The sequence below is a fragment of the Photinus pyralis genome, unplaced genomic scaffold, assembly GCF_008802855.1.
Source record: "Photinus pyralis isolate 1611_PpyrPB1 unplaced genomic scaffold, Ppyr1.3 Ppyr1.4_LG4, whole genome shotgun sequence".
Taxonomy (NCBI): Eukaryota; Metazoa; Arthropoda; class Insecta; order Coleoptera; family Lampyridae; genus Photinus; species Photinus pyralis.
Genome location: NW_022170511.1, coordinates 27,788,194 through 27,932,372, shown reverse-complemented (window position 1 = coordinate 27,932,372; position 144,179 = coordinate 27,788,194). Strand labels below are relative to the sequence as shown.

General features: G+C 35.8%; 7 protein-coding genes across 9 annotated transcripts; 6 read left to right on the top strand and 1 right to left on the bottom strand.

The window, feature by feature from the left end:
* Positions 1–2,160: 2,160 nt before the first annotated feature.
* On the top strand, positions 2,161–4,425 carry LOC116167813 (putative inorganic phosphate cotransporter). Of its 2 annotated transcripts, XM_031483356.1 has the most exons (9): positions 2,162–2,577; positions 2,637–2,686; positions 2,730–2,866; positions 2,913–3,222; positions 3,260–3,480; positions 3,525–3,674; positions 3,724–3,856; positions 3,903–4,156; positions 4,204–4,425. In XM_031483356.1, the coding sequence occupies exons 2-9, from the start codon at positions 2,641–2,643 to the stop codon at positions 4,318–4,320; spliced, it is 1,368 nt and encodes a 455-aa protein (XP_031339216.1). In that variant the 5' UTR covers positions 2,162–2,577; positions 2,637–2,640; the 3' UTR covers positions 4,321–4,425. The 2 variants fall into 2 exon arrangements, with proteins under 2 accessions (XP_031339214.1, XP_031339216.1); XM_031483354.1 differs by having other exon boundaries at positions 2,161–2,686.
* On the top strand, positions 4,386–12,723 carry LOC116167812 (putative inorganic phosphate cotransporter). Its single transcript, XM_031483353.1, has 7 exons — positions 4,386–4,519; positions 10,387–10,691; positions 10,744–11,096; positions 11,142–11,281; positions 11,326–12,006; positions 12,057–12,189; positions 12,234–12,723. The coding sequence occupies exons 3-7, from the start codon at positions 11,045–11,047 to the stop codon at positions 12,650–12,652; spliced, it is 1,425 nt and encodes a 474-aa protein (XP_031339213.1). The 5' UTR covers positions 4,386–4,519; positions 10,387–10,691; positions 10,744–11,044; the 3' UTR covers positions 12,653–12,723.
* Positions 12,724–16,109: 3,386 nt separating this feature from the next.
* LOC116169050 (intraflagellar transport protein 172 homolog) lies at positions 16,110–17,612 on the top strand. Its single transcript, XM_031485078.1, has 5 exons — positions 16,110–16,431; positions 16,475–16,752; positions 16,798–17,067; positions 17,119–17,487; positions 17,556–17,612. The coding sequence occupies exons 1-5, from the start codon at positions 16,158–16,160 to the stop codon at positions 17,610–17,612; spliced, it is 1,248 nt and encodes a 415-aa protein (XP_031340938.1). The 5' UTR covers positions 16,110–16,157.
* Positions 17,613–26,491: 8,879 nt separating this feature from the next.
* On the top strand, positions 26,492–28,354 carry LOC116169670 (fasciculation and elongation protein zeta-2-like). The gene is made up of 6 exons (XM_031485819.1): positions 26,492–26,972; positions 27,168–27,438; positions 27,486–27,736; positions 27,790–27,865; positions 27,919–27,984; positions 28,107–28,354. The coding sequence occupies exons 1-6, from the start codon at positions 26,865–26,867 to the stop codon at positions 28,121–28,123; spliced, it is 789 nt and encodes a 262-aa protein (XP_031341679.1). The 5' UTR covers positions 26,492–26,864; the 3' UTR covers positions 28,124–28,354.
* Positions 28,355–34,655: 6,301 nt separating this feature from the next.
* On the top strand, positions 34,656–35,871 carry LOC116168389 (serine/threonine/tyrosine-interacting protein-like). The gene is made up of 3 exons (XM_031484193.1): positions 34,656–34,807; positions 35,007–35,457; positions 35,509–35,871. The coding sequence occupies exons 2-3, from the start codon at positions 35,036–35,038 to the stop codon at positions 35,789–35,791; spliced, it is 705 nt and encodes a 234-aa protein (XP_031340053.1). The 5' UTR covers positions 34,656–34,807; positions 35,007–35,035; the 3' UTR covers positions 35,792–35,871.
* A 1,656-nt stretch (positions 35,872–37,527) lies between these two features.
* Positions 37,528–94,038, bottom strand: LOC116169507 (amyloid-beta-like protein). The gene is made up of 8 exons (XM_031485622.1): positions 93,820–94,038; positions 75,678–75,825; positions 46,334–46,555; positions 40,960–41,339; positions 40,611–40,904; positions 40,038–40,553; positions 39,789–39,983; positions 37,528–39,673 (listed from the first exon to the last, which is right to left on the bottom strand). The coding sequence occupies exons 1-8, from the start codon at positions 93,907–93,909 to the stop codon at positions 39,413–39,415; spliced, it is 2,106 nt and encodes a 701-aa protein (XP_031341482.1). The 5' UTR covers positions 93,910–94,038; the 3' UTR covers positions 37,528–39,412.
* Positions 94,039–108,785: 14,747 nt separating this feature from the next.
* LOC116169506 (tetratricopeptide repeat protein 17-like) lies at positions 108,786–127,711 on the top strand. Of its 2 annotated transcripts, none has more exons than XM_031485621.1 (12): positions 108,786–109,466; positions 109,573–110,171; positions 112,978–113,265; positions 113,622–114,203; positions 114,250–114,502; positions 121,140–121,683; positions 121,733–121,975; positions 122,099–122,261; positions 126,695–126,932; positions 126,980–127,137; positions 127,189–127,294; positions 127,345–127,711. In XM_031485621.1, the coding sequence occupies exons 1-12, from the start codon at positions 109,314–109,316 to the stop codon at positions 127,498–127,500; spliced, it is 3,483 nt and encodes a 1,160-aa protein (XP_031341481.1). In that variant the 5' UTR covers positions 108,786–109,313; the 3' UTR covers positions 127,501–127,711. The 2 variants fall into 2 exon arrangements, with proteins under 2 accessions (XP_031341481.1, XP_031341479.1); XM_031485619.1 differs by having other exon boundaries at positions 121,140–121,686.
* Positions 127,712–144,179: the final 16,468 nt, after the last annotated feature.

The window sequence follows — 144,179 nt, the reverse complement described above, 5'->3', positions numbered from 1 at the left end:
AAGCGCAAGTTTTAACGTTGCGAAATATCAAAAAGGCGCCTAAAACTATTGTCGTTTTAGGACAATAATACTCAATAAAAAAGTGTAAATTAGAGCGAGTGTATTTGCCAACTAATCGGATCGCTATCAGCGCGAAAGAAATTGCATCACCATTTACGTGCCAATATACCGTAGTGGAAAATTTCCTAAAAGGTGAAATCACAGTAACGCGCAGTTGAAGCGAACTCCTTACTATGAAAGGACCAAAGGCTTAAGCTTGCGTTTGTTTATCGCCAGTGTTTGTCTCTAAATTTGACAAAGCAGTGACGATCTAAATAAGTTACCGGAGTTTACCCGAGGAGACTGCAGCGGAGGGTTGCAGATTTCAAAGTACCAGGACGTAGCCATCTACGACATCGACAATTTGCGAGTCGCAGAAAAATTCCAAGGTTCGACCTTGACCGAATCAAATTCAACAACTCCCGTTGAATCAAGAGACTTCATTCATAAGGTAAAAAAACAATATTCCTTCATACTAATTAAAATCCAACGGCGTACGTATTTTATAACTCGCGGTCGCTTTCCGTAGAAATTAATGACAATTTATTTACGAAGTTTGACATCGACACCGAGAAACGGAGGATAAGAAGAATATACACGGTGAATTATTGATAATTTTTAACCGATAGTTACAAAATGGCACTCAATCGATGGGCTTCGGACCATCAACACCTGTAAAGAGGAGTCTCAATGCAAATAAATCGATACCAGTGACGTACCGAGGAAAATTTTTATGAAACAAAACATTTTTTTACCGGTTTCAAGAAAGCGACTAGAACAGTTAGTGAAGACATCGTATTTAATCAAGAAAGCCAAGACATCATAGGAGCCCCTCAAGTACAACCTCAAGAAAGTGGACCTAACAATTTTGGAAAAATTAATGCAAGACATGAAGGCAGGACAAGAAGAAATGAAAGAAGAGATGAAAGTGGGACAAGAACCAGTCATCAAAAGTCACGATTAGAATATGGAACAATTACGAAGTAAATGCTGTCCAGTACAGGGAAGATCGAGAACAAGGAGACGGAATAACGATGACAGAAATTATGAAGAAAGAGACAGATATGAAGAAAGGGGGCCACAGAGGCAAGTTATGGAAAGAGAAGTTCGGAGAAACCAGTAGAAAGTTGGATTAGTAGTTCTGCTGATTTTTGGAAGTATAAAAGTATAATTAAGGTAAGTTCCGAAATACGTCACACCGACATCGACACCGAGAATTGAAGGAGAAGAAGAATATACACGGCGAATCATCGATAATTTGTAACCGTCAGTTACAGTGATTGTAACAAATGTAATAGCCCGTTACATAATCTTTATTTCTTTTCGTTTATTTTTTGGGTGATCGGTGTCCGAACTAAAAATGCGAACGAACGAAGGGGTGTTTAATATCGGTATCAGATCGAGAAAATTTGGAATGTAACGCGGCAAACCGTCACTTCTGCCAAATTGAAGACTGGAAACCGTACACCCCCAAATGAGTAAAAGCATTCACTAAATCCTAATTTATTCCTAATCGGTGTTTGGTTTATACAGGGTGTTTAATATTTAAGGGGGCGATTCTAGGACCCATTTCAAGAAAAAAAATTCCTATGAACCTTTTATCTTTTGAGATACATGGTAGTAAAGTTTTAAAAAAATCAGTTTTTAATAATAACAGAGATAATATTGTGGACATCTTTTTTAAATTTGGTACATGTCTTCTATGCATCATCTGATGTGCAAAAGTGTCTATTTTCTCTACCAGTGGCGTCCGTACGGCTTTTGCATTGAATATGTTTGGAGAAAAAAATACTACACCACTGCTTTTTCTTAAAATAAAAAATCCTCATTCATTTTTGAGCAAATTTGATCTTTCGGTTTTTATTATTGTTTTTCTTGAAGTAAATCGATTTTAATTTTTTTACCATGCGTCAGACAAAGAAAAACCAGAAGATCAAATTTGCTCAAAAATGAAGGAGGATTTTTAAAATAAAAGCAGTGGCGTAGTATTTTTGTCTCCAAAAATATTTAACGCAAAAGCCGTACGGACACCACTGGTAGAAAAATTAAAAACTTTTGCAAATCAGAAAATGCATCTGCAATGTACCAAATTTCATAAAGATGTCTACAATATTTTTCTGTTATTAAAAAAATTGATTTTTTTTCAACTTTACCACCCTGTAGGTATCTCAAAAATTACAACGTTTACGACATACGTTCCTAGGAAGTTTTTTTCTAAGAATCACCCCCTTAAATATTAGCATGTCTTTAAGGAACACCCTGTATACATTTTCCTACGTATCTAAACAATTGTGACTGATTATCTACTTTTTGTATAAACATTTATAAACGGGTTTTTTCCAAAAGTGGTAGGTAAACAGTGAGTGAATTTATTTTTCACATAAAGTTACTACCTATACTAGGCCACCAAATGGGGCTAAAATGCAACATACGCATTCCATCGATTATGGTGTTATGTGGAACCCATGCGCAATAAACTTAATTTTTGACCTAACGATACCCTTGGAATAAATCACTGCCATTGAATCGTTATCAAAGGTACGTTTTATCACACTGGATAAGTATCTCCACATTTTTCCGCGATTATCATTTGATAGAAAAATGGAGCGTGAAAAGCAATGCTTAGAAGACGCTATTGCACCTCCACGTAAGTTCCAGCGTCCAGCGCGCCAGTTAACGATGGTTTTTAGGAGTCATCGGTGCTCGGCATCTCCAAGTGGCATTGCTCTTCTTGGTAGTGAATGTGTCATATTTGATGAGGAGCAACATGTCCGTCGCCATAGTCGCGATGACCGACCCGGACACCAGTCCAAACCCTGACGTTCCGGTAAGTGCATTTGTAACCAAGTGGTTCATTCACCCTTCGCTTTTAGACTTACGAGTGGAACGACAAAAGCATAATCCTCACGGCGTTCTACGTGGGTTACATCATCCCGCAGGTTACAGCGGGGCAGCTTGCGAAAAACTACGGGCCCAAGTGGATCCTAACAGCGGCCGTACTTGCCGGTTCCTTGCTGACGATTTTGACCCCGCTCGTTGCAGATTTGGGGTCTTGGCCGGTGTCAGTGTCGCGCGTGCTTCAGGGAGTAACTCAGGGATTTATTTTTCCATCGTGCCACACGTTACTTTCGAAATGGGTCCCCCCGTGTGAAAGGGCTCGTTTGTGCGCTTTCGTGTACGCAGGTTCGTATTGATAACTGCTGCGAGATTAATCGTTTAGGTATCCCCGTCGGTACGGCACTTACAATGACGCTCACTGGGTTCCTATCGGCAACGTGGATGGGGTGGCCTTCCGCGTTTTACATCTTTGGAGCGGTCGGCTTGATCTGGACGCTAACTTGGGTTGTACTGGGAAGGAATAGTCCCGCCGCACATGGCGGGATGGACTATCGCGAAAAATTGTACATTGAAAAATCGCTGGGGCAAGTAGTTCGCACAGAGGTCGGTGTCCATCAGTCACTTCGCGTAACCAGGAAATTTTCTAGGCAGCCGCAACGCCTTGGAAGGCGATCCTCACGTCTGCGCCGGTTTGGGCCTTGACCGCAGCCTATTTCGCCCACGGTTGGGGCTTTTCGACGTTGAACACGAACGTGCCGAGCTACATGGCGAAAGTGCTCAACTTTAATATCGCAGGCGTAAGTTTCTGAACCAGTTTCCAGGGGTAATGCATCGGATTCTTCGCAGAGTGGAATTTTATCAGCCGCCCCTTACTTGCTCTTCTGGCTGGTTAGTATTATAGTCAGCGCGATAACTGACTTTGTCATCACTCGCAAGTACGTGACGGTAGGAACCGCTAGAAAGGTTGCGAATAGTATTGGTAGGTCACTGGCTCACCCCCGACACCCTCTAACCGATTCCAACAGGTCTCTACGTCCCCGCCGTCGCTTTAATAGTGCTCGGTTTGATTAGCGACTCCAAATCCGATATTACCATCGTAACGCTCGTTCTTCTGTTCATCGCCATCGCAATCAACGGCAGCGCCTACAGCGGCTACCGCGTCAACCACATGGACCTCTCACTCGCACACGCGGGCGTCCTTATGGGAATCACCAACACGATTGCGAGCATATCATCAATCATAGCACCTCTTTTGCTACACTTCATCGTAACCAATGAGGTACGTCTTCAAGATCGACGGGCTGCTAATTGACGGCACACTTTCAGAATGATCCCCTGCAATGGGCCACGATCTTTTACATAGCCGCCCCCATCTACATTGTGGGAAATACAATTTTCTTAATCTTCGGATCGGGCGAAACGCAACCATGGAACGGACCATAATCTACATACTTGTACCATTGGTTTAATTCGACGATTTGATCAAGATCAATTTTTAAGCAAGCATTGTGGACTATTAAACGAGCTTTATGCTTCATTACCAACAAACTGAATGGGGTTTTAGCGCTGCGTATCTGCTTAATACATTTACAAGTCACGAACTGGAAGTTTCAATTTAAGTAGTTGAATGGGCAATTTCAAGGTATGAAGGTTTCCTATCCCACCCTTCATGGCACATGTAGTACTTTTTATGTATTTGCATTCGGTCGTTAAAACTCGAAATACTGATTGCTCCACTAGGTTGATCCAAATGGTCTCATATAATGAATGGCTCCTTTGATTTAAAATTGAAACACAGTCACTTAAAATTTAGGTGAACCGCCAGTAAATGTCAATGTCAGCTGTTATTATTATTTAAACGCGTTTTTGATTTTTTAAACCGGTTAAAACAAATAGCCTAAGAGTTCTCCCTTATTATTCAACTGATAAAAAACGGAATTTCCAAAACCGTTAAAGCGATCCATTTATTACTGTTTTGAATACAAGAAAATGACCTTAATTATACAGCAACACTAAGAACTACCCCTCGGTCGTTAAAACTCGAAATACTGATTGCTCCACTAGGTTGATCCAAATGGTCTCATATAATGAATGGCTCCTTTGATTTAAAATTGAAACACAGTCACTTAAAATTTAGGTGAACCGCCAGTAAATGTCAATGTCAGCTGTTATTATTATTTAAACGCGTTTTTGATTTTTTAAACCGGTTAAAACAAATAGCCTAAGAGTTCTCCCTTATTATTCAACTGATAAAAAACGGAATTTCCAAAACCGTTAAAGCGATCCATTTATTACTGTTTTGAATACAAGAAAATGACCTTAATTATACAGCAACACTAAGAACTACCCCTCGGTCGTTAAAACTCGAAATACTGATTGCTCCACTAGGTTGATCCAAATAGTTGAAAGGTCTCATATAATGAATGGCTCCTTTGATTTAAAATTGAAACACAGTCACCTAAAATCTAGTTGATCCCCCGGTAAATGTCAATTTCATATAATAGCTATTTATTTATAAAAGGCGTCATAAGGTTCTTTATCCACGCGAGAAAAATTTAATTTCCGAGGTCGAAATGGGTCGTGACTGTTAATGTGACAATGATAGATTCATTACATGAAACAAATCGAAGACGCTTAAGACGAGGTTTCTAAGGAGTTGTGGTTATTTATTTGAGTAATACAATTTTATCCACTAGTGGATAATGTGTAATTTTTCCACTAAACTTAAATGTATAATGACTACTTTATTTCACGGTTTTGGATAAAACGCTTCGGGCGTGCGACGAAGTACATAAATTTCAATAGATCCATTCTTCTAGTTTAGAAGGTTGTGGAATTTAATTTCGCGCTTTAATACTTCCGCCATTGTTCGTATTTACCGTAATAGTTTTCGATTTACAAGTTATTCCTTGAATATGTAGGTCACTAAAGACATTAATTCGCAATTTTACTCATTTGTTTTAGTATGTACAGGATGGTTCAAATTCGTGGCTCACCTTTGGGTTCGTCATAACGGTGAAAGATAGTGTGACTAAAAAACGCGTTTGAAAATTTTGAAAAATCTGCTACATATAGCCGCCACAGGCTACTACTTTCTTATTTTTTAAGTGTGGCATAATAGGTTTTTAAAAAATGAGATAAAGGTCAAGAAAAGAAAAATAATGACGTGTCACACTATATATTTTTACATAAATTTGAAAGGAAAAATTCAAAATCAAATGTTTCACATCCCAATGATGACCTACAAATTTAAACTATGTATAAGCTCTATATATCTATCTCTATATAAGCTCTGTTAAGGTATGCGCACGACTTTTCTCCGAAAGTAATAATTTACAGGTAGTTAACTTAGCCTTGTCTCACTTTGAGGTGCCAATTCTCTTAAAACACCCCACTGTAATTTACAGGTGGTTGACTTCACTTTACTTGCGTCTAAACTCGAACACCAATAAAAAACGCACTGCGCTAATTTACAGGTGATCTACTTCGTTGCGTTTCCTGCTTCACGCTAATTGTTCAAGCGAATTCGAAAGGCACCGAAATCAAAAAGTCCACCCTACGATAAATTACAGGGGGTGGACTTAACTGCGCTGACGGATCGACGCGAAACTCGCACAAGATGAAACCACCCCACAGTAACTTACAGGTGACCGACTTAACTGCGCTGACGGTTCCTTCAGAACGACTAGCTTCCCACAATCTTTTTAGCGCATGTTTGCAAATTTATTATTATTTCCCTGACAGGAATCTACTAAAATGAAACTTTTAACAACCGGAAACTTACTGCAAACCTACAGTAATAATTAAATATTGTCCTTCCCCGTTACTTCCACGCCTTCACCAACTTTCCTTCCAAATTTAGTGTCGAATTTCTTTCTTCTGGGGTCCTAAACTCAAAAGAACGTTTCAAAGATTTAAAGGTCGTGGTTAAAACTATTTATCTAATGCAAACTGCACTGCGCTATAGATACATGGAAGGCCAACCCGAAAACAAATTTCTGTAGTAGATGTGTATCTGTAGAATATAAAGATCAGAGCATTACGGCCAAATGGATGGCAAAAATATGGTTTTTTAAAGCCTCGTCTCCAAAACGGTGCATTTAAATCCATTGCGAATTGCGTTTACAAGTGAAACTAACATTTTCGTTTTCCTGCATCATTGGATCCGCATGATGGCGTTTAAATACATTTTACCACGAATGCGTTGTGGTCCAGGGTACCGAACGTTCATTGCGTTTATATTTGAAGTGGTTGGTTACGACCAAAATTGTGCTGTGGTTAGTGCACCACCAGCGCATGCGCAATTCTGCCCGAAAGCTCTTCCTTTTATGTCTAGGAATATGTTCACCAAATTTACTTCCAATCGGTTCAGCCGTTCAGCCGGAAATGACAGACAAACCGACAGATACACCGACCGACATCAATGAAATACCTCCCTTATTAATAAGTGGGTGCTAACAAATTTCAAATTTGTGCGTTTAAAGACGGTTAGTTAGTGCTTTTGCTACTGTATAAGGGTAAAATTGACATTGCCATATTGCAGAACATTGCTAAATTATTTCAGTGAGTAAACTAAATTTCCATTGCCCAATTAGGAAAAATCTAAAGCTCATTTTGTTCCTGATTCAATTTTATGAGCCATCTTTAGAGGTTCACTTTACCTAATCAAATTGGCCCAGCATACAAAAGGTCCAGCTGTCCACTATCCAATTTTCCAAATTGCTGCTACCTTTCAAAAGGGAAAATGGACTGTAATCTGGGGATCATTTCGATAAATGTAAGTTATTTGAAATTCTTGCATCGGGTAAAAACAGGCGAAGATTTTGTATACAAAATTTATGCTCAAAGTAAATTTAATATTCCTAAAGAGATCGACCCACGGAATGTGATTTTCTAAAAATAATAGGCGAACCCAAAAAAATGATTTTGATGATGTTTTCTCATTAATCGTGAAGATTGATACCATTCTTTTGTGGGAGTTAAATTTTAGTTAACATTCCTTTGAATAGGAGAATGTACCAGGTGTTGGATTAATTTAATTAATTAAGCTACCTGTGGATTTAATGATTTTATTACAAAACATTCTGAACGAATTCCGGAAGTTTTGAGAACTACTGAATAAGGTCATTTCCTTTAAGCGGGTTTTATTACCCTAGCTCTCATTTAATTGGTAGATCAGAAAGGAAGACACGAATGGATGATTAAAGACGCTCGTTGTCGTTAATAAGAAGCCATTTTGTAGGCGTTATTTTGTACAGGAGTCGACCGTTTTGGAGATATAGCAATTTATGCTCAATTTAACATTCCTGAAGAGATCGGCCCACGGAAGTTTATTCCGTGAACAAATTTGTATGTTTTTTACGAGTGATAAGCGCACCCAAACAAAAGATTTTGGTGATTCTTTCTCATTAGTTGTAAAATGGAACTTTGAGCTCATGGATACCATTCTTTAAATTTTGCAGTACAAGTTATACAAAAAAGGAGACCTGTATCAAATCGACAGAGAAATGAACATATCTGTAAACTTTGTCCAGAAACGATTAGAGGACTGCCATAAATGTTTGGGCTAAAAAGCTGCAGCAATGGTTACTATAAAATAAAATGACAAATTACGGATGAGGAAAAATTGAAGTACGAGGCCCCTTTGGGGTCGAGTACTTTAATTTATGAGTCAACTAGTGTCATTTTACTGAGGTGTTTTCTAAGTATTACATTTTTCCCGAAATCGTTTCTTTAATATAACATTTTTAATCATATAAAACTTGTGTATCAGTGTTGACAGAAGATAGCAGGTAGTACTGTGTGCAATGGCGTACTCCACTACCCACAAACCACCTGGCCAGCTAGCTCAAATCAAATTAAAATTGAAATACAATTATTTATATATATCTTCCTGGTATCCGGCATCTGCTATAAAGAAGAATCCTAATACCGATTCAAAACGTCTCAATTTAAGAGACTCGGTGGCCTCGATAGATTGTATTGACACCTGAAATAAATCTTGGGGGCACGAATGAAAACTCTATCTGGGTCGCACAAAGGATTCGAATAAATACACGATTAATTTATTGACAACGACAAAAATTTATTACGAAAAGGAAATCCCTGAAAAAAAAATGAAAAGCTTACAAAGCTTGTTTGAACATAATACCCCGCACGCATGCGGTCGATCAATAAAATTTAAACAATCTTTTTAACTTCTAACGAAAGATATGCCTTTTAGAAAGGTTTTACTAAGCAGACAGCAGAAATACACGAACTAAATTTTTCTGAATACGGACAAACCGCTTCAAAAAACTTTCCAGGAACCCTTACTCCTTCACTTGACGATAACTTAAATCTCCTATTAACAGTGAGTTCTGGGCACTTTATTTCGACGAACCGTGTCTTCAACAAAACAAATGAGGCCAACTGCCCTTAAATTTAGCGTAAGCAATATACACGCTCCACAACCATTGCGACACTTGCAGCAGCCTTTAACAAAACACCACTTCCTTCTTCAGAATTTTTCAAATCAACCGCCAATCACAATCAGATGGATAATCACAGCTTTGAAAGAACGCATCTCCACTTACGCCGAAATAACGCGTAGTGAAAAGAACAGCGTTAATTAACTTTCGTCAGATAAAGCTCCTTATCGCAAACTACCAGATGTCCCTAAATTTTATCACTCAATTTCATATTTTACAATTAAATACACAAATCCAAACAAACAATTTACAAAAGCGATATAGTTTAAACAACAATTACGCAATTACAAACAATTCCAAAAGGAAAATCAACAATGAAACACAAATTCAAATACAATAAACCAAATCTGGGCTTATTTCGTAAATAATCCACCCAATTTACACCTAATAAATTGAAATATTGTCATTTACAGGGTATCCGTCATTATTTTTGGCGTCAAACTGAAATACGTCGAAATCCCTGACATAAAGTAGGCATGAAAGTGTAAAAACAAAGATCCCTAAAAAGGTTTCGATAAAAATTGTGTCTTGTTTTATTTTTCAGCAAATAAATTCCCAATATCAGGCGAGTAACATAGCAAACCCGTGCCTCAAAAATGGATCAAATAGTGACTTGTCTCAGATCTACAGAGAAACGGATTTTTCTTATAGTTTGTTTACTTGTACGGTCAGTTTTCAATTGTCAATGAGACTTTTGTTTCCATCATGGTAAAACATGAGAAACCGGCAAGGGCGATGAGTGACCAACAATCAAACCATTGCATTGACAATGTAAATTAAAGGTTTAGTTAACAGTGTAGATTATTTTAGCAGGCAACGGATTCGACAGTTATGACTCAGTAAGTATGTAATGCGCGGGGAATGAGACATTAGAACACTCCCTCTCTGCCAACTATAGGGGTAAAATCATTGCGATTTATAAAAAACAATTAGCGTTAGACTTTGGTGTATAGCAAGCGGGTTGGTCCTATAGTTAAGGGCTAAGTGAATCATAAAAGGTAGTACAAGAAAAGGAGTTTAGTGCCAAAATTCTTCGCAGCGTGGAAATAAATTTACTAAGAAGACGTACTTCAGCTTCATTGTCGACAGCGTAAAAACTCCCATTGGTAAATGGAAAATAAAATAATCCCGCCGTTTGTTTTGCAAGCGTTATTCCGCGGGACCGCCTTTGAGAGAATTTCTACTCGGAAGATGTCCAGCGAAGGAAAGCAGTGTAGACATCCCAGGGTCCAGAACCACTACGTGAAGTCTTCCAAACAGCAGAGCTGTGGAAATTAGAGACGAGGTGGTAAAAGCTCCATCCGCCTGAGGTCAGCGACTTGCTGCGATTGCAACATTTAAAAGGTACTATTGCTTCATTTAATTCCTCGGGTTAGAATTACCGAATCGCTTTTAGGGTGGCTACTCACCGTCATTGATTTTGGATATACCATAAGCCCATAAGCCCAAATCATTACACCACATTCATAGTTTTCCGTTAAAAGGTTTATTTTGGAACCACTCAATAAAGTAAATGGCGTCAAAACATTGGGTAAGACGCCATTAATCGTTGCCCTTTAGGAAGAAAAATGGGTCATCGTGTCATTTTCAAGTACCAACACACATAGTTGTACTTATCTTATCATTTATCAGTAAACGCTTCTTGTATTGTGTGTTTGTGCATTTGACATTGCAGAAGTCAAGCTCGTGTCGATAAAATGGTCGTCGCCAAGGAAGATGGCGCAAAAATCGTGGATGATCTTAATCCCGGTACGCTTGAACAAAGTAGACTACTGCTAACACTGTCCCACATAGGTTTCCGGTATGGTGCCAGACATACGCAGGGAATTATGCTCTTTGTTCTACTAATGATAGCGTACGGAATGCGTGCGAATCTATCGGTGGGAATCGTAGCCATGACCAATCCAGAAACCAACCCTAATAAGGACATACCTGTAAGTCTACAGTCTCCTCCACTTAAACCACCCCGATTTTGCAGACCTACACGTGGAATGACAAGAGCGTGATTCTGTCGTCGTTCTTTTGGGGGTACGTCATACCGCAAATAGGCGCGGGTCAATTGGCAAAATACTACGGACCGAAGTGGTTTCTAGTGGGCGCAATGGGCGTGAGCTCGCTGTTCACGCTCCTAATTCCGGTCATGGCAAGTGTGGGCGGTTGGGCTCTGATGCTTTGTCGAATCATTCAGGGGTTTACTCAAGGTTTCTTTTATCCGTCGTGCCATAATTTGCTGTCGAAATGGGTGCCTCCGAGTGAGCGCGCCCGTTTGGGCACATTCGTCTACGCCGGCGGTCCCTTCGGAACAGTCGTATCTCTGACGTTCACAGGGTGGATTTCTGGCACAACAGTCGGGTGGCCGTACGCCTTTTACACGTACGGCACGGGGGGCCTGTTGTGGGTTGTCGTGTGGATGGTACTCGGACGTAACAGCCCAAGTCAGCACACCAAGATTGATCCCAAAGAAAAAGCGTACATCGAAGCCGCCTTGGGACACGCTGAACAAAAGGAGCTTCCTTCAACACCTTGGAGATCAATTGCGACGTCTCTACCGCTTTGGGCGATACTAATCGCGCATAGTGGACAAAACTGGGGTTTCACCACGTTGCTCACTAACATCCCCACCTTCCTCCAGAGCGTGCTCCACTTTGACATAAGATCAGTGAGTCCTGTCCACTTTTAATCTCAAAAAAATTGCACTCGATTTTATAGAACGGCCTACTCTCCGCAGGGCCTTACCTACTCTTCTGGATTTTAAGCTTCGCCTTCAGCGCAATCACCGATTACTCCATAACCAGGGGAATCTTCACCACGGGTACAACAAGGAAGATCGCCAACAGTATCGGTGGGTACCACTCCGCGGATAACTCATGCGTAACCCAATTTTAGGTTCTTTAGTCCCAGCCGCCTCCCTCGTCGTTCTGGGCGCGATCGGCGATACGGACGCCGACATCAAAGACGCGGCGATCGTCCTGCTCTTCATCGCCGTAGGCGTCAACTCGTTCACGTACTGCGGCTACAACGTCAACCACATGGACATATCGCCGAATCACGCCGGTACCCTGATGGGCATCACGAACGGACTCTCGAACATCACCTCGATAATCGCGCCCTTAATTTTGGAATTCATCGTAACCGACGAGGCGAGTACGAAACAGTGGGCCGTAGTCTTCTACATATCCGCCGCAGTTTACGTGATAGGCAATACGTTCTTTGTCATTTTTGCATCGGGGGAGAAACAGAAGTGGAACAGCAACGAGGAGGAGGAAGCGAGGGTTACAGTTACAGTTGAAGAAGCGCGACCTTGAAAGAGTAATTTAGTTCATATGTCATAGTCGAGATATAATACAATAATTGCGAAATATAAAGTTTTATGGAACGTTTTATATTCTTAAACTATAGGTACAAAGCCTTTGTGCTAGTACCTCATAAAAATCTTAGGGAGAGGTTATGGTTGTTATGTGTAAATTGTATTTTGCCAGTAAAAACCACTACTCAAAACAGGGTAACAGTGGTGGGAGTGGCGACAAGTGAAAGAAGTGGGGACAAAGACGGTTTATGGATACCGGAGGAATCTGGAGACATTGTGTCGAGGGATGTGATGTTCAAGACGCAAAACTGTATATTTTAGTAAGCATAGGCAAATGTACACATATAGCGCGTCATAGTGAACTTGAACAAAGATATGTCTGGTGAAAAACGTATTGCGGCAAGCGAGTGGCGTTCAAAAAATAAGGCCTGCTTCTACAGGGCGAGAAGAGGTGGGAGAGGAGTTCGCGAGCCGAAACGTACTATTTAGGTGCGTTGAAATTAGATTCGAAGAAGAATTTGAGAGCGTGCCCTTCTTATTGATTTAGATACGCAGATTCCAAACAAAACATCTCGTATTTTTTCGATTGGACCTCTCAATCAAAAGTTATGGACTAGAAACCAATTTCGAAACAAAATTCAAAGGGCTGTAACTTTTGATCTAGTAGCCCAATCTTGGAACTGATTGAAATTATCGATTCTACAGGCCACATTCTATAAGAAAATGTTTTTTCCCGGTCGATCCGAGACAATTTTTTTTCAAGTCAAAAAAAAGGCAGTGTTTAGCCTTCCTTTTTTACCAAAAATCAACTGCACCAAAATTTCTCGGGAAAACACTTTTTCTTATTAATTTTGGTGCGTAGAATTCAAAACGATTCGTACTTTTTCGATTAGACTTCTCAAAAAAAAGTTATAGACTAGAAACCAATTTCGAAACAAAATTCAAAGGGCTGTAACTTGTGAACTAGTAGCCCAATCTTGGAACTGATTGAAATTATCGATTCTACAGGCCACATTCTATAAGAAAATGTTTTTTCCCGGTCGATCCGAGACAATTTTTTTTTCAAGTCAAAAAAAAGGCAGTGTTTAGCCTTCCTTTTTTACCAAAAATCAACTGCACCAAAATTTCTCGGGAAAACACTTTTTCTTATTAATTTTGGTGCGTAGAATTCAAAACGATTAGTACTTTTTCGATTAGACTTCTCAAAAAAAAGTTATAGACTAGAAACCAATTTCGAAACAAAATTCAAAGGGCTGTAACTTGTGAACTAGTAGCCCAATCTTGGAACTGATTGAAATTATCGATTCTACAGGCCACATTCTATAAGAAAATGTTTTTTCCCGGTCGATCCGAGACAATTTTTTTTCAAGTCAAAAAAAAGGCAGTGTTTAGCCTTCCTTTTTTACCAAAAATCAACTGCACCAAAATTTCTCGGGAAAACACTTTTTCTTATTAATTTTGGTGCGTAGAATTCAAAACGATTAGTACTTTTTCGATTAGACTTCTCAAAAAAAAGTTATAGACTAGAAACCAATTTCGAAACAAAATTCAAAGGGCTGTAACTTGTGAACTAGTAGCCCAATCTTGGAACTGATTGAAATTATCGATTCTACAGGCCACATTCTATAAGAAAATGTTTTTTCCCGGTCGATCCGAGACAATTTTTTTTTCAAGTCAAAAAAAAGGCAGTGTTTAGCCTTCCTTTTTTACCAAAAATCAACTGCACCAAAATTTCTCGGGAAAACACTTTTTCTTATTAATTTTGGTGCGTAGAATTCAAAACGATTAGTACTTTTTCGATTAGACTTCTCAATCAAAAGTTATAGACTAGAAACCAATTTCGAAACAAAATTCAAAGGGCTGTAACTTTTGATCTAGTAGCCCAATCTTGGAACTGTTTGAAATTATGGATTCTACAGGCCACATTCTATAAGAAAATGTTTTTTCCGGGTCGATCTGAGACAATTTTTTTTTCGGGGCTCAAAAAAAGGCAGTGTATAACCTTCCTTTTTTACCAAAAATCGACTACACCAAAATTTCTCGGGAAAACACTTTTTCTTATTAATTTGGTTGCGTAGAATCCAAATCAATTCGTACTTTTTCGATCAGACTTCTCAATCAAAAGTTATAGACTAGAAACCAATTTCGAAGAAAATTCAAAGGGCTGTAACTTTTGATCTAGTAGCCCAATCTTGGAACTGTTTGAAATTATGGATTCTACAGGCCACATTCTATAAGAAAAATTTTTTCCAGGGCGATCTGAGACAATTTTTTTTTTTTCGGGGCAAAAAAAAAGGCAGTGTATAACCTTCCTTTTTTCCAAAAATCGACTGCACCAAAATTTCTCGGAAAAACACTTTTTCGTATTAATTTTGGTGCGTAGAATCCAAAACAATGCGTACTTTTTCGATCAGACTTCTCAATCAAAAGTTATAGACTAGAAACCAATTTCGAAAGAAAATTCAAAGGGCTGTAGCTTTTGAACTAGTAGCCCAATCTTGGAACTGTTTGAAATTATGGATTCTACAGGCCACATTCTATAAGAAAATTTTTTTTCCGGGTCGATCTGCGACAATTTTTTCTTCGGGGCCCAAAAAAAAGCAGTGTATAACCTTCCTTTTTTTCCAAAAATCGACTGCACCAACATTTCTCGGGAAAACACTTTTTCTTATTAATTTTGGTGCGTAGAATCCAAAACAATTCGTACTTTTTCGATCAGACTTCTCAATCAAAAGTTATAGACTAGAAACCAATTTCGAAAGAAATTTCAAAGGGCTGTAACTTTTGAACTAGTAGCCCAATCTTGGAACTGTTTGAAATTATGGATTCTACAGGCCACATTCTATAAGAAATTTTTTTTCCGGGTCGATCTAGACAATTTTTTTTGGGGCCCAAAAAAGGCAGTGTATTACCTTCCTTTTTTACCAAAAATCGACTGCACCAAAAAATTTCTCGGGAAAACACTTTTTCTTTTAATTTGGTGGCGTAGAATCCAAATCAATTCGTACTTTTTCGATCTGACTTCTCAATCAAAAGTTATAAGACTAGAAACCAATTTCGAAAGAAAATTCAAAGGACTGTAACTTTTGAACTAGTAGCCCAATCTTGGAACTGTTTGAAATTATGGATTCTACAGGCCACATTCTATCAGAAATTTTTTTTTCCGGATCGATCTGAGAATTTTTTCTTCGAGGCTCAAAAAAAGCAGTGTATAACCTTCCTTTTTTACCAAAAATCGACTGCACCAAAATTTCTCGGGAAAACACTTTTTCTTATTAATTTTGGTGCGTAGAATCCAATACAATTCGTACTTTTTCGATCAGACTTCTCAATCAAAAGTTATAGACTAGAAACCAATTTGAAAAAAAATTCAAAGGGCTATAACTTTTGAACTAGTAGCCCAATCTTGGAACTGTTTGAAATTAGGGATTCTACAGGCCATTTGTCGTAGATTGGCAGAACAACGGGGATATAGTAAACTGGCCCAATTGAAAGAAGATTACATGTCTCTCCTACTACGCACCGGGCAAAACGAGAAGGCTGGCCAAGTGTTCGAGAAACAAGGCAACTATGAGAAGGCGATGACTCTCTATCTCAAATCGAACTGCTTCGTGCGCGCCTCTTCTCTCCTGATCCAGCACAAAGAATTACTAAATGACAGCGGTCTGGTAGCCAACGTGCTCAAGATCCTTCTCAAGCACGAACTCTACGAGAGCTGCGCCGAAATTTACGAGAAACTCCAAAAATCGTCCCTGGCAATGGAGTGCTACCAAAAAGGTTAGTTTGCACGGTTACGGCAAATTCCTAATTGTAAAATCAGGAAAGGTGTGGAGCAAGGCGATCGCTTTGGCTCGCAGCGTGGAGCCCGAGAAGGTTGTACAACTGGAAGAGGAGTGGGGCGACCATCTGTACGAAAACAAGCAAATGGACGCCGCCATCAACCATTACATCGAGGCGGGTCGCACGCGTAAAGCTCTAGACGCCGCTATCGGCGCGCGCCAGTGGAAGAAGGCCGTGCACATCGTGCAAGTCCTGGACGAGTCCGAGTCAACGGAGAAGTACTACCAGACGATCGGCAATCATTTCGCAAGCGCCCGGGTAATAACCCCTCTTCCGCCGCAGTCCTCACTTTCACTATTCTAGGACTACTCCACCGCCGAAAAGATGTACGTAAACGCCGGTTTGTACAAGGAGGCCGCCGAGATGTACAACGAGGCGGGGCAGTGGGAGAAGGCCTACAGTTTAGCGTCGCGGTTTTTGGATCGGAGCGAGGTGTCGGAGATGTATCTGAAGCAGGCCGAGCAGCTTGAAAATGCCGGGAAGTATCGCGACGCCGAGAAGCTTTACTTATCGGTTGACGCGCCCGATTTGGCCATCGCCATGTATAAGCGGGCGGATCAGTACGACAACATGGTAAAGTCGCACCATGGTGCGACTGTATCTAAACTTTTTGTTCGTGATTAGGTCCGGCTCGTGGAGAAATTCCACCCCGACCTGCTTCAAACCACCCATTTGCATTTGGGGCAGCAGTTGGAGACGCAAGGAAAGCACCGGGCAGCCGAGGTGCACTATTTGGCGGCGGGTGATTGGAAATCGGCAATGAACATGTATAGGGGCTTGTCAATGTGGGAGGAGGCATATCGCGTTGCCAAGCAGAGTGGAGGCGCTGCGGCGGCGAACCAAGTCGCATTCCTCTGGGCGCGCACACTTTCCATCGAGTCCGCCATTAAGTTGTTGAACAAGTTCGGCCTGTTGGAAAGCTGCGTGGATTACGCGTGCGAAACCTACCAGTTTGATTTTGCGTTTCAATTGTGTAAAAGTTTAACGTCTAAGGTAAGCGCAAACATAATACCACACTAGATAGACAGCGTAAATGGACAAGTTGTTAACCGCTTATTTAGTTCCGTAAAGAAGATACAGGGGGCGTTTGCCATGAAGCCCATACTCGGAATCCGTAATCGTACGTATTCGTCACACGAGACGCGTTACATTATCTTTTCCATGACCTACTCAACATTCCTTTAATTATTTTCATAAATTAAATTACAATTAAAAGAAAGGGAAAAAGTGTATAGGCGAATTTACGATACGTTGCGCTCTATTCTCGGAGATAGAATCAGTGAATTTATAAATATAGAATGGTAAAACGTAATTACGTTAATTCAACAAATACAATGCATGTTTTTTTCTGGTACGTTGTAAGTATTGTAAACAAGTAGCCCTTATACGGCTCCGTTAACTTAGCACCACCATTTCAAATTTTTGACTAAAGACAGATTGCGCTAGAATCTCTATGGCTAGCGCCAGCTAGCGCCACTTTGAGTTCAGCTAGCGCCATTATAGATTTTGCAGAAAAGCCCTTGACTTTCGGGGGGTGCTATGTTAACGCCAGCACCACCATTGCGTCCGATCATTTCCAAAAGCAAACGCTGTGTTCGTCAGACCTAGCGCCAGCTAGCGCCACAAATTTTAGAGCTAGCGCCACCCCCCAATAGTGAGGGGAGCAATTTTTCCTAGCACCACCATTTTGTCTTTTCATGTAAAATTTTGACGTTTTGTGTTCTGCTGACCTAGCGCCAGCTAGCGCCACTTTGAGTTCAGCTAGCGCCATTATAGATTTTGCAAAAAAGCCCTTGACTTTCGGGGGGTGCTATGTTAACGCTAGCACCATCATTGCGTCCGATCACTTCCAAAAACAAGCGCTGTGTTCGTCAGACCTAGCGCCAGCTAGCGCCACAAATTTTAGAGCTAGCGCCACCCCCCAATAGTGCAGGGGGCAATTTTTCCTAGCACCACCATTTTGTTTTTTCGGGTAAAATTTTGACGTTTTGTGTTTTGCTGACCTAGCGCCAGCTAGCGCCACAAATTTTAGAGCTGTCATCACCCTCCAATAGTGTGGGGGGAGGGGGCACCACCATTTTGTCTTTTCGGGTAAAAATTTGATGTTTTCTGTTCTGTAGACCTAGCGCTCAAGTTAACCAAGCGCAATTATAAATTTTGCAAAAAGCCTTTAACTTTTGGGGGTGGTTTATTAGCCTCTAACACCACTATTGTGTTCGATGACTACCAAAAGCAAGCGCTGCGCTGTGTTCTTTAAACGTAGCGCAGAGCTGGCGCCCAATCCCCAACATTGTGGGGGTCCTTTTTTTTTATAATACCACCGGTTTGTTTTTTCGTGTACAATTTTGCTATTTTGTGTTTTGCTGACATCTCCCAGATAGAGTCAAAATCTGAAGAGTAGGCGCCACACCCAAGTAGTCTGGGACAGTTTTTCCTAGCTTTATGACTTGGCACCACTGAAATATTTTGGATTAATTTTCTAGTAAAACGAGTGGTGTGGTAGCTGAAGTTCAATTATTATAGAACAGAACCATATTTTTATACCTTTCGCAGTAGAGACATTGGGACCTTGGTGTAGAGAAGCTCGAAAATTTTGTGGAATACCTGGGAAAACGCATTACCAATATTACTGGGGAACCCCGAGCTACCACTTACTTACGACAAATTTAAGTATTGCCATACAACGTGCAGGTAACGCGGCCATTCAGTGTAATGGGGACCACGATCCCCATGGAAGAAAATTATCATTTATTAACGAGCTCCTAGCGAGTTTATAATTTTGCGGTGTCTGTCCGTCTGTCCGTCCGTTAGCACGATATCTCGATAACGAATGGAGCGATTACGATAAAATTTTGTAGGTGGATTCTTTACGAGATTCTTTATCAAATTTGTAGATCGGAGTTCGTGAACTGGCAATGTAACCCAATAAATAAGGAAGGCCCTTTTGACATCTCCGTGAGTTATGAACCGAATTGCATGAAATTGCGTATAGCTTTAGCCATATAAAACGCAATTCCAAAAATTGAGCCTAATCGATCAACATTCACAATGCTCTTTTCGCATTTCGACCATTTATAAACCGATTTGCAAACTTTTTTATTTATGAAGTATATTTAAATGAAATTTGATACATAACCACTTGGAATAAAAGCAAATATAACGCTAGTTTCAAAATTTGATTTTGCGCATGCGCAGTGCCAACTTTCTTATTTATGGAGGGATTTAAATGAAATCTGACACATAGCCACTTTGAATAAAAGCAAATATAACACTAGTTTCAAAATTTGGTTTTGCGCATGCGCAGTGCCAACTTTCTTATTTATGGAGGCATTCAAATGAAATTTGAAACATAACCACTTGGAATAAAAGTAAATGTTGGAAAATTAGTAGTTGTGATAAGTTTTTCTTAAATATTTAAAAAACTATACTATTTAGCGCGAAATAAAATAAATAATCTACAGTAAATTGCGAACAAAAATGGCCTCATATATAATCTTGTTAAATTGAACCATTCCATAGTTACGGAGGGTGTAACAGTAGAAATTTTTCATCTTTTTTTTTAGATTCTTTTGGAAAAAATATGAGATTATCACTAAGGAAACTATTTTTTTTGTTAAAACCGGTTAAAACAAATTGCGCTTTAGTGACCGGTGGTATGTTACTGATAAGTCCTTGAAGGAACGATAACCTTACCACCTTCTCAAGGGGGGCCATTTTTTCAAGAGACTTCCACTATGAGGGACAGTAATTCCTGGGGAGTTGCAGGATGTGTTGTTATTGCTCTCAGGTGTTCGACAATCTTGCATTCCCACTTCATCGGGTTCTTCTTCTCATGCAGCCACTGCTGCACCTGATGGTAAGTTCTAAATGAATGTTCTACCTGGTAGCTGCTGAAGTGGGGAGAAGCGCAGCCAACTTGAACAGTGAATGTATAGGATGCTTTGAAATAGCTTGCAAGTAACACTGGTAACGAAAACAAGCCAGATCTTCAGTGTTCTTTACTTCAAACATGATTTCATTTTTCCAGAAAATCGAAAAAATACGAAAAATGCCTACTTTTACACCCTCCGTAACTCTGGAATCGTTGACTTGAGCAAGATTATACACAAGACCATTTTTATTCACAATTTAATGTAGAATTATTTTGGATATGGTACTTTTCTCGCCAAACCCCATAGTTTTCTAAATATTTAAGAAAAACACCAAAAACTACTAATTTACCAACTGGTGTAACTTTTTACCAAACAATATGTGGACTGTATAGAACAATTTGCAGTTAATGGGAAACTTTTACTTTTGATGTTTAGGTTAAGCCGTTTTGTCGACTAATTGCACCGTACTATATTATGAATTTTTAATTTTAAAATTTCCATATTAGGTACTGTTTCTTGTGAAATTTTTCTGTTTTGTGCTCTACTCACTAAACATTTCTTTTTGTAAGTCACAGTATTAATTTCCCTACCACAGTATTGCGAGCTAAATCGTTTAGAACACAGCGCAGTGCAAAATTTGAAAATTTCAACGAACGTACCTACTCATAACCTATATAAAGTCGTTAAATCAATCAGCATATTTGTTAATTCTGCTAAAAAACAAGAAAGCAGTTCTTATATACTTATGTGTATTTTCCGTAGCTAACTAATTTTTATGGTGCAAATAAGGCATATGTATTTTATATGATTAATACACTCCATTAATACGGAAAATATGTAGTGGTTGTAAAATTTACTGTCTTTTATTAATCTCCCTAAAATACACTAGACCTTGATCAGGATAATTTTATTTTTAATTCACTCAAATTTTGTTGCCTCCTGGAAAAAACTCTCGATCAAAAGCATAATATTAATAAAATCGCTCCAGCTAAAACTGTCACGATTTTATCACACTTTTGGTTTCGAGTTTTTTCCGTTGCAACAAAACTTTCGTGTAAAAATAAAATTATGCGATTAAAAATCAAGCTCTTGTGTATTTACTCTCGATAAATTATATACCTATGTACGTCACGTCGACTACTATCTAAAGGTGTTTTTTTAACAATAGATTTACCAACATTCACACAATTGACGCGCCTGTAAACCCTTGATGTGACAAATAATTTACAACTCTTGCGCATTCATAAAGGATTTAAGTAAGTTTGTACCTGCATACCTCACCGTCAGTTTACTTCGAAATGAAGGGTTACAATCTTGCTACTTTATATACAAATTTTAGTATTTTTATTGGAACTTTTTACTTTAAACAGAACGATCAATCCAAAAAGTAAAGGATTTCAAATTGAAATAATTTGATTATTATTTCCGACCCTAAGAGGGACAGATTTGCACATTCGGGTTTAAAAAAGGTAAAGAGTTTGACCATCCCAGATGCGGTGTCTGTCCGTTAGCACAATAGTTCGATAACGAATGGACCGATTACGATGAAATGTTGTAGTTGGATTCTTTATCAAATTTGTAGATCAAAGTTCGTGAATTGGTAATGTACCCCAAAAAATAAGTATGGCCCTTTGTATGTAATCTGCGTGAGTTTTGAACCGAATTGCATAAAATTCAATATTCGTATAGCTTAAGCTATATAACACGCAATTCCAAAAATTGAGCCTAATCTATCAACATTCACAGTGCCCTTTTCGCATCGACGTGTAAATAAATATAGAAAACGAGCTCCTGGGTAAGGCTACAGCATGTGCAAAACCAAATTTTTAACTTGGTGTTAGTTTTCCTTTTATTTAAAGTGTATATGTATGAGATTTCATTTAATTGCATCCATAAATAAGAAAATTGGCACCACACATCATGCACAAAACCAAATTTTGAAACTGGCGTTAAATTTGCTTTTATTCCAAGTGGCTATGTATCAATTCTTTTTTATTATACCTGAATCACAATCTCTGTTTTAAACACTCAAATGCGTGCGAAAAAGGGCCTTTAAAACACACGTGCTTTAAAGTTGCTAAGTAACGATACTTCAAGTATGACTTTTAAAACTGTCATCTGGATGAAATAAAAAAATCCTCTTAGGTCGCTTTCTGTAAATGCAGAACATTCCTTTGGCTTTTGTACCTATCCTTTGGTTGAAGCTTTCACAAACGCGCGTAATTTAGGGTATGCTTCCAAATCTGTTCCACTTTTTAATCGCAGCATTGCTTTAGTTTTGAATGAATGCACCAAAATATAGAAGATTTAAATACCTTTGATATTTCCTTCATATATGCCAGCATTAGGGATGCATTTAAGACTGTATTCGTAAGTAACTTCCTATTCGTCCATGGAAACAACTTTTCATATTCTTTATAATAGGCTTTACTGGATTTGGATTTTACACCTACCAACGTTTGTTTAGATTTTACAAGCGATTTAATGGACGATGTATTATCTTTTTCAACGGAAATCGTTTTATTTACAAATTTGATGATGATTATAAGCAAACGTCAAGTGACATTTCCATGGCAATCGTGAAATTTCGAACACCCAGCCCACTTAATTAAACATGTATTCGAGTATAACGTCAATATGACTTCATTGTATTTCCGATTTTTAAATTATACTGCAGGTATAATAAAAAATACTATAAGATACACGTGTATAATTGGTCTTTAAAGCACTTGCAACGTTAAAGGCACTCCGCTTTGCGTCGTGCCCTTAAACTCGTTGCGCGTGCTTTAAAGACTTGATTATACACTTGTATCTTAATATACTATTTAAAGTACGGTCTATATCAAAATTGTATAGTTTCCAATATTATAGACAGATATCATGGCTTGTTCCAAAATGATGTAAATCGTAGGTATGATATAAATCGAAAAATGAGAATTTTCCGACATTTCGGTGTATTGCACATTCTCATCAATATAATTATACAAATAAAAATTATATCTCGTGTTATAACTCTTACACTCATACAAAATAGCTTACACATTAATACAATTCTTTGACAACCCTTTAACACCTTAGGTTTTATTCGAGGTTTTATTATAGGCGTTTGCTTAGATTTTGGAAATTATATTACTTTTTTCCACATTTGTACGAAGCAATCTTGAATGTGGTGTTATAGTATGGAATTCAGCATTTCAAAAATACGAGCAAGAACGTATACGTTGTCTTTTAAAATATCTAGCATTACGCTGTAATGGATACGACCCTGCAAGAGGCTAACCACAAAATCTACTGCTAGAAAGTTAAATTTTTTACCCATAAGTAGCAAACGTAAAAGAATTAAGTGTGTCATTCTTGTATATACGCTCCCAAACGGTGGCAGGTACTATAGGAATCACCCTGTACATTACTATGGAATGAAATTTCGCTATACCTCCAGGTATTTCAAAAATTTTAAATTAACCTATTGCAAAACAAATCTTTTACAAAATTTGCCAATTTATCGAGTGTGTCATAATTATAACTTTATATGCGATACACGTACTAATTAAAAATTCCTTATAAGTATGATCCAATAATTTTTGCTTTTTCTTTTTTTCATTACACTAATATAATTTCTCCTATTTTATAACATAATACCCAACTATTGTATTTTGATTTATTACTTTATTTTGTTTATTGTATGATTATGAACAATTTTCTTTCGCCCCAATTATAACTCTATTATTATAATCAATTTAAGTTTCAATTTTGTTAATTTTTCTATATTTCTGCTCGGCTGTTATTGAACAATATTTGAGGTTGCCCTGTAGACTGGATAGTCTGGATAATAAATATTTTACGATGAAAAGTGGTATGTCCACGAAACAAACAATAAACCAAAACCATCAAGGGAATGGTTATTGCAATCTGCCAAGGAAAAGGATATGGTATACGGCTCCATTAAAATGTTTCGCCTTTTCCCAGGGGAAACAGTTACCAATTGATCTCACAATTGATGTTAAAAAGAAAAATCCTGTAATAAATGTATATAACGAGGTATACAATGTTTATTATAAAATACTTGCTTAATTCATATTATGACACTGTATGTCACCTCATTAAAGTGAATTGCACCTCTAAAGATAAAGCGTCATAGTTCCTTTTCACAACGAGAATCTCTAGCCAAAATTCTCGTTGCTCGCCTATAGCTTATCTTTCTGTGAAACTCTTTGTAATATGTAAATGAATATTCCCTGCTATTCCCTGACATTCTTTCAACAAGATCTTCTCATATACTTTAAAAACACTCAAGAATACTATAACTCGTAATAAGCTCATTTAACAGCAAGGAGATGAATTTTTATGGAAGGAAACAAGCTTTCTTCATAGTTTTTCAATTTTTCATCGGTATCAAACTTCACTGTAAGTCGAAGAATTGAAAAACAAATAAAATGAAACGTGAAAATGAAATTTAGCATTGATTATTGTTTTATTACAATTCAATTTCTTTTACATATGTCTATACCCATCGTAATTGATTGGTCCAACGAACTGTAATACTACCTACTAAAGGTCTAATAAATTCGCAATGTAAATTTGATCACTTTAAATTGAAGCGTACACTTGCCACTATTTTCCGCTTCCACGTTTCTCCGGCAGATTATTGAAGCTTAAACTCTAGTCTTTTTGTTACAACAAGACTATTACGTTGGTGATGTACGTAATGATTGCATGCAATAGCTGTAGCGTAACAGCTGTATTACATGTGGCAGAAAACGTTATTGATCTATAAAATTTTATTTCTTGAAAAATGTTCTCTCTACGGCGCCGTAAATCAATAAGAATGGCGCTGCGGATATTTCCTTAATGTTATAAGTCATTGTACCTAGCACAGGTTTCAGTCTGTCATATTAGAGCAGAATCCATTCTAATTTGGTTCGTGTTCCTAATTAACATTCAACACGTCGTACAACTTTAACTTTGTATGCTTCGGGTTTACAATCAGAAGTGTTTTTGAAATGTGTAACATGTAATAAAGATGCCAAAATTGTGAACACCTGCCGCACTGATTTCGCACCTGCTCCGGAAGCCTAATTATAATTCCTCCCTCTTAATTTTGGCTTATTTTCATTACGGCGCCATGCGGATTAAAAATGCCTTCATTCTTGGGGCTGCACAATGCACTACAGAGCAATATGAATCCAGAGGAATGAGGCATCTACCTGAGAACAGGTTCCAATGTAACAGCAGGTTGAAAAATGCAATTTTTTTCGATTTCTCCTTTGAATGATAGTCTAATTAAATTGATTATATCGATTTCAGGTTCAACGATTCCATTACATACAAACACTGGACGGTTCTAAATTATGAAATGAATCAGTGATTTGACATGGTAATCATACAGCGCTATATAATTATCCTTTTAAACCAAGCTCTAATAACTATTTTTTAACTTTAATAAATTTTGTGAGGAGTAGCGTTTATTCACTTCGTTTGCGAAGTTTAAATTGGTTTTATTATACCACTTAATTATCAAGAACTACTATGTAAATGACCCGCTAAGTTATTTGTATAGGCACCTTCATCTATTCTGCGTTTCAATCGTCAAGAATTTGCGAATAAAAATGTTAAAATGGGCCGTAAAAACTCACTGGACAGCTACCCTTATCAACACATTATGTGATGCGGTGTAATGAGTAGAATCAAAGCTATCTAAATCTTATCAAAGATCAAAGTTAATGACATTAGCCTCTTCCGTAGCAAGTGCAGTGGACCCTCTATTCTTTTTAATGATCCACATCCACAATGACTTGATACACTTACATTGTAAAAAGTATATGGCTGGTCATCCAACTGGCCGCGCCGTATAATTTCTAAACCTACACAATCTTATTCTGCTCTTCTAAAAACCGTCCCAGTCTCCAGGTGCTCATTTCAGACCAAATTCAATAGGTCCATAACTGCCAGGCCACAAATAGGTTTTTAGTGCAGATGTGTATTTCACCATCCACTATTCGTAAGTAACTTTCTTGTACCTACAGCAGATTGCTTGGATGTGGTCAAGGTGAACGTGTTATTTAAGTACCTCTACACCACTGAATGCATCTCGTCGTTTAACAAAAGGTCGTCAATCTCGCCAACTGCTTAACGTTCTTTACGAGTGAGACCAATTTTTCCGATAAGATTTGCATTGTTGTTCCAAAATTGGTACACGTCTAAACTTGATCTTAAATTCTAACGTCTGATGTATATTAAATTTCGGTCGTGCATCGTTGGCCACAATGTCTTCATATAGTGTTTCGTTTCATTGCTTGAAACAAAGCCAGCCGGTGGAACAATAAAAGAATCGTAAACAAACTCTTCATTTGCATTACAACCCGTTACAATTACATAAAAGCGGAATCCTTAAAGTTTCTTTAGTAGAGCAAGGGAAGGTCGTATGGAAATATCTATTGGCATTGACTGCTATATCTTCTACCTACTACACGCAACTAACGCATTTCTTTTTTTTTTAGAATGTGGTGGACAATTACCGGCAACTTCGGAAATATACTACCGATCGATTGGTCAAAGTCGTGCGCTCGAAAACTTCATATGCCTTCACTGAACTTAAATCAAAATGAAGTAAGTGGAAGCTGACTGTTAACATACCATTAAGTAGATGAGTAATTCCGTTTTTTTTAAATTAAATAAACAGTTGGTTTGGTAGTTAAATGCTCTTAATTGAACAAACCGCTGTTGTGGGTGACATCACCGAGTTAATGTAATTTATCATACATACTTTAAGGACAATACTAAATAGGAATGTACCCATTTCAGAATATTTTAACACCTGATGACGATTTGGAGTTAAGCTCGGAGGATGAAGCAGTAGCGAATGATTTAGATATGCACGCTTTAATTCTTGGTGGTTTGCATCAGGATCAAGAACCTCTGAAGACTGCAGACGAGGTCATTCGCGAAATTGACGATATGATGCAGGAAGAAGACGCATCTCTGGAGGTTTCGCCAGACTCAAGAGACACCATTGACACCAATGAAACTTTAGAAAAGGCAAAGGAGGTGTTGAGTTCACCGTTATACGAAGACAGTAGGTCAAAAATAAGCGTTTTAAAACATAATCAGGTCCTTTTGTAGAGCTTCGCGATCTCAGTTTAACCCAACTTAACGAATTGTATATGGAATTAGAAGTTTTAATTAGAGAATTTTCGGAGACGTTAATTACGGAACTGGCATTAAGAGACGAATTAGAATATGAAAAAGAGCTAAAGAACACATTTATTTCATTACTGCTTGCAGTGCAGAATAAACGACGACAATACCACGTTGAGAAGAAACGAAGTTCAAAAGGAAACGCCCTACGTCCTCCAAGTGGATTAGATCCAAAGGTTTGAGAGCAAGTATTATAAGTGAAACCTTTTCTAAAACCCCAATTTTTCAGTATTTAACCACCGTTATTCCATATCACCTAGATAGTGGCCCGCCCGATAACCAAGCCCTCCAAGTTCTTATTAAAAGTAAAAGATTGCAAGAAAGTAACTTAATTAAATAAATAACCTTTGATTTTTAGTTTTAAAGGCGATTAATGAAGATAGTCCTACTGTTCCAACCCTTTTAACAGATTATATATTAAAAGGTAAGTAGATTTAGGTTCAATATTTTAATTTATTTCAACAATTTTACCCCAATAACAAATCCACGCTACGAATTTTGTGAACTAGGTACATAAATTATTCCTAATCGCCCTTTCTGTTTCAGTGATTTGTCCTACATAGGAGAAATTGTTTGGTAACCCTTAGTAAAAGCACAGTATGTTACATGACAAATAAGCTGATGTTTACTCTAGGAAAGAAATTCGAGATACCTTCTGTTTTTTTTTAATTTATGCTAATTTTGTTATTCATTTTTTATATTGTTCCTCATGTATATTTCTTATTTTTTAAAAACGAAGTTGTAAATAGCGTCTGCTTCAGAATCTAGTCTAATTAAATAAGTAAGAGTCGTATGAATGTGATGGAAAAATACTTGCTATATTGCTGCACATATTTTGAAGTTTATTAATGCTGCTGATGTTCACAATATTGCTATGTTACTTTTAAGTGTTTATGTAAAAAAAGTGATATTAGTTTAATTTTTAAATGATATTTATTGCATAGTTAAATCCTTGCCATATTTTTTCAATGTAGCTTTAAATTTCCTAAACAGAAACAATTGTATTTGTAAGAACATCTAAGAAGCATGTCAAGTATAAATGTCTTAATGTTGTTACTACAATTTCTGTTCATGTAGAGTTAATTGATTCCTTAAATAAAGCTCTGGTTCAACACTTTACACCTTTATTTCAACTTTTTGCATTTTCAAGTCTTGGAAATTTGACATGAATTCCTGAGCACCTGATAGACATTTTCCCAGAGTGATTATACATATTAGAGAAATACTCGGCTTTATTTACCAACAAATCCTGAAAATAATGGGTAGGCCTCGTTTGCTTTATCAAAGACTAGTTGTCCAATTCAGGTGTTCGTAGTACCACTGGGCACCCTGTAATTTACCTATTAATTACGAATTGATCATCCAATCTAATGCGAGGGTCCTCAAACTTGAACTGCTGGCGAGATACCTTGTTAGACTGAGATCGATCGACACTGAGAGGCTGCAAGTATGTGTGATGCAGGATGGTTATGTAGGTAGGTAGGGTGTATCGTCGCGCAGGTATAAGTGTTACCGTTTATGTGCGGATAACCGTTAAAGTCCAGATTATCTAGTTAATCTGCAAATTATCTAGTTAAGTCAGTTAAATTGCAAAAAATGCTTTTGCTTCGCAGATTACCGCAGACAACAGCAACTACAAGTACTCGATAATATTGTCACCAATTTTCAAGAACATGTATCATCACATTTTTATTTTACCTATTGATTTTTCTGATCACAACATGCAAATAATATTACAAAAAAAATGTAAAAAGAGTCCAAGATTATTTAGATTAAGGCCTCATATTACTAAAAAAAATATTAATTCACTTACCAACACCTTTCGTATCAAAATTTTTTAATTTCATTATACACGAAACCCCAAAAGTGATAGCAACACTTTTTTGGGGTCTGTGTGCTTCAAAACGTTCAGAAAACGCAATATTGGCATATCGAAAATTTATCACCCAACAATTTTCCGTAAAAATGATTTGATTTAAGCATTTTTTAAATAAAAACTGATTAAGAACTGTAGGTAAAACTTCGTTACAGTACAGGTCTGCTTCTGATACTTTATGCTTTAGAAAAGCTCAAAAAACCTAAGAATTAAGACCGGTATAATAATAATAATATCCCTTTATTTTAAACTCAAACCGCCTTCATAAATATAAAAATAAAAAGAGATTGAAATTAAATGTCATGTTCTAAGCTAAAACTAAAAATTACATTTAACGGAAAAAAAATATACATTACTTGTATTAAATCAACTTAACCCACAAAATTAAATAATTTCTGATAGTCGACGAGAGACAAGATGTGCACGCTAAATGATAACATGTTGCATGCACATCATGCTAATCGTAGACACCCCCCTTAAAATTTATGTTTAAAAAATAAAATAATAATAAAATAATCTTTCTTTAATATATTTTAATTAAAAAATGTATGTCACATCTGTTTAAGTAAGTACCTATAAGCGTTATTGAATATTCAAAATGTATTAGTTAATTTTTAATTAATAATATATTTAATTGTGAACTGTAGCAGTACCTAAGCATTTTAATTTAATTTGTGTGTGAATTGTAAATAAATACCTGCTCATGCAGGATCGATACTGCCATACGTTAAAAGTACCTAAACAATTGCTTTAAAATTTCCCTGGGCGCAAGAGGGTGATCACGAAACGCCTCTCACGCTATATAGTGATAAAGAGATACCTATTTTTCTACTTCCACAATGACGAATTTTTATACCTTATAGTAAATTTTTAGGTTCTTCGACAGGTTTATTCGGTAGTGGTCATACACTGTATAGAAACAAACAAACAGAGCCAGTCGCACTTTAGCAGAAAATTCAAAATAAACATTTGGGACTAAAGTAGTTGATGGAAATGAAGGTGCACTTTCATTGATCGATTAACGCACACTAAAATGTATCGCGAACGGTTGGTTTACCTAATACATGTTTATTGAATAATCGATTAAGCACTTATAGAAACAACAAACATTTTGTTATGAGTAAATACTAATTTTAAGCTTAGCATAGGTATTTATTATTCGATATCGATCTATGGTACTATATTATAAAATGCGTTAGCAGCCTTAGGCGACTTGTAAAATGTAATTGAGCTAATGATGAATGATCGTAACTATAAAGTAAGTTTATGCATGACTAAATAATTATCATTACGCACTCGAATAATGGATCATGAGTAGGTATAAGTACTGCCGGGTATATAGGGTGGCACATCGAAATCTAATGAAGAAACAAAGCTATTAGCTACCTACGTGTAGTGAATTTTCCAAAACATTTGTTTCCTATAACTTATAATGTCTAAAATTGCAATCCTAGGACACTGTTTTCCCTCGCCAAACATGTAGCATGTGATTTATGGTCAGTTTTGATCATTCAGTTTCCAAGTGGAGGCAAACGCGCTCTTTGTCATCGTTATTAGACGATCTAAAACGCACGTTAAACCTATATTTTCTAAGCGCATGGATCACTAGGTTCTCTCATGTTGTTGACAGATTCAACATAAACGACATCTAAATGATGTAGATCTTTTTCTTGTATCTAGCCCGAACATCTTTCTAATGGGTGGATGGAGAAAATTTGGAATAATTTGGAAACAAAACAATCGAATAAAAAACTTAACATTCGTAATAAAGGCGATAATATATGACAATTATGTTTTTTCGATTTTAATAGTCCTTATGGACATTTTATGCCTTCGCATTCCTGTGGTGCTTCAAAACGTGTATTTCCGTCAAAAAAGTGGAGGGTCATTTTTTACCCCAATGCCTTAACAAGAATACAAACATGACATAATTTTTAATTTCTGATCGAATGACAGACAGAAATCAAGAGCGCAAAAGTGCACTTTTTATTTTTTGAAAGTGAAAGTGCACTAATAAAAAACTAAGCGAGAATTAAATTTCTGACTATAAATACTCCTGTCATCACTGACAGATTAACATTAATCAATAATCATAAGTAGGTAGGTATACCTACTATACCTATGATATATACAAATTGAAATTTTTACGATTTCGGGTAAAAACACTAGTGCTTTTAAAGATTGCTAAGTAGGTATGTTACTTCAAATATTACTTAAGACACTGCCATCTGTCCTTGGCTTGCACCTATCCTATCCTTTGTTTGAAGTTTTCACAAACGAGGTGGTTGTGCCGGTTGTTCGTGTGGTTTTTATTCAATGCTAAGGGACAAATGTTTGATTTAGGTAACACTTGTCTGTAGTATACCTACTATGTTGTGTTTGCTATAACCTTTTTCTGAAATAGGCAAAGTATGAAACTCTCAAAATGTATTAATTAATTAATATATACCTAGGTATCTATTACCTATACCTGAAATTCTCGGGAATTGAAGGCTTGTTTGAGCTTCCCGCATGAATTGGACATTTTTTCAGGCGGATTCTAGATCTTAAGGTCTCTGGAAAGAGCATAAGTGAACCTTCTTCGAGTATTTTTTTAACAACTTTAGTAAGTACATACTTCTCGGATACTTTTTCGACAATTCAGGAAAACAGAAGGTTATCTGAGGTTTTTTCATAACCCTCATAAGCAGTCTAATCTCGCAGGCATTTACTATGGCGTATTGAGAAGCTTTTTTAGTGCCATTCAATTCCAAAGATATTTATAGCCACAACTCATACTATAGTTTTAGTTTTACATGCGCCTTCATATAGCGTTTAGGCTTTTTTTATACGCATTGAATACGCTACTTAGAAAGTAAAAATTTATTAAAAAGGGAATAAACACATGATTTTATAAAAATGAACGCTATACGTCTTTCGCTATAGAAACCGTTGCACGTCATTGATTTGTGTATCAATTTCAGACATATGCTGCAACACTGCAACATGTACAAAAAAAAACAAGTGTGCGAAATCTATAGAAAACTTGTCTGAAATTGATTCATAAATCAATGACGTGCATCGGTTTTTATAGCGAAAGACGTATATCTACAATACGTGATTTATTATTAATTCATTGCCGTAATTCAGAAAAAAAGCAACTCTATCGGATAGCACGTCGAGGAAACCTCGCATGAAAGACTCTATATAGGTACCTATTCTAAAACGTATCTATACAGGGTGTCGCCCGGGAACAGTGACAAATTTTTCCTACTACTAAAAAAATCATAATTCGATAACGAAGCATTTGTGGACCCATATTCATAGGAGATTTTTGACTCGAATTCACATAATAAAAATGCAGCAAATTTTTGTCCCTTTCCTCGCTTAATTCCCTGTATGCGTATAGGTATGTACCTACAGCACTTATAATCTCATTTAGGTACGACATAGAATGTAGATGAAGGTTATTTTTAATATGCAAAAATTGTTCGTCACAATTCCGTATGTATTTTGGATTGAAAATGTACATGCCTCATATTTTTTGTTCCTAAACATCCATTAGGCATTACATCCAACTGGTAGGTACCTATTTTTATAGAATATCTAATATACCTACTTGACATAAAATATTTATACCTATTTCATTGAATTTCTATAAATTCAATGCCTACATCTAATATGAATGTACCAAAGATATCGAATGCTATTTGGGTTACCTACCTGCAAAGTGCAAATGTCTTGCAGTTTAAAACCCGTTTAATTAGTCGGTTTACAAATTTATCATCAGCGGCGTTAAACCAAATTTCCATTAGATCATAAGTAGGTATCAAAATTATAAAAATACCCATAGCCATGGAAGTGCCTAAATTATGAGACTAGTAAATAAATTGCAAATCATTTGTATTCCACATTTTATTTAAATTCCTATTTCCCATTTTGCATCTTAGGTAAATAAATACTTTCCGTCAGTGCATGCGGCGTTTTTAAACGTATCTTACCCACACCCCATCCCCATTCAAGGTTAGTAGAGAGAGTAGGTTGCCTCGTAACTTTAGAGAGACGCGTCATCGAGAATCCGGAAGTCCCATTTGATTGGTGTTTTAATTTTCGTTGACTTTGACAGTTATATTTGAACTGTGTATAAGTACTTAATTGTCAGACAGTGCTGAAGACTCTATTACGAATAAGTACTTATTATAATTCGATTGAATACTTACTGTCATTATAATAAGGTATTAGATGCTGATGGATGGAAATCTTTGTAGCGTTGTTATATGCAATAGCAGCCCCAACAAATCGAAAGCAAATGGATCGCAGATTCAGTTTTTTGCTTTTCCAAAAGATAATTCCTGTATTACAAACAGAATGGGTTATAAAGTGCAATGCAAAGGGGAACCTGAACCTCGTATGCAATAGACTGTGCAGTCTGCATTTCCCGACCGAAAACTAATTTTAAAGTGAAGAATAGTTATTGTACTAAATCACCAAATCACGCCGGTGTAAATTTCTTTAATAAGCTTCCAAGTGATCTGAAAACTATTCAAAATAAATGTATATTTAAGCGGAAGTTAAAAACGTTGCTATTCATTATTCAATTCCTCATTCTTACTGCACATCCTTAGTCTTAGTGTTCTTGTGTTTAATATTGTTCCATAGTGATCATTAATGGCTTTAATTTTTATGTATATTTTAATAGTTCTAGTGTTTGTTTCATGTTATGTTTATATATACACATACCTACACACACATTGTAAGTACCAAGTAATTGTAAGACGAGTGCAAAAATTACTATGTAATTACTTAGCACAATAAATAAAATGAAATGAAATGAAATATGAAGATGAAATGTAAGCTATTTTGAATATAGTGCGTTTAATATTTCGCTAGCATGTTTCTTTCTATATGCAATGCAGGAACTTTTCAGCACATCCATGTAACGTACCATTTCGATCCATTTTGCATTTTCTGAATTGTTCTGTTGTTGCGTCAATAATTAAATTTTATGATGTGGACAAAATGGGATTCTGGGTGACGTCATTCGCGTATTTTAATACTAAACGTTTATTGGCTGAAAGTTACGAGGCAACCTACTTCTCCCCATTAGCATTTGCCATATTGAATATCCGACTTGCCAATGGTCAACGCCATAGCAGGCCATGTACCAATCGGCGGATGTCTAGCCACAACCCCCAGTCTATTGTGCTGCCATCTTGCGATTTTCTAGGCGTAGTAGTTAAATTGAAGTGTTCCGCCTCCATGAATGTTTTACATAAATTTCAGTTTATCTCAAAAACTGCTAATATAAATCCATCAAGATTTAAATGAAATAGATGATTTCGTTGTATTTTCTCAAGGAGTTGAATATAAAAAATGCTGAGAACGTCTTAAGGTAATTTACCAAATATCCATAAACTAAAACAATTCTGGGACACTTGGAGGGTTTTCGTTTTTGATAGATTTTAGGATTATACTTCCCACTGACTGCAAATGTAGTAATTCACTATTAAATTCGGGTACGTCCCTATTAAATAAACAAAAACGATTTGGCGCCTTTGTTCTGTCATTTCTAACCTCAAATTTTGTTTTAGATTTTAATGCTTCTTGTTGGTAGAAGAGAATGGATATAGAATGTAGAAATATTCCAATACATTCACCAATAATACCTTGGAGTTACTCAATATGTTGGACAATGCAGGAAATTATTCCCGGATTATTCTTAGGACCTTATTCGGTTGCCTTAAAGAACTGCCGTAACCAACTATTAGATCAGGGAATTACTCACATTATATGTGTTCGTCAACCGATAGAAGCTCACTTTGTTAAACCACATTTTAATGATGCAATTTTTACATATTTAATATTAGATATTGTGGATATGGCCACAGAAAACATCATCCGATTTTTTCCTAAAGTAAAACAGTTTGTAGATGATGCTCTTTCTAAAAATGCTAAAGTTCTGATTCACGGCAATACGGGTACTTCGCGAAGTGCCACTCTCGTTCTTGCTTATATTATGGAAAAATTGGGACTTACCTGCAGGTAGCAATCCAATTTATTTTAATGTTGTGTACATTACTTCGTATATTTCAGGGATGCGTTCATGCTAGTAAAGGAAAGGAGGGCTTGTATTAAACCAAATGAGGGATTTTTTGCTCAACTGATCGAATACGAACCAATTTATAAGGCTAAACAAATTTTCGAACGTGGAGAGTCTTCCTCTGATCATCAACGGCACAAGCGTAAAAGTGAGCATCTTACTGAAATTGTCGATGTCGATTTAATTCAACCCCCGTCGAGTCCCGTAAACGGAGATCACGAAGATATATCGATGAAAGAATTAGAAATCTACTGTAGACAATTCAATTTGTTATGATAACTAGTTCAATTTTAGTGACAATTTGTGATGAATTTCAGGTGTATCTCGATGTACATAGTTACATATTTTTTTTGAAAGGTTGACTATTATTTACCTAACTAATAATTTAAATTAGAAAGAAACAGTATTTACTTACGTTTAACAAATATAATTAAGGGTAGTTACTATATAATTTTAAGCAATATTTTTTCGTATTATTCTTCATGTGTTGTTATTTAGTTTTATCGTTTGATCTAGTCAAATTGTTGTTATGAAGGTTCTTAACATCTAAACTAGTTACTTACAGTTAGGCAATTTGATAAGTAAAAATAATTTGATACTAATTCAATATACCTAAAGAAATTGTGCCTAAATCATTACCTTTAAGAGAGAATATTTTTGTACTTTTGTATCCAGTTTTGTTCCTAAAATAAATCATTTTTATGTATAATACTTGTTTCCATGACTGTGGGTCATACTGTTCAGGAAAGAGCAAAAGACTGGTCACAAGGATAGATAGTAAAAATAAGACATATCTATTGGGAAATATGTAGGTACATATTGCCCATTCTCACACTTCTTGATATAGTACCATACATACGAAAGAAAGATAGTTTGCTGGAGAGATGTAACGGAGGTTCGATTCCGAAACTGCGGAACTTCCGATTTATATTGCACTTTCGATTCCTATTTCGGTTCCGACAAATTTTAATCGAATGTTAGATCGGAAGTTGATGGACAGCGGCGGTGCGGCCACAATCAGTGCATTTGCGCACAAACACGTTTACACTTGTCGCGGGGGACCTCCTCACCCCTTTCCTTCTGTTGATTATCTTTTCACTATTTTTTTCCATTAAATTTGCTTCTTTTCGAGTAACTTGATTTGTTATATTTACATATTAGTACTGTTTCAGATGTGACATGTTTCTTTTGCCCGCGATTACGGTTCCGATAAACCAAATGTAAAAACTCCGCTTCCGAATTCGGTTCCGATATAAACACTTCCGTTACATCCCTACTTTGCTGGAATAATTAGCTTCCTAGTGCTACTCGCTTTTTGTTGATTAGATAACGACCAAAATCAAACGAGTGCCCTACTACAGAAATTCTGCATCTGAGCAGTTTGTAATGCTCTCATAAGTAAACAAATACCTTCGAACCTTAAGTGAGTTAGGGCGGTAGTGTAGTTTCCCGTGAGCTTCGCCTAGATTATTTCGGACGGGCATTGCTTGCGAGAAAGAAAGAAAAATAAATGGATTTTTTATGTTATGTAGAACATCGTTTTAAGTTTTCTGCTGACAAAATTATTACGCAAAGGACTGACATGAAAATATAAAATATTCACGCTTATTATGAATAATTCATTCAAGAGGTATTCTAAAACTTACCTATAAAGACTTATCCGCCCAAATCTACTTGTCTGCATGGCAGAGATTTTCGATCAGCTGTATTGGATACAACTTTATCACACATATTTTATTAGAATCTTTTTGCTAAAAACGGGAAATGGAATTTTCCAATTCGCCAGTGTTTCAATTTGACGAACTCAGCTTTCTGAATGACGTTTCGTAAAATAATGTATTTTTTATTACATTAAATTTAAAATTACATGGCCACAAAACATATAATACTATGCTAATTAGCTAATCTAATAGATTTTAAAATGTATGACAAATTACCACATTTTAGGGCACAGAAAAATGATACGATGAACATACCTATAGTATATGATTTGATGAAGCACAGATATTATCTGTAGATGACATGATCGTAAAGTACTCTAAAATTATGATGTTCGGATTTCTCCTGCACATAAAAATTTTACACACATTTCGAAGTTACACTTTAAATGAAATTTTGACTTTAGCAATTTAGCCACAAAATTCATTCTTCATTTCTCTTAACCAGTATGATACAAAATTGCAAGTTGATATGAAATTTGAATTGAAATTATTCACCACGAATACATTGTATTTCATTCTTAGCAACAATTCAATATGTCTTGAAATCCATGATTTTAAATTTAAAATAATAATCGACAATGCAATGCACAAACACTTTGCTACATATAAAACACACCCATTGTTTTAAAGAAAGATATACAAGTATTCAAACTGCACCACAGTCATTGTGCTTGCATTTAAAGAAAACAGTTTTAAAAAAAATGCCGTGTTTGTAACAAGCTGAGTTAATTTTTTAGTAAATGAAAAACGACTTTGTACAAAAAGCATTCTTTTTTTAGATTACACATGCGTTACATAATCTAAAATTATTTTATGGAGGGTCTACATTATATAGGTACCGTACATTTACCTACGCCTTGAGATATCGCAATGATATTTGCACTTTTCTACACTACTATTACGATTTACATCTTGTAACAACATATCATTACAATATCCGACTAATGTTAGAATTAGTATGATTACAATTATGCAAAGATGGACTCTCATATGCAATAATTTTTTTTAAAGCTGAAGGTAATATAAAAACTGTTCTCAGTTCTTATTATTTAATGCATATGATAGACTAAAAAATTATTTTTTGAAATTTTAAAAATATACTTAAATAACACTGTAGTTTATGTGTATGTAAAATTACACTATATCTCAATTATTATCAAGTTGCGTTAAACAGATTAAGTACATTTAAACAAGTATTTTACAAATATCGCACATCAATTAAATATTAATTGGAATGATCTTCTAGGTAGTTTTACAATATAATTAAGTAAATCTTAAAAAATATTAAAACAATTAAAACATGTGGCGGATATATATATTTCAGTAGTTACGTATTAAATTAGTAAAATATATTCGAAAAGACATATTCTAGCTATAGGTAGGTACTCATTTCATTTATTTAACAATGTTAAAGGCGGGGCATGCACACTGAGAGCACTGCGGATATAATGTCGTGGCCAGAGATTTTTCTGCAATACGGACTTGCAAGTTGATAGGATAATATACAGTTTCCAATATACTATGATTACTGAAAATTGTTTTTAGCACTTTGTTCTTGAGATACACCTTTGCATACATTTAAAACAAAATTCACCTATTGCTTTCATTTGTAAATATGATGGACACTTTAAAGCTATATGATATTAAACTATACTCGAAGTTTCTTCTCTATCGTCATTGATATGCTGCACCAGTGTATTCTCTTATAGCATATTTACTTCGCAAACAAAAGAAACAGCTTAAGTATCATAATACTGCATAATACCTACCACTGCAAAGGTGCTGTCCCTCAAAAAACTTGTATCTATTTAAAACCAATGAGCAATTTGGAATCGAATAATGGTTGTAGTATACAATGTAGACTTCATGTAATACTGACACGAATAAGTATAGCAATCAGAAAATTATTTGTAACTAACTATTGGACGGGTAATATAATGCGGGTAGAACAATCGTACTAGTAGTCGTTTAGTGTTTCTAAGCTTATGTCTTAAAATTCACTTCTGCAATTGTTTTAGTCATCTACCAGTTGTACCAGTATCCGCCACTATAAACTTTATTTTAAATATTAAACAATAATTAACATCTATTGTACAAAAAGGCTGCCAAGCAAAATAATATCAACCATATTATAATTTAAATTAAAATGTCCAAATTTGAATTATAAGAACATAAATTATTCTTTCACTTCAAAATATTTGTATGTTGGATTTTCGTATCCATTTATTTGCATATTGGCGACATGCCGCTCTTCCGGTGTCGCTGCTTGATCTACCTCTACAAAGCCTTGTCCTTGTGGGGATCGGGCTGACCTACGCCTTGCCACCGCGATTCCCACGACTATTGCTGCCATTAGGGCCATGCCGGCGAAGGCAAGAGTGAAGTACACACTTTTACCATCCCTATGGCCGTACACCTCTCGCCGAACTGAGTATGTCTAGAATATTAATAGGGATGACCTTTCGCGATAGTAAATTTACAAATTATGAAGTGCAAGCGAGGCAAGAAGGAGAAGTGTGCTTAAGCTAAAAAAGCATTCGGAATTTACTTACAGCTTCTCCATGACTAATGTCATGCGTCATCGCATGTGCAACACGTATCACATCCTGTTGATGAGCTACGGCAGCAACTTCTTCAACTGCCTGCTGAACAGCAGCATCATCCACTTCATGACGCTGCTCAACAGTGGTAACAGGATTGCTGATCATCTCTGACATTGTGCTTCCAGAAGTAGAAGATGGTGTAGTCTGCAACCGTTAATAAATGAATATAAAATTGTAAGTAAAACATGGTACACTCACTCTGTCTTCTGGTAATGATTCATTTTCCATATCTTCTGGATCAAAATTACTAATTTTTTTACCCAGCGCTTCTTCCACTCGTTTCTTTTCATCTCGCAACTCCATCCTTTCTTTCTTTCTTTGTTCTTTTCTAGCCTTTTCCTGCAATCGTTGTCTTTCTCGTTCCGCTTGCTTGCTTACCACTTCGGATTTGTATTTGTCCAAAATGGCCGCTTCGGCGTCTGTGGTCATCGCCAGAAGCGATCCGGGAGTTTCGTCTTTTGATCTTAGAGCTTGAATGTAATCGTCCATTAGTTGACCGATCTTCGAGGATAACTCCGGGTAACGTTTTAACATTTGCATGCTCTGATTCACTGTGCGATCTATGTCTGTTAAACGTTCCAGTGTTCTCGCTTGTTCCCGATTTGCCGCTTCCAAGCTACTCTGCAATAAGTGGCGGTAGTGCGTAATGGCATGCGCACGGTCTTTGTGAAGGGCGCGAAGTAATTTTTGTAAGCATTTTTGCACGCGGTGAGTCTGTAAGAAAATGAACAATTAAGATGAAATGTTTCAGGGAAAAGAAAATACATATACATTAGGTGGCTGGTCATTCAAAGCTTGCGTGTAACAGGTCATGGCCTCTTTTTTTCTTTGGTTAATGTGAGCAAGTACTCGCTGTTGATGCATGGCGGCCAATTGGTGTTTCTCAGCGTCGCCTTCTTCTTCTAATGCCTGAACAGTTTGTTGGAATCTCTGAGTCATTCTTTGTTTGAAGCTATCAGCACCTCGTGGGTCGCTAGATCTCATGTCTTGGTAACGTTCCTCTAAGTCTGACCAATCTTTCATAACTCGCGTTACCTTTTCTCGATGAGCCTCCTCTAAACGTTCCTAAAGTAATAATAGAACGTTAAATTGAAGTTCAACAAGTAGTTGCAACGCGTACCTGTGCTTCTTTATAACTTTGATGTTCATTTCTGGGATCGAAGTGGGTGAAGTATGGATCGGGTGTTGGCAACGGTGTAATTCGAGTAGAGGATACGGTAGATGATGGCGGCGCTGTAGATTTTGGCACATACGTTGTGCTGGAAGGTGTCGTGTCCCAATTTTGATCATTTTCATCGTAATCGTCATCGTCCTCTTCTTCATCCTCTACGCCGGGATCGTCGGCTAATTCGGTATCGTCACCAAGGTCCTCCAAATCATCTTTCTCTTCATCGTCATCGTCTTCTTCTGAATCCAACGATTCGTCGTCGGTATCTAGCAGTTCTTGTTGGTCATATTTCAAAACTGCCAAATCAATGGGTTTCTTGGGTTTCATGTTATCTACAAAGAAAAGAAAAGTTTCGTATACCTAATCTGCCTTCGTGACTGTTTCGAATACTTTCATAGAACAAACCATATGCATAATTCTTATATTTGTGAAAAAATAAATCATATTAGCCATAAAAAGGCACATACTTTCGTATTAGAATATACAATTTGCTTTATTGAATTATAAAGAGAACGAGCTAGTGGCTAGACTAGACCATAAAACTACTCTGAATATAAATTTCAGTTGAGCGTTAAATTAGATAGGGGTTATACGCAATATATTTAAGTCACGAATTTTGCTGATATAAGTTGTATAGTGCTCTGAAATAAGACGCGCCTCACATAGAACGACGTCTATTCTAAATTAAATTCTTTACTTGTTTGAAACGATGAAGAATCACCATTACATTACAATTGTATGTAGAAACAACCAAAACGTTCACAATAAGCTTGTACAAAAAAGCTCGACCTGTAAACAGATGCATCCAATTTTAAACTGTCAAATCAATACTTTTAATAACTTAATCGACAAATAGTTAAATGTGAATCCATACTCCAAACGAATTTCCGGTAAAATCACCTTCATATTCTACGTTCAAATTAGCGAATACGAAAAGAGACTGCCGTATACATGTTTAAAACTGGAAGCAACTTTGACAGTTTCTATAAACAACCCCCGGATAATTCAAAGAGATGCCCAAACTGATCTTTTGGTAACCTAAGAGTTAGAGAAGTAGTTTACATAAAGTTTGTCCCTACAGGCTGATTGTAAGTTAAAGAAAGTTATTGCGGCTACGTTTTCTTTTACGTACATTACTTACGTTAAAAGTATCAAAAAAAAATTACCTTGAAATACGCCGTTTCTGGTCTATTACAAAAGAGAAAGGGATAATATTTATAGACTTCAAGTATTTCGCATTATTTGGAATGATTAAATACCCCTCAAAATAGGTATGTATATACTTTGTATGTTTATTGTTATGTTATCATTTATTAAGGATCCTCAGATTCTTTATAGTTTTGTATGGTTGTCCGTCCTTCTGTCCGCTCGTTGGTCTGTGTTCACTATAACTGTTACCTTATGTCCCTAGATACCAGGGCCGTAGTCAGAGGCTCCGAGTGAGGGGGGTGTATGCAATAAAAAATGCCGACTTCAATAAAAATTCAAAATAATACATCGTACAACATTAAACGACGGCATTTTAACACTGCCCATTGTGACACTATTTTTTCCAAATGTATACTGTCTGCTATATCTTTTTCTGATTACTTAGATAGAACCAATAAGGCAGTTAGCCAATTATCCGCCATAGAGGAACGCAAATGATTTTTAATTAAACTATATAATAAATATCAAAGTAATAATAATTATTATTATTTTATTATTTGTCATTATACAGAGTGCTCTTTTTTCGCGGCTGTCATGGATATGGATTCTATTTTATTTCTATTTGCACGAAAACCGAGTCGAAGTGGGACGTTTAGAAGACTTTTACAGAGGAATTTGATAAATATGGCCAGAATGGCATAGAACATTTTTTTTGCGTTAGAGTCGCTAAATTTCATCTTATGAACTTTCATCAGAGTTATTTTTCTCTGACGTACCATAGCTTTTAATTTACTACTTTGATTTTACCAAAATACCTTATTATTCAATTTTCACGACAGTGCTTTAGAAATTGCAGCCAAACTCATTTGCGGATTTGCTTTTGTAGTTTACATTTATAATCAAGATAATTAATAAAAATTTTAAGTTAAAAGTAGTAATCTATCCAAAACCGATTTTTGTCTAAAAGACACTCTCGTGACAATTGAATAATTAAGTGTTATATTTAAAATGTAATATAGAAATCCATAGTAAATTCTTTATTAAAAAAATCTAAAAATTCAATGTGACCCCTACGTTCAAAACAAATTCAAAAAATAATGCCATAGTCTAAACCGCCCATTTCTGAAGTATAATAAATAAATAAATAAATAGGTATACTCGTTTTTTTTTAAATACAGAATTATTAAAACGCAGAATTCAGTTTTTTTAATTATTGAAACTAAAAGAGATATCCCACAAGTGGTTTCAATGATTGATTCACATTTTAAATTTAACTTTACCCCAATTTGACTATTAGTTTTCAACATAAGAGATCCCATCGTCAGGCGCTAAAAATGACCACCCTGTATACTTATCTACCATCTATTCCTATCGCAACTTTTAAACCCATGCAAACATAACGGCTAGAAAAATTTGCGGAACATTTTTAAGCGACCTTTAACCATGAAAGGTAATGGATCTACATCCTCGTAATATCAATGAGAGTAATAACCAATGTTTCTTCATTTTGCGTGGAAGGGGCGGCTACGAAACGGTTTTCCGGCTTACCGGCGTATTTTACGCAATTTTTTTCCAATATTAATTAAATTAATTTAATTTGAATAGCGATTTGCCGAGTGCCGACTAACTGAAGTTTTGCCGACTATGGTCACGCGTTAGGGGGGGTGTGACACCCCCATACCCCCCCGTCAATCCGGCCCTGCTAGATACTTTCTAAAGGTTTTAATTTTTGTTCATCCGTCCGTCCGTCATATACAATGTTGAGTACAATGTTCTGGTAGAACAATAAAATCCTAAAGTCAAGGAAATCTTTATATCGTTTTCGGGTCTCTTAAATACCTTCCATTAAACTATTTAGACCTTTTGAGACACTTGCATGCCCACATTCTAGACTATCTTAGAAACTCTATAAGTAAGTAAGTATAAAAAGCGCTGGTAGGAAGTGGAAAGATCGGGAAAGGAACTAAAACGCGCATGAAAGTTTCTAAAGAGCTTAGAAATGACGACTAACACGCTCTTTTAGTAAAATCTAGAGTGTGAATTCGAACACTAAAGTCAGAGTACTAAACCCCCCTTCGCCTTCATGCAAAAATATAAATATTGGAAAAGAAGCTATTATTCGAAATTATTCTTGGGGTAAGACAAGGATCTTTAATTCAAGTGTCTATACCGGAACGTTATTTTTACACTACAAATGGCAACCGCCGCCGCAAAAGCTTTGAATTTAAAAACAATTGGAATAATGAAAATTAGTCATTAGGGGGGTACAATTCCTACATGAAATTTTAAATGGGCTAAATTACACTTGATGAAGCCCCAAACCCAATACAAATAGCCACATTAATTTTCCATGACGTAGTCATTATTCGGGACACTGCATTTGCGGTATTCTCTACCCTATACAGCGCAAATTATAACTTACCTAGTTTGAAACCCTCACACAAATAAAATGCAATTAAAATTTTAATTGAATTAGGCACACACTTTGACCATTTTCTGTAAAAACGAAAAGAATATAACGTGAAATGAAAATGTTAGCGTTGTTAATTTAATATACCAAATCGATTACGGTAATTAAGAAAAAGATAGAAGGGGGAAAATTATATTAGCATAAGGTGGTAAGTTTCCAATTGAAGAACTTTTCAGTTTTATGCTTTGCAACCACAGTAATAACACGCGGATAAATTTTTATGAAGATCCGAACGCGCTTAGGCTGAACAGTTTCTTTAGGAAATCATACTTCTGTCTGTCTGCCTGTCCGTGACTGTTAACAGAGTAACTGATTTGCTAAATTTTCGTTAATACATCGCTTAAGTCAGCCGCTCCAATAGGTTTGTAAATTAACAAAATCGGATTGACTATAAAATTACTGTTTTGTACAATTGTAAAATCTCAATATAATTATTTAGACAATGTAAGCCTGGATGCCAAAGTCGTCAATTTGATGTAAAATGGCACCGTGAATTTCAACAAATCATATCAAAATCGTACTTATGCTGTAGGTACATTTTAGTTGAGATGGCCAAAAATTCAATATTATATTGTTATCGCATTCCACCCCTTGCTCAAAACTGCATTTGAAATTATGGAAATAAAAAATAATAAAAAGGTCATATGACTATTTTTAGCATCAGCACCACTACCTAAGCCTTTTTCAATGATACAGGGCTCCTTATAGTAAATATTTACCTAAACACAAAATTTCACTTAATTTCTATTATTGGTAACTACGTAGCTGTGAATTCTACGTTAGAAGCAGCATTAATAATGACGCAATTTTATTCAATTACGTGTATAATTAAATCCTTATTTTCGCTATTAATGATTTCATCTGTTACAGTTTTAATTAAATTCAATCAATTAACTGATCATCAGGGTTTTCTTTTAACAAAACAAAGCTGTACTTTTACAACAAAATCTGTGCAAGAACCCCATTGAAAACTTGCCCCCTATAACACGAAAATAAAACGAATGATTATGGCACGCCGAAAGAAAAGCATTAGTTGAGTACGTTGCTCATTCAAGTTCGTATAAAAAGGCATTACCTACTAAACGTTCACGTGTGGTAGAATTTACCACACAATTTATGTTTGGTCCGCTCATATGCACTATTTTGAGTTAGAAATTTGCATTGCATCACCTGTCGAAAAGCATTTTTGAAACGTTATAATGTTTTCCATTTCCATAGATCTTTCTATGTTTATTTTCTTGTTTATGTACTTTGACCAAAGAAAGTAAAATAAAGTTACATAAAAGAAACGCCGTTGAATTAGACACAGGAGCATCGTAAACATTTTGGAAACTACATTAACTGTTTTATACAAACACACGCCTTCTTCTTCATTCGGTAATATCAGGGTAATACATTTTTAATGTTAACGAACTGACAGCACGCGTGGTTATTTCACTTACATATTTAACGATAAATCTCAAAGGTATAATCTCCATTCGTAGAATAAAAGTTTCATTTGAACGCGACCTATAATTCGGTACCCGACTAGCATGAAGCAATTTATTTGGTGGCAGACTTGTGAGGGTAGTTGATGGATACGTTATTAAAATAAGAGCACGGTCACGAATAAAAACGATAAACATGCCAATTTATTTTTTGATCTATTTGTTGATAAAACACGCTCTTTCCTTCACGCAAATTACGAAAGTACAATAGAACCTTTACCTTTCAGATGTTTTGGACAACAAACGAATTCAACTCCACTGAAGAGCGAAATTCCACAGGGCAGTAACATCGCAAACGATCGCAATTGCAACCCCCTTTCTTGACAAGCATTGGCAGCCGTCGAATTCCAGCGTCCAAACGTCCAACAGTTGCTTTGATTATGGATGTGATCGAAAAGGCAATTCTCCGGCACTAAAAGAGCGTCCGATTGGAATGGGCCCTCTGCAAAGAAACATTATATGAATTTTTTAATCAAACAACGGAAAATGTAACGGCCGTATGATACCAGTAATAACGCATTAATATTCTTAAATCGTCGCTCGATTCGTGTACAGAACTTTAACCGGTAGCTGAAGTTACAAGGGGTAATTTCTAATCCCCATTGCAAGGATGTAATTATAGCATCAAGATAGATTTCACAATTATGTTTTAGTACAATAGCACTTCCATACGTATCGTGCAAAAGTATTAGGTGCAATCTTGCTGATGATAATAGAAAAAGAGAAACTATTAATATACTTTATGGATAGTTTGAAATTATTTTGACAGGCATCATCTCGCTATTGTCAAGTTATAATTACCTACCTACGTCGAGCTTAAAACTATTGTGTGCAATACATTGCCTTACACGTTAGTTCGTAGCTGTAACAGACATTCAATTAAAACTTTACTTATTCGCAAGAATTTTTTTAATAGAGATACGCTGGTAGAATCGTTATGTGGTTAATTCGTGCGTGGATTTTATTCTTAGTTAAGACACTCTTATCTTATGTGCTGGATAAATGTAATATCTGTGCATATTATACCTACACGTACTTTATTTAATGCATTAAAGGTACCTAGTTGAAAGAAAATAATTAAAAAAATTAGATCTGAATAAAGTAAAGTATGTAATTGCAAAAAATGATAAATTTTGCAACCAAATATGGAACCATAAGAAACGTTCAATGTGGCTTTTTAAAGAGAAAACAACCTTTTCAGCAATACACAGAGTTTTAGATACATTATTAAATAACAATTTGGATAAGCGAAATAAATGTATTGGGAATGTTTTTGGACCAAGCTTTTGACTTGGTGGATCATAAATACATTTTTATTAATATTAATTTGAAAATTCTAAATGCAGTTAAGTGAGTTACTCAGTTACGATGAAAATAAGGTAGATCCCTCGGTAGATCCGTACTTGTCTCAGCGAAAAAATCATCGCAAGTAACCTCCTAATTACCACCATAATTAAAATTAGTCCTTCCCCTTTTCCAGTTTTCTTTAATTACGTATTATTAATACATTCTAGAAGTGAAACCAGTTTAGACCACTTAATTTTGAAATAATTTGAACTTTAAAGTGAAAAACGAATTTCTGTAATTTTGTGAAGAACGTCCTTCTCTTCAAAATAAGTACAAAACAACTGGAGATACGTAAAAAATACTACAGCATCCAATTGGAGCTTTTTTAATTCCAAACATTTTCCTCAACGCCAATTTTCTGTATGTTCCAAAGCCTCTAACAATCAGTACTCCACTTATCTGAACCACATTTTTCTCACCTTAAGCTTTAATATGCAGTTTTGTGGGTTTTGGCAAAAAATGGTAGTTTCCACCCTAAAAAGTGAAGAGTGCATCGGCATAATATAGATTTTGAAGTGGAGGGTAAGTTCAACTTCGCCCAAATTTTCATGCAAATCGATGCATTTTGAAAAAAATGCCAGGTTTTATACTATTTTAAGTTTCGTTTCCTGGACTATTGAGCGGGACTTCAATTTTGATACCAGCGAAAATTCTTCAGGATAAATTTGGACAAATTGGGAATTAATGCGAAAGAAATTCTGTAAAAGCTTAAGAGGAAATTTGGACATAAGTAGATTTCACAAATTTCTTGTTAATGTCATTACTTCATTTGTTTTTGTAGCAACAATAAAAGAGTACCCTTGGAAAAAAACAAACAAAATAAGGATCGAATGAAATAAGAGCAAGATTTCTTGTGCTGAAACGCGCAGAAATCCACACTTATTCTTATAAGCAGGCGAAGGGCATCGAGGGCGAATTGAAAACCTCAGAGGAACGTGAAAAAATCATTTTAGAGGGGCTTACAAGACGCTTTAGATTAAATTGAGCAAAATTTGAGAGGAATAATGATATGAAAAAAATTTGATAGAAGCTAAAGTGGCAACAAGGAAGAACTTAGGACTAAAGTGAGAGTCGCTTCCTGAAGAGAACTTGAAAAGAAGTTGAGAAAAACTTGGAGTATGAAAGTAACTTGAGACGAGAACTTGAAAGGCACCTGAGAAAAGCTGGGAAATTACCTAGGAAAATTTTAGAGAAAGCGAGGCGAAACGTGTAGGTACTGCAAAACACAAAATCCGAGATTTCTGAAAAATGTTTATTGGGATGGCTGAGATTTCAAGCGGTAGCATGCATTGTGTTGGCTACCAAATATCACATACGAAATATTTAGCCCCAAATTCACGGAAGGAACGCACTGAATTAGTTAACTTATCATGTCTTCTGAAATTGTATGTAAGGAGGAAATCTTCAGAAGAGGGGATCATCACCACCTCTTAAAATAAGACCAAGAAAAGCACAGGATACTTTGAGAATTTGGAAGATGAGAAGTTGCTTGAATTGCATCCCTATAGGAGACGACAAGAAATCGTCGCGCAGGACAAAAAATTTTACTATGCGAAACACTCAATGCAGGGGCAATTTAAAATGTCATGGAGTTATTTATTACTAATTCAGTAAGTGCTTAGAAGGCATAAAAGTTAAATGGTGGCATTCAAGAAGCTTACGAAGAATTTAAAAGGATTTTAAGAAGCAAATCCGGAGTAATTCAAGAAACGATTTCAAGAGAAATTTAAATGCATTTTTATGCTCACAAATAATAAGTAATAAGAATGAGTAATTAATAAGAATTAAGTAAATGAAACCTCCTTGAAACAAATTCAAAGCGATATGGGCTGTAAGAGGAATCCGGAAAAAATAATCTTGAACGGAGTACGAGAAATTTACGAAGCAATTAATATGAATTCATTAAAAATTCAAGACACATCAAGAAACAGACCTGAAAGTGGAACAATTGAAGTCAAACGCATAAAGAAAGTAAGAAAAGTTTAGAAAGGGTTCAAGAGGATTTCCAATGGCGCGAAAAATTTAAAAATATACTCACATGAAAAGGAACTGAAAGAGAATTCAGAAGTAATAATGAGAAAATCAGTAAGAATTTGGTGGTAATTCATAATCAAATCATTAGAAGTTAATGTTACCGGACCTTTGTCTTATTTACGTACCGTCATTCGTAAGGGAATGATTTAAATAAAGGAGATTGTTATTTAAGCATTTAGGGATGGTAAATCAAAAGCGCCTTCGAGAATAGCAACCAGGGCTTTGCAGCTCATGACCCCCCGCAATATTTTCTCTTATTTCCATCAACATTTCTTTGTTTACATTGCCTAACATTTGTTCTAGCGTCATCAATTTCCTCATATTTCTTACAGGCTTCTTTCTCAGCTCGTAATTTCCGATGGAATGGACAACAATTTCCCCCGTGAATGTGGTCAACCTCTCGTGGTCATTATTTCCCATATGTATGAAGGAGAAGTCAAACCCAGAAAGTACTATTCTCTTCGCATCCTTCTGAAACTGCCTGCTTTTCATTCCATTCATTTGCAGCCTTAAAAAACGACGTTACTGCGCTCTCAAAGGCATCTTGAGGGAAATTTGCGGCTCAGAGGTATTTTGTAGATGTAATTCTAATGCAAGTTTTCACTAGTATTATATCAGTTGATAATAAGATCTCCATGCTGGCAACGATATTTTATTATCAAATAAAAGAAAAAAATTTGATTTTCGCTAACATTAAAAAAATATTGTACATTAATTATGCGTAATGCGTCATTGAGCACCAACAAATTGAATTCACTCAACTCTTGACTCTTCAGTGGCTTAATAATCAAGTAACTGATAACGCATGAAATTGAAATATCCAACTCATTCGATTTTCGAATGCAGGGACATTAAACTGTTCACAATTTCCTTTTCATTCCGAGCTCGAAATTAATAATCGTACCTATATATGATGAAGTTGTTTCCGAGGGTCTCTCAATTTGCCTGTATCAAAATTAGTGAAGCGAACACTTTCAACAAATTTCAATTAAGAAATTTATGTATAACTCAATTGGGTAGGTAAATATAACAATTAATAATTACATAATCGCGTTTCCTCAAATTGAAATACGCACAATATATATGCTACGGTTTGATCTTTAACAAAGGAGGAAGATACAAATAAGTCAAAGAACGTATACGGTATTTGACTACCGTGCACAAAAGAAAAGCCTCAATATGATTTCGCTGATTTTTCATGTATTTTATTCAAATTCTGACGATCTCTCGTAGAGATTTTGTGACTTTAAATATATTCATAGACTGAAAGTATTTGAAATGTGATGGCGATACCTGTAATTTCTGATGACTTTCTATCAAGTAAAACTTACAATTCAATTTATACAACTAATTTGTATTACTTTAATTGCTCAATTACTTTCTTTCTTGCCACAAAAAGATCCAAGATCCAAAATTCTCGATTCCACGACGCTCACAATGATAGCTAGGCCTAGGTCTTATGAAGTGCCATTGGTCCAAAAACGGAAACCATCTGATCGTCGACAGTTTGCTGATTCATTCTATGATTGAGCAAGGCGCTATACTTTTGGAAGCAATCGATCGATAAGACAGCATTATTTTTCAGTAATTGTGATACATTTAAATAAAAATTTCAGAACATTCATTAAGTTAAGGAAATAAAGTCCTTATGGAAATAGTACATTATATATCAAGGTAGAGAAGTCCACTATTATTGCCTGAGCACCAAGATTACATCTCGAGGCGCTTGCGCCGAGGGGTGTAAGGTGCAAAGGCAATAATAGACTTCTCTACCGTGGTATATATACTATTTTTTTCACTACTAGCACTTGAAATCCTCTAAATTAACATATTATATTGATAAGAGAGTTAACGGTTGGACAGAATTGTTTGTTTCTTAGTTTAACATGTCAATCAAGTACGTGGAAGTACAAGTCAAACAGGCCGTATTTTGTTCTGTCATTGAGATTTTTCAAAGAGTAATTTCGTTCGAATTTTTTCAAATGTGATAATTTTAGGTATGTAATTTCTCTGGAAATTGCGAATGGTGGCAATTATTCGTTTTAGAGAACTTGTCTAAACGTTCATTGAGCGAAATTTCGGGTTGTGTTTTCTAAAAGTGACAGCGTGACAGTTCTCATTATTGACTACTAGTTAATAATAAAAAACTATTAACCACTTTGAACAAATGCCGAGAAAGCCTACTTTACAAGTGGAAAAAAGGTTAATAATCATGTCATCAGACGCTAGTAGTGAAAAAAACTCTTTACAAGTTTGGGTTACAAACTAAATCTGCTAAACATATCAGTTGAGTCGGGCTGTTTATGCTCTTTCTGTGTACCTTTGTAAAATTCAAGACACAAAATGCGTTTGTGCAGTTCCTTGGCTTGTTCATTGCAATCAAATCCGTTGATATTGAACCCATAATTTCGTAATTTAGTTCTACAGCACTATTTCCTACTTGATTCAAGAGTTCAAACACGTGTTCCTGCAGTTGAATACAATAGTATATTAAGTATGGAGAACGGTAAGGGATTTTTACCGTTCGAAGACAATTGTTTGGAGGAGGAGCGGAGCGACGACTCCAATTATTGTCTGAGAACGGTAACCCTTAACGTTCGACGTGCTTATAACATTTTTTGCGCGATCGAAATTAAAATTATGCAACCAATATAAATATGCACTAAGAAATTAACGAGCAGAATAAATCGAAATGATTGAAGTGGTATGGGGTACATCACTAGGTAACCAGTTTAAATGTCAAAATTGAAATTAATAATTTCATAAAAATGTGCATGTGTCTGATGTAGTTTACTAGCTTTGCACTTCCTTTATGACTTTATGAGCGTCTTGCTATAGGAAACAACAGCACAAATTGTACGTTTAATGTACCTAACAATAATTAAAGATTAAATGTAATGTAAGACTGTTGATTTTTAAAAAGGCGTCGGTAAGTATTTTTGCTGTTCTGTTTTTAGATCGGTAAGTAATTTTGGCGTCGTCGTAATCATAGCAACTGGTAAATTCTACGTACTGTCATGGAAACACCCATGGTAAATAGTCAGAAATGACCGATCGCGCAAAAACGTAAGAAATCGATTCGTTTCTCTTGGAAACGAAATGCTTACAAACTGAAAAATTGAGTTGTAATGTATTAAGTAATTAATTTGTAATCAAAAGTAAAATAGGCACGCAAGATAATAATTCATCACAATGCAAGCCTCTTGTTCCTGCGTTCTCGCCAAAACCGTTTCCTTACACTGTCATTTGTCAAATCAATTTTTTTCCCGTAGCATAAAACTATCGGTTGTAAGGAGGCACAGTTATTCGCTTACAAAACTAAATATACAATTTATCAAAAAAGTGACACGATCGTGAGAGAACGTCAAAAGATAAGCGATGATAAAGTGTAAACAATTATGCATTCTGTCATCTTTTGGGGTATTTCTAAGAAGGAAATTTATGACACTACCGTTCTAGCACCGTTATATTAAATTTATTTTCACGCTATATTTCCTTTTTATTACATACTCCCGCTTTATAAACATGTCGGCGTTTCCCTTATTATAAAAAATAGATTGGTATCGATTGGCGATATTGGAAGAAACGCGTTCAATAGAATATGATTCAATTTCGAAAGGTAATAAGGGGTATAAAGAGTTAATTAATTAATTAAAATTTACGTCAATTATATGAGAAACTTTGTATGGCAGAACTCTAGACTGAACAATTTAGTTTTTATTTTCCGTTTTATGTCTCAACGTCAATACTCAAGTAAAGGTTTCCATGCAGCAATTTTAAAGAAGACCGGTGGCTCTATAACTCATCACGAATTAACGAGATTAAGAGACTACATTTCCTGCTGACTTGTCAACTAGTGCTGAACGCACTAACTTCATAATGTATTATGCGAGTGCCTCTGAGTGCTTCCGAGGAAACGGCATGTATTGCTTAGTATGATAAGAACAAGACTGTTACCGATCGTTAGAGAATAATTAAAAATAAAATATTAAACGAACGTCGTGATAACTGGACAAAGTTTAGACGATGATGTTGGGTTTACTGACAATTTAAAGGAACAACTCGAACAAAAGCGATAAGACAGGACAATGCCAAATCTGCCTTAGTTTTGTCATTTACCATCCTCGTCAACCCGTTTTAATCAACATTCGTTGGTTCGCTATTCAGTTTAGAACTTTTTTATGCAGTCCTCTTCCGCACTTAAACCCATTTATCTCATTTTTCCAACAATATAAAATGGTTCTGAAAATAGTAAGAATATTCTAATAAGATCCTAATGGTCATTATGGTCGGGGGAAGATTATACCCACGTAGCATTAGATATCTTATGCATATACCTTTTAAATCCAAAATGCACATGGAATATCCTGTGCTTGTACATTCATTATGGACATACGTATTTTATGTCTAGTATGGATATTCTGTAGATATATACAATTGGAATGTGATATGGATGTTTAGGCACACAAAGTATAAAATATATGCATCTTAAATCTAAATTATTCCTGGTGTATCACGCCCATTATTTGTATCTTTTATACACCTGATCACCTTATATCTCTCGTCATGATATTCTATGTATAAATGGGATTATACAGGGTGGCCATTTGAAAACGAAACAGAGCCTATTTTGGAAAAATGGAAACCTCAAAACATTTACGAACAAGTCCTGGGACCCGTCAATTTTTGATTCAAGGGGGAACCATTTTTTTGCTAGTTTCGCCCCCCTAAGGGCAAAGCCCTAGCGGGGGTGACAAGTGCTCCCAAACTTTTAAATCGAATGGGGGGTCGAGTGATACCTTATTTTGAAGGTATTTTTATGTGGATTATAACCCTTAAATTTGAAATCGCTACTAATTTGCCTAGCCGATACAGGGGCTAATAAAAGTTAAAAACGTGTCAACATTTTCTTATGAAAAAAATGCTTGTAAATGAATTAGTTAAATAACAAAAATTAATACATCAGTAAATACAAAAAATGTTGTTCTCCTACATTCTGAACCGTACTTTTTGTTGTTGTTTTTTTTTCTTTTTAATACCTGTAGGTGGCTATGCCAATTCTGCAACAGAAATCTTGGTTATTGTTGAGAGCGTTACTATAGCAACATTTTGAAGTTTAATAGTGCTTGTCAATTGTTGTCAAATAATAGTAGTGACAAATACACACCTGTCGCTATTGGGCTGATTCAAATCCCAGAATATTTCGTGAGGTGCATACACATACACAACGTCCCGAAAAATTGAATGTTTGGGCTGGCATTTTTGGTAACCATATCGTAGGCCCCTTCTTTTTACCTGGCAATCTAACAGGAGAGATGTACTTGAAGTTATTAGAAAATACGATTCATCGAGCATTAGTGGTAGCTGATACTAGAAAATAACAACGAGTACTTGGAAAATCGTATAGTATTTCAACAAGATGGTGTGCCACCCCACTATGCTGCAAGGGTTCGTCAATATTTGGACCAAACGTTTCCAGAACATTGGATTGGAAAAAGAGGAGCTATTGAATTCGTTTCCCGGACTTAAGTGTGTTAGATTTATTTTATGGGGACATTTAAAAACTAAAATTTATGCTAGTCAGCCGACGTCGCTAGAGAACTTGCGACAAAGAATAATTGATGAATGTCGTCAAATCACTCCAGAAGTTTTGCAAAATGTACGGGAAAGGTTTGAACAGAACCTGTATTATTGTATGGAAGTCAAAGGCCAACATTTCCAACATTTACTTGATTGATTTTAGCTTTAAGCACTTAACATAAAATTGATTTAAATCTTAAAGAGTTATAATCTACATAAAAATACCTTCAAAATAAGGTATCACTCGACCCTCCATTCGATTTAAAATTTTGGGGGCACTTGTCACCCCCGCTATGGCTTTGCCCCCAGGGGGGCGAAACTAGCAAAAAAATGGTTCCCCCTTGGATCAAAAATTGACGGGTCCGAGGATTTTTTCGTAAATGTTTTGAGGTTCCCAAAATAGGCTCTGTTTCGTTTTCAAATGGCCACCCTGTATGATATTAATACACATTTTGGATTAGATACATGCGTTTTCTGTATTACCGACGTTACAATAGTCAGCGTCTCATTTTCTGTGAATTACGGCGATGAAGATGGTAAGATGGTATTGCAAATACAATTCATTTTTCTAAAATCAGTCGTGATTATTCCGCGAGTTATTAATGAGTTTGCTCTTCTAACTTGAATAGTGAAAGTAATGAATTTTATTGTTTGAATTTGGTTTGTGCATGACCTAAAGTTACAGATGTGTGTTAGTGAGATGTAAAGATTGCATTTGAATGACTAAGGGCAAGAATTGCGAGTTAATTCATAATCTGTTATTAACTCACGGTATTATAGTGTTGAACAAGAACACCATTAAGATGATTCAAGAGTACAGTGTTGAATAAAACAATAAAAATTTGTTAAGCACATCTTTATTGCTTTAAATTTTGGAAGTGATTCAGTTAGTCGTTAAAGTAAGATTAATGAAAATATTATTCTTGTTACAAACTCGTTGTTTATTAATAGCATGCATATTACTTTGTTATTCATTCGATGTTTCTTTGCTAATAAAATTTAAGGACTTTGTGAAAACAGATATTTCATGAATATTAGAGGAATCTCCATAGAACGTCCATCCTCAATGTATACAACATGCATGGAATATCTACATATTCCAGAAATATTCATGGTATATCCACTTGTCTGTATACCAATACACAAAGCATGTCTGATGCATATACATGAACATACATAAGACGTCCAACACGTATGTACGTATTATGTGAAGTCTGTCAAACGTATATCCCTTCCACATACATCGGACATTTGCGACATTCTTTTCCGCATTCTATAAAATCCCACGTAGAATGTGCATGTTATATGCAATGTATATAGTTCTGCTATGTGGGTATCACTGTAGGTAAACGAGTTCGATCACCTAGTTTTACGATCGTACACAAACTCGCTTCCATTTGCAGATTTTACGTATTTTTATTTATATTTAGATACATTAAGTTCGATTATGGAAGATATTCAACAAGGGTGTGCAGAATTAAGCCGTATAATTAACTTGATAGGTGTACGTTACCTGGCTACTGTAGTTTGGAATCGTTAATTTATTATGGAATTGCTTACAGCTTTCATTTCTTTTGCAGATTGAATATTATGTTTCATCTGGGGGCAAGTTGCGTTAGGTAAACGGGTAAAGAACATTATTACATATTGCACTTTTATTTATTTATTTTATTTATGAACATAACAGGTTACACCAATAACAATGTTCATGTACATAGAGAATATAAAAAAAATATATTAATACTGATATTGGATTGAATTAATTAATCTATAGCTATACTAATTTGCCAGACACGTTCCTTTATAATGTTAATTAATTAATTAATGTTAATTAACGTAATACCCCTTGCACTATCTTACGTATGTTAGAAAAGGGACACCTTGCTGATATGTGACCGGTTTTTGTGTCAATATTTTGCTAAGCCGGTGCAAATATGTCATTTCTTTGAGCCTAGCGATGCTATACAGTGCGTTCGAGAGAAGAGGATCGCCTCAATCTCTTTTATTTGGCAAGATACGAAAAATTTTTCAAATATAATTTTATACGTGACATTACGATCTATCTCATCGCATATTTAAACTTCCAGTATCACTTCCGGTTTAACCGGAAATCCATGTAGCTTTTGTTTTTCAAATGCAATGACTATGTTTTTTTACGATATTTAACAGAGCAATCAGTTTTCTTTACGATCACATAAAATATGCATACGGTTGATATAAACAAAAATGGAGAAATTCGTGATTCAATATTTAGAAAATTTATGAAATCTAGCATAGATTCACTTTTGCACTCTACGATTTCCTCGTGTAATGCAACAGGCACCGTGCCTCGTGACAGCACACGGAATGCTAGATTTCATAAAATTTCCAAATATTGAATAATGAATTTCTCTATTTTTTTTTGTATATCAACCATATGCATATTTTATGTTCTCGTACAGCAAATTTATTGCTCTTTCTGCTTTGAAAAACAAAAGTTGGATCGATTTCCTGCGTTACAGCGGAAGTGATACTTTGAATTTGCTATCAGATAGATCGTAATAACTAATGTCATATACTATATTCAACAAATTTTGCGTATCTCGCCAAATAAAAGAGATATTAAGATAACCCTCTTATCTCGAGCGCACTGTATATTTGGTTTATGTTATGATGATTCGACATTTCATAAATTTACTTGACTTCATGTTATTATAAACATTAACTTGGCTCTACAGTCTAATATTAATTTGTTGGCTGGTTTTTTTCTTGGTATGTTCTTTTTTTCCTCAAAATATTTCCATTTTTATTGGGTACACTACTATTTTCAAAATTTACTCTTGCAATGTAATTTATTTTGATTAAATTTCCGCATTTAAAGCATGTAGTCGTTTTACTTGTGTACTTACCTTACTTGATCCTCATCCCGACAAGCAACACATCTTGCAGCGACTCTTTATAAAAGAACGTAGTAAGTGGTCCTACTTATACTTATTTAGAGGTGAATATTCCGGGAGAAAATGGTATTGGGACAAATGTTCCAGGGGGGACTCTTCGGAAGAGAGCAAGATCTATTCGCATCGAAAAACGTTTCTTGTAACCAGAAACACGGAATTTATGTTCTTGAAAATAATTACCTATGTATTATAATATTACGAATTCAATTTCCCTCCGGGTTGCCAGCATGCTTCTTCAGTGATATTTTAACTAGCTAAGTTTCTGCAATCCACGCATCTAAAGCAAGTAGTTAAATATATTTCATACTCATATAACTAATTAAATCACGCACGGGGTGAAAAATGAGAGGGTCAGTTAGAAAGGAAGATAAATAAGTTTCCGTGCGTAAATATAGAAGAGAACAAGGAAAGAGAGGAAGTTAATTAGAAAAGTTTTTGCGATCGATATTAATGAAAGATGTCACCTTAAGGAATTATTTTGTAGACAGAGGGCATTTTGTTGTTGTCCGCATAATTTCTTCACGGATCAATTTGCTTGATGTCAGTGCGTATAAAATAAAGGTACTCGTAAGTAATACTAGAATTTAAATGAGTGCGACCACGAAGAACTGAAACCACTTCCTTCGATTAAATTCTCAAGTGGTTAAAATAAGACCTAAACAAATAGGGATGAAATCCTACCAAAGTTAAGTAAATATACAGAAGACGTAGCCGAGAAGGTCTCCTTAGATATTTTCGAAATGGCACCCACTACAAAACGCCTTAATAATGTATACCTGGATGGGATACGTAAATTCAACACACGTCACCAGGCATGATGTATGAATTATGTATAGGATGCGCCAATGGTGTTTTTGTGGACGTTAAGATAATTTATAAAATGTATTTGTAGCCGACAGCTACAGGACGATAATACTAAATTGCGCCGTGCAAATATAAAATAATGATCATAATCGTTGGCGTTTAACAATCATAACTCTGACGCTAACATATAAACTACCGCATTATGCGATACATATAACAGAAACGTCGGAAGTGAGATGTGTAATAAATTCAGTTCCTGGTTCCACTTGATTGGTGTGATAAGTATAACTAACACTACTAACAGTTCGCATATAGCATATACCCATAGCCAACATTGTATAAAACGTTGTTTAACAAGCATACAATATAATCAACAAAAGATAAAGACAAATTTAACTAAGTGAAAATGTAAAATTTTTAAAAGCAAGGTTGTTTGTTTTTTATGCGTAGATCATTATCTTTTCCTTAAAGATAAACTTCAAGTAAAAGGAGATCTCAGGACGAAAACTTTGTTTTTTAAAAACGTTAAGAATCTCGACTTACTATCCAATTTACTAATAAGCTTTCAACTCCCTGGAGATTATGTTTGACGTAATCATGATCATAGAGTAAATAATTACTCTATGTCATGATGTACGTACATATAAGAGAAACTCGGGCATTGTTTGTTGTCTAACTAAAACGTAAGTCCCAATAGTCATGGCATTGGTACGTCCGATATCAAAGAATAATGACATGAAAACGCTACAAATTTCAAAGTCAGAGATGTGTTTTCGGTAATAATCTCCCATGAGCAGTTCCAACGTCATGCTAAAATAACAGTTTCCTTAAATGCATAAATAAAATAATACCGTACCAACGCCACTTGTCAGTTTACAAGATGGAGGTCCAACAGTTTATAAGCATAGGTGCTAATGTCATAACCTGAAGTTACACGATCTACACTTTGAGAACATATCCAGGATAAAATTTGCTTCCTTGTAACAAAGAAAAAAAGTATTCAATAAAATCTACGGGGCGATTTGATTAACCGTTCAGTGCATTCCCTCAAAACATTCTGATATACTTAAGCGTTCTCAGTACTAGGCGAGAACGTAACATGACGCAAACGACTAACAAAAAAATGGATTCTATCTCATACAACAAATTCACTTTCACGGCAGAAAAAGAAGTCCAACGCTGGCTATACAGTTCAATGCGTTATTAATTTTAGCGAATCAACAACATATAGGTACCGATGTCAAATTAGAAGTAATTTGGAAGTAAAACATGCTACCCTTCATGTTAGTTTGGTTTTGCGAGTAATAAATATTTAGATCCCTGACTTAGTTAATTTATTACCCTCGTAGCACGAAGACGTATCGATACATTTGAAGCCCGGAAAGGATCATAAATAATCCGCAGATTAGAAACTGCGTACGCGTATTCCTGCACACTTTTTCATACTTACATGGATGTAATTGGGACGATCTGAACATATGGGCGCCATATGAGACTAAATCGAATTTAATTCGAGTAATATTTTTGCTCAATTTATTCCGCTTGAGCAGAATGGTTAGCATGTTTCCGAGCAGACTGCAGAGTGGTGATCAATAACGGAAGCGATATTTCCGTTCCTCCTTTTGAGAGGTCAATCAAGTTAGCCCCTCTTCTACATATTCAAATTAGATGTTGTGCTAAGGGTGTGTTCATTGTGCTGTTGCCAAATAGAGTTTTAAATGCGCGTTGCCGGCTATGTTTTCGATTTTATCGACTATAACAAATAATAACTAATCACTCATCCTGCTAGACTCGCCGCGTTTATGTACTAAATAATTCCCTACATTTAATTAAAATAAGAAATGTGTTAATCATAGCGCCAAACCACATGAAATATTGTTTGTAGCACGATAGAGCAAGAGCACAAATTATTCTTTCCTTAATAAACACCGTTTTTACAAACTGAAACGCAAGAAAACATTAAAAGGATTAGAAAAAGTGTTCTTATAATTACATTGATTTCATATCTGTTGTCATTAGTAGCAAAAGAAAGTTATGCAATAAACAATCTTTATTATATCGTCTTTATTATTGAGAAAGTATAAGTTTGCGACACGAGCGAGCTTGGAAGCGAGGGTTATTTGAGTTTACATATGGCGTTATACGGTTATCATCTCCAATCTCTCTGATGGTTGCATGGTTTGCTAAATCTATAAATTTTTCTTTATAGGATTAGGTTTAGTGTGTAACTTTTTTGTTAAAGAGCACTCTCACAAATTTCATATGGATCTCAGAGTAAGAATATCTGTTAAATTAGGCAAATGTGTTTTTAGAGTTTATTATAATTTTGGTATAATTAAATAGTCAGTTTTTGAACTCTGGCCAGCCGGCTAGCATTACCCGGAGGCAGAACCAAGTACATCTTACAATCTTACAAACGTTATATCAAGGCGTCGTCGAAAATTATAATATTATTTTGAACTCAGGTCGTAACGGCCGTCTGTGCTCTTAAGGATGCTTTTCTGCCTTATCTGTAACAGATAAAAACACAAACAAAAAACAAGAGGGATAGTGAATAGCGCGGTACCTACATAAATATTGCGATAGCAATGTCTAACGTTTGACACTAATCAGTAATCAGGTACCTCGAATACTAAAACCGTAATTAACACTTAATAAGAAACAATAATTCAATTTACGTTAACGTCTCTATAAAGTCACTGTAATTTCAATGACAGTGGCGACAATAGCAGGCTAGCGGACATGTTGCATCGAAAATTCAAATATGAAGTAGGCAACACTGGCTCTATAAAGTAACTGTCTCTACACAGCCTCGTGTGCAGGCTGAAGAAGGGGGTGGAGGGGATATCGAGGGTGGGGCTGCTGAAGGATTTTGCATTGATGGGTCACAAAACGGATGCCACCAAGGTGATCCTATAGGCCCTTATCTATTCTGTTTGACCTTGCAACCAATACTTGAGAATCTCCTTTCTGAGCTGTTTATTTTTTATGGACGACGGCACATTGGGTGGTGATCCAAACGTAATATTGGAAGATTTCAGAACGCGAAAAGATTCGTCTTACAAGAAACACATTTAAATGTCAACTGTGTTTCACCTTTGCCTATGATGAACGCAAAGCTCAACGTTTTTAAAAACTATGCCAAGGAATTCAAACTGTAACCGATTTGAAAATTGTTAGATTCTCCATCACCCTCGACGTAGATAAAAAAGTTTTTGAGAAGAAACTAAATACTTTAACAACATTTACGACTGACAAGTCGCCTAGATGATTTGAATAGCCACCATATTGCCTATTTCCTCCTTTGGATCTGTGTCGCAACTCCCAAATGAACATAATATATTCTCCGTACATGTACGCCATAAAATCTTGTTGGAGAAAATATTGAACATAGAGTTAGACGAAAAGACTGGATCTTAGCATCTTTACCAATTAAATCTGGTGGTATCGAAATCCGTTCTGCGGTTGATATTAGATTTCCCGCATTCCTTTCCTCTAACTCTGATTCAAGTCACGCACACTTTAATTCTTTCCGTTGTCTAGAAGCAAATGGCTCCACGCCCTTCCAGCAAAGTCAATTAGTTTACTTCTTGATAACAATTATTTTCGCATTTGTACTGCCTTAAGACTTGATACAAAGATCTGTGTTCCTTACAAGTGTATATGTGGTGAACAAGTTTTCGAAGATGGGATTCATGGTAGATACTCAAAACATCGTGAACTTAACAACATCATTTTAAAAACTCTGAACTCAGTCAATTTCCCTAATCGCCTAGAGCCCCCCGGACTGTCTACAGATAAAACAAACGAGTAGATGGGATGCCACTTATCCCTTGGAAGAATGGACGTCCTTTCGTATGGGATGCCACTTGCTCGGATACATTGTCTCCTTCTCATCTACCAACTTTACAAAAGAATCTCGTTCAGTGGCTAATACTTCGGCAAAACAGAAAATTCGGAAGTATTCTAATATCAAACGAAATTATTTTTTCGTTCCTTTTTCTGGGGAGACACTTGCAACCTTCTGTGGTGAAGTTTTGCAACTTGCCAAATTGCTTTCTTTTAAGACCCGTGATCTAAGATTCACACCCTTTCTTTATCAAAAACTTAGCATCGCCATACGAAGAGCAAACGCATGCTCCGTCATGGGAAACTTTCCTCCTGGTAACAGATTGGACGAAATTTTTGTATACTATAATTTATCTATTTTCTATTTTTTATACCATGTTAAATTACCCAAGTAATGTTGAAAGTTTTATTTTCTTGAAATGTTAAGAAAACTAGATAGATTATAAACTTTTTAAAACGTCTAATATTTTTTTCCCAACTGTACAAGAATGAATTGATCAACGACATTATAATAATATTTATTAGTATTTTAGTGCGGTTCTTGCGAAAGCACTAAAACAGACATCGAAAGATTTACAATAAGCAAAATCCGTTTATGTTCAGAGGATGAGTTTGATACGATTATCATTATACCAATGCTTCTCCTAGAAAATAAAATACGCTTAATAATTAATATAATATACTCGTAGAATTTCCAACAATTTCTAAATTGATGAGGCACTTTTTATGCTTATAATATATAATATTGTGTATTTATGTTTAGAATTTGTTGGTGTTACGAAATGGGAAAGAAAGTATGTGATTTTCATTTTTTTATACAGTGTGTCCCAGGTAGAACGCACCATAGGGAAACAGTACTGTATTTTTTCGTGAAGGACCCAGGCCTTTGAAATTAGCGTTCAGCGTACTACTCCAATCGCTTTCTAGAATCAGGCAAAAGCAATAACGTATGTACGTTGGACGCTATAACTTCAAATACATATGAGAGGCATTGTAGATCCTTCGCTAACAATCCATTAATTATGTTTGCCTATGGTGCGTTCAACCTGTGACACACGGTATAGCTATAGTATTTCGATACTTTTCAGAATTATTCTGCTCTAATACCGCCGCGTTTTGTTTCTGTGTAATAATAGTAACGCATTGTTACAGTTTAACTCGTATTAATGTATCAATGGTGCCAAATATCAAATTATTTAATTACAAACAAAATTGAATCTACCCTTAATGGGTAGGTAGTCCCGACTATTGTTTGCGCGGAGGCCTCCGGATTCCGCATACGCCAGGTTTGATAAATGATCCCATCTCACTCCCTCTATAACTAAAATATATGTATACCACTTAAATAATTCTAAGCCTAAGCGCATAAATTTGCTTATTAGGTTACCTAAATATTTTCAGTAAGAGTCCTCTTTTTTAGAAAAACAACTTGAATTTTTATGGCGGGCACTCTTATGGAAATTTACATTGGGAGCAGTCATACAGAAGACTTTTCAGTCAAATAAGAATCTAAAATTTCAATAGTAATGGCCAAAATTTTGCTGTTGTTTCATTGTCTCTAATTTTGTAATAAATCACATTTTCTTGATCTCTTCTATTTCGGGGAACGAGTTCTTGAAACCTAACTTGAGCGCAACACGTATCGTTTTTTTCCCTGTATGTTAAGAACATTGAGAATTGGTATTTTGCAACACATAAAAAACTATACATTTTCGTAACGCGATCCACCGGAATATTTTTGAGAAAATGATTCGGTAGGGCTAGGGGCCTTTCATCCCAAAAGAATTTTTTTCTTCTTATTTCTTGTCCAAGAACTGGAATTAAAAATTCTTGTTTGGATTAATTACTGCGCTAGCAAGTTTTGCGGAAATCAAAATTTACTCGCGTTGATATATAAATTTTAGAAAAATGTTCACAAGATTAGGAAAGAGAATATCAACAAGTCCACGTCTACGTATTAAGTCTTCCATTCTTCAGTGTGTCGGTGACGAAGAATAAATTGAGGCCTTTCTTTGGATAACTAATACATAGATGCCACCCTGCATAAGAGCAGAAAATAGGCTAAAAGTATACACTCATCGTTCCAGCTAATTAAGTACACAGAGCCCTTTTAAAAGTCCTAGTAATCTTCAATAAGTGGGAATTTATCCGGGTGAACATTACACTTTGTGTGCAAAATCTCCGTAAATGTAAGATTAGTTCAACGATTTGAATTTGATGAGGCAATTTCGCTCTGGATTGTTTCTCGAGTGGTCGGCATTTATGAGTCCGGCAACGATTAAGCCTTCCATTCGGATTATGGATGTGTAAACTTTCGAAATTGAACTTCGTATAAAATAGGTTGACAATCATTAAAACCTTTACTTCCGCATGGTTACACATACTTCAATAGGGAAAATATTCCCATTTCAGTTTAAAATTTTCATTAACCCTTCAGTTCGCTCAAATAGCCGAGCATTCGCGCTTCAGCGGAGTTCTAATGGAATTATTGTACAAACGTGGATTAAAACTCAATTATGATTTAGGTACGCGCGCTCGTACAATGTTTAAGAATCCTTTCAACTGCATCGCGACTTATTGACGTGGATTTTACTTATGGAATAATGAATGTCTCGTCTTTCGTTGCGTTCACGCTGCTGGAAGATTTAAATTATAAGGGAAGAACATTTAACTGTCACGTTTCGCTGTGCTGACATGCAAAAACTATATAACGTCTGCCTTATTCTATGGAATACACGTCACTTTGTTTTACAATTTTATTATAAAACTGTGAGAAAGATCCTAAATCTTTAAAGTGCACTACGTTTGACATCCCCTGAAAGGTTGCCAACTGTGCGATTTATATACTGCAGAATATATTCAAGTAATGTGCCCCATTTTTAATCATAAATCCGTACCAAGACTATTTTAGCTTTATTTAATAAATTCTGGAACATTTCCATAAAGACGTACCACAAGAGTATTTCTTTGCATTTTCTCGCTATTTCTTTGCTTACATAATTCATAAACTAAACAGGAAATTTCAAGCAGTGCACTAACGAATTACGGTGCAAACGGGAAATACTGGGCTAAAATATTCCTCGTGGATGTCAAAATGAACAATTTGACCTGCACACGGTTCGGAACATTATTACTATTGCTACTACTTTTTTCCTTATTCCTAGCAGTAGGACACAATCTGTTAGGGCGCAAAAAAATCATCAAACGGAAGAGAGTGTACTTCATGACGTTTTACCAGGATTAATGCTCTTATTATCTTCATACTGTATGCGATAATGGAGATTTTAATTTTAGATTGTCACTTTTCAGCAATTTTTTACTAGTTCACAACGCATTACGCACCCGGTTAATAACTGGAAATCGTCAATCCATTCAACGCTTTTAAAAGCGAAAAAATCATATTCAAGCTCAAGTCGGCGATGTTCAAATAAAACTGGATAATTTATGTAGGACACGTTCCCCGAATGTAATTTTGACAGAAATAAATCGACTGTCATCTTTCAGAATAACTGCTAACCTGGTGATATTACAGCGATTATGTCACGTACCTCATACTTGAGAGAAAGTTGCTGAGAATCTCGGTTAAAGCAGGCAAAATCCCATCGTCAGATCTGTCATTATTGCCGAATTAATTACTAAACTTGCCTGCTCTCAGAATCGTGCTGTAGGCGAATGTTTGAGAGGCAAAGTGAAACAGTAAAAGGGTCGTGTATCAGGGCTTATGAAAAATTTTACGAGCACTCAAGTATCTCCAAGGCATGCCGTTACAGGCAACTTGGAAGCGAGCAACAGAAAATAGTAAACTTTTTGTGTATTTTCTCAAATAACAGAACGAACTTCTGAGCACTTGAATAAACACAACACAAACTAATTTTCAAGTATAACATTTAGAATGTAGAACTTTTCAGTATGGCACATTCTCCTCTAAATATTAATTGAACCTCTTCATCCTCCGATCTCCACCCACACTAACTTCATTCTATCATGCACTGTACTTCAACGCCTTTCAGGATCCACTTGAATAAATAGATATACGCCTTAATTAACACTTCGCTTTTAAATTGACTACACATATGCAAGTGGGTTATTGAAATATTTAATATGCATTAGATATTTGAAACACTCATACAAAAAGGATGTTATCATAGCGTAAAACACAAAAGCTCTGGATTTGCATACTTATTGGCGGTCATAGAAATTGCAACGTTTGCAGTGCAAATGACATTATGACTTTTGATAAGCCATTAGGATTGTCGCATATCGTTTATCTACTGTAAATGGCATAAGAAGGTTCGGCGTTGTATTTTCGAATTAGTGAAATGGTTTTTATTACAGAAACACTTAACTAAAAAAGTATATCCTCATCAACTTTCTTCCATTTACAAAACAAACTAAACAACTACGAATTATATTTTTATATAAACTCTGCCCAAAAGTAAACAGAGCGCTAACGAAAGACTGACTATCAATGTTGAAGGTGGTTTTGCTGCCTCAAAAATATGTCTCTTTCTCCACTTGATAATTTTTGATTATAAATGTTACTGACAACGCTTTAATAATTAGGTAATTTATTGTAATTTCCTTTTACACTTGATTTCCAGTACCGAACTTTAAAACAAAACAATCGAATACGGTGTGTCGGCTGGGACCGTCGATCCCTCCATGAAATGGACGAATTTTATAAAAGGTAAAGCCATTTTGCTTAGAGGGAATTTTTTGCCGTTTTGGCGTTTAATAGTAAGTTCATTTTTTGGCAATTTTCGCGTACATTTTGAGATTTTTATCCGGCACGCTACCGATAAATTTTAAAGGTGAACGTTTGCTATCTTTCTTCCGCTAATTATTAGGCGTTACAGCTCTGCGTTTCCTGTATTTGATTTCCCGTAGCTACAATAATAATAATAATAATAATATTTATTCGTCGGATTTCACAAGAGTGTTTCGACACGTCGAAATATACACAATATACAGGGTGATTCCTATAGTACCTGCCACCGTTTGGGAGCGTATAGGGGGTGCCTAGGGGAGTATTTTGATATAGGACACTTGGGGTCGGAAATCTAAAATAAGGGCGCCAGAACCAAATTTATCTTCTGGAATTTCACGCCTGTATGTAGGCAACCCAACCGACCGACGTTTCGCGCGGAGCGATGCAGAGCGAGTTAGCGCGAGGAAGCGACATGGGAGGGAAGGAGGGAAAACGACAGTCAAAAGCAATAACGTTTACAAGTGTTCAACGTGGCCACCGTTGTTCTCAATGCACTTCCTACATCTAGCCAACTATTATTATACTATTGCCATAGTGTTTATTCACTTGATACGCGTCGTTGCAGACGGGATTTCGTGGGTTTAAACAAAATTCTGATCAAGTGTCAGCCACACATCGCCGCCTGAGATCGCTCCGTGTGCACCGCCGGCCGGTTGGGTTGCCTACCTACAGGCGCGAAATTCCAGAAGGTAAATTTGGCTCTGGCACCCTTATTTTAGATTTCCGACCCCAAGTGTCCTATATCAAAATACTCCCCTACGCACCACCTACACGCTCCCAAACGGTGGCAGGTACTATAGGAATCACCCTGTATATAAATAATATAATAATAAATGCAGACACTAAAACATAAAAAATAAATTATGTAAAAAACAGCAACTAATGTATGCTTTGTTGCTTGCAGTTCCGTTAGGGCAAACGTGACCGTGTCCGCCACCCGTACTTTGGACTAAGGCGTTTCTTCGTCTGACCGATTGTGCCAAACCTGCAACCTTGGCCAGAAGCAGGGGTTTTTTCTTCTGGTGGTGTCTGTCCGTCCGTCCGTTCCGCCGACATCACATCTAGGTCGCAGCTGTTTGGCTGACAAAAAAAAATTTCCAAATAAACCTGGCGGGTTGAGTCTCTTGAGTTTCTTCTTTGTTTTTCGTTTGGTTTTCACAAAAAGCGTAACGCATAGAATCAAACTAACGGCATTATCTAGGTCGTTTGTGCGTTCCTGCGCCTCCTATACCTAAATCGATAAAGATCTTGATACTGGAGTATCATAGAATCAGTGTTCAGTAATAGACTCCAGATGTTTTTGCATGGCAGACCCTTCAGGACGCTATAGGTCCAAAAAGGCTCCAAAAACATCAAAAACAATCAAGCACCAGGTCCGAATAAATTTAAAAAGCCTTCTTTTGAAGGTTTTGAAAACCTTTGGAGGCCCTTGAAAACCTAATAGTTTTGAATAGTCCAAAAGAACCCATAAAAACTATTAAAGACTGTTAACACTCTTAAAGATGATACTTAAAGATCATACAGAGTTTTAAAGCTGTGAAAGAAACCAAGAAGTTCTTAATTCTCAAAAGCTCTTCTTTTTATTTAAATTTAAAGTTCAACGTGGTTTTGTATAAGAATTGTTGAATGTTTATTTAATTGTGAAAGTAAAATTTGTTACCGAGTCGCGTAAGGTGAAATTTAATTAGTATATTAAAAATTTAATAAGCATCTAGGATAATTATGAAAACTGCTGGAAACTTTTAAAGACCATTAAGAAAAAGAAAATCTGTTAAAAGATTCTTTAAAAAGTTCGAAGGGTCTTTTAATGAACATTTAATACACTTAAAATATCTCAAAGGTAGACAAAAGCTCCTCATATGCTATAGCATGTGTTTTTCAAAATAGGAAATAACAAAATTTTAAGGACCAACAAAACACTTTGAAAACTGTTTCATGTTCCAAGAACTGAAAAAAATTCTTTAAGGCTAGGCGCAAAATAAGACGAAGCTTGGTGAGGGGACCCAGTGTGAGTCAACAAATTTGCTGTGGCTAGCACAGATACCAACCACCCGCAAACCTATGTATGAAGGATTTTATCCTTTTATGTCTAAGAACATGTGTACCAAATTTGGTTCCAATCGGTTCTGTCGTTTAACCGGAAATGAGAGTTTGACATACTTGCGCATGCGCGATTCTGCCCAAAAGCTTTTCAGCTCTTCATTTTATATCGAGGAATATGTATACCAAATTTAGTTCCAATCGGTTCAGCCGTTTAGGCGGAAATGAGAGTACTGACGGACCGATATCATCGAGATTTTGATTGATTCGGCTTCAAAACGGGTATTTCCGTAAATAAAGTGGGGGGGGGGGGTCATTTTTTACCCTAATGCAGTATGATGTGAAGCTAAAAGTTCGATTAATTTAAGGAGTTCGAGTATAATGAGATTAGCTATAGTTAATATATTTTTATACTCGGTGTGTACGAAATTAATCATTAACGCACAATCTGTGGAAAAACGGTACTAATACATATTTGGAAATCCCTCACATAAGTAACACCACATAAAACTATCGGAGACCTAAAAAGGAAATCGTAACAAGGGAGCTTTAGCTCGCATCAGTTTTTACGATGAGTAGCAATAAGTCTTCTTTTAAAAGAAATGTATATGGAGAAACCGTTTAGAAGGTTTTACAAAACGTCAAAGGGTCTCTATTTTTCATATCAAATTGTCTTCGTGAAGTCGGAAAATATGTCAATTTTTGTTCAATACAAGTATAGATGTAACTCAAACTCAAAGGAGACTTCGATATTGCACGATGTGGCGGTGATACATAAAGAATTTATGAATATGTAAAGCGTGTACCAAAGTTTATGTAACGAATACACAAAATATACGACGAGGGTTACCTACAGACACAATGCAAATTTGATGGCTATTTCGTCGCAGAAATTGATGGAAAGCAATACCCAATTAAGGGAGGAAAAATTTAATTTTAAATAATAAACCCAATATTGGGCCCACTTTTTTAAGACTTATCAATGTATCGTTCCTAGGAAAACGGCGTCGGCCGTGGCAGAAAATCAATACTATTACGTTATTTCGCAATAAAGAACAGGATATCTTAAATTCCCTGATTTTATAGTTACATTGTTCGAAGTTTTACCAAATGGCAGAACTACCGGGCCAACTTACATTATAAGTTGTAATGGGTTTAATGCTGTTATGGGTAGGTACGCTCTGTTTCTACATCACGATATTAGAAAGTTTCGTAATCTTGCGAAATCTAGCGTTTTTCGTAAGCGCCAACATATTTCTCGTCCTGCACTTTTGGAGATGATAGAGAGTGAGAAATCTGTCTGAAAAAGGTAGATAACACATAAACTCAAACCCTACAACGCTTTTTTTCGAGGCTTGGCATAAAATAGGAAAATCGATCAGGAACAAAGCATCAACAAAGGAATTTTAAAATAATCTTTTCTGAAAACTGTTCATGTCTCCAACCGAGAAGGAAACGAAATGAAAGTCTGAATATTAAATTTCATTGCTGAAGTCACGCACTTTTCTTCAAATCAATTACATTACAAAACCCGTTAGAAGTATTTGTCTAATTGGACCATTTATGATATTTCCGATGAAACACTGCAAATGAAATTGAATCAACTGGGAAAAGTGAACAATACCATTTTCCGTTTCTATTGCGATTTGAACTTGCAACGTGATTGGAAGGATTGAAACCTTATTAAAAGTGCAATTCAGAGAGGATTTTTATCGCTTCTTTCCACAATTTCATTGTCGAAGTAAATGTTATTTACCGGCACGGGCTACAACGGAAAAAGTCTCATGTACGCTTATTGTAAAAATTATTTTTTAATTTTAAAACGTAGGTACGAAAAATACGAGATTATTCTCTTGTCATTGGTTATTCTTCAAAATCTAATTTAAAAAATAATATATAAGTAAACCTTGATTTGAACGGCTGTTGGAAAATTCAATTAAACTCCGCCAACGCACTGCAAACACAATAATTTATTTCTAAGGAGCTTTTGACTTTTACAAATACAGAAATAATCCTTTGCGTTACTTTTAATATAAATTTAAATTTCCAATTATTGCGTTTTGAGAAAAAATTTTGTTCCCACAAATTCAAAGGTCAAAATATTCGTAATGGACAATATAACAGCGATGCAACCCAACTATGTTCAGATCATCTGTAAGCTGATTAAAGAAATCGGAAAGCTGGTAATCAGCTCAAATATACGGCCTAAGCGTCCGGCGACGAGATTCTAATTGCCATCTTCTGAATTTATTGATCTCTGGCGAGTGAATTCATATTTTGGAAATTCCGAAGTGATAGTTTGGACGGGGTTCGCCTGTGCTCCTAGTGGAGGTCATACATGTGCGTTTTGCTCATTTTTCACGTAAGTACCTACCGCCATTTTGAGTACACCTTCTTATCGTGTACTTTGTTTAGTTTTCGGCTCTAATTTTCATTAACAAATTCACCGTTACCTGCGAGTGCCGATGCTCTTGGTTTATTTCAACCTCTGTCGACACCGGGTCACGAAAGTTAACCGCGAGGATCGACACTCATCTGAGGCAACTTCCGTAAACCTTTAGCGTTTTAATTCAGTTCCCTGTTCCACTTTTTTCAACTACAGGGTTCCCTATGCACCTTGTTAAACATAATCATTCAAATTTCCATTTCGGAATGTTTTCATATAAGGTTGTAATGAGGAAGCATAGGTTGTTATGAGAAGAGTTTTACAGTCAGAACTATCGCTCATGGGCAACTGAAAAGAACTTTACGGTGATCGTATAATTAGCATAACTATCTTCCGGGCAACGTTAGACTGAACATTTGAAAACAAAACCGCACATTGAAAATGTGCTTGAAAAATTATAAACCTCTGTGTTGGTTGCCAGTGCTACCACGTTGCGACTTCAAACAACTAAAATAAATCGGTAAATCTTTCGAAAGATTTTTCAATGGAACATTGCCTTAAGACAAAATTTAAGGATGAATTTACATTAAATTTAAAATGTTGGTAGGATGCAGTAATATCTGATCTCATAACGTAATGGGAAAAAAATCGAAAAGGTAATAATATTTACGTTTACTAAATGTGAAATAGATTTGGAAGAAGTTCAACTTCAACTCTGACAAAGAGAAGAAACAGAAAAAAAAACAATTTTAAAAAGTACATATTTAATTGAGCTACTGATCAAAACAAATATACAAGGAAAGTGAGAGTAATTAATAAGTGATTGCTCGCGATATTGTTCTTTGTAATAAATAATGTTAGTGTTCATGAAAATTGGCGGAGTAGCAAATAACTTGATTCTACCAAAGGGAGTCGTCAGCGCTCACTGGAATTGGTAGAAGGGTGAGGGAGTATTTAATCAGATTATTGGCAAATTTACGAAGTGTTAATGAAAATTGACTGAATGATAAATTAATAGTTCCTACTAAAGGCAATATGTACGTAGGTAGTAGGGGTTTACGTGTATTGTTTTTCCCTATGTCTACTTTTGAATGACAAAACCTCTTCTGAAAGTCCTCTAATTTTATGAGAGAGAGAGAGAGAGAGATCGTTTATTGAACCACTTTTGTGGTATACCATTGGAACAATTACAACTTCATATAAATGTATAAAGATAAAATGTAAATAGACTATAATATAGATCAAACAAACAACAACATAACAATATTAAATGTAAAGATAAAATTTAAATAGACTATGATATAAATTAAACAAACAACAACATAACAATATTAAATGTATATAAAAATTTCGATAAAAAAGTACAGTTAATAAATTGCGATATTTGTGAAGAAGTCTTCCAGTGAATATGGTGCCATTGTGTTAAGTATTTTCCGAATTTTATTTTTAAATGGGACGAATGCCGATATAGATTTGATATTTCTAGGGAGAGCATTGTAAAATCGTAGACCCATTTGTAGATGTGATGCATCCAAAATAACTTCCTAAAACAAAATAAGATCTGGCTGTCATATTAATTAATTTGAATACTGTTGCTTTGGCTTCCGTATTTTTATTTTCGTTCATGTGCGAAGTATTCAACTGCAGAAAAAGTTCACATTGTCAATTGGGATAGTGCCGGCCTCAGTGAAACGAGCGTAAGAAATTTATTTTCTGTGAAGCCAAAGCAACAAAATTCAAATTAATTAATATGACAGACTTTATTTGTTTAAAAGTTATTCTGGTTGCATAAAATTAGGCGCCCTTCAGAAGAGTGTCTACTTCTTAATAACTATTACTGTATGTACAAGGTGCCCAACGAAACCTGTCCTACAGCACTCTCTGTACTTAAGATTTTTCATGATTCGGATACACTTCCGTTGTAAGGCAAATAAAGTATTTATATATTTCGAATTGCAATGGTAGAATTGAATGGAAAATACCATAATCTAAAAAGCATTATGCGGGTCACTCTGTAATTGGGCGCAAGTCTGTTGAGGGCCCAGAACAAGAGAGGGATAATAAATTAATAAATAAATAAATAATCGGCTGTAATTACAGTTTCGATTGAACCAACTCTCTTAAGATTCCTAATAACGAATAAAGCTTCAGGTAATCTAGCACTTTGAATAGCTACATGTACACTACCGCTCAAAAGTATTCAGCCACTAACATTTTTAAATTTTTTTTATTGCTATACTAAATTAACGGTGTTTTATATTCGTCCCAAAGGACATTTTTCCATTGTCATTGTCCAATGGTGGTATTGTCGAGCCCCAACTAATTGTTTCTTTTTATAAGGCCTCTTTCCCCAACTGATAACTCTCATTTTCTCCATTTTAGCAATGTTATTGACTAAAACTTACCAGAAATGCTTTTTTTGCATTTGAACTTCTTTACTTGTAGAATAAAGGCAGATGCATCAAGTAAGATGTGTTGTCATTGATAAATAAACATTGAATTCCAGACAACTTCAAAACTTAAATTATTATTTATAACCTGGTCAGCTGGGTATCAAGAGTAAAACTGAAGAAAGTAGTTACGACTAAGCGGATAGAACAAAATTTACTGAATTTCAACATGCGTGATTTTTTTATTAGACACAGTGCAAGCAAAATTGAGGGTGTGAAGGATAAGACCGAATTACGGTTTATAATCCTTATGAAAGGTCAGGGTTAGATGCCATTTGATTTTTGAACAAAAGTACGGTAGGACAAAATTTATACCGCAAGTAAAAGTACTTTGATCACAGGACGAGTGGACTCTCCAAAAGGTATCACTCAAAACCCTTTAAATAACATCGATCAAGCAAAGCTAACGAACCACCATAAAAGAAGTTTTATCAATTTGTTTCTGTAGCATATTATATCAAACTAGCGGTTTAACAAATAACTTTGAGATTACGGAAACCTCATAATTCAACGTAGATGTACTATTCTTTTATCTATTCCAGGGGAGCATGACTAGGATTGCAATACAATAAGACAATGCAACAAAAATTGACAGATCATGAACGCTAGACGTTGCTTTTAAATTAATGAAATAGTGGACCTCGTTGTAAGCGATATTTGTTAATAATACACCCACTTCTTGTTACTCGTTAATACAACGATGATGAACAGCAATACTAATCTAAATTATTATTACACATAAATCAATGTGTAAATATAATTAAATTGAGAACGTAAATCCAACAAGCGCGGAGGAATAGCACATTCCTAATTACATGCGAAAAGGGCACTTTTGAGACTCTCTTATTATTATAAATGTAATTTGTTATTGCAGTGTTGTAAAGGTTTTTTTATACTACTGGAGAAAATTAATTCGCGCAAAGGAACTTTTGAATCCCCGCATTAATTATTTTTTAAAGGTCCAGGAATTACCAGTATTAAAGCTCTTATAAGCACAAAAGTATGATGCTGTAATGGGTTTTATATACCTCGGTATGCACACGATTTTGCATGGATTGGACTGGCGAAAATACAATAACTGTATTCTGAAGTTTATACATTAACTTCAGTAAAATACCCTTGAAAAATAATTCTAGTGTTTTAAAACATGTGAAAAAATAAACTGTAACGACGTAATCCACTTCTTATAAATGAGACAGTAAAATATTGAAAATTGATTGCACAAGCTGAGCCAAAACAAATATGTTGTAAAATTGTTAAGTTATATGTCAAACAACTTAGTTTTACAAGATTTTACTGGCACGCATCCTAGCAATTAGGTATTTATATTTATTTTAACCAGCTTTAAAAAAAAATGAAATCGAACTCACCTAAACATCTGAAGGGCTTAACCCATCTCGCCGTTTTACATTTTCCTCTAACTTGGGACCCCGTCGTTGAACCCGACCTACACCAGCTGCCAATTTTCAAATAGTGACTGCTTTCTACTATATTTGTAATATCCCTTTTCGGGTAAACCTGTAAAGAAAATTAAGATTAAGATCGGTTTAAAAAAAGAGCCGAGGCTAAGAACATCACACTCATTTATAAACATCTACAAAATTGAGTAAAGTTATATAGTAGTGGAATCTAATTTTAGAGGTAAGCGAAAAAGGTCCCATTAAAACTTTCATCTCATGGAAAATTAAGGAGTTAAAAGGCAATGATATACGGCGATGATAAATAAATTTAATTTTGTAAGTCTTCCAAGTTCATTTCGGTCTGTTCGCCTTTTGTAGAACTTTGTTCCGGTTTTTTGACATTTCTTACATGATTATAATCAACGACTAATTTCGAAGAACGCGTTTCATGAACGTAGTAAAACAGATCTATTTATTGTTAAAAAAAAAGATCGCTCAGGGGTTATATTTACTCGTTTTTTCTTGAAAACGTTTACACCTCAGGCATTTCCCCTTTCTATTAACTGAGCGACTTCGTAAATGTGACGTTAATTCAATAAGGCTGCACATATCAAGGCTCCTAGAATTTATCAATCTCGATTCTTGCGTAATCCCATTTTATATACTTAAATACAAAGAATTCGCTTTGCAGTATCCGTAAGCTTCCACTTTGTGTATAAAATAAGCAGAATTTTTAAGTTATGCAAACTCATTAGAGAAAAATATATCATCGGTGAAGATTACGTTTTATTTGTTTATTCAGTCTGATTGGAAAATGAAAAATTGTGAAATTTGAGTTTTTGCACGATAAGATGAAGAAAGTAATAACTGCGCCTTGTTTATCACAAACCGTTGAACGACCAGATTATTAGGACGATTCAGCGAGAAAAAATCACTTTCACTTCACTTTCAGATTTTCTTATTCATTTTGTCAAACGCATGCGTGCGGGGTAATTGGTCCAAACTAACTTTGTAAGGTCCTCTTTCTTTCAAGAATTTTGTTTAACGTTCTTTTCATGTTTCGGAATAACGAATAAAATGCTGTTATTGTCACTTAATTAATTGTGTGTTTACTCGAACCCGTTGTGCGACCTGGATAGTTTTCACGTCAGAGTTTTCTTCTCGTGTCCAAGAATTGTCAGGTGTTAATGAAAATTGTGTAGTTAATCCCTTGGAATTGTCAGAAGTTGATCGAGGCTACTGAGCTCGCACTTATAACTTAATTGGGTTAATGCTTGTTTATTAGTTGATTTGAACTTCGCGCCAAGTGAGTGTAAATCATGGCGGCCCCCATGTAGGTGTCATTTGTTAATTCAGCATTAGCAGTCCATCTTAATTTATAAGTTCGTGCTACTGAGCCTCCCAAATTATAAATTTAAGTCAAAATTGGGATTTTTCTATGTGGCAGTTTCCGGAGGTGCACAAGGAGATGCGGACGTTTTATTTTCCTTCGGTACCTGCAATAACGACACTCTGTTTGGGCATTTAACAGTGCCGCTTCCTGGTAGACGAAAGAACCTCAGGGCGCCATAGACAAAGAAACAATAAAAATATGGCAGGCCGAATGGGAAGAAAGAGAGTCCTGGAGAAAGATACTAGTAGAAAATATAAACAAGTGGATCGCAAGGAAGCATGGGAAAGTAGAAGACAATTTCACACCGTTTCTAACAGGCCACGGAGAAAATACAGTTTTTTTACATAAAATTAAAAAGGATAAGGACAGATGTAGAAACTGTGGAGTATGATATGCATTTATACGCTACTTCTACATAACATATGGGTATTTACCAAACCCCAAATAATAAATGTGTGCATATTTTCCAAAACTTACGTGTTAGGCCAAAATCGAACTGAAATTAACAAGTCCTCATTGAATTCTCTGAAATGTTACGATTGGAATATTTGTTTCCTTATCTTCCTTTATTCTTTGGCTTTATGTGAAATTCTGTTAATCAGCGAATTCCAACATCGGCAAATTGAAAGGGAATATGTGTTAATATTTCATTCGATAGTCGAGGAAAATAATTGCATTGCGATTCAAATTGGGCAAGAATTCCCCCCTCACGTGTTTCTTGTAACAAGAAGTCATTCAACGAACGACACGTGTTGGATAATACTGTGGAACACAGGTAAACACCCACAGGGTTATTTTTACTTTTCCGCACCCATATATGGGTAGGTAAAGTATTGTTTTCATCTCAGAAAAACTTGTTACCACGATAACTCAAAATCTCCTGGGCACAAATTGCGTAAATTGTTGCAGGAGTATTACTTGCTGGTTGGAGAAGACACCTATTAATTTTCAGACTGGTGGGGCATATCCTTCTGCGCTAGGGAAGGTGGTGGGTCGCAACAAAATGCTTTCGTGCGGAGAAGTTCAGTTTTGAAGAAACTATTTTTTTATTCTTATATTATATTTATATAATGTAGGCGTTAACTTATACATTTGTGTCTGAAATATATAGTTATTTATGTCTTACTAACCTATCATAGCAGATTTTATATCGGTACTTTATGCCCTAGGACATTAAGTATCACCATAGTAACTCATTTATACTTAATGACAAAACAAATATTTGCAGGTCATTGAAAATTAGGAACATCAATTATTAATTGTCAATACCTACTAAATCACAAGATTTCATATAGTCAGTCTGGAACTTCTTCCTCATTCACGATGAATTGAATTATTTAAAATTACGTTTGACGTTTGGATGGTTTCAATCACATTAACAAATTCGAACCACGCATACTTAATCAAACATAGGTAATGAATTATTTTGTAAACGAATATTTACTTTGACGAAGAAAACTATTTGTAAGACATAAAATTTTGTATGTACCACGGGCATAAACTGATGTTTATACTACCTATACCTATCGGCCCTCGAGAATATAAACAGCACTATTATGCCCTTAATACATACAGTTAATTATGTCATATTTAAAAATTACCATGACTTATTACCACATATTGTAGTATTTTAATAAAATTGTATCCAAATTACTAAAAAAATACACAAATAGCCCTTTAGTGCATAAGTCCATGGATGTTTTGGCAAAATTTTGCAATCTACTCATCTCTCCCACAAATTATCATAAAATGAAATTTACTCCAATCCCTTCTGGCACAAGTTTGCCTCTTGCATTATGCGATTTTTTATAAAAATCTATTTTTGAAAGTAGAATGTACAATTTAGATACAAACAAATTAAAATTTCGAAAATTACCCTACCTTATGCAATTATCATAAAAGAGAGCTCTCTTTTGGTATACATTCTCCTATAACATTGCACGATTTTTACCAAAAACAATTTATAAAGTTTTGCATGAATTCCTACAACTGATAATTGGGCTAAAGCAATTAAAATTCCCTAATCTACCCATCCGTAACCCCCACGATCATAAAATAGAATGCACCCTTAGGTATACTTTCTGGCACACAGTGACCTAAAATGTATCATGTTTGCGATGCACGGTTTCTAATAAAAAAATTTTATATGGAGAGCCTTTTATGATCGTTGTTGGGGCTAAAGTAGGGTTATAGTTTACGGAAATGTCGAAATTGTGTCTTTCAATGCGTTAGTACGTAGTTTGCAATATTTTGAAATATTTGCTTGCTAACTTCACATTAAATGTGCAAATCTTAATTGTTGAGTTGTTAGTGCAAACTTCATGGAAATATGCACTACGAATTTTGTTCGTATATTAATTTAGCATTTATGGTATCGACCCGTATTATAAAAGACACTTTATACAAAATTCAAGAAAAACACTAAATATCCTCAACGTGAGAAGCGTACAGCGTGCGAATTTCAGGGAGATTGCAAATCATAACCTCGCAGCTTTTATGTAATCTCATCTCCTCGATCAATACCTTTGTGCATATTCATATGGTATTTTCTCTTGTGAATCGGGCAATTGTTTTACATAATATATGTCAAGTTATTGCTGCGAGGCGTGTTGAAAATATATACAGTAACTGCAATGCAGTTTTTTTTGGCAAAACTTGCAATGGAGAGACAACGATGAATACACGCTTCTGTAAAAGGGTTGTTTCTGTTTAAAAGTTTCTTGAATCCGTGGTCTTATCTTTGAAATGCTAATGATTCGCGATTTTCGCAACATCTCCAAATTTGCCTGTCGCTGCTTCACGAGATTATTCATAAACGTGTAGGTATACATGTAAATTTAATTACATGTTCAACTAGACTGTAGTTTTGAAGAGACGTGTAGTATTTTAAGCAATAACATCGGAACATACGCGCTTCCATTTAATAGCTTACCTACTGTTAGCGAGTGTATGCGCCTTAAGAGAATAATACGACACTGGAAATATAATTACATATAGAGTGTGCCATTCGCTGAAGATTCGTCATTGTCATGTCAACCTGGCAGTTTCTAATTACATACCGAAGAAGTGTGTTGAATTTGTGAAGTGTCTTGGGGTTGAATACTACACCACGTTCGCTTAATTTGCCGCGTGTACAGATTAAAATCTGAAGAGACAACGGCTGAAAGCAACGATCATTAAATTAAAAGAAATAACGTCAGTTATTTAATATACCAATCAAATTTCCCTAAATAGGAACAAAGTGATGTAATGAAACTGATATTAGAGAAACTGTGTTTGCATAAATGAAACTCTTTACCCCCGTGAATGAATAGCTATAGATAGTGGAGAACAAAATTTTCTTGTTTGTAATTTGAAAGAAAACGTAATTTGTGATAAAAGGGTACACGTACATTATCTACTTTGAGAAATTACGAGAGAAATTATCTTATATCCTTTGAGATTTCAAAGTGCTTTTAGGTTGTATAAATATCATCGCTTCGGGATGGCTCTTCAAAGTAGAAGGATTCAATAATTAATTAATACAGGTGATCATGTATACGTTTTGTCATATTTATTAGTAGAACTCCAATTATGAATGGATTATGAACGTAAGCGGACTTTTGAAGATCTCAAACAAGCTTTGGTTACTGCTCCGGTGCTCAGCTATCCTAGAAGAGAAGTAGACTTATGCGCTGGTGTTATGTTAAAAATTTTAAGTGATAAATAATAATTACTGTTATAAATTAATCCATTTTAAAACTGTTATAAGTTTATTGTTAGTTAATTGTAAACAAATAAAACCACGTAATTAAATGCAATTTGTGTCCTTCCGTTTAGCATTAATACCCATTTATAATACCTTCTTTGTATTCCTTCCAGTTCATCCCATTTCTTCCAGCCCCACATCTCCTATTCCCCACACCTGCCCCATCGATACCACCCCTTTTTTACTTAGTTCTTTTATTTGTGCATTTGCTCCATTATTTCTGTGCACTTTGTCCCATAAATATTTAATTTTTCTAACCTCTTCTATTCAAAGAAGTTTAATGCAAACGTTTCCAAGAAAATTTTTTGACGAGGTAATTGCTGGAACATTTCCGTCAAGATTGGTACGAATTCTAAGAAGATTATTGTTATGTTTTGTGAATAGGGTTACTAAGATTCTGTTATTTTCAGAAACGTCTCTACGAAACTTCGGAAAATCTTCAATCGTTGTCAAGTTTTGAAAATGATACTTAGATTTCTTAGACAGTAAGAAAGTAAGATCTCCTGGAATATTTCGAAACAGATAACCCCGAAAAAATAATTCAAAAAGTGTTTCAAGAAGACACATTTATCGTTTTTAAAAGACTTCCAACTTAAATTTTTACATTTTCCAAAGAGACTTCCAAGATAATTTTTAATAAAGTCCTAAAGAATATTTCCCGAAAGTCTTAAGTTGTTCTATACTACTCCGAATTAGGGGGGAATGTGCATAAGAATATCTATTTCTATGGAAACGCTTTCAAAATTTGACGAACATTTTCGAAGGAAATTGTTAAAAAAGAGTATTTTGTACGATTCCTAGAGCTTTTGAGATTCTTCTTTCTAAGATCTAATAAGTTTTATTGTATCTATCTATACGATAATTTGAAAGAAGGCATTTGTTTAAGAAAGCCCCTACCGGAAAATTGTTTGTATAATTTCCCAGAAGAAGATTCTGATGATATTTTTCCAAGATGATTTTTAGAATATTTTTAGAAGTCATTTCGAAAGCGGTACTTTGAAAATATTTTTAAAATTCCTAAATTGAATTTATTTTCCCAGATTTCTAGAGAATGATATTTACAGTATAAGAACTTTTATGATGGCTTCGAAAAAGTTTCCTGAGGATTGATACTACCAAGATGATTTTTTTTCTCTAAGAGAATATTTAACCTTTGGAACAAAACATTTGAAATGGATCCGGGCGTTAATAGTTATTGATTAAATGTTTTATTATAATGTTTGCTATTCAATTTCGTTTGGATTACTTATTTACGAAGTAACATAAAACAATTTTGCGAATCGAACCTGTAGTCAAGGTCTTGTTTGTTTACTTTCATTGTAAAAGATAAGAGTATTTCTTGGAATTGATTAAGAAAATTGTCACCTCAATTTTTCCACTATCAATGTTTTATTAATGAGTTTATGACGGTTTGGATCTGATTCGAAAAAAAAAGACTTTTGATTCAGCAATTTAAATTGCATTTAAAACTGTAGAATTCCTATGGAATTCGCAACCTCATCACAATCACTTGAAGAAATTGTTTACAATCGAGGGGGTAACCACTCTGGAAATACATGTACGTTTTACTGTGGAAATCGCAGAAATCACTTCTGAAATCGCGGAAATCACTTCGAAATCGCGGAAATCGCTTAAGAAATCGCAGAAATCATTTCGAAATCGTGGAAATCAGTTAAGAAATCGTGGAAATCAGTTAAGAAATCGCAGAAATCAGCTAAGAAATCTCGTGGAAATCATCGGAAATCAGTTCAAAAATACTCTGCCGGAAATCTTCGCCAACTTTCGTCGTGGCTCGAATTACTCATGGAGTTACTGCGAGTTACTGGAATCGTCAGTCGTAAATCGTAATTCATTTGGTGTTGAACCATTTTTTAGGTCTGTGTTAGCTGAGAAAAACGCGCGCAAATTCAAGACTCTCCAGTTACTTTGATCTAGATTGAAGCTTCCTATCGGCCTTAGCGGCAACAGAAGTGACATTATGGAAACATAAAATTCCGAATGCGTTCCATGAAATAGTTATTTGACAACATGTTTGATGCGATTTGATCCTGTGGTTTTTCTATGTGTTACTCTCAAGTTAGAGGTAGTGCAGAAAAATGAAGACTTTTTCACATTCCTCTAGGTCTAGAAGTTGGTTAATTGGCGGTCAAATATTAGTTAGGAACTTTCTTTCAGATTTCAGTTAAACTTATTTGACAGATAATTTCCATGGAAATAAATGTATTCATATTGCAGCGAACATTCCAAAAATTTCTATAGATATCGAAGCGCCATGAAAGATTAGTAATCGGCGATACAGAACGGAGGATGTGACGCAATCCCGGAAATATGACGTATTTTGTTCTGGAATGTTCGTAACCGCTCGCGAATACTCGACTTTATTATATAAGCAAATTGGATTGCATTATACGACATTTCCAACTTTGATATTTTTGAGTTATTGTTATAAATTGTAAGTGATAAATAATAATTATCGTTATAAATTAATTCGTCTTAAGACAGTTATAAATTTATTATCATGACAGCCGAGCGTATGTCTCATCAAAACCAAAAAGTGATAACGAAATTTAAATCTTATGTGCAATTATGTGCAGATCTGGATTCAACAAATTGAATAGACATTTAAAAAAAAATCACTTTGTATAGGTGATGTTTTCGTAAACAATATTCTTCACAAATTCAAAAAAATATCACTTCAGTCTGCTTAATAGCATTTTCTTACCACACCAAAACTGAAACTGAGAAATTATATTTGCTGAACAGTGAACAGTGCGAGGCGAAGCCGAGCTACGAACTGTTACGAAACAGAGTGAGGCGAGCGAATGTCTCCTCAAAACCAAAAAGTGTTATCAAAACTAAAAAATCTTATGTAGAATTATGTGCAGATCTAGATTCAACAAGTTGAATAGACATTTAAAAAAGGTGATGTTTCCATAAACAAAAATATTCCTCACAAATTCAAAAAAATTATCAAATCAGTCTGCTTAGTATCATGTTCTTACCACACCAAAACTGAAACTGAGAAATTGTCCTTGATACATGATACATGGTACATAGGTCGAGTAATCGAAATCAGGAAATTAAACACCGCATGTGAACAGGTCTACAAGATGAAATTTCTAAAACACGATCTTGACTCATACATATGGCCCAAAGATGAGGACATCCAAAATGTAGAAAGATCCTACATATTCTATGGACCTGTGGACTTAAAGGGTAGTGGTCCATTTACCCTAACAAGATATGATTATTTTACTTTTATTTTATTTATCGTGCATTTTTAGCGGTATTTCTATTCATGAAATTAAACTTCATTCTATCCCAAGGATAGGAATTTCCTGGCTAGATTAAGTTTCAAGTAAACTGCTTTTTGCAATTAGTCCGTCAGGTAAATTGAGATGTTCAGGTAGCCATAGAGGTTTTTAGAAATATTATACCAGTTGCTAATATTACTATTGGTATTATCAAAACTTGGTTAAGATACTCGTTTAATTTCTATAGCGGAATCTTTATATCTTTGTATCTTCTCTTGTTGTGTTTTAATAATATTATTGGATAGAGAACAACCAACATCACTAGAAAGGGCTTCTTTACTTGTTTTGTCGATGTGAAGTCAAGATCACGATAGAGTGCTTATCAGATCTAATATTGCGATACATTAACATTCGATTCCAAAACAGATGATGGTAGATATTTATACTATGCTTTCAAATATTTTAGCAAATGGTATTATTGTGCAAATTTACTAAATATAATATTAATATTATTCTTATTATTTTGTGAGCACTTAAGAAAAGGCTGGTTAACTAAATACTTTTATTATTAGTTATTAGCTATTCATTATCTGCAAACTGAACTTTAAAATGCAACGCAATCTAGGTGTGATTTCATTTGCAGACCAAAAAGGTACATAGTGACGACGCAATCCGTATCTACAAATATGATACCACTATAGGTTCGTATTTGCCTTGCATTTTTTACCTTACAACACCACCACACGCCACAAATCCTATGTAACTTTAAAGAAATTATAGAAATCATTGCATAATATAGGGAAATCGCAAATGATTTCCGGGAAATCAATGAGAAATCGCAAGTGATTTCCAGGAAATCGTGGAAATCAACCAGAAATCGCAAGTGGTTTTCGAGAAATCAACGAAATCGCTTAAAAATCGCACGTGATTTCCAGATTTCTAGAAATACGTGTACGTTTTCACTAGAGTGGTTACCCCCTCGTTTACAATATTACACTTGAAACTTCATACTAAGTACCTTACAAAATATTATTTCTTGGCAATTTGGAGTTTTAATTTTTTATTTTCATTTACTAAGTTGAAAATATTTTTTACAACAGATGCTTAGATATAATTTTTATTCTTTTCACTAAATAAGTAAGCAGTTTTACGTTCAGAAACATATCCTTCATTCATTATATAAAATTGACCATAAATCACAATGATTCAGAAACTGGTTAATCTTAATAGTCAATTTTTAAACAGGTAATAGGTACGTTAACGTCACATGATAAAAATATGTTTGTTTATTTTTGCCAGAAACATGTATCAACAATACATCTAAATATCTTCCACATACGATAGTGTAATTAAAACACTCATCATTCTCATTAATTTCATTCCTTAATTATTATTAAAGAGTACCTATTTAAGGAGTGTTTTGGATATCCATAAGTATATATCACGACCAAAAAGACTCCTGGTTCAAATCCAGAGTTGAAGAAAGGTTGGACTACAGGGATACCAGATCTCAGACTTCTCAGAGCCTCTTCAGCGAGAATACAGGATTTCAGGAGTGGTAAAGTTAGGGAATGGACCGGAAGGAATCGAGTTAGGATGCCAAGGGGGGAGTATTGCTCCGATATGCGCCTCGTAGTGTTATGCGCAACTACATATGCCCTGACCTGACACCCCCAGACAGTACCGGGATTTAAAATCTTTCCACAACGCTACGAGCATCGGTAGTGATGAGCCTTGGCTTAATAAAAGAGCCTAATAAAATATATTGTTACTGTTTACCTCAACGTTGCTAGCTGCAAGCAAGAGACTTTAGCGACCTAAAATAAATATTATGTACGTGTAATAAATGTTTCTCTAGTCGGCAGAATAAATTTGAATAAATTATGCTTTTAGTTTAGTTGTGCTTTTCTTAATTAGCATTTACGCAAAACGATCGATTAAACCCATGTCAGTAGCTCGATCCATCTATTAGCTATCTATTAGTTATATTATTTTTTGGGTATCCACGCACAAATGAGGTTGTTTGCATAAATTTTCCGATCTCAAAATACAATTTCCGTACGACATTTATTTCAAATCAATTAAAAGTAGCCGTGCTTCGAAATCACAAACCACGGCGGTGAGTTTCGAGAAGTTTCATCCATACCTTCATATGGTAATTGTAGCGCAAAACTGTTGGAACATTTGTTAAATTGGTATACTCTTCCCTGGGGAATCAACGTGCATATTCAAGTTCTTTGGAGATACGCCAACTTAATACAACTTTTCGAACTTTGTTATCCTATGCATCAAAAACAGCTTTATTTTAAATTCGGCATCGAACTGATTTTAGGCATTATCAATTTGTATGGTAACCGGTGTAAGGTGCACGGAAAAAAAGCATTTTTCCCCCCGTTTTCTATCAAAAATAACTAAAAGCAACACGACGAAACGTTTTTTAAATTTCAATACCCAACCGAATTGGAATAACTAAATATAGAACAGAAATTAAATTACTTCCCCCTAACTAGCGAAATTGTCAAAGCGTAAACTCACAAACGAATCTGCAGTTGTCTATTTATCCACCCTAAATTGCTTTTACCCACATTGGTACAGACGTCTACTCAAATGAAAATGTTTCGCGTGCCCTTCACAACCTGCTACTTAATAAATGGGAAGCGGAAGGCAATTTAATAATTTGGTCGGAAAACTGCATGTTACGATCTAAAAATCATTACCTATAAAAACCGACACTACTTCTCTCGATTGTCACCGAATATAGATCGCGAAGAGTAATGAAATGCGATTAAAGTGTTAATGAAATTGGAAAGAACTTTTCCAATTTCAAAGACTGAATTTAGAAATGCAAATTCTGCATTGGATACCTACAATTGTAGCGTAAATTTTCACGACTTTCATTCACAACAGTAGATGCAAAACAGAGAGAAAGATCCTGTTTTTCAATTAAATAATTTAACAAAACCCTAAGGATCGGTCTTTTATCTTACCATTTGATTTATCTGGCAGTTAATCACATGCGTTTACATGTGAGGATTACGGTGCAGATTTTTTCCTTCATAGAGATGTAAAAACCGCGTTTCTAATTGTTCTGGCGATTGCGAGGTTTTAGGCCTGCTAGCTAGGCCACTGAGAGCCGTGAATTTTATGGAATATAATGGTCCTAACTTTATCAAGTAAAAATACACACTCCCCTACCCCCTCCCCTTCCAAACCAAGGTCAACTGGGGACCGTTAGCTGCTTATTAATAAGAGGTAATGCTGCCAAAAGGATCCTATATTATAGAATCTTATTAATATACAAGACGAGTCAACCTTCTATACGGGTCCAATATCGCTGAAATGGAATAGAGGCAAGTGCATTACACATCAGTGGCGCGAGAAGCCTTATAACCTGAAAAATCGTACGTCATACAGGGTGTTCAATAAAAGTCGTGTGAATGTCAACCTTTTTTTAAATTGGAGAACCTACATATTCTTGTATAGTTCCATCTCGAACGGGTTATCACCTTGTCGTGGCTTGGGGGGGGGGGGGGGGGGGGCTTAGTATCCGCAGATTGGTGACTCACGGTGGGTGGAGGGTGCTCAATTCGGAATCCTCCGCAAACCCGCGGAGCCGTACCCTTAGATGCTGTTCTTCATATGTTAACGTTTAATATTTTCAGTTTCAGGATTCCAGGATTGACAAGTAGTGCGCAATGGATTTTCCCGAGAATTCTTTTTCGTTGTGCTTACCGCCATGGAAAAAGTGTCTATTGTGTGATTATGTGAAGTGCGCTGGCGGGAATACGTTTGAGTGTGGACCAAGGGGCCTTGCGACAATCATAAAATGGCGTGAAATTCGTAAAGATAGAGCCGGTGAACTATTTAAAGGGGAAACTTCGGTGGAGCAAAATTTGCAAGTTTACAAGCGACCTTACTGTACAAGTAGACGTGTTGTTAATTTTGGGGGAGTGCAAAAAAATTACAGAGATGCTGCAGTAGTATGGGCAGAGAGGTTTCCAAACAAGCAAAAGTCACACATGGCATTCAAAAGGCTGGATACCAAAAGTTGTGTTCCTAAAGGTAAACAGGCGCAATACCGGGCGCAGCAAAATCCACACTGGATGAGAACTCTGGAAAATCAACGTCCCTGGTCAATTAACGTCTACTGTGGCATTATTGGGTGAGAGATATCGGTCCGCATTATTTGAAAAACATTTAAATGGAGAAATGGTCACAGATTTGATAAGAAATTCATCAATTATTGGACGAAGACATAAATTTTGACATGTTGTTTCAGAAAGATGGGTCTCCATAATCCTATAATTGGATTGTAGTCTGTAGGACAATAAACTCTATTATTATTAAAGCGTTCTGGAGTGCGCTTATTCCACTATTGGTTATGGTAATGCCCTCATCGTACCTCTGATATTCAAGAGCACTTAGGCCAAATAAGAGACTATCATTTTGACCTGGAAACGATTTGCACTGATAGATTTTGACCTATAAAATCCCAATGGGTTAAATTTGTCGTCATGCCTACACAACCACCAGATTTTCCTGGTACATATTGAACGGTAGAATCGAAAGTCTGAATTTTTCCCAATCGAGCATCTCTGTCATAAGTTATATAGCCTTGTCTCCAAAATCGACCAAAAAATGTGAATCAATTATAAATGAGGTACCTATAGAATCCGAAATGTGTTACGGTCGAAAAAAACACTTTTCCTTCGGTCTTTCACAATTAACTTTCAACGGACTATAAAAATTCTTGGTAAAAGAAAATGTGTTCTGCACATTTGCCCAGTAGGTATATTTTGTTTAATAGGTAGATGACGTTCACGTCGATTTTCTTTGATCCTACACGCACTCCTAATGAATGCATTGAAGTGCGACTAATTTCATTTCTGATACCGTCAAGTGTATGAAAGGGAAAGCTCGATTGTACCCCAGTTCACGCTTCGATGACTTTCGCACAAAAAATTACTTATTGGCATTTCTAACATACAAAAATAGTCAATTTGTATCGCTATTTTAAAATAAAGTGCTTGAGCACACACGTTCATTAGGGTAGCACAACTAATTGTTCTGACCTGTGAAACAATTAGATGGATGAAGGGGTCGTAATTGACCAGGCAATGCGATTAAACTCTCAGTTTGCACAAATTTAGGACGGAATGTAATAAGAAACACGTTTTTTCTGTTTGTAACTCACTCTTTTAAATAAAGTCAATGTATCAAACTCACGTTTCAGATTGATGTCAGCAGCTACATAATATTAATGCACCTCAATAATACATTGAGTGTTCTTTCGTCAATAATGGCGAGGGTAACAAAATTGCTACAGGGGGAAACTAGGGCGATCCATCTCCCTTTGAGTTATAAGAGCGTAAGTTTAAGACAAAATTTTTAATTAAAGTCTCAATACTGTCGATTCTTTTAATTAATTTTCCTCACTAATCGGATCGCCTAAACAGCCCTTTATCCTGTTTATTAAAAACGTCGTCAAATATGCGTGGTCGCCCATTTATTTATTACGTCTTTTTCGGAATTTAACTAACACAACATTAATCAAATGTCAAAGACCCAGATTAGTATTTTGATTGACCTAAAATTTCAAGAGAGCTTGATCTTAATAAGAAACCTAATGAAGCTTCTTAATCGGTAATTACAATTGAGTGCACAGTAATCCTTTATATATTGAGTTTCCCGAGATAGCTTCTAAGGCATTATCGATTCAAACCTAATTTAATATTTTACAGTAAACTGACGATCCAATTAATAGAAAATGTTAACGTTAGGTAGACAAATCCACCCTCGAGCTTTTCATAGCTTTTAGGCAAAGTGTAGGAAACTGGATCGATAATTTAAAGGAAATTTGCAAGATGATGTTAAGTATAAATAACATAAAATTTTCGTTCGCTCTATTTGTTTAAACTTGCTTTTACCTATCACATGACTTTCATCTAAACTCTATTTCGTGCGAGCGAAAAAGTTTTTAGATTTAATCTTTTATCCATAATCTTTTACAAACGATATACGAATATGAATGAAAAGGAATGTGTTTACGCATACTATAGATGGGTCTAGGACACTTCGCCGAATGCCCACAACGCCGACACGATTTTTTGAAGGTCCATATCGCCGACTAGGGACACTACGCCGACGGACACTACGCCGACCGTGCCCACATCGTCGACAAGTGTGCAAGGGACACAACGCCGACCATGCCCACTTCGCCGACGGACACTACGCCGATCGTGCCCACATTGCCGAAACGTGTGCAAGGGACACTAAGCCGAACGTGACCACAACGCCGACTGTTCGAAAATCCAGGCCCCTCATACTCTGTCCAGTGTATGAGTTTGCATTTTAAAAAGTTTAAAAAACATGTCCTAAACCTACAAATAACCTAATATCCAAAGCTGCTTTGCTTCACACTCCGTCCAGTTTGATTAAGAATTTTCGTATGAGTCTGTAGTTCGAAAAAAGTTTAAAAAAATATTCTGAACCTACAATAACCTAACGTCAAAAGCTACTTGGTGTTGCACACCGTCCAGCTTGATTAAGAAGTGTTGTATGAGTCGACGTTATGGTCACGTTCGGCTTGTCCCTTGTTCACTTGTCGGCGATGTGGGCACGGTCGGCGTAGTGTCCGTCGCCGAAGTGGGCATGGTCGGCGTTGTGTCCCTTGCACACTTGTCGGCGATGTGGGCACGGTCGGCGTAGTGTCCGTCGGCGTAGTGTCCCTAGTCGGCGATATGGACCTTCAAAAAATCGTGTCGGCGTTGTGGGCATTCGGTGAAATGTCCCGGCCTCCTATAGATATTCATGGCTGAAGGTAGCAAGTGGTTTTTCGTGTAATTTTGTGATACAATCTTGCCCGTATCTTTGCCTACTTGCAAACGTGCCGGATAACAAGAATTGGCATCTTTCCAATACTAAAAAGTTGCACAGTAGCTGCTGCCTGGTATGGTAGGTCGTCACTTTCTGGACTGTACCTTCCTTTTTTACCAAAATTCGACTACACCAAAATTTCTCGGGAAAGCACTTTTTCTTATTAATTTGGGTGAGTAGAATCCAAATCAATTCGTACTTTTTCGATCAGACTTCTCAATCAAAAGTTATAGACTAGAAACCAATTTCGAAAAAAAATTCAAAGGGCTGTAACTTTTGAACTAGAAGCCCTATCTTGGAACTGTTTGAAATTATTGATTCAACAGGCCACATTCTATAAGAAAATTTTTTTTCCGGGTCGATCTGAGACAATTTTTTTTGGGGCCTCAAAAAAAGGCAGTGTATAACCTTCCTTTTTTACCAAAAATCGACTACACCAAAATTTCTCGGGAAAACACTTTTTCTTATTAATTTTGGTGCGTAGAATCCAAAACAATTCGTACTTTTTCGATCAGACTTCTCAATCAAAAGTTATAGACTAGAAACCAATTTCGAAAAAAAATTCAAAGGGCTGTAACTTTTGAACTAGTAGCCCAATCTTGGAACTGTTTTGAGATTATGGATTCTACAGGCCACATTCTATAAGAACATTTTTTTTCCGGGTCGATGTGAAACAATTTTCTCTTCTGGGCTCAAAAAAAGGCAGTGTATAACAACCTTCCTTTTTTACCAAAAATCGACTACACCAAAATTTCTCGGGAAAACACTTTTTCTTATTAATTTTGGTGCGTAGAATCCAAATCAATTCGTACTTTTTCGATCTGACTTCTCAATCAAAAGTTATAGACTAGAAACCAATTTCGAAAAAAAATTCAAAGGACTGTAACTTTTGAACTAGAAGCCATGTCTTGGAACTGTTTGAGATTATGGATTCTACAGGCCACATTCTATAAGAACAGTTTTTTTCCGGGTCGATCTGAGACAATTTTTTTTTCGGTGCTCCAAAAAAGGCAGTGTATAAAGTCTGGAGAATCTTCTTACTTCTTTTCTCCAAATTTAAGCAACGCAACTTTAATCACAGGTGAAAAAAGAAAGAAGAACAAATGAAGAAGTGTATGGATATTATAGAATTGCCGCATATACAGGGTGATCGAAAATGAAATTGGTATCGATTTTCTTAACAAATTTGTGGAAATTGAGCCATCAAGTTCCGTAATTCGATTCAAATCGCTGAAGAAACTAAACCCTTTGTAGATCACTTTCAAAGAATATTTTGTTCATGATCTTTTAACTCGAGTTTCGTCGTTGAACACGATACAAGTCATTGTAGCTTACATTTTAAGATTTTGCCACAACCTTGGACATCCATCAGATAAGTACATAGGTACCTTGTCCTCTAAGGAGTGTCATAATGCGTTATTGTTCATAAAGGCATTACTACTCCAAATGTTATCATTGCTTTCGCATTAATCCCATTCCTTATTGCCCCCCCTCCTCTGGAAATCTGCCCTCTCTTAAGAGTTAAATAAAGCCATTAAGTATGGTCGGTTGTGACTGCTGGTCCATTTAGCATTACTTGTGCGAAGATCCGCGAGGCAAAGCTTCTGAAAGCTTATTATGTTTATTCGTTTGTTTCGCTAGGAAGAGTGTCCATTTAGAAAACACTACTTCGTTATCTACTGAAGCATTTATGGGCGCGCTGATACCTTTTATTGCTCCTCGTGGTTGGCGTGTTCAAATCTTTAGTGATTGTGGGGCATAAATTTTGTCGGTGCCATGTGAGAATTTAACCGGTCAATGAAAACCTCAGTGGAATCTCAGAAAATGACGTGGTCGTTTAATCCCCCCTTCTGCTTCACATTTCGGTGGCCCGTGGGAGAGTGGAGGCAAGTCGGTTAAAAAACATTTCGTCCGTGTCGTTGGTGATCAAATTAGCAGCTAGTTTAAATTCAAGACCTCTTTGTCCTTTAGGCATTGACCATAATGACACCCCTGGTCATTTTTGTCTAGTCTAGTAGGTATTGCAGCAAAGGATGATTTTAGTTTTGCATTTAAATTATGAAAGTTCACGAGTAGTTTCTATTAGACATTAAAATTTTGTGCCTAGGCTCACAGAATAAAAAACAAAATTTGAATGCAGAGGACGCATTTTAATTGAAATTCGTATCGATTTTCTTCTAAAAGCAAAGATCATTTCTCGATCGCCATGCCAACAATCTATTTGTATACAATTTCCAGGGATTTAGCGTATAACGATCATTAATTTCAATATGATGAATAACTTTAACGGGAAAAAACACATTGATCATATAAATTTAAACATCGGAAGTAATATCGTTCAAAGAAAAATCAACGAGGGCTTATAATATACCCTTACGAGATTTTAATATTGGCCGAAATTAAAAAATCCTAAAATATGCTAAAACATAAGGGCGAAAATGGAATGCGCTTCTAGTCAAACTTGAATCAAGTATTTAATCTCTGAGCACCGTTAAAGCACGGAAATTCTGCAACTGAATATACGAAAGCTCGAAATACCGGACAGTTTTTTTTTACAATAAAGCAAAATAAGCTGCGGTGCTGTACGTTTGTTTATTTGAAAGGGGAATTATGTTGTAAGTCAGGAGAAGTTTGGAACATAAATTACAGTCTCTCTTTATATTGCCTTTGAAATGGGGATATTAAAAATCGTTTTGCATTTTGGCGTATGCAATTAGTTGAATTCATTAAAGTCCTTAATACCGAAGTTAAGGAAGCTAAATTAATTGGGAAGTCTATGGGAGATTTCGCATTTAATTAGGGGTGCGTGAAAGCGGTGGCTTTTTTCAAATTGTAACTTACCTTCTTACAATAATCTAATATATCCATTTTGTCTTTAATACACGTGGCTTTTGAAGATAAATCAGTCTGCCACCTTCCCTGCTCTGTCATGTATTGGGGGTGGTAAGCTTCTTGGCCGTGAACTCCGGTATCACACAGAAGCGCCACCTGAGGTTCGAAATGAGATACTGCACTACTTGCCGAGCCTCCATCTTGAAGGGCCTGTAACAAAAAAATAATCGTTCAGTTCCAAAATTGTGTGAAAAATCTAATTTTTTATATTTTTATAACAGAAAAGTCCACCCCCTATTGTACGTTAATTAGCTTAATTGAGGGGAAGTTGTTGCAAACTATAATGGCGCTCTTATCGTTATCTCTCTTTATTGGCGCTAAATATTTTATGCGTAGAACAAAAATGTTTCTTGTGGGTATTGTTATATGCGTAGATTAACTCGGAATTATTCTTGGGCTGAAACAGAAAATGGGGAAAGACGGCACTTTACGACTGATTTTATATACATATATTCATGATTGTCGTGCGACCACGGATAATACGAGGTACCGTAATACCCACAATAAAGTTCCGTATAGCTGTAGATAATTTTCCAATTAGGACTAACGACGCCATCAAAATTCCATTCGAGAAAACCAGCCCTATACATTTATCATCCATCTTTTTTTTCTCATTACAAATCGCGTGTATTGAAATAATAACACTTTCATAAGCCACCGGAGTCTTCAACGTCTAAAAAATAAAAACTTAATGGGCTCACTTATTATTTTCGCTCGATAAAGCTTTAGGTAAGCGACCAGAATGGCACTGATGCATTTTTGCACACTTGCAGTGCTAATCTGCGTTCAGAGTTAAAAGGAAAAACCTTGGCGTGAGGTCAAATCCACACAGAATCCCTCGTTAGTGGATATTTAATGGTGTTTATTTAAGGGAGCTGCACCGTAATTTATTCACTTTTAAATGCTAACCGAAGGCGAATGAAAATTTCAGTATAAACTAACACAGCACCATACAGTTGCTTGCTTAATTACACCTCTGTTACATAAATCGCTTTAGATGGAGATTTGTGCGTGTCTTCGATATCGATTTTTAATTTGCAACCGTCAGAGTGCTCATTTTTGTTGTATAAGTGACAGTACAAAGCACTGGAAATCATTTTCTTTGATTAATATGAACATAATGATGAATAAAAGATTAGTAATGTAATAAACCATGAAATATAAATCAGTACATTTAGACGGTATAATTGGGTGGTGTTTTATTTAACGAGCAGAAAAGTTCAAATTGGTTCCGACAGCTTAATTACAATATTTTACCAAAAATCTAGTCCTTACGAGGTTCGGCGGTGTGTATCAAAAATTATATTTGATTTTGATCAATTAGTTAGTTACCTTTGTGTATTTTTCATCTCCAAGAATTCTGCTAACCATAACTTTCGAATTTCCAAATCAAAGTAATTAGGTACGACCGAATCCAATAAAAGGATTAGGACAGGGATATCCACTTAGTCCAACCTTATTTATCATTTACTTAAGAAATATTGAGCAAATATTGCGACAGGGTAGAGGAATCGATTATGATTATACCAAAAACTGCAGGCATTTAAACTGGAAAAATACTATTGACTATTCAATTCATCTAACATTTGTCACATTTCAACCAGTGAAATGTCTCGATTTCAAATTGCTGCGCCAATGGGAACGAATTATAGTGATAATTGCACGTGTGGTATTTCAGCGATAATTTCACGTGTGGTATTTCAGCGACAATTCAATGCGATTATTCAATGACATTTGTCAAACTTCCACCAGTGAAATGTCGCGAAATTTTGTCGTATTAACCGGAACATTCTTCTTAGTTTGTTAATCAATTTCGACAACCGACTTATCACCACATCTTTTAATTTAATCACTCATAACGAATTAGCTTGGAGCACAAAAGTTCGAATAGAATCAATAGCAAATGAAAAGCAACTTCCATAATTTATTTTGACGTTTATTGTTGTCATGGAGATAATTCGCGTGGGTAATTATGCTTAATTTTTCTTTTGATTCATTGAATAGTCCTCCGAATACCATTCGTAGTCGAAGTATTTGTAGATTATTTTTGAGCTGCTGCTCCACTCATGCTAGTTACGCTTTTTAATACCACTCGCGCAAGCGCTCGTGGTATTAATCAGCGTAACTAGCATTCGTGACAGCACCTCAAAAATATTCGACAATACTTCGACTACTTATGGTATTATATATGAATATTCTTACGTTACTATTAACTACAATTTTATTATAAACAACATCATAAGTATGTATTCAATGCGAGAATGTATTTCGCATTTGCATTAAGGCCTTTTATAAGCAATATGTGTACAATAAGAAAACCTACGCCAGTGACTAATTAAAAATCATGTCATAAAGGTAATATGTATAATTGAAGTTTTAATTGCATAGTAAACAAGTTTGAACTAAAACAGGAATTTTTTTCTCATTCCCTTTATATTTGTGTGAGAAAATATTGCTTGCTTTAAACAGCAACAATAAGTACAAAAATTAGGCGAAGGCAATAAATTAGCGAACACAATGGTGTGTTAGTGCTATAAATAAATCAAGCTGAAAAATTTAGGGATTTCTTCAAAATTTAACGCGCCCGAATTTATGAACCACCTAATATTCTTCAGCTTTACAAAACTCCTTCGCGAAAAATATTTATCTCCTTTGTTGCTCGTTCGCGCGAAGCTTTTTTCTAAACAAGTGCTATATTAACTCAACATTCAAATGCGAGAATCTAGGATTATAAGAATCGATAGTGCTCGAAAAAGTTTCGGACGGAAAATGCTTCTCTGGCATTATAAATTTACGCTGATACAATAAATGTATCATTCTAATCTCCGTACCATTTCTGGGCTTTATTTTTAAATCGATTTTGGTGAATTTGCAATGGCTGACCTATCTTTTGTTATGGGAGCAAACAACGTTCCAATTTTTCTAGTGCGAGACTTGTCAAATGGAATTTGTGACGGTAACTTTAATTCAACAAATTCATACGAAAAAGTGGGTCGAATTTCAGCATTTAAATGGAGTTGAACACATGCACGCCCTCCCCACTGAAGTTAAATTACACCCGAGTTAATTAAAGTCCCTAGTCGATGTTTATACAAGCACCACTCACAGTGACGCAGATTTACAGTCAAAAGTTTTATTAACAAATCTATTACGTTCTTTGTTATTGCAAATGTCACTCAGTACAAATTGAATTTTTGGGTCGCATCGCAAAATTAGCTTGACAAGGGAAAAGGATTTAATAAAATGGTTTACCCCGAAGACTTATTTCTATTCGTGTCCTGGTGGTTCTCAATCGATGTCGGTGAGAAAATGGAAAAGTACGATATCGTGATTTTTCTTTCGGTTTCTTTTACCACAATGAAGAATTGTGCTGTACACGCTGATGTGCCAATTGCTCTCGTCTTGCATACCTCATTTGTAAAAATACTGTTAAATGAACAATTTATAAATTTACATGCTCGTTATTTCGTTGAACCCTAGATAGACGCTTTTCTCCTTGAAATGATAATTTAAGGCTATATGGTTGCTGCAGTTACAAATAAAAAACTGGTTACGTTATTATTATTCAATTTTCTTCTGCAAGCGAGTCACGACAAAATATGTTTATAAGAATAGGATAGGAGTTTTTTATTATAATTAAAACCGGCATCCACTGCTTGCGCAGATAAATTACACAAAATCGTTTCAATTTTCCTGGGAGAATATGAATTTTTTAAATGTAAATGCAGTACATAAGCAGTCAGTTTCTGTAATGGCTTCGATTTCATTCGTAAGCCCCTATATTTACTAACAAACTATTTAAATAAATTTTACAGCGATATAATACGCTGCTTGGAAAGGGACGGTCTCGCAGGAATTGTACCTAATGCTGTACATGGGAAATTACCACGGGACAAAACGCAAACTCAAAGACCGTTGTCATAACGTGCGCGTTTAAATTTCCTCCACCCATTATATAGGGTAACTATAAATGATTCATCGGGTTTTAAAATATTGCATTTGATACATAAGAACACCCCTGATCCAACGATGTGGAAGTTCATCATTTAGGTAGACAAGAACTACATGATTCCAATGATGGAAACTTGGAGTGTTTCTAGTATAGGATATTGATAAGTAGCATAATTTTTGTATTTTTATATAACGTAAAATGAAAAATTCGAATAGGAGTATTAGCGCTAGTAACTCTACCAATTTGAAAACAAATTCTGCCACTGCCATGCATCGAAAAAGATTTTAAAAAACCTGAAACATTTGAGGCATCTCTAGTTCGCGAAAAAATCGCAATAAGACTTGTTCGTTTTGTTGTGGTTCATTGGTTTACTCATGCTTTTAGATTTCCAATGGTGTGTTAATATTTGAAATTATGTAGGTGTAGGTAGTGGGGGGAGCGAGCCGTAGAACTACTTAAACGTTCTGATCGTTTCCCCATCTATAACGAGACGGTTTTGTGAATTTTTTGATATCCCTAAGAAGAGGGCATTTTGGTGTATTGGTGGCGAACAGAGTTAAAATTTGCTTCACTTTACGATCATTATTGTTTAGAATAAGTTTTGTCTAAGTTGATTCATGTAAATTGTGCATCTATTCGAACCCTTTTCACGATTCAGATATAAATGCGAGGATAAATGCCTCATGCTTAATTATGATAAACTTTGTTGTTCCCTACCCAAGGTTTATTTCAGGTGTCTTCAAAATTTGTTTAAGTAATCTTTAACTGTTAACTTAGTAAGAAACATGCAAAATCTAACAACCATAAAAGATAAACCATCCATAACCCTAATAAAACTTTGCCTTGTATTTGTCAACATTTACCTTGTTCCTAATAAACAGAGAGACTTGATTTACACCCAATTTCATAATCTAAGCCTACCCCAAATTAGTTATCAATAACCATCTGATATGATCGTTTCTTTGGATATTAATCTAAATTGTGTCTAATTAAAGTTCGATTTGGATTAGAAACTGCAAAGAAAAAGTTTTATATAACAGACAAAAGTTACCCCATTAGGGGAACGGGGCGGATTGATTTTAATAATCGATACCGAGAGCACGGAATTGTAATTCGTTTTAATCTAAATTGTGTACTTCAATAAGTTACAAATGGTTCGTTTAGTGGTCAATAAAAGTAGTTATTGCTAACTTCACAAGTATAATGCGACTGCAAACTTCGCCAGAGACAAAAGTGGTTTTCGCAGATTTCTAAAAGTTTTCGAACGATTAATTAAATTTAATTTTTACTAAGCTGTCACGCACATACGGCTATTCAAAGTTATAGTGCGAAATTTCTGATATGTTTATGGCTTTCACATTCCTTAATCAAGTACAACCCTTAACATTTACATAAATTTTAAATTCGCAGAAGCGTCGATTTAATCCGAGAGTAATGTTATAAATTCCGGGTAATTAATTAAGAACATCGTGTTTTCAAACAAAACGTTGAAGCAAAAATATAACAAATTTGCCGATAATTAATGAATGCACGGTTAACGACGGAAACGTAAACTACCAGGACGCTCAACCATTAAGTATTTAATTTTGACAGAGAAACTGCTATCAAAGTAAACTAAGAAGATAATTTGAAGTTTGGAGCTTTATCGTAAATTTAAGTTGAGCCAACATTTATCAATCTTTTACCCATTTGCTTCCTGAGTAATCGATCTATTTGTATACACAAGCGTGCGGAGGTTTAATTTAATTTTGATGAAAGAATTTCGGGCTTCCTTCTGCACGTTTTAATATGCGATTCCCCACAAATCAACCTGAATTTGCTTCCAAAGGAATCACGTAAGTGAAACGAATTACACAAATACAAAAAAGACGCCTTTCATATTTATAAAACTCCCCTATTTTAGACACTCGTTAAAAAATACATAAAAGTACGTTTTGCAGCTTACAAGAGTTCATATTTAATGTAAAAATATGGCGCCCTTAAAGACTCTCATTTAATAGAGCAGTGCTAATGGCGTAGTTATGAATTACTTCAAAAAGAGGTTTGAAATGAGCCATCTGACGATCGTTGACCTATACGTGAAATTTTATTAAAATGGTAAACTCGATGCAAATTACATTGCCTCAAAGTATTTTTTTTCGCGAACTTAGGTAATCCTGCTAAAATAAACCCGAAGACTTGACTGCATTAATATTATTAAATTGTAACAAACTCCGGTCTGCGGAGGATATTATCAGGCTTAAAGAATGAGTTTAAATTAGATCTTACACGCATCCATCATTTAATAAAAGTTTGTACAAAGAGTCCTTTGAGGCCATAACAATAGTAGGCAAAAAGAAATTACAGTTAGCCCTCGTTCCACAATTTGGAGGAATTACTATAATACTATTTGCTGTGACGCGTTCATTCTCAAATATTGCTAATTTCTACAAAATTGGATTTCATTTTAGACGAATTAGGAATTTTGCCGGAATGGAATTTCTTCCTTTGTTCAGCGATAACTATAGAACCATACATTAAAGCACAGCAACGGAGATATTGAGTTAATTAAAAAGAACTCATCTAGTTTATAACGACCGCTTTCAGTTCAAATTTCTATGTATTGCTTCTCGACTTTGGTATCAACCAGCAGTTAAAATGTTGATACAGAAAATTGAAAATTGCTTATATGACGAGTAACAGAATGCAAGAATTTTATTTGTAAGCGCGTTCAATAGTTTGCGATGTCCCTATCTTTTGGTCTCGTTCTCTTCCCTCTTTCCCCCGTGATCCTCCCTTACTTTCTGTCCCCTCTTCCTCCTCCTCCTGGCTACTTGTGCTTATATGTGATTCTTCCTCTACCTCCAGTATTCATCTGCTTTCTTTCTTCATTTGATGTTTGTCTCTGCTCCTCTCTTCCCATCTTCCCATGGGACTCCGCGACCCTTCTACCGCTTGGTCTATGGTGGTGTTCCATGTGAAGCAGGATCGGCCTACCTTCCATTCCGAGGCACGTAGATTCTTGGCAGCCCGTAGGATATGGTCTTTGTTCCTCCTGTTTATGTCCCCAATATCTCATCTGCCTCATCTTTAGTCTCCTGGTAATCCTCTTCCCTTATCTGCTTTCTTGTAATGTTGGTGTTTTCCATCAGTATCCAGAATGGTCGCCTGTTACTTCTTGTTAGCGCTGAGGTATAACATTGTCGATAACTCCTCTTATAATATAGGGAGAATCAAATAGGGATAAGATAAGATAAGGGTCCAGATCCAAGAATGCAATCCAAAATATCACTATTGCTTAAACGTAATTGCTTTTTAATGGCGATGATTAACCTTTTAATTCTAGCTTTCAGCCCAGATGTGGTAACCACCCTCCTACATTTAAGCATAACATCAATTAAGCCGATGGAATCTTTAGAGTACTTCTCCGCAATCTCTACTCCATTCTTCTTCCCCGTGTCTAGCCGTGTCCATAGTATCGAAAATGAATATCTGAATTGGATGCAGATGAGGAAGACGATATTGAGGTGTTCTTTTGCTTTTATCCTTCTTACTTATGACGTGTACTGATAAAGAATCCTCCACGGTATCTTCATTTTCTTTTCTGGATCAGCCTCTTGAATTGTCGGTTTCATATTTTTCCAACTTTACTACCGTGCACGTCCTACCCCTTTCTTCAAAGTAATATGTCTATAAATAGCAAAGAGTGACACTTGTTTTGCTAGTTCACACGCTACCACTCTTCTGAAGCAAATTGTACCTCTAAATCAAAATTTGTAATAGTAATATTTTTTAGTATTTTAGTGCAGTTGAACACCGCCAATACGACAAAGACAGATGGACAGATACACAGCGCATAAGATAAGTGAATAGATAAAGAACTTCCAAAATTTCTTAGTGGCAAATAAAGACTCTTGCCACTCCCCTGGAAAACAGGCAAACGATATAGAATCGAAAGCTCTTCTGAAATTTTTTAGATATTTTTTAGAAGCATTTAACTGTCGACGCAAACACACATTCAAAATTGTCAACATTTATTTTCTTCATTTATTACTGATTGTTGTTTTCATTTCCGAACGTCGAATTTTAGAAAATACGATGCGAACTGATAATTTTACATATTGCAACCCCATTTTAATTAACCTTCACAGTTTATAATCCTAAATTTACTACTTTTTTGCGTTTCCGTTATTTAATAAACCCGGACATTTTCCAATCCTATTGTTTTCCGCCGTTTTATGTCATGTTCAAATACGTTTATATGCGGTTATTGTTCGTCGCGCACCCTCTTGAAAATGCCATATAGCAAAACGACCACCTAAGCGTTCCACACAGATGTACTCACTGTCAACGGCACAAATAGCGGTAATAATGTAAAGCTACATATGCATGTAACGGAGTAGTTATTAAATAAACGCGAAATGAGTAGGAAAATGCGGAAAACAATTTCAGCACGTTGATGATTGCGCTTTGGAGATTTTCCATTGCAATAACTGACAATTTACCCCGCAATTGAATACATGTACGAATGAATGAATTGTTATACGCATATTTTTGAAATAATTTGTGCAAAGCAAATTCGAAGAATCGAAGAAATTTATTTCGGTAATTAGCGCGAATTTTCGAACAAAAACAGGATTTAGCTCACAAATTAATCAGATCTGTACCTGAAAATTCAAAATCGAACTAGCTACTTCTTTTTTAAGATATATTGACTTTTCTTTTCTGTAACCATCGGTTATGATCGAATATATTTTGACAGTTTCGATGACCCCATCCTCATCTGTTAACCCGTACGCTTCCATATTGGTAAAAGTGTATGATTTTCGGATTTAAGATAAACTTACATCGGAAAATGTGAATTTCAGATCAAACATGATTTCCGGGCACCGATATTAAAATTACATAGCGATCAACAGCATACATAGATTTCTATTTTCCATCCATACAGCAATAACTCCTGTTTTCTATGGCGCAATCATACGAAGTTCGATCGAAAGAGGAGGGAAAATTAAGATTGTATAAGCTCCGTTAATTAATGAATGCTCGATTTTAGTTGCACAATAGTAATAATAGGGTAAAAACCAGATAGTTAACCTGTCGCTTGGCCCAAAAAATTCCGATTAACAATGAGCATTACTGAACAACCGAATTTGGAACACTTAGCACAGTCAATTGAGTGAGCATAAATACCGGTAGCTAATCAGATGAAGTTGCAGAAAGCTCGTCTGATTAAGTTGTGTCTAGTGTCAAATGAAGCGCGCTTAATTGACATTGGCAACTTTTTTTCCAAGAAACTTAAATTTTTTTACGCGAAAATCCAATGTATAACATCCAAGAGTGTTTAGATAACGACCTCAAGACTTTAACGCTTTAAGTTATTTTTTGTTGTTTGTATTTTTTAATTATTTGTTTTCTAAATGAATTTTCATGTTATTTGTGTAATATTGTTCTATATGTTTCATGTAATTTATGTTTATGTTTTATACGATTTTCGGACGAGTGTAAGTAGGGGCGGACTTTGTACTTACGGGCCAGGTAGAAATGCATAGGTTACGGAGCATTAAAGTATTAGTGTAATGAATATTGGGGGGGGGGGGGGGAGCTCTGCGGTGCATCACAAAAATAATAATAATAATATATATTATTTCCCAAGACAAATTTTGAATTGTATAGGATACGTCAGACACAAAAAAATACAATTAAATACAATTTAAACAAGTTAAAAAGTAATCGTAAACGATTTACATAAAGCGCATTTCCACTTGCATTCATTTCCCATTTGTAAGATGCAACTTCTGTTAAAATCGTAAAAATCCGCCCACAAATATGAAAGATAGCGTTGCACATGGGCAATCCATTGTTGACGTGCTACTTCAATTTCAGTTTATGCGAAGAATTTCATTTCAATGCTTTTCTAAATAAGAAAGTTGGAACTGCGCATGCGCAAACCTAAATTTTAAAACTAATGTTAGATTTTCCTTTGTTCCAAGCGCCTAAGTATCAAATTTCACTTAAATAGTTCCATAGATAAAAAAGTTGGCACTGCGCATTCGCAAAATAAAATTTTGAAACTAGCGCTAGATTTTCCTTTATCCCAAGTGCCTATGTATCACATTTCATTTAAATTCTTCCATAAATAAAAAAGTTGGCACTGCGCATGCGCAAAGCCAAATTTTGAAACTGGCGTTTGATTTTCCTTTATCCCAAGTGCCTATGTATCAAATTTCGTTTAAATTCTTCCATAAATAAAAAAGTTGGCACTGCGCATGCGCAAAACCAAATTTTGAAATTGGCGTTTGATTTTCCTTTATCCCAAGTGCCTCTGTATCAAATTTCGTTTAAATTCTTCCATAAATAAAAAAGTTGGCACTGCGCATGCGCAAAACCAAATTTTGAAATTGGCGTTTGATTTTCCTTTATTCGAAGTGCTTGTGTATCAAATTTCGTTTAAATTCTTCCATAAATAAAAAAGTTGGCACTGCGCATGCGCAAAACCAAATTTTGAAATTGGCGTTTGATTTTCCTTTATCCCAAGTGCCTATGTATCAATTTTCGTTTAAATTCTTCCATAAATAAAAAAGTTGGCACTGCGCATGCGCAAAACCAAATTTTGAAATTGGCGTTTGATTTTCCTTTATTCCAAGTGCCTATGTATCAAAATTCATTCAAATACTTTTATAAGTAAAAAAGTTTGCAATTCGGTTTATAAATGGTCGAGATGCGAAAAGGGCACTGTGAATTTTGAATCGATTCGATCCAACTTTTGGCATTGCGTATTATATGGCTAAAGCTATGCCCATATTGAATTTCATGCAATTCAGTTCATAACTAACGAAGATGTAAAAGCGATCGAACATTTCTAAACAAAGTTATCGTTCACACGGACAGATAGATGGACAGACAGACAAAGGAACAGACGGAGAGACCAACCGACAGGAGACAGATAGCAATGCAAAGTTATAAACGATCTCTAGGATCGTTAATAAACGGCAAAAGTGTAAAATTATGGAACATGTAAAAAACGGTTTTTTGTTTTTTTTACAATAACTTTTTTTGTAAGCGGTACAGAAAAAAATTCCTTCCTTGGTACAAGACTCGACACCATAACGAACCAAATAGCGAAAAAAGTAGAACAATAGCTCTTAAGATAAAAAACTAGTAGCGTCGCAAAGTTAGCGGACGGACGGACGGACGGACGGACGGACGGACGGACGGGCGGACGGACAAAGTGGCCACAATAGCGCATTTTTTTTTTATTTTTGTGGAAATGCGCTAAAAAGGGCACTTTGAATGTTGAATCGAAGAGACTCAACTTTTGGAAGTGCGTATTGTATGTTAGAGCCATGTCCATATTAAATTTCATGCAATTTGGTTCATAACTAATAGAGATGTCAAAAGGGCCTTCCTTATTTTTTTACCTACATTACCAATTCACGAACTCCGGTCTACAAATTTGATAAAGAATCTACCTACAAAATTTCATTGTAATCGGTCCATTCGCTATCGAGAAATCGTGCTAACGGACGGACAGACACCGAAAAATTATAAACTCACTAGGACCTCGCTAATAATTAATCCGTGACTATGGTACCTACGGTGATCGGGTTTGTCTTATTGTTTTGTCATCAAAAGAAGTGACCAAATACGGATTTTCAAATGATCGGAGGAATTTTGCTACTAAAAACAGATTGTTAATTTTCGGGATTCCTTTGTTTATATTTTTCCGTAAACACAATAACTAATGGCAAGTGCAGGCGCTTTTGTTTGATTTCATAATTCCATTATAGCATTACCGGATTATAAATAGGAAACAATAGTATGTACGGATTCGTAATTTTTTTCTCTACAAAAAACCTAAATAGACTACTTCTAAAATAATTAGGGAAGCCAATTCGGAAATGAAAAAATTACTATTGAAATTCCTATGGTGCGTTCGGAAAGTCACCGCCCCGTACGTACCTTGTAACGCAAAAATGTAATAATATTATAATAAAGAAGAAGAATAATTACAGTACAGTTTCACTTCTAATTCTTCGTGATATTTCCTACCTTTTTGGATTGTCGCTTTTAATATTATAAACGCCCATAATAACCGTACGATCGCGGGTATAACCGAATGACCCAATCTTTTACGAATGTAAGGTGGGAGAAACTAATAAATTCTGGATCACGGAAAAACTATGACGAAAACATACTTTTTACCCGATCCCAGAACTATTTTATTATCAACTGTAATGACTCGTAATTTTTTTTTAAAGGTAAATAACAGTTTAAACTCCATTATGACTGAATTGTTTTTCCACTTTTATTATTCTAACCCTCTAAAAAATATGTCAAACATTGACTATATTTCGCATTAACGTCATACTTCAAGGGTAGTTTTTGCAAAAACGCTCGCGATTTTTAATATTCTAATTCAGACATATTGTACCTCAAGATTTGAAGGTACTCTATTCCAAATTTGAGCTACGTATTTTGAAAAATACCCTGTCTACAGCGACGGGCATTTGACGATTTCAACGCCGGTTTTTAATGTTTCCGCGACGTAACACATGCTCTTAAAGTAGCGTTCACAAATTTGATAGAACATGAAATTTCCTACAACTCTGGTATTTATACTTATTACCTATACCAAACAACAATCTATCCAGAATATTCGAGTGCTACCGAACGCTTCACGCATGTTCTAGAACAAGCACGTCATATTTCTCAGACATAATGCGTCACATCCGCCATCACCGATGACTAATATTTCATGGCGCCTCGATGTCTATCAGGATTTCTAAAATATTCGCTACAATATGAAACCATAAATTTGAATTATTAACGTAGGCACGTATTTTGGGCTCCTCCAACTCTTTGAGGATTGCAGAAACTGCAAAAGGGATAGGAGAACCGCGTTATCAGGAGCGTGCAAATATATATAATGAAAAGATGAAAGTTCAGTGCCAATAGCAACAGCGTTTTTTTAAATATACGCATAACATCAGAAAAAAATAAAAACAGAATCTGCAAAATTCAGTTTTTCTGGCATATCTTCGAAACCAATCGAAATTTTCAGGTGTCTTCATAATAATTGCGCATCTTCTCTCTAATTTGACTATCGTCGTATCTTCTATAGTTTCCAAGATCCCCATAATAGACATCGTTATCTTGGACACAGTATATACCACAGGTAGAGTTCCCGATGAAAACTATTCTAGAGGCGAATTTTATGAAAGCGAGTATTCAGGATCGTGAGTTTTTATGGAGATGAATTTTCGAGGCCTAATTTTTCAACACTAGGTCCTATTACATTAATTCTTCACTACAATTTGATGCTTCAATAACGGAATTGGTAACCAAAGTCTTGTGGTGGGTATTGTGGTACAAGATAGTCGACTTTTCGAACCACTGCGATGCATAAATAACAAGTTTGACAGGTTTCGTGAAAAAGTCGCGTTATTATTGTACCTATCTTGTTTTTTTTAAGAATGTATGCACACATGAGTCACTTTACACTAACCATTCGCATTTTCAGTAAAAAGTTTAAGTAAAAGTATAGGTAAAGCCATAAATTCATTTAAAAGCGAGTGGAAAATTACGTTTCTTTTAGTCTCGCTGTTAAAATGAAGTTACTGGAGTAGCACAAGCATCGTCATGATACCCTTAATGCGCGCGAGTTCTTAAATACAATTACGCTATATAAGAACGACAATCAGGGTTTACATTGTCTCCAGAAAGGGACGAGCAGACCTACTACGCTTGACACCAAATCCACAAGAGAAAGTATTTTCGGTGGTAGAAAAAAGTATAGAAGATTTTAATTACCCAGAAGACCGTCGATTAATCACCAGGCGAAGACCCAATTTCACACGTAATACGGAGCTTATTAGACAAAAAGCTTCGCTTGGGATTACATATATACATGTGAGTAAGGGTTTTCATCGATCGTGCCGGAGTAACCTCCCATCTAGGTGCATTAAGCCTGAGTAGTAGAAAAAAGATACTATAAAACATGCAATACCTAATTTATATTGAAATTAAAGTACCACATCTCTCTGTTACCTATGACTATATTATGGTTTGTCTCCTTTAAACACAAATAATCGTAAGCACACTTCTAAATATTAGAAACATTTCCTATCTTTAGTAATAATAACAGAATACAATTACAATGCGATATTCGCCAGGGAATAAGCTACACAATTTTGGTGAGAACTTCCTTTGCCCCAGAGAAGAAATTTGACATTATAATAATCCCTTTGCGTTTTGAGCATGGAATCATAGTGTCGTCGTTTTAGTGACGAATAATTACCAAAAAATACTCGTTATTCATGTCACCCTACTTCCATCAGGGGATTTTTAAATTGACGTTATCCTGTAACTTTGTTTTCTTAACTAAATTTGTTAATTGTGTACATACATACTCTTCTATAAAATTGTAATAAATTCTTGCGTGCTGCAAATGGATTCATTAGTAAATGACTTAATGATTAATAAATGTACGTCAGCGTCAGTGTTGAGAAGGCCATACCGTTTTAAGTTTAAATAAGATTTCCTCATATATATCAAATATTTGTGTTGTTAAAAAACAAATCGATATGTTGTACGTTTTATATGTGACGTATGGATAAGTTCGAGTATCGAGCTATAGGTACCTGTAGGAAAATCGCGCTAATGTCCACAAATATTTTTAATTAAGTATCCTATTCATTGTAAAGCTCAACCCATTTCGGTTGAATCTAAATTACTTAAAATTGCGCAATAATAAGAGGGCCATTCAAAAATAGCAATGGAAAAAACGCACTAAAAATAAACTTAATTCTAGCTATCAATGACTATATCTGAATAAATAATAAGCAAACAACACACTAAAAAAATAATCGTTTAACCTTGTTGAAAAAGCAGATCCAATGGGTTAGGTGCAATAGAAATAAAATAAATATTGAACAAAAATACACGCTATTCACATCTGCGCACCGTGTCCCTATTATTGTAATAAAATTAAATGGTACCTACTCACCATTGATAAATAAACATAACTGGCATTAAGTTCAATTTGAATTTGTTTATTGATGGCATTTTCGCAATCCTTATGGAAATTTTGCGCAACTTGCGACTTTGCCATTGCGAGGAACGGTCGTAATATTGGGAAGACGGTTTAACGAATGCGTCGCCGCTGCAACCATCTGATACACGTGTGTTACGCAGGTCAACTAAAATAAAGGTCGATTGGCGTAAATGACGTGTTCGTAAATAAATGGCCCGGACCGAAATTCATTTAGTCACCCAAACGATTGTGGCGAGCCGTATTTAAAGCTATAATTAATGTTTTCGATCAGTTCGCTTGAAAGTATCGCTACTGTGGCGCGAAGAATTCAAAAAATCCGCATCCAATCAGAAAAAGGCAAAGAAGCGCGTGTTAGTTTATTTTGAATTACGTAATCGACAATCATATGGAATTCCAGTTGGCAAGACAGAGACGAGACGTGAAAATGACGATTGCAAAAAAAAGCGACGGTGTCGCATGGTATCGAAACCTGCGCAATGCGTATTTTTAAGAAGAATTTGGAAAATGGGGAAAATATGGAAAATATTTTTTATTTTATTTGAAATTTATTTAAAAACCTACGCTTCCACTCACTGGGTTGTAACCGAAAATGGACGTATACAATCACATGTAAGTCTTTCAAGTATACACTTTGTGAATAAAAGTTTGGTTAAATAACAATCAGCTGAGTTCTTTCAAACATTCAACATTTGCGATTTATCTATGCTATTTCTAGTTGGATTCTCCATTCCATCTTCGACGTCCCTACGATCTCATCGCTTTATTGGACCAAGAAACCCGTAGAATTGATATAACGACTCTATATAAAGATTTAGTTGACAGAAAAAATGTAATAGACCAAAAATGGTCGGGTCTAGAGGGTGCTTCGGATTTGGAGACCCGTGTCTACTCCCAAGACCCGGACTGCTCTAGGGCAGGTAAACTATTGAGCGAGATCGACTTGTACTCCAGCATCGGCTCTAACGGTAGTAGCAGAACAGATGTGACTTTGGGTATTCTGTACGAAAACGAATCTACCGATTATTCTGCACCTGACTGTACAAATTATGCCGAGCTCGATTATAGCATGTTTGCATTTGAGCATTTGCATGCAATGGTTAATAGAAATGCTATTAGCATTGTACCCGAGACTGATTTGGAGTATTTATTACCTGTTTCATCGATTGATACATTTGGACATTATATTGGTTTAAGTTTGTCCAAGAACAGTTCATCTTGGTTTCATTATAATTTAGGGGTGCTGTACTGGAGAATACTTGGGGATGCACCAAGAGCAATTGAGTGCGGTAGAAGAGCTCTTCATTACTCCCCCAGGTAAGTTTTGTGGAATTGCTGGATGTATGGTATTTCATTAATTGTTATAATTATTGGATTTGTGATTCAAATCTATTGACATGCACATTGCAATTTCAAAAGTGTCAGTTGCAAGTTAAGTAGAATTAGACTAACATCGAACATATATGTTACTGGTACTGGCACATAAGAAGGCGAGAGGGGGTGATGCACAGATGACAAATTTAGTATCTGCAGGAGTGGTGGATGTGTAATTAATAGAACATGAATACTGAGAATGCATCATCTGTTGCCTTCTTATGTGCCAGTACCAGTATCTTTGTTATTGTGGGCACTTTCTGACCACACATATAGTGTAATGTCATGGTCCAATCCAAATAACAAGATATTATGAAGAAGAAAATATTGGATTTATCTTGTATAAAATGTAACAAGAGAACGTCAATTAGTAAGTATTTTATTCAGTCATAAAAAAATTCTTCCTATTTTCTACCCATACAGTGATTACCGGTTCTATGGGCAAATAAGACTACAAGTTTTTTTCCTCTATAGCAGGTTTTGTTTTCCTACCAAAACTTGTGGTAACACTGTGTCAAATTGTCATTGTGCTCAATTGTCTTGAAACTTGGATCTGTACCATTTCTTTAAAATAATCTTATTTAGTTCATTTTTCCCATAAAAACTTTCCTAATTAGAAAGTTAACTGTACAGTGAGATGTACAGGGATCCTCACTATATTTTGATCCACGTTTATTTTCATTAATATTGGCAACACAAAAATGTAGTAACTGATTGAATTCAATATCAGGGAGTGCCCACCGCAATATGGGGACATATATTTTTATTAGATCTCTATTTCTTTAATGACTTTTTGCATTATGAAGGGTTATTGTAATGTTGTGGCTCATAGGAAAAGATGAAATATACATTGCATTCATAATACAATGCCATTTTTTAAATATAAACAGCTTAACACATCCCGAGAGTACTAAACGGCCATTTTACATTTCTTGCTCACCTAAAATTTAATACTGCAACAAAAAACCTAAGTGCCCGGATTAAAATATAATCATATTACTTTTAGTGTAGAAAAAGTTGCAGTGACAATATGTGATTTGTTTTTACATTTTCTTTACATAGTCCCAAAAAATAAAAAATAAATTAGCTAATTTTTTGGCGCATTTTTTTGAATATTAAAAAAAATTAACTGTTTTCTATCAACTACCGCCCTCTTTCCTCGCTACTTATCGAACTTGGGGGAGAAGGAGGTTTTCCTTCATGGCACTATAATGAAAAGTCTCAACGAAAGGAATTAATTTCTACTAATCAAATCTCACCTCCTGGACCCCTTATTGAGATCGGTTATAATTCCTCATGTCAGTGAGGGGTACTCCCAAAGGACAATTGGAACGTCATCCATTGGTGATGTCAAAGTGCGAATATCTCACACAACATTATGAAGAATTGCATACGATTTTCATTAGGGGAATTTTTTGACTTTCAATTCGCATTCGAAAACACAACTTTTAATCCAGTTTATATTCAATAGTCCTTGAACTTGTAGAAATTGAATTTGGGACACCCTGTAGTAGCTAGGTATTTCTCACATTTGAAACTCTTTTTGATCATTGAAAGAGTGAAGCGGGCAATTCGCTCTCCCGAAAATTCGCTCCCGGAAAATTCGCGCCTAGAATAATTGGCCGTGTAGAAGTGTGTAAAATGTTTCTTTTTTTGGGGATAATTAGAGACAATATTATTATTAGTGTTAGTTTGTTGTTGATGTTAGTTGGGTTTTCTAATTTTTCAAGCTTATCGCGCATGCGTCAGTGCGTCAAAGGCACAAAAAAACTGTTAATTTGTGACGTTTTTCCATGGCTATGGCTAAACTATTGCAATTTTTTTTAAATTGGAACCATCCACGTTTAGAGATGGACTGCGCGTGTCAATGCTAAGCGCAGATACTGCAGGCGAGAGAGAAGGGAAAACTAAGAAGCAAGCTCTCTCTATCTCGTTTCTGTTGGTCGCCTTCAAATTAAGTTTTCTCAGTTGTTTGTGCGTAATTTCATAGTAATTATTCTATTACCGAAAACAGCTTTTATCAACGCTATTACCTACTGTCATTATCTTTCCAAATTTTTAGATCATAATAGGTACATAGATATAGCCTTCTATTTACTTTCAATAAGGAGCATCTGTGTCAACAGACCTAACGCAGACAGAGAAATAGACGACTGCACATGCCCAATAGCATTTTAACACATGAGGTTACCAAGAATTTAAAATGTGTCCTGTGTGATTATGCAACGAATGATAAATCTAATAATAAAACAAATGTATTTACATACAAGATTACCAAAGATTTAAAGTGTGACCGGTGTGATTTTATCACCAAGTACACATCCAATTTTAAAACACATTTGTTAATACACAAGACCAGTAAGGTGTGAACTACAGCACCGTGTTCTAAGGAAATAACACGCCACACGGCAGTGAAATGCCGGAAATGTCAACTCAGTGCGCATGATCGGTATTCTAATGTTGGCTATCTCTCTCACATATGTTACCACACATTTTAGTAGTGACTGGAGGCTATTCGCAATTCAGATGAACACTAGAGGCGCTGGTGTAATTTACAAATAGGGTGTATAGGTGGTAACTTTACGTCGATTATGCTTTAAAACGGCCTGACTATTCATTGTATAATTGCACTGACCACAAATTAAATAATCGGAATTTTTGATGTGTCGTCTTTAATAAATGACGATTTAAATTTTTAATATCTGTGGTTTTAAATAATATAATTCAGCACATTTTCCCTTGTTCTCAGGGAATACAAGGACATTCCATTACTGAACCTAGCAGGGATCTTTCATCAAGCTCGGTATCCAAAGGATGCTGCAATTTTATTGCACGCAGCCGTCGAGCATGCGCCGTTTCAAGCTACTAACTACATTGCCTTAGGTAATGTGTACGCAGTTTTGTCGGATTATAATCGATCAGTAGCTTGTTATGACAACGTTCTGAAGTTACAACCTGATCTCGAAGATGTTGCCACCACAAAGTATGCCACCCTGTGCCATAAAAGATTAGATAGTGGCTTACTGCAGCTGCATGAGTAAGTTGACGAATTTTGTTTTGACTAAAAAAGTAAGTAGACACCAGTTTGAGACTCACTAGATTACCGTTGGACTGCTTGTGTAAGATATGTAGATGTAAAAAACATATTTCTAAATATGAACAGTAGGTAACACAGTTAACTATACCCTCACCTGCATCAAATTTTACTATTTTAGTAAAGTGTCGCCTTTCCTAATGTTATTTCCACAATTTTGTATTGTTTGTGCTCGGTAACTCTTTCATTTGTTACAAACCCATGGAAATGTGACGAATGGTAATTTTTTTATTGTCAAAGTGGGGTCTACACACTTTTTACTCCAAGGGTAAGTTTAGCAAATGAAAGACATTTTTTAGATCGTTGCAAGGAATTCTATCGGATTTGCACAATTATCATAGCCAACAGCAGCAATGGTTAAGGTTGCAGGAACGGCTAATGTGGGAGCAAGCTCCATTTGAAGCGCAATTGATCGGTTACAGCTCAGAAAAATTAAGTGCCATATTGGCTAATAGAGGGCAGCGTTGCATACAACGCACATCGGAGAATTCAAAACCAACCATCACATGCGACTTTACCGACCATCAAGCGGTTACAAATTTACAAGTCGACGTCACTTTAAATTTGCAGAGACTATTACGCAATGTCGAAAGTGAGACGCAGAAAATTAACGAACAAATGGCCCGTAATAAAAGGCGACCGTTTTTAAATCCAGTTAAGGACGAATCTCAAAAAGGTGCACCAAATGTTCAAAACAACTTGGGAACGCCTCCACTTTTACATCCTACATATCCGACCACTCATTTTACCTCTTCAGATTTATACTTTGACGAAACCGGATGGCCTAGCAGAGACGAATGTATGAATTGGAACTTACCGCTAGGTGAAAGCGACGACTTGGATATTCCCGTGTTTCTGCCGCCCGAAAACAAAGGATTTCAGTAAGTGCCCATAATCTTGAAGTGTCACGAATTGCGAAACTTTTAGAGTAACAAAAATGCTAACAAGCTATATAGGGTTACCGACAGGTACGGAACACAAATTACCTTGGTATCCGCCAATCTGCGAGCATCCCGATAAGGACGTGGAGAAGCTGTATCTTCCATCCTTCTTGCGACAAGTTGCGAGTTCTAATTTGAAAAGCCATCCTCTTCTTCAGCAACATTTTTTAAGTTACATTAGTGATGGCAAAGCTGAGGAATCGGAAATAGGACAAAGAATAATTACGGCCATGCAGAAGGTACGTATTGGTGTGAATCACTACCCTCTATTCTTTAGTTGAAAATTAATGAAATGGCGGTTAGAATTATAATTGAAATATATAAGCACACTGAGCTAATAGCCTGTCTTTATTGTGTGTAAAATGATCTATTTGAAACGGTAACACGTGCAAGTTTGTTGAGACATTTTCTCTGACTGACAGACAACATGCCTCCGCTTCTCCATTGGAGGAAGTTGTAATTCTTGTTAGGGGTTGGCCGTAGCATGGATTTCCTTGATGCTAGTCATCTTATGCAATTAGATTTTCAGCAGTTTGAAATTCCTCATCCGCTCGAGTACTGCATTTTCTAGGTAGGGCCGAGTCTGGGTGGACATAAGGGGGAAAAATAAAAAACAGAGGTTTGGGTTACATTTGAATTTACGTGTAGATCATTTTGGTTTAACAAAACTGACCTGGGTTTCCTCATAAGTAGCTTATGCTTTAATGTAGATCCATCACATTTCACTGTCGGAGTTACGTTAGATATTAGGCTGACCTAGTAGCAAGGTATGGGTAAAATCTGTACCTGAATTTGGAGGATAAAATAACTCAACCTGGACCGGTATTTGGACATCAAAGACATCGAGCAATACTTTTATTTATTCATTTATCCTAGTTACAATCATTTTTCATTAATAGTACCAAGATCTCACATAAGGTCAACCTCCGCTCATCTGTTGACCAAGTGAAATAAATTTTTTAGCAATTTACAGACAAAACAAATGTATTCCATACAATCAATAAAGCTGAAATAAAAATAGGCCCTCAGAGTCAGATGACGAATACCACGCACATGCGTTTGGTTAAATTTAAACGAAAAATCTAATTACTTTAAGGTTAATAATAATTCTTAATACCCTGTTAACTGCGATTCACTTTAAGTGACGCACAAAAAAACACCAATTGAAAAAATGCTTTTGAAACTTTACTTTCACCTCTTTCTTGATTTACACAAATTGGCTTTGATGAGGCTTTTTTGGTGTGGGACTTTACTTTAACGGGTACATTGAAGACATAAGTGATAACTGCTTGCACAACACAAAACACACACTTCTTTGAATGTGTGATGCACCACTGAACTTAACTCGAAACGGACTATTCACATTTATCATGGCGACGAAATAAAATCTCCTCGAGTACACAACTAACTTTCGTCTATTCTAACTTTTCAATTAAACAAGACTGACTGTCTTCATTCGAAATGCCCACCAAACCAAAAAGCCTCGTCTGCCTCTTCTGTTTAACAACTCTTCCCTTCTACACCTTCTGCCTCTACTTCTTTATCAAAAGATAAACTCACACTTGTATTACAGCGAAAAACATCTGCTTATCTGCGTTCTGCAGCGATAACGAACTCTTATTGCACTGACCGGTGATAAACTTTTACAATAGCAACGCAATTATTTCCAAACGAATAAACTTGAACGTAATTCAACTTTACAATTACAAATAAAAATAAACAAAGTGATTATTTAAACAAAATCAATACCTAGTAAATTTTCCTTAGATCAGTTACGAGCATTCTGCCGGCTACTCCGAATTAGGTTTTCCTGCAGTTTTCCTAATTCGTAAGGTGAATACCGGAGTAGTATAGAACAACTTAAGACCTTCTGCAGGGGCACCTCTAAAAACCATTATGTGGGTCACTCTGTAATTGGGCGTAAGCCTGTTGAGGGTCGAAAACAAGAGGGACAATAAATAAATAAATCTGAAACAAAATACATTGACCTCGAAATTAAATAACATGATCGAATTGTGTTCAATCCCAAATAATAACCACATTTAAACTTAAAGAAAATTGAAATTCATACAATGTCACCCATCATTATTTTAGGTGCACATAGCACATGTCAAAGGAAACGTCCGCATGACATAGTTTACACAACAATAATATTAACATATGTTAAGCTAGTTTCAATAGGTTATCAGCCCAGGTCCGTTTCCTCTAACCTTGTGTTTTGGACAGACCCATCGTCTTTGTAGGTAGCTCCGTCGATCAAAAACGAAGTGGTTCTGGATTCTGGATTCTGGATTACGATAGGAGGGTGAACAGTGTCCACGCGTACTTAGGCCTCAAATTCGGGCCCTTTGTACTACCTCCCTGACTAGGGTCGCCCGACCCCTCAGCATCACTCAAGCCATCCCACACGTGAGATGAACCTTAGGACGCTGGAAGGGGAGGCGGCTCTAATCGTAGCCATGTCCGGCCAGGATTCCCCCAACATGGATCGTCTCAGTTGGACTAGAGCGGGACATTCACAGAGTATGTGGTATGCCGTCTCGTCGTCTGTGTAACATCCTCTACAAGATGGTGATTCCACCAAACCCATGCAGTGCATGTGCTTGTTTAGTTTACAGTGCCCAGAAAGTATGCCCACGAGTAACCTCAGGTTCTTCCTTGATAGCCCTGTACAAAAACGCGCCAAGCTACGAGATGGTCCTCTGAAGGCTTCTCTCGCATGGCGACAATCTAACATCAAGTTCCACCTAGCCCTGTGCTGGGTTTGGGTGTCTTGAGTTATTAGGTTGTTTACAGTTTTAACTGTAAGTGGAAGAGCCGGCTCTGGACCATAAAACGCCTGTTTTGAGGCCAGTCGGGCTAATTTATCGGCTTTCTCATTACCTTCCGTTCCAGCATGCCCTTTGACCCATACGAGCTCAAGGGTGTTGCTGCTTGCTACTTGCTCTAGTACGTGGTGACATTCGGAAACCATCCTAGAGGTAATTTTACAGTGACCAAGTGACTGCAAGGCAGCCCTGCTGTCACTTGAGATTCTGATAGTTTTGTTCTTTATGTTATGCATAAGAACTGTTCTTGCACTAAGCGTTAATCCTACCAACTCTGACTGGAATACAGTAGGAAGTTTACCTAGTGGTTGGGTGATATGGAAGTTCAGTTCTTTGGAGTAAATACCAGTGCCTGTACCTTCCATTGTCTTAGATCCATCCGTGAAGATGAATATATCTGGTTGGGATGCCATATTCTCATCAAAGAAGATGTGATAGTTTTTCCCTAATATGAATTGAGGAGTGAGTGAGTCCGATCTCCCCTCTAGGATAGGCAGACGCTTGATCGCCTCGCCCAGAATTCGGGAGTGGCCCCCCTCAATGCCTCTGCTATTCAACAACCCCTTATTTTTCAGACGCAGGAATGCCAGAATGGCCTGCTCTCTCACGTGGAGATCTAGTGGAGGCAGATCCAAGAGGGCCTCCATGACGGCTGTGGGGGTCGTTCGCATCGCGCCTGTGCAGGCAAGGCACGCTAGTCTTTGCACATGATTAAGGAGTGCTACAGTTGTGGAGAGTCTGGTTCTAGGCCACCAGACAATTGCTCCATAACAGAACATAGGTCTAATCACGGCAGTGTACAGCCACAGGACAGCCTTCGGGGATGGTCCCCAAAGTTTGCCAATAGCGCGGCGACTTTGCCAGAAAGCCCTATTTGCTTTTTCGGCTTTAAGCTGGATATGTTTGCTCCAATTCAGTTTTTTGTCGAGTGTGATTCCTAGATATTTCACTGACTGTGAAAATTGGAGGTGTTTTTGGAATAGCAGGGGAGCTCGAATACCCTCTACCTTTCTTTTTCTTGTGAAGAGAACTAGCTCCGTTTTTGTCGGGTTGATGGACAAGGAGTGTTCCCTACACCATTCTTCGGTTACTGTAAGAGCTGATTGCATCAGTCTGCATAAAGTAGCCTCAAATTTGCCGGTTACAAGTATGGATATATCATCCGCATACCCCAGCGTATAGTACCCACTGTCATTAAGGCGACAGAGGAGCCTGTTTACAGTCAAGTTCCACAGAAGTGGTGATAACACCCCACCTTCGGGGCATCCTCTCACTACTGTGCACCTTAGTGTTTCGTCGCCAACGCTGATGTGCACTGCTCTGAGATTCAGCAGCTGCGCAATCCAGCCTCGTATGACGTTCGGTACGCCGTGGTGACATAGAGCCATTTCTATTGAATCGAAGGTTGTTTTGTCGAAAGCCCCTTCTATATCTATGAATACTCCCAGTGCGGACTCTTTATAGTGCAGCGATCTCTCAAACGAAGTGGTTGTACCTGAATCTAACTCATTACGATTCATGCAAGTAAGTTCTTTGAACAATGTGCTTGAAAAAGTCATCTTGTAAGATAAGATGAGATAATATGGAACACCAATCCTCTTGTAAGGTTCAACGCGTATTGGATTGCTCTGATGAATCTACTTTCCCAACGGTGTTGTGGTACTCGAAGAAGTCATGTTCTAACTTGTTAACTTTTGCGTGAGACCAAGCCTTCTTCAACATGCAGAAAAGGAGGTTTGTTTGTTTTGCTTCACGTGTAGACTGCCACTACCCTTATAGCAAGGGTAATCTCAGTATGTACCTTGTATCCTATTGGTTTTAAACTGCAGTGTATCTCAGCTGTTTTTAAAGATGCATACGTGCGGTTTTCGCGGCCCTTTGCCACTTTTTGTGACACTTTTAATATCACAAACAGAATCAATCTAGCTATGTATGTTTCTGAGATACCAGGTGAAAACGAAAAGTTTGACCTATGTAAGATAGAAGAAAGGTAAAAAGTGCCTATTTTAGATATTGTTACTTAGAGTCCAGTGGCGTAGTAAAAAAAAATTTTGGTTCACTTTTTCTGAGATTTGGCCCAATGTTGGTATTTCTTAATCCTTAATAATCCTGTATATCTTAATGTCAAATTTTGCATTCGTTTTCCTAATTACATGATGTATCACAACCTATACATTTTTATTATCTAATACCGTTACCATGGATACAGTAGATAAAACAAAATCTCCATGAATCCATGGCCCTATTTAAAAACCATAAAAAATAAGGGTTTTTATTTTTGGTTCATGGTTAATTTAAAAAAAAAATATTTATTTAAACGAAATCTTTAAAATTGTGTAACAAAGAAAACAATAATTAACTATAACAAATAATTTTCGTCGAACTGTTTTTCAGTTGGGAGAGTGCCCAGGATACATGCGCTATTTCCACATTGGATAGCCGAGGATATCCTTTGGAATAAAAATTGTTAGCGCGTTTGTCGCCGGATTCCGCAATTAAGCTTCTGCCTATTCTATTGAGAAAATCTCACGATTCCTTGCACCATGGGTCTCGAAGGCAAGTCCCATAAATATATAATCTTTGATTAATTAATTAACAATAAATTTATAACAGTCTTGAAATTGATTAATTTATGACAGTACAAATATTATTTTACACTCACAAATACACAATTTATAACAGCGCGAACTATTTATTACCTCGTCGTTGAAATTAGAACTTCATCAAACGCAATTCGATTTGCTTATATAGTTCTTGAACAAACACATCATATTTCCCGGAAAGATTACGTCACATCCGCCTTCGTTTCTCCGATGACTAATCTTTCATGACGCCTCGATGTCTATCGAGGTTTCTGGAATGTTCGCTACAATATCCAAAAGAGGCAGTTTTTACCTTTTTTGTATCTTATATGGGTATAGTAAGATATAATAACATTCCAAAAAGGCAAACTTATTCATTTTCACTCTGTATCTCGGAAACAAACGTAGCTAGATTGATTTTGTTTGTGGTAAGTGTCACAAGAAAGTGGCACACCGTCGTGAAAACCAATACACTGCAGTCTCAATCCAAATAGGACGCGGTATTTTTTGAATTCGCCTTCAATGCTCTCTTAGCTGCGTTATTCCATGTGTCTCTGTATTACTGTGAAGTACGTAGGATACAGAGTGTCATGGGGCCCCTCGATTGCGTCATAGATGATCTGCGTTCTGGAGGGTAGGTTGCCGCTTCCAATAAGATTTGATCTGGTCCAGTTAGGCTGTATTGGGGCACTTCAAACATCTTTTGGTTGCCCTTAGCATCCATTTCCATAGGCATCTTGTCATGTCCTCCACTAAGCCCTTTCCATCTCAGAACAAAAGCACGAGAGAATTACAGGTCTCATCAGTTCTCTTTGTCATCTTGGCCATACTTCTGGTACTCGAGTCCCAGTCGTATGACCTGAGATAGCTGTGTCCGTTTTTGCGAAGATTGTTGAGAAACTTTTGTTCTCAATTACTGTGATCCTATATTCACTTAATTAGTTAGAGGACGCATTAGTGAATTTTTGTCAGTGTTAATCATGAAGGGTAAAAATAGTACTGGTGACCTGGTTTGATACTAATAGGCGGTTTCAACAGTTATCGTTACTATTGCATCATATGCACTTATTAGGACTGACATGACGTTTCTCTTTAGGCCTTTTTGTCTAATTCAATGGTTGGACGTTTAGAATCTAGCATGAGCTTCATGGTCTCGGGATGCTTTGCGTTTAGGTGTTTGCTCCTGTGCCAACTATTGGGCCACTTTCAATTGTTTCCTCCGGATTCTTCTCAAACAGTTGGGAAACTTGTTCAACAGAGAGGTAAGGGTCGATTAGGTGTGGCTTGGTCCTGGTCAATGTTTTTTTGTCCAGAGGATATTCATATTCTACTTTTAGACAGTGTGTTTATAAATTGTGAATTGCCTTGTTGTATAAACACTAAATATTCGTAACTCTACTGCATTTGATGTACTGGGCTCTGCAAACATAGTCTGTATAGAAGTTCTGACTGATTTTGTTGCTTAGAGGACCGGTCCCGAATGGGTATTGGCGACATTAGCAAGTTTCTATTGGCGGTTGAGATCGAACACAAAGAACTCTCTGAATTGTCTCGATCTTGCATTCCAAAATGTACCGAAGGAGTACACTGATGTGGTACTTGTTTCAATAGGATCGATATATCATCAACTTGGACTGACAGATGATGCCATAAAATTTGCGAATTTAGCGTTTAAGGTGAACTACATCGAACCGAGCACAAATTTCTTATTGGCCTTGCTGCATTATACACAAAGCAACCCAATACTGGCCATGTATTACATGAAAAATGTCTTAAGAGTTGATCCCGATTATTACGGGGGCAAAGCGGACGAGTTGTTGAGAGTTTGGTCATGCCGTTTGAAAATGGGAAGTTTCGAGGACGTGAAGAGCAAAACTGAGAAGAATTTGGAAGGAATGTGTTCGGAGAAAGACGCCTTCAGCGGCGAGGGCGTTATATGTTCCGCAAACGGAGAGCAGTGCAAGACGGCAGCTATTCAGTGTTTTCGTTCCGATAGTTTGCACGAAGACAGTGGTAACGCATATACGCAAAGCGGCAGCGGTCTGATACGACTTTTTAGGTACAATTACTTTAGATTTGAAACCAAAGTTGTTGACAACACAACAGTGCACTAAGCAGAAAGTTGGATTGGGACAGTCGTTGATTTCCACTCTATTAGCTGCTGAAGGGTCCGGTGGAATTGAGCCTGATCAGTCTCAACTGGAGAGCTTAATCGACAATCCTCAGCAGGCTTTTCACATGCGGATTTCTCTTGGTGATGAGCATACTGCAACAGGTGCAAACACTTTAGGAGATTTTTATGGTAAGTCTAATTTTTGTTAGACTAAGGGCCGAGATATTCACCTCCCAAATAAATTTATTAGGTGGATATCTCGACTCAAAATGTTAGAAAGTATCAAAACTGCCTCAAGAGGTATTTCTATAGTTTCAGTTTCTTTAACCGACGATCCAGTACCAGAAGCAATGCTGCATGTCTATGATAAGTCTGGAACCTACCCTTTATCTCCGCGGGGATGTCAAAATATACGTGACGCTGATTGGTTACAGTTTACCTCTATGTGGCAATCAATCGCCGCTCGAAATGTGGAGTGAGTATTATTCATAAATAAATAAGCATTAAAACAGAACCGGCACAATAGCTACAGTGGGTAGTATTTAACATTAATTAGTTAATATGCGTTCTCCTATTTTTTGAATTTGAGTTGATGCTTTAGCAGTGAAAGTACAGTTCACTTTTGCAAAAGCATAAAGTGGGCACATATTAAGTATTTGTACAATTTTATAATTAGCGATCCTATCATTGGAGTTTTTGCATTACAAGCTGTTGCTTTATCTGGGTAATTTCCTACTAATTTGTTTGACCGTTGTGAAAATGTGCGTTGAATTGGACGTTGTTACAATATTCGAAAAGACGGAAAAAGCGAAAAGAAATTTGATTCAGCTCAAAGGACCAATATTTGGAAGCGCTCGTTTTTAACAAATCTCATCGTTAGGTCGTAATATGCTATGTATTACCGAAAATGTGGTATTTTACTTGTAATATATCCTCGGCTTTGGATAGCGTGAGTTACCTTGTGTTGTTGCCTGCTATAGATTGTGTATGACGCCTTTGTTTTAATTGCATCTCGTTCTTTTTTAATAATAATAATAATAATAATGTCTATTACCACCAAAAAAAAACAGAAAAGGGGAAAAAAATATAGGTACATAAAAAAATACAAATATCACAAGGTGGAAATACCATGTACTTTGTACTGTAGGTACAAAACGGTGTAATGAGTTAAATGTGAAATTAGTACTTTGTCTACGTTTGTTGATGGTTAAAAAAAAACACGTTATATTTTATAAGGTTCGAACGTACACAACTTTTTAATTTTGGGTTTAGTGTGTTAAGGTAGTACTATAGAAACGTTATCAATATTGATTTTTGATAAGATTTTTTTTATTTTGATAAGACATACTCCCTTTCCTAATTCACTTGGCGCCGCGTATCTTCCATACTGCGCGATTAGTACGCGTCACGGACAGGCTTAATCGTGCGCAACGTTAAGTTGTTTCAAAACACCCCTTTGCTGGCTAGAAATTTTCAAGCTCGTCCTTGCGCGTGCTTCGCCCCCCCCCTGCTTCCCGGGGCGGCCACCCCGAATAAAAAAATGTGAGAAATGCGAAACCCTAACTGTTACGGAATGAAGTGGTGCCTCTGTAAGTGAAACATCGTCCCCTCTGAGTCTGAAGACGTGGTATTGCCCGCTTCGTATAATTCTTATTCAGCAAGAGGTGATCAAAATTCCTTCTTTATTGCATTCGACGGACTCAGTTACCCTTTCTTAGCCGAACTTAGCCTTAACTTAAAATTTGTCTTAATTTCCAGTTGCAGTTCAAAATTAAGGCTAACTCGCCGTCATAACTCAAAATTAACACGAACTTTGAGTTGTAAATTGAAATGATAGAGGGTTAAGGGTAGGTATATAATTTTTTTTTTCCTTTATTTTTGAGTGGGCGGGGTTTCAGCCAAGGTTTTCTACCAACCCAACCCACTATACGTTTACAAATATCCATGCCCGAACCCAGATTCGAACCAGGGACCTTTAGCACCACAGTTCAGCTTGTTCTTTTGGAAACGTAATTATGTAAGCGCTAAATTGCTTACTTAATTCGGTGGCTGCTTTTACGAAAGGAACCGGCACTCACGCGCTTTACGTCAATTAGGAGAAAAGTAACAAATTGGGAATTTGTCCAGAGACCGCACAGCGAATCCTTACCTACTGTTCGATTATGAAACAGAATTGTCGGAGGAAATTGGGAACTTCACGTCTTCCAAATAACCAGTGTTTGAGATGATAAACATTCAAAAGTGTTGGAATTGCCTAAAGAAGGCCATAATTTTAATAGATGTACGGAACCATGGTGGAAATTTTGTTACCGTTGCGGGGAAGAAATGTAACAAAATATTACTGTGGAAAATGTTGGGGAAACGACAGAGCAGGACGTTGGGCAAAAATCCTGGGAATAGATCATCGATAACGTGGTTAGAAAGAAATAAATAAAAAAAAAGTAGCTTAGATTACGATTTCATTCACGTAAGAGAGAATGACTGTATTTACAAGTTGGCATTTTAAGTGTACATTGTAGAGGAGTACAAGATACAGGTTTGAATTAAAAATTTCGAATATGGTAATAACGGTAGCGAATGGGAAGGAATGCGAAGTAATGGACACAGTAGATATACCTACCTTTCAATCTTAAGAATAAGGTGCTTAATGGAAACATTAATATTGAAGATCTTTGCACAAATTTAATTTTCGGGGTAGATTTTTGCAAAGAAATAGGCGTAGTTGCAATATTTTCAAAAAATAAAGAGGATTTTTATGCCCAGGATAGGATTGTAAATCATTAATTTGCGGACATGCAATCAAAATTAGGACGCGCGAAAGTGGTTTTCTACAAGATATTATCCACTGTCACTATACATGCAAGAAGTTATGAATAGCAAAAAAGATGCCTACCCATTACCATACGTTTCGAGTGTATTAGATAGACTACGCGTCGAAAAAGTGTTGTCTTCTTTAATCCTTAACAGCCCTTTGGAGGAGACCAGTAATGAAAAAATAGCATTTTCAGTGTATGGTAGAGGTCTCTACCGTTTTACAAGAATGCCTTTCGGGTTACACAATTCTCCCGCCACATGGCAACGGTTGACAGATATGATACGGCAGATTTAGGGTCAAATGTGTTCGTTTACTTAGGCCACATTATAATAGCTACGCGTGATTTCGAGTCTCATTTAACGGTATTGGAAAAGTACTTATCAGATTGTCTGAAGCGGGTCTTGTGGTGAACACCGAAAAATGCAAATTAGTTAGGTCCGAACTGAAATATTTGAGATATTTGGTTGACGATAGGGTAGATCCAGATAAAGTGCAGGCGATTTATAAGAAAATTTTCAAGTCAAATGTCATCAATAACTAATAACAAAAACATATCGGAAATTTGTGGGGAATGAAGAGGCTGATAACGCGTTTCGGTAAATAAAAATAGAGTCATGACTCGTGACTTTACATTACAGGGGTGGCACTTTTACAAGATTTACTGGATGGGGAAAAAGAGAATATGCGAGTATATCATTGAAAAAAATGAAACAAAATACACGGTCACAGAAGTAGAATGTCTGGCGTTACTATGGGCGGATGAAAAATTCATGGGATATTTAGATGGAACATAATTAATTAATTAAAAAAATTAGAAGAATTTATTCTAACACACATCATAAAAAAAACGAAATACAAGAAAATGCTGTATGAAAAAAATTTAAGGCTGAATAATAATAATAATAAAGAATGAATAGAACACACCCTTTTTGCAAACGGTCTAAAAACAAATTAAGAGATCACATATATATTCCAATAAACTGGTCAGGACAATAAATATGTATTGTTCAATGAAACACAAACTTTAACATGAATCTCATAGATTCTTCTCAGAAATAAAAAAACGCACTTTTAATACACCACAACTGGCTCGAAGACAATAACACAACTTTCTGGATGTTCGGATGGTGAGACTTCTCTTGTATTACACCAATTATTTCTTCATTGTTGATAACGCAAACTATTTAAACTCGAAATTCCATGAGTTCCAACTTCTTGCACAACATTAAATTTGTCTCCGCATTATTTTACTAACATGAAAACCATTACTTTTTTTTAAATTGCATAGCAGGCTCTTGATTATTCCTATTTAAAAAAATTCAACATGGTTATTCACCCGACGGTACTCGAAATTCCTTTACGTCTCGAACTAATAAAACACCTGCATCGCTTATCCCGCACGTGATATTGTTTGGCGAAAAACCAATTAATTCATGTTTGATAACAATTTTTTATCAACACCCGACCAGCTAACACACTAATTGCTCATTACCTTAGTTACCCGTTTTTAAATTTATCATACAAACTAAATACAACAAATAAACCTTTTTTTTATTAAATACATGTTACATTAGTTATATTATATAGCTACAAATAGAATTAAATGAATTAAACAATCAACGACTAAATTTACATTAAAAAATAACACTCAAATGACAATTCAGCAAATTTTTCCAATCCTGTGTGTATAAAAAAAATTCTCCAGATCTTATGAAATAACTCGAATTATGTTATATCAGGATCTCCTCACCCCTATTTCCGGTATTCAGACTGTTAACGACACGTATTTTATGGCACTGTTTCAACCTAAAGAAATGACACCCCCATGTAGTTTACACACAACAGTATGCCCGCTCTATGCCTTTGTAGGTTCCCAAATCGCAACGGAACCACACAAAAATTCTGTAGGGTTTAATATTTCATAAAGTTTGGGACTGCATATTCAGTTTGCAATTTAATTTGGACAAAAAAAGAGCTGTGTTTTTTTATTGATAAAAGTGCCGTACCGGACAAATAAAACCCAAAGGCCTTGATGTTTACTGTATAGTATTTAGTTTCATAGGCGCAAACGTCCTAATACACATTTCTTTCAGCATTGGACCGTATTTAAAAGCCATTCCCGATTCAATCCAGGAAGATTTAAAACCGCGCTGCCTAGAATCCGATTCCTTACTCCCGTCAACATTGGATCATTTAATAATGACACTGCTTTCGAAAAAATTGCCCAATTCCCCTGAAAGCGCTTTATCCGAATGGCTCGGGCTGATGGCGGGCGATCAGGAATCGACCGTTCGAGATTTGGGAACAAAAATTGAAATAGCGCTACAAGAGGTTGGACGTTTCGGTCGTAGTATCCGCTTAATTCGTTTCGTTTATAGAATGCCACCTCCTGGATTTTGGCAAATGCGGCAGCTTTGTATTGGAGAATCGTCGGTAATACCGAAGAGGCGGTGGCTTGTTTAAGGCAGGCGATTACGTACGTTCCGACTCATATGAAAGACATTCCATTGATCAATCTTGCAAACATCCTGCATAGGTTTATTTGATTGTTTTAATACGATTGTGTCGCGTAATTAAAGATTTTTAGGGTGGGATACCATAGCGATGCTCTTGAAGTGGCTTACATTGCTCTGGAAAGCCATCCCAATTTCGTCGTTAATCATTTCACAATAGGAAATATTCATACCTCTTTGGTGGGTAATCGCAATCAGACGATGATTAATTACAGTTTGGTTAATTCTAGGGGGACTTGGAGAAGGCCATCGCATTTTACAGATCATCATTAATGCTCGATGCAAGTTTTGAACCGGCCAGGAATAGGTTGCAGGCGATTTTATGTACGCTGCTATTTGATGAAAGCGGATCTCTACGAGATGGTACAGACGTATCGGATAATTGACAACATATTCTGTTCCTGGCATTCTAAATCTAATGCATGTTGTCAGCTTTGTTCCTAAAAGTTTAAAAAGTTTGACAAATATTTTATCTAAATTTCAAGTATTATGTACTTACACTGTATTATATCAATTTGTTTACGTTTAATTTTGCCAAAGAAGGAGATTGTGTTCATTTTAAATTAAACTTTTTATTTAATATATCCTTAGATTGTTGATTTACGTTTTCATTGTTAATATCATTGCTTTGTTTTAGTACCACCATTACCATGTATTTAAGCATTGACTACATTCCACTCGAGTTGTGAATTGTAAAATTAAAGCTGCACAAGTGTATAAATTGTGAAAGTTTGCAAAAAAGACATTCTAGTTCTTGTCCAAGAAACGTATTTTACATTGCAGTTTATAACACTATATTTTCATTAATAAACGTTTGAAAAAATTTTGTAATATTGTCATTGTAACTTTGCATCTATTGTACAAATTTGTTTGGAACATCTTTTCGCGCAACTTTTGTGTTGCAGGTATTATAGCATATTGATGGAAAGTGTATGTACACCAACATGAACAGCAATAGGTAGTTAGTTTGGATGACATACCAACAAAAGTAAAACTACAAAGGTAAAACTACAAAGGAGCAGCCTACGCCTTGTCCTACGTGAGCGGCAACACGCGGTCGTCGCGCCGTAGACGTCAAACGCGACCAGAGCGTCCTACGTGCAAGCACCGAACATAAAAGTGATGCAAAAGCGCATGTTGTTAAGACTGAAGCGACAGACGCGGAAATATCAAATATTTTGACCCGCCTCAAAAACGCGTTTGCTAGGTAGGACCAGAGCTGGGCAGTATTCGATTTTGTAAATACTTTTTAGTATTCAAATCCTTTAAAGTATTCAAATACTTTGTAATTAAATACTTTTATGGAAGCAGTATTTGTATTTGTAACTCAAATACTTTCACAAATATTTAGTATTTGAATACTTCGCAAAGTATTTGGATACTTCGTAAAGTATTCGAATACTTCGCAAGGTATTTGAATAGTTATGAAAAGTTATGGACTAGAAACCAATTTCGAAAGAAAATTCAAAGGGCTGTAATTTTTGATCTAGTAGCCCAATCTTGGAACTGTTTGAAATTATGGATTCCACAGGCCACATTCTATAAGAAAATTTTTTTTCGGGCCTCAAAAAAAGGCCTATAACCTTCCTTTTTTACCAAAAATTGACTACACTAAAATTTCTCTGGAACACACTTTTTCTTATTAATTTTGGTGCGTAGAATCCAAAACAATTCCTACTTTTTCGATTAGACTTCTCAATCAAAAGTTATGGACTAGACCAATTTTGAAAGAAAATTCAAAGGGCTGTAACTTTTGATCTAGTAGCCCAACCTTGGAACTGTTTGAAATTATGGATTCTACAGGCCACATTCTATAAGAAAATTTTTTTCCGGGTCAATCTGAGACAATTTTTTTTTCGGGCATCAAAAAAAGGCAGTGTATAACCTTCCTTTTTTACCAAAAATCGACTACACCAAAATTACTCGGCAAAACACTTTTGCTTATTAATTTTGGTGCGTAGAAACCAAAATAATTCGTACTTTTTGAATTGGACTTCTCAATCAAGTTATGCACTAGAATTAATTTCTAAAGAAAATTCAAAGGGCTGTAACTTTTGATCTAGTAGCCCAATCTTAGAACTGTTTGAAATTATGGATTCTACAGGTCACATTCTATAAGAAAATTTTTTTTCCGGGTCGATCTGAGACAATTTTTTTCGGGCCTCAAAAAAAGGCAGTGTATAACCTTCCTTTTTTACCAAAAATCGACTACACCAAAATTTCTCGGGAAAACACTTTTTCTTATTAATTTTAGTGCGTAGAATCCAAAACAATTCGTACTTTTTCGATCAGACTTCTCAATCAAAAGTTATAGACTAGAGACCAATTTCGAAAAAAATTCAAAGGGCTGTAACTTTTGAACTAGTAGCCCAATCTTGGAACTGTTTGAAATTATGGATTCTACAGGCCACATTCTATAAGAAAATTTTTTTTCCGGGTCGTTCTAAGACAATTTTTTTTTTCGGGGCTCAAAAAAAGGCAGTGTATAACCTTCCCTTTTTACCAAAAATCGACTGCACCAAAATTTCTCGGGAAAACACTTTTTCTTATTAATTTTGGTGCGTAGAATCCAAAACAATTCGTACTTCTTCGATCAGACTTCTCAATCAAAAGTTATAGACTAGAAACCAATTTCGAAAGAAAATTCAAAGGGCTGTAACTTTTGAACTAGTAGCCCAATCTTGGAACTGTTTGAAATTATGGATTCTACAGGCCACATTCTATAAGAAAATTTTTTTTCCGGGTCGATCTGAGACAATTTTTTTTCGGGCCTCAAAAAAGGCAGTGTATAACCTTCCTTTTTTACCAAAAATCGACTGCACCAAAATTTCTCGGGAAAACACTTTTTCTTATTAATTTTGGTGCGTAGAATCCAAAACAATTCGTACTTTTTCGATCAGACTTCTCAATCAAAAGTTATAGACTAGAAACCAATTTCGAAAGAAAATTCAAAGGGCTGTAACTTTTGAACTAGTAGCCCAATCTTGGAACTGTTTGAAATTATGGATTCTACAGGCCACATTCTATAAGAAAATTTTTTTCCGGGTCGATCTGAGACAATTTTTTTTTTTCGGGGCTCAAAAAAAGGCAGTGTATAACCTTCCTTTTTTACCAAAAATCGACTGCACCAAAATTTCTCGGGAAAACACTTTTTCTTATTAATTTTGGTGCGTAGAATCCAAAACAATTCGTACTTTTTCGATCAGACTTCTCAATCAAAAGTTATAGACTAGAAACCAATTTCGAAAGAAAATTCAAAGGGCTGTAACTTTTGAACTAGTAGCCCAATCTTGGAACTGTTTGAAATTATGGATTCTACAGGCCACATTTTATAAGAAAAATTTTTTTCCGGGTCGATCCGGGACAATTTTTTCTTCAGGCCTCAAAAAAGGCAGTTATTACCTTCCTTTTTTTTCCAAAAATCGACCGCACCAAAATTTCTCGGGAAAACACTTTTTCTTATTAATTTTGGTGCGTAGAATCCAAAACAATTCGTACTTTTTCAATCAGACTTCTCAATCAAAAGTTATAGACTAGAAACCAATTTCGAAAAAAAATTCAAAGGGCTGTAACTTTTGAACTAGTAGCCCAATCTTGGAATTGTTTGAAATTATGGATTCTACAGGCCACATTCTATAAGAAAATTTTTTCCGGGTCGATCTGAGACAATTTTTTTTTCGGGGCTCAAAAAAAGGCAGTGTATAACCTTCCTTTTTTACCAAAAATCGACTACACCAAAATTTCTCGGCAAAACACTTTTTCTTATTAATTTGGGTGCGTAGAATCCAAATCAATTCGTACTTTTTCGATTAGACTTCTCAATCAAAAGTTATAGACTAGAAACCAATTTCGAAAAAAAATTCAAAGGGCTGTAACTTTTGAACTAGTAGCCCAATCTTGGAATTGTTTGAAATTATGGATTCTACAGGCCACATTCTATAAGAAAATTTTTTTCCGGGTCGATCTGAGACAATTTTTTTTTCGGCTCTCAAAAAAGGCAGTGTATAACCTTCCTTTTTTACCAAAAATCGACTACACCAAAATTTCTCGGCAAAACACTTGCTTATCAATTTTGGTGCGTAGAAACCAAAATAATTCGTACCTACTTTTTCAATTGGACTTCTCAATCAAAAGTTATGGACTAGAATTAATTTCAAAAGAAAATTCAAAGGGCTGTAACTTTTGATCTAGTAGCCCAATCTTAGAACTGTTTGAAATTATGGATTCTACAGGCCACATTCTATAAGAAAATTTTTTTCCGGGTCGATCGCCGAGACAATTTTTTTTTCGGCTCTCAAAAAAGGCAGTGTATAACCTTCCTTTTTTACCAAAAATCGACTACACCAAAATTTCTCGGGAAAACACTTTTTCCTATTAATTTTGGTGCGTAGAATCCAAAACAATTCGTACTTTTTCGATTAGACTTCTCAATCAAAAGTTATAGACTAGAAACCAATTTCGAATGAAAATTCAAAGGGCTGTAACTTTTGATCCAGTAGCCCAATCTTGGAACTGTTTGAAATTATGGATTCTACAGGCCACATTCTATAAGAAAATGTTTTTTCCGGGTCGATCACAGACAATTTTTTTTTCCGGCCTCAAAAAAAGGCAGTACTTTTAAGTTATTCAAATATTTGAGAACAATTTAGAAATGTTTAGGGAAAGTTTCCATTGTCACAAAATCAAATATAAAAATCCGATACAACTGAATACCGAACGATCCTGGAGTGAAACTTTTTGACTCGATAGTCTACGTAACTTAAAAACAATAGGGACCTTTCTTATATCCTTAAGACCATGTGTACCAATTTTCAAAGCGATTGCAGGTTTCTAAACAAACTATCATCGCTAGGATTCATTTCAGAAAGGCGTACGTATCATGTGCCCGACGCTTTGAAAGCTGGTACACGTATTCTTAAGGATATAACTGGTATAAGAAAGGTCCTGGTAGGTACCTCCTATATAATAATATAATAATAACAATACGCTTTTACTCCCCTTAAATTTGTATATAACAATAGAAATATAAAAAAAGCTAACCCCATACAAAGTATAACTTGATTTTTTAAGTAGTATTAAGCCTTTTATCTAGTATACTATTTTAAATGTTTAATGTATTTGAGTGACAAGTATTCGAATACTATTTATAGTATTCGAATACCTTAGAAGGTATTCAAAGTATTCGAATAGGTACTTTTTGAGTCGATCTCAAGAAACATTTGCGATTCTCACCTACCTTGATTTTAAAAAATTGATTTTAAGGAAAACTAAATTCTGTCGTGTCTACTAACTAATTCTATGTGGTAGGTATATTTATGGCCATGAAATTCTGCAACGTCCCTATACCTACACTTCCATTTCCGCGACCGTACGCCCCTACCTAGTACCCATACGTAGACAACAATTCTGCAGGATAAAGTTTGTTTAAAGTTGACACAAAATGGGGAAAAGTTTCGTGTCAATTTTAAACAAACTATTCATCTCGCCCCATTTTGAGAAGAAAATTACACCGATGGATATTCTAGAAGAAAAATTCTGCACCACACATACTTGCAGCCTCTTGGAGTGTAATAACCTTAAAGTAGATCGTCCCAGCAGTGTAAGTTTCAACAAAGAGTAACCATATAGTTCTTTGGTTTGAGCATCACTGTTGTACAGGGCGGTCCAAATTGAACACTTTTTTATGGAAATATCCTTTTATTTTAAGAGATATAGGTACACAAATGGACCAAGGTATCCTATTCCTATCTCCTTAGATCATAATGCATGATCTAAGCCTATCTCTAGTCATTTGGGCGTTTCTCGAATTAGTTGTATCTTCTTAAGTTATTTAACACATGGACAGTTACTTAGGCAGTTAGGCTTCTGGTACTGAATGTAGTCAATGATGCTTAAAATTACTTATTTGCAAACGGAAGGGCTAAATATACATGCATTGACAATTGTATAGAATATTCTGCTAGAAAAAACACGAAACGTATCTACATTTTTAATAAAAAAATTTAAAGCTGAGTTACACGACTTTTATTAATTTTCTTAATTAACAATTAAAATGGAGGGGGCGATAAATTTCCGGTCTGCCCCAGGCGGCGAAAGACCGTGCTACGCCGCTGGTGTTGGCTAACTATATAGGGGTATAGGTTACCACACCACAAGTTCTTTGGCACTAACGGTTCCGGTTCTTGTCGGTTCTTGATCCAATATGACCTTTATTGTATACTTTTCTTAAAATGTCGTTCGTATAGGTACATGCACGATTGAGTATAATTTCATCAAAAATCTTTTATTCATATTTTCATAAGATCATCCAAATAACTAGAACTGAAATTTTCGACGGTAAAGTTCTCAGCCTCTCAGAGTGAGGTGCCACGTACTATCCATCATTCCAACTAAATAATGCGTCAAATTCCGTACAGATCTTGAAAAGTTGATCTTTAGAATTCAACTTTAACGCCTGCAATGGATCAAGAAGCGCCATTCCCTTATTCATAAGTCATAACATATACTTACAATTCAAATTACTTATAGATTTTGTATAACTTTCATTAAGGAATTTGTCGCTGTCCTTTTTGTAGTCTTTCTCTTGCTCTTCATAGCATTAACTGACAGTGACGATTGTCTCGAGGGTTCTTTCATGATAGTTCAACACATCTCGCAATTTTCCTTTCCAAATCTGCCAGTCGGTCTACGGGTATCAGTTATGAATAAATGGCTATTTTTGTGGTACTGATGATAGCCTATATCGCCTGTATTTAGCCAGACTTGTGAGCTTAATACCGATTGGGCCTATTCGGCAAGATTTGCGGAACACAAAGAAAAACCGTGCCCTTTTCATTTTTGCCTTGCGGTTTTCAATTTTGCCCTCCATGTTAGGATAATTTAGGTCATAACCTTCTATTTTTACACCGGCTCAAATGTATGGTCTTAGCCAGTGTTGGACCTGCTATTAATTCCGTCAACGGCGTCTTTCAATTGGGATGTAAACTTTACCTTTGGTTTTTTCGTCCAAACTTCGCACATCGCTAACGCCCAATGAAGCGGCACCTATAGATACTTGAATGGACATGGACCTCAGATTTTATACCTACGTGGTTCCATTTGTACCTACTAGCAGTTGTAGTGGTCGTTTCCGAGAGGACACAAAGGGCCGTAACTTACAGAATATATGGATTTTAAATAAAACATCTCTGACCTATTATTGCGCAAAAATAATGAAAATAACTACCTATCCAACAGATGGATGGTACTGGGTAGACAGCGAGAAAAAGTTACAGATAGACATTTGGATGGATGAATAACCGATCTTAAAAATAGTCTATACTCTTACCTTTAAAATCTAGCAAAACACGGTGTCTGCAAATAGAATGGGAAAGGACAATGTCTAGGTAACAAATGTTGACCTGTTCAAATCCAAAACAGACGGAATTACCAACAAGATTATGCTTGGGCCATTAGAAAAAGAGTAAGTAGGTACCTATAGATGGGAAATATTAAAAAAAAAACTCTACTACTATGTTAATGCAGTATTAGGTGTTAAAATCCAAGGAAAAAAAGCAATTGCAAATTGGAAAAATTTACCTCTAACTTCGAAATCCGATATCGTTTGTTATATCTTGCTTTCTATAGCGATTTTTGCTGTGGTTCACCACACCATCGTACAGCAGTTTCTTCCTGTTTTTATTTGTTAGAAATTACATTGAAAAATTATAGTCCAAATGCAATAAAATTAAATTGCCCTGGAGTAATTGTTGTGCTTTTGGCTTGGATTCTTTTGGATTCGATTCGTGAGCTAGTTAATCCAGTACGTATGTAAGTAGTAGGTACGTATATCTCCCCGAGTATCTACCTATCTATAAAATTACGAATGTTTAGGGAGATTTTTATTAATCAAATTAAGTGCATCTTTCTTTGTAATTTCAAAATTCATAAACAAGTTATTTTAATTTGTAATTCACAATGACTCAAATTATTACCTATTATTAGTTACTCTTTGCTAAATCATTCAATGCCTAAATACAGAACTAAATGACGTACCTATAGTATATCGTAAGAAAGAGAAAGAGCAAATTGTAGACTCTGGCTCTTGATCATACTCCTTTTGAATTTGTTTCCTTAACTCTGAAATGTTGCTTGTTACACAGTTTAATTATTGACTATGTGGGAGAAGGCAGCAATTTTATTAATCTTTACAAATTTTTTTCTTATAATTTAATCCTTAAAATAATACAGTTTTTGACAATACATTATTAAGAGTAACAATGCAATGAATAGTACGTAGGTAATGCTTTTCGCCAAAGAATATTTAAACCCACGTTATAACTTGCTTTAGCCCTAATTTTATATTCAAAGCTTTAGCGTATTATATTGTAGGTACATTTACCATCGCTTTTTTTTAAAAAAGAGCGTTCTGTCAAACAGTCAAGAAAAAGTGGCCCATTTTCCGGCATTTTTCGTGAACAATTAGGTATTATCCTTTAGAAAGTTGCTTGTTTCAAAATGGACGTTACGTAGAAATATTCTTCATTTTCTAGCGCATTTCCAAAAGAAAAAAGAAAAATATGGGCTATTGCTGTCACATTGTCCGTCGTTTCTGTCCGTCCCCACGACTGTGTGGCTACTAGATCTCTCGTTCTACTTTTTCCCATTTGGTCGGTTGTGCTGTCGAGGCCACCAAGGAATGAAATTTTTCTGTGTCTATTACAAAGGTAGATAAGGTATTAGTTTTTTCGCGTCTCATAATTTTACACTTTTGCCGCTTATTGTGCTTATTAATTTTATACGTTTGTTTCACTTTGATTTTTGATTTAAACAGGAAACGTTCTCTACTTTAGCGATTATTTTGTTTCAAAGAAACCCAAAATTTGATTCAGGAAACGGTTGCATGCATTTTCTTGTTTATTAGCGGGTTTTTTCCTTAAAAAAATAAATGCAACGCACCTACATAAAACATAAAATAAAAGTACCTAAAACACAGTTTTTTTGGAATAAATTTGATTCGCCTCGTCCGAAAACAACAAAAGGAATCCCAAAAAACGTTTTAACGTATCACAAACAACAAAAAACACATCAACAAACCTCTCATAATATAACAATTTTCGTATTGTTATATTCTTTACATTACATACATACCTACAGTTATTTAATTATTGTAGTTAACATCATATCTTATTTATATCTAGGTGCACGATAATCCGAGATGATCACCAATAGTTACCATGGTTACTTTTTGGGATTGCGTGCGGAAAAGATTCATTTTACGGTCACCTTTGAGTCCGTAAAGTAGGTGTTTTTCGAAGCGCGTACAAAAAAATTATTACCTAGGCATCTACAGACATTGCGGTTTATTTGTGACCTAATTCTCCTGAAAATACAGTGTAAAAGCAAATTGAACTGAAGTATCAAAGAGTGAACTATTTTGTTTTTTGGGCACAGACTTTTAATGTCGAAATGTGCTTTATGTAAATCGTTTAATGCACGAGGGAATTGTGAAAAAGTCTCTCAACCTCTCATGACATTTTGATCTATAAGTGAAAGAAGTGATCAAGATCTTTACGCCATATCCAATTTCAGACATTTATAGTTGTCTCAGCGATGCTAGGCCATCACAAAAAATTCAAAAATAGGTTTTCTAAATGCCTTAGAAATGGGACACTTTTTGTTTATTGACATCAGAACGTTCTTACTCGCACCATGCCCTAACAGTGTGCTACCCCGAACCGGGTAAGCGTAGGTATATTAATGACCATATCTTACTTTTACCAAAGAGTCATTCTTTGCCTCTACAAAGTGGCACCTATGGTGTTATCAGATTATAATACCAGACGTGAGTTGTCTCTGCACATTACACTTTCATCTTCCATTTGATCTAGTTGTATTAGAATGCCCACAATAGCCGCTGTCACACGCACAAGAGTTTATATAGTTCTAATCTTGTGCAGCGTCCAGCAGCTGCAGTGAGATTCTGACGATGTCACCAGTTCACCACTTAATCTTCTACTTCCTTTGATTGTAATCTTCAACGAAATTGTGCGACATGGACCTATAACAAAACATGAATAAATTTGAGGAGCTCAATCAGTATAGTTTTAACTACATTTAACAGGATAACAATACCTATATCGATAGAAAATATATAAAAATCACGCCTTTGAGTAGATATTTTAAATCTTATAGACTATTTAATCATAATATGTATAAATGATCCGAAATGTTTCTTGTCGAGATTGTTCAGCTCAAGAGTTGGATTTATTTTAGGATTTAACCTCTCATTTTTTCTACCATTAAATGCAACGCTGATTTTATCCTAGCCTTCATCGAATCCTGATTTAACAACTAGGAGTTTAGTTGTGTTAAAAAATTGCAAATTAGACCAGAGGATTGGGCGTAGGTAAGTATAATAGCACAGCTCATCTGATTTTAGATGTCGGAGTACCTATACCTACTTGTTCATCGTGAGGCAGAACATTGTCACTTATGAAGAAGTCTGGTATCTCAGGAAATGTAAAAACTAAAGGTCCACAAATAAAACTGTCTATACATTCAACTACATTCGCATGGGCTTTGTCAGTAAGATCGACACCCATCGGTACGTGTAACACTAACAAATTTTTGTTCTGTGAATATCTTAGGGACTTGGCATTATGGTGGACCGACAGACATACTGGCCAAAAAGTGATAACACAAAGGCTTCTACTGACTGTCGGCCTAAAAGTATGTAGATTTGAATTTGAGTCTTAAAAAAAATGCGCTGAAAATGGGCTTTACCATATGAAAACGTATTTATGAAGTTAAACAGATAAATAGACTTAAAACCGAAGTTACCAAATTAAAACGTATTTAGTTCAAAGTCCGTTCTTTTTCCGCTTAGAGCCTCATAAATAAATAAAATGTTGTCATTCGATTTTTTCCTAATAATTTTCAATTTTATTTCCATAATTTAATTTTTGTGGCTGCTAGAATAAATTTGGCAATTCATTGTGATTTCCAATCTGAAAAGCAGCACAAAAATGTTAGTTTCACGACCCTCTACGGTCAATGCTGTAGTAAAACCAGGTGCCAAATTCTTGGGAGAACAGCTTTCTAGCTCAAACCATCAGATAGGTACTAAAACAAGTATAATTTGTGCACAACATGCAGATAAAGCGCATTTTGTTTAACCAAAATAGCTTTTGTTTTGACAGCACCAATGGATATATTTCTCGCAGACGTCTCAATCGCCCTTTGCGAGTACCCTCTTCCGACAATCCGTTCTTGAGGTATAAGGGAATATCCCCGATCACGATAAGAGGTCGAGGAGGAGGGGTATGGTTGGTAGAAATTAATTCCTTTCGTTGAGAACTTTCATTAGATTACCATGAAGAAGAAAACTAGTTCCACCCCCCCCCCTCCACCCCGTACTTTGATAAGAGAACAGAAAGAAGGGCAGTAGTTGGTAGAAAACGGTTCCTTTCGCTGAGACCTTTAATTAGAATACAATGAGAGATAAAATTAATTCTTAACCGCTATCATTATGACCAGGGGAGCAGTGTCCTCGCCGACTATAAGTCTTTTCTTTTCTTTCATTAGAAAATTCAAAGCTGTTTTCACTATTCTATTCGACGAAATGGTTGAAATTGATGTTGAATAGTCACCACGCGCTACCGGCGACGTCCGTCTGTAGCAGCCCATATGGCTCAATTTTTCATGGTACAATTAACAATTAGTTTCCAGGAAACAACTGTATTTACGTAGCACAACTCCCAAAATCCGATCAAGGGTCGGAAGGAAAAAACATGTTTCAAAACCCGGTCGTGGGTGTTGCCGCGTAGGCGTAACACAACTGTAAATGATGAGTAACGGTCAAATATGGACCATAGCAGCTATCAATTAGCGAAAACCGAAAGACTCTAGTTGGCCCAGGGGCCGAGATCTCGTTGGAACAGACAGACGACGGAAAATCGAGCACAAGCGTTACCTCAACGTCGTTGCATGTTACTCTAAAAATATCATATGTGAAAACCCTGACCCTGTATCTGATCTATCACTAAAGATGTGTTTAAAAATGCTTTAAATGGCATACAATGTTGGCATGCTATTATGAAAAACAGCGCCCAATCTCCCAATTGACAAAACTAAACCTACAAATGGAAAGACTGCACAAGTTATATAGAATGAAATAGAAAGTGGCGATGAAAAATGTGCGAAAACTATGGCTGGATCCGAAAACATAAAAATATTTCGTTTTTGTGACCAACGAACTTTCTTTTTGAATAAGAACATCAATGAACAAAATTGCCGTTGTCGCGCATAGTTTTTCATGTTAGGTATGAACAATCTAGTGGTCTGAAATTTTTGCAATATCGATGTTGAATAATTCAATTATTGTCCGACTCTTTAAAAAAATAAATGCATACCACGGAAAATGTTATTGCCCCAACTTTTCATTCAATTTGCAGCGCCGTTTTCAACATTTGAAACCTAGCTAGTAGCTGGAGTTTCTCCATTGGTGCTTCGAAATCATTGGTTGGTATCTAACACTTCTTGAAATTTGATTTGCGGCAGTATTATTATTATTGCCATTCCAATTTTTATAAAAAAATCCTAAAATGATGGTCCCAAATTTAAAGGAGGCACACAAAACTTTCCCCAACGAATTTCTATGAAAGGTCACGTTCTTATCGCAAGAAAGACACCATTAGATTTAAATTGCTAAAGTTAACGGAATATCTTTAATTCACGGAGGCATTATTGAAAGAATTAATAATGAAGCATTTTATGTTACCCATAAAGTTTGACAAACTGAGTTTGCGTGTTTAGAGATTACAACTACATACCGTAGTCCTCTAAATATTTGAAAGACATCTGTACTTCCCCAGGGAGTAACTTATAATTAGTATGAAGGAAAAACGATAGCCGCCAAGTGACCTACCTACTCTATCGATTGTTGAAATATTTACAATTATTTTTGCATGTGTTATTTGAGAGAGACCAATTTTAAAGTGTGCTTAAATTTAAAATAAATAAATGTCCACCCAAGTTTTTTTTACAAAAATCTGCAGAAACTGGTAAATGGCAAAGTGAACTCACCTCTCTACAAAAAAAGAAAACTTTTAATCGGACGATGCACAAAAAACAATAGGAAGAACATCACTGCATAAAAACAACTGGTCTCTTTAAAGGTTTCGTCCTTTTATAAAGAAGCCAACCCCCTCTTAAACAATAAACGTTCGTCATGTAAAACGATATTCTCCTCTAATCACTTTATCAGTAGGGACTAGTGTTTCACTATATTAAGACAACGATCGCAGAACGTAATTTGATAATACAACTTATTTGCCATATACACGATGAAGGACTGTGATTGGTTAGGGACACTTAAGAAAAGTAGAGCTCAAACTATTGACTAAATTTATTAACATGAATGATTAAATGATTGTCTTGTTTTACTTAAATTTGGTTCATTATACTATACCATTTAATAATAATCATTTAATTTTTTTGAATTTTTCGTATAAAATTCGCCCTTTAAGAGAATTACACCCTTTGTTAGTAAATCTGGGGCGATTACCGCAAAGGGAATTTTGCAACTTACGTGTTCCAACGAAAACGCAAATTAAAAGAATAGTTGATCTCATTTGGTTAACGTTTCGCTTTACTACAATGGGAAATGGTCCACAAATTCATCTTCGAGAATAAGTCCGCACATTTCAAGAACATTCAGTATTTTGAGCGAATATCGTGGGCATCTCAATTCTCTGGATGTACTTATTCCGGAATATTGGATCTATATTCTGGTTGATTGAAGATGAAGATGCATAAAATTAGGTTTTAAAATTTACAAGATCAACCAGGATTACAGAAATTCTTCGCAAAGATCGAACTTCTTGTGATTCTCCAGCAAAAATAGCGTTCACGTCACGACTGTGGTGTGAAACAGCCATTAATATTCCCTTAATTGGTCGGATATAAATTCCAAAATTCGGTAATCCAGTAATGCCAATTGATACATAGGATTTCGGGTCAATTGCGAAAGGTCTGCGATTGACAGAATAAAGAAAATGTTAATTTGTGTACGTTTTTATTGAGATCTTCATAGAAAACGAAGAGGGCTATTATCGGATAGTTAATTTTAAATAACATAGGTTGTGGGCCTAGCAATAAGGAAATAGTATTTTAGTGGGGGAGTGGTATCGCAAAATGTTCCCTGGTCCAAAGTTTACTATACAACTCCCTCACTAATCCCTTCATCCTTTAGTGTCTACTATTTAATTACGAATCAAAAAAGATTGACATCGGATTTTCGGTATTATATTAGTACTATTGTGTTATTCTTGCATCGCTTAGCGTGAAAGCTGAAAACCAGATAAAAATACGCTGGCACATCAGAGATTTTTTTAACTTGTTTATTTTTTATTTATTTATTTAATACCCTCTTGTTGTCCTATTATCTACCGAATGAAACTAAAAGTTGATCTGAATGCAATAATGGAGTAGAAAGAGCCAGAAGCTTGCGTGAACATGCCAGAATCCTCGACTGTTGATTAGCGGGGATGCCCTTTACGATACAGTGGGTTGGGGTGAATTTTTCATCTGTGGCAGAGATGGGAATTACCCTAAAACCAGTTTAGAGAATTTTGCCGGATATTCCTAATTAGGTTTTCCTGCAGTTTTCCTAATTCGTAAGGTAAATACCGGAGTAGTATAGAACAACTTAAGGCCTTCTGCAGAGGCACATCTTAAAAGCATTATTTGGGTCACTCTGTAATTGAGCGCAAGTCTGTTGAGGGCCAGAACAAGCGAGGGATAATAAATAAATAAATAAATCAGCCAAATGGAATAAATTAGATGATAAATAAATGAGGGCGTGTTTAAAACAACGCACGGACACGTAGATTGGTATTTTTAGTTGCGCATTTTTGCAAGTTTTATATACAGGATGTCGTCTAACAGTGGCCAATAACACCTTTCTTATTTCAAATACAACAAACTGCATAATATTTTTGAATTCGTCAAAACAGACTAGACGTATTTCATGTACAATGTTCTATATGTACATTCAATTGTTTTTAAGTGTAGAATAATTATTTTTTCTATTTCGGTGTTACAATGAGAATTTTGTGCAACTGTTTTCGGCAAAAATAGTGTTTCAATGAGTTCCATTGTAACATTGTTTTTGGTAACTTTTCATCTCTAAGTTGGCAGTTCGCCAAGACGTCAACGTCAAATCATCCGATGTGAAATCAAATTACGTAAAATTTATGTGTTTTCCTTGATTGTTGGTACACGAAGAACTTAATACATTCCAAATCAGCAGTTTACACATCCACCATAAATAAATTTATTTACGAATAAAAAATTACACATTCGCGGAATTTAAAGTTTCCAAATGTCAGTGTTGTGTTTATCTACGCTGCCAACTTAAAATTTGTCAACGTAAATGGTGTTGCCAACTTAAGACATATTAATTCTAAAGTTTCCTGTAGTTTTTCATAATTACTTTTTAATTAAATGAAAGCCCCGAAATAGAAAAAATAGTATGAAAAACACGTGTTACAATGCTTTATTGTAATACTCCTATCTTGTGGACACTCGTGGCTCCGCTTCGCTACGCTACTCGTGCCACAAGATAGTCGTATTACAGTAGGTCGCATTGTAACACTTGTCTTTCAATATACTATATTATATACATCATATTTTTCCTTTTAGGCTATCGATTTCGCTATTTATTTAATGTAAAAATGTAAATAGGTCCGAAGATGCTACATTAATAAATAGCGAAATCGATAACCTAAAAGGAAAAATATTTTAATTACTCACCTAATACCTAGTAATCCAAATAGGTATCTAGAAACTCTGCACAAGAATGTTTGAGTAAATAGCGTGCATTTTTCCAATAAAAACTCAGAAACTGAAATTGAAATTTGGATGAACGAGAAAGCTCTCTTAGCATCATGCAAAGGGGCTTAGAAAACAGATAAATGTAAAAAAAACCACACATCAGGAGCAACTTATTCTACCTGAAACCAAGAACATTGCATTGGTGAAAGCTACGCTGAGCAACTTAACAAACACTAAACAACATCTTAGCGGAGCGATATAAAAGCGCCATCAAGTCGATAAAGGATTAGCCACCGGCCATAAGAAATTTTTTTGTTTGCTATATGAGCAAATTGAATGGTGCCTAGTTTCAGTTCCAACATCTATGCGAAGTGATAAATTAGCGCTCGTGTTATAAATATACACGATGTAAAATAAATGTGTTTTAAATCAATCTATCAAGAATATTAATAATTAATTATTGTACATAAATAAATCACACGTAATTAAATTTGCATTCTTCTATGAAATGAAAGGTCTTCAGATATTACCTAAATTCACTTCACGATTCATCTACTAAACACAAATATTTACTGTTTTATTCATCATCAAGTGAAATAGCAACATTTACTAGGGACGAAGGGCATAAGCGGTCGGAAGAGTTTCGTGAAAAGTTATCTTTAATGAAGCTCTCCCAAAGAACTTACACTTCACTGAAACTTCAGGAAAAGAACTAAAATTTATTTCAAATGAGTGAAAAGATCAATCTTTTTGCAAAGGAATATTAGTTTTAGAAAAAGATTTTTCACGAAATTTCTTTTATATGCTTTCCGGTATTCACCTTAAAAACATTTGTTGAGCTTCAGTGGAATGAAGAAAATGTAAGCTATTTTTTTCTATGCATAACTGGCATTGACGTCTCATATTATTTATTACCTCCAATCAATCGCGAATGTCTGCGATTTGAGGCAATGTTGAAAATTTCCTCCACAGCAAGAAGTCTAGCGGAGTTGAATCCATTTAATTTAGCTCAAACATTTCGTTCAAACAATTTGTACTAATATTGGCGTTGAGGACAGGGGCACCGTCTTGCTGGTATTGTTTTACATTTTTACAAAAATTCGTAATGTAACCCTATACCCAAAATTTAGACCGATGAAAAGTACTTAAAATTCTCACAAGAGTACGTAAAAAATTATCAAGCAATTAAAAAAAATGTCCGTGGAGTCGTAATAACATGTAAATGAAGGTGTTTAAAAAATGTTTTTTT

Excerpts from the sequence above, each read along its gene's own strand:
- LOC116167813 (XM_031483354.1), top strand. The coding sequence starts at position 2,641 with ATGGAGCGTGAAAAGCAATGCTTAGAAGACGCTATTGCACCTCCAC. Across the intron at positions 2,687-2,729 it reads AGACGCTATTGCACCTCCAC|GAGTCATCGGTGCTCGGCAT; the intron begins GTAAGTTCCAGC and ends GATGGTTTTTAG. Across the intron at positions 3,675-3,723 it reads TCAACTTTAATATCGCAGGC|AGTGGAATTTTATCAGCCGC; the intron begins GTAAGTTTCTGA and ends GATTCTTCGCAG.
- LOC116167812 (XM_031483353.1), top strand. The coding sequence starts at position 11,045 with ATGGTCGTCGCCAAGGAAGATGGCGCAAAAATCGTGGATGATCTTAAT. Across the intron at positions 11,097-11,141 it reads CGTGGATGATCTTAATCCCG|GTTTCCGGTATGGTGCCAGA; the intron begins GTACGCTTGAAC and ends TGTCCCACATAG. Across the intron at positions 11,282-11,325 it reads ACCCTAATAAGGACATACCT|ACCTACACGTGGAATGACAA; the intron begins GTAAGTCTACAG and ends CCGATTTTGCAG.
- LOC116169050 (XM_031485078.1), top strand. The coding sequence starts at position 16,158 with ATGTCTCTCCTACTACGCACCGGGCAAAACGAGAAGGCTGGCCAAGTG. Across the intron at positions 16,753-16,797 it reads ATCATTTCGCAAGCGCCCGG|GACTACTCCACCGCCGAAAA; the intron begins GTAATAACCCCT and ends TCACTATTCTAG. Across the intron at positions 17,068-17,118 it reads CGGATCAGTACGACAACATG|GTCCGGCTCGTGGAGAAATT; the intron begins GTAAAGTCGCAC and ends GTTCGTGATTAG.
- LOC116169670 (XM_031485819.1), top strand. The coding sequence starts at position 26,865 with ATGTGGTGGACAATTACCGGCAACTTCGGAAATATACTACCGATCGAT. Across the intron at positions 26,973-27,167 it reads TGAACTTAAATCAAAATGAA|AATATTTTAACACCTGATGA; the intron begins GTAAGTGGAAGC and ends TACCCATTTCAG. Across the intron at positions 27,439-27,485 it reads TTCACCGTTATACGAAGACA|AGCTTCGCGATCTCAGTTTA; the intron begins GTAGGTCAAAAA and ends GTCCTTTTGTAG.
- LOC116168389 (XM_031484193.1), top strand. The coding sequence starts at position 35,036 with ATGGATATAGAATGTAGAAATATTCCAATACATTCACCAATAATACCT. Across the intron at positions 35,458-35,508 it reads AAATTGGGACTTACCTGCAG|GGATGCGTTCATGCTAGTAA; the intron begins GTAGCAATCCAA and ends CGTATATTTCAG.
- LOC116169507 (XM_031485622.1), bottom strand. The coding sequence starts at position 93,909 with ATGACAGAGCAGGGAAGGTGGCAGACTGATTTATCTTCAAAAGCCACG. Across the intron at positions 75,826-93,819 it reads TATTAGATTATTGTAAGAAG|GTTTACCCGAAAAGGGATAT; the intron begins GTAAGTTACAAT and ends TTTTCTTTACAG. Across the intron at positions 39,984-40,037 it reads AATCATTACCAGAAGACAGA|ACTACACCATCTTCTACTTC; the intron begins GTGAGTGTACCA and ends TAACGGTTGCAG.
- LOC116169506 (XM_031485619.1), top strand. The coding sequence starts at position 109,314 with ATGGTATCGAAACCTGCGCAATGCGTATTTTTAAGAAGAATTTGGAAA. Across the intron at positions 121,976-122,098 it reads CACTTTAGGAGATTTTTATG|TTTCAGTTTCTTTAACCGAC; the intron begins GTAAGTCTAATT and ends GTATTTCTATAG. Across the intron at positions 127,138-127,188 it reads CTTGCAAACATCCTGCATAG|GGTGGGATACCATAGCGATG; the intron begins GTTTATTTGATT and ends AAAGATTTTTAG.